The following is a 144,179-nucleotide window of genomic DNA, read 5'->3' as shown; positions in this document are numbered from 1 at the left end:
AGTGATGGTGAATATTATGAACTGTTACCTGCGCTTTTCAACATAATGGGTGCCACTTAGGAATGATTAATTTCTGCTGATGAACTGTGTGATCAGTGATAGTAAATATTATGGACTGTTACTTGTACTTTTTCTACATGATTGGTGCCACTAGGACATGTTTAATTTCTGCTAATAAACTCTGATGAAGAGTGTGATCAGTGATAGTGAATATTATGGACTGCTCTCTGGACCTGCTCATCATTGCTAGGTGCAACTGATGGACTGCTTCCACTGAAATGAAGTCACTTGTTGGTGTCTGCACCTGTTCAACATTGCTGGGTGCAACTGATGGAACTGCTTCTACTGAGATAATGTCACTTGTTGGTGTCTGCACCTGTTCAACTTTACTGGGTGCCACTGATGGACTGCTTCTACTGAGATAATGTCACTTGTTGGTGTCTGCACCTGTTCAACTTTACTGGGTGCCACTGATGGACTGCTTCTACTGAGATAATGTCACTTGTTGGTGTATGCACCTGTTCAACATTGCTGGGTGCAACTGATGGAACTGCTTTTATTGAAAGGATGTCACTTGTTGCTGTCTGCACCTGTTCAACTTTACTGGGTGCCACTGATGAACTGCTTCTACTGAAATAATGTCACTTGTTGCTGTCTGCACCTGCTCAATATTACTGGGTGCCACTGATGGACTGCTTTTTACTGAAATAATGTGACTTGTTGCTGTGTGTACCTGCTCAACTTTACTGGGTGCCACTGATGGACTGCTTCTACTAAAATGATGTCACTTGTTGGTATTTGCACCTGTTGACCATCGCTGGGTGCTACTACTGGAACTAATCATTGAAAGCATTTTATGTGAACATTTGTATAAACTGATTTTTTTGTGTATTGTGTGAACTATTATGTAAAGTCACATGTATGAAAGAATTTGTATCGCTTACTGTATTTTATATAGTAGGTTATTGAAAGGTCAGTGCAAAGCCAAAATTTTAACTAATTGTGTGATATTTAGGTATTAATATTATCTTTTATTTTTGTCTGTATTTTTGTGGACGAATTTGGTGGTATTTTCACCACCAATGCTGGCAAAAATACCATCAAATTCTGGCCTGTGGAAGAGGGGCATATGAAAGGTGGCTACACTGAGCCACTGCGCCAGAGATTGCGCCAAAGAGTATTATTAAGCCGCCTCCACAGTGTCTGTCGAGGACTCGTGGTAGTCAGTTCTTGGGGAGAGCTCGTAGTAGAGTGTTTGTTGAGATGTGCTAGTAGGCAGTGCTTGCTGAGATGTGATATTGGAGAGTTCTGGTTGAGATGTGGTAGTAGCGTGTCGGTGTGGAGAGATTGTAATGTTTAGAGTGCTTTTCATCAATATAAATTAAGGTAACAAACTACTTTTCTTTTTTTTTCTCATTATTTCAATGTCCTGAATAATGCGCCATTACAGGTTCAGTCAACAAAGCATCTGGCTTGTGTTCTTGTATTAGAGTGTAATTCTGCTTTCCTTACGCAATTATAGTATTTCTATTTTTTTATCACTTCAGTATAAATGGTATTTGAAATTTCTTGTCTTATTGAAGAAGAACCGTGCCAGATGTGTACGTTGAGTCATACTTCCACACACAGAACAGTTATACTTGTGCCTTGGTTTTGTAGGTTTTATAGTTGCTGGGGACTTAATTAACTAATTGTGTCAACCAGATGCTTTGTTGACTGAACCTGTAATGACGCATTATTCAGGACATTGAAATAATGAGAAAAAAAAGAAAAGTAGTTTGTTACCTTAATTTATATTGATGAAAAGCACTCTAAACATTACAATCTCTCCACACCGACACGCTACTACCACATCTCAACCAGAACTCTCCAATATCACATCTCAGCAAGCACTGCCTACTAGCACATCTCAACGAACACTCTACTACGAGCTCTCCCCAAGAACTGACTACCACGAGTCCTCGACAGGCACTATGGAGGCGGCTTAATAATACTCTTTGGTACAATCTCTGGCGCAGTGGCTCAGTGTAGCCACCTTTCAACAGTAGTTATGGAAACGTGTCAAGCAATGATGTGTATACTGAAGGATTATATTCCGGTAAGTAATGTATACCAAGAGAAATATTTATTAAAATTTATTACTAACTTTGCGTTAGTTAGCCAGCCGATGTGGCCGAGCGGTTCTGAGCGCTTCAGTCTGGAACCGCGTGACCGCTACGGTCGCAGGTTCGAATCCTGCTTCGGGCATTGATGTGAGTGATATCCTTAGGTTAGTTAGGTTTAAGTAGTTCTAAGTTCTAGGGGACTGATGACCTCAGCAGTTAAGTCCCATAGTGCTCAGAGCCATTTGAACCATTTTTTGCGTTAGTTACTTAAAAAGGATTTTCTGAGCAACATATTCGATTTAACATTCTTAATCCTCCTATTGTTTATTCCTATATCCTAACATCCCACAATGCCGGCAGGTATGTGCATTTACACAATTTGATGCGCTGTACTAATAATGGTCTTTTGTGTTGAACCTATTTACCGCACAACAGTCCTAAAATAACCTAGCCTCCTTGGTCAATATAGCAAGCGAGAGACAATAGGGACTATTGGCAATACTACCCACAGACGGCACAATATTTTCTGGTAGCGCAATATGTTTCCATAGTTTGTGGTGTTCTCAGTATTATTGCACAAACTCTCAGTCCCACTCCTAGACGGCCAGTATTATTGTGTGTCCGGAAAATACTATCAATAGGCTTCAACGCTTAATGGCCACTTGAAGTTATAAATTTGTGTCGTGTGGAACAGCGTTTAACTAGAACATTGATTCGGATGTCATTCTCAAGAGCTTGTGGAGCACTACTAGGACCCGACGTGAGACAATAAAAGCATTCGGGGGGTATAAGTGAAAATCGGTATTCAGTTCAAAATTACAAAATAATGAATGATGTCGTATCATAGGTGTAGTAAAAATACTCGGAGTTTAGGAAACGCATGTCAGAGGAAAACTCCCGTCGAAAGAAATCCAAAATGCCTAAATAGTCCTAGAAAACGTTTTAAAATACCGCTACCAGTCACAAAATTTGTTGACAGTTAAATTATTTATTTAGTGACACGTTTCGACGATTATACTTCATCATCAGGCTATAATGTTGTTGGCTGGGAGGCCCCATCCGGGGATGTTCGGCCGCCTATTGGAAGGAAGTCTTAGTTCAGTCGACGCCACATTGGGCGACTTGCGTGCCGGTGATGGGGATGAAATGATCAAGAAGACAACATGACACCCAGTCTACGAGAGGAGAAAATCTCCAACCTGGCCGGAGATCGAACGCAGGCCTGATGCATGGGATGCAAGCACGTTACCCCTCAGCTAAGCAGATGGACAGATCGGCCATTATTATCACTGTACTCCAGTTTACGTGAATTACAGCGTGTAATAGTGTGCGTGTATTACAGCGGATGATATCAGAATAAATTACCACAGCCTCTCTGATCCTTAGCCTTTATCGCTTCATTGAGAATGACGTAGATTAAATTGGACGAATTCTCAAAAATTGAAAATATAGTGGAATGCAGTCTACCTCGATGACCTGTTATTTCGCCTCCTGTTTCCTGAGCTTGAAAATTCTTATTCGCGTCACAGCAGCTTTGATATTACCCACGCAAAAGCCTTAGAAATAGTGCAGCAGATCAGAGAGCCGTGCAGTACGTACCAGGCGTCGTCTGGGGTCCGCACAACACGCTTCTGGTGCTACCACTGGCACACTGCCTCGGTTATCTCTTATCTTACAGCGCTATCTGGGCCTTGTCTCTTGATGCATCACAACCAGCCACGTATAGCATGTGTCAAGAAACTCTAGTAACGACGTGTAACAGTTCTGAAGGCGTTTTGACTTTGCGCTCCTCCTACTGGACTTCACAAAATATCAGGTGTTGCTGTCATATGTAGAGGTAGTCTTTGCCACGTTCTCAGAACTGAAATCGTATTATCGGGTAGATTTCATTTCTACGAACTTCCAAAAATTTATAATACTAGGTTTTTTCCTGCCAATGGCCTCGCCGCAATGGTAACACCGGATCGCGTTAAATCACCGAAGTTAAGCGCTGTCGGGCTGGGCTGGCACTTGGATGGGTGACCATCCTGTCTGCCGAGCGCTGTTTCCAATCGGGGTACACTCAGCACTTGTGAGGCAAACTGAGGAGCTATTTGATTGAAAAGTAGCGGCTCCGGTCTCGTTAACTGACATACAGCCAGGAGAGCGGTGTGCTGACCTCATGCCCCTCCATATCCGCATCCAACGACGCCTATGAGCTGAGGATGACACGGCGGCGGTCAATACCGTTGGGCCTTCATGGCGTGTTCGGGAGGAGTTTCTTTTTAGGAGCGGTTTTTCCTTATGTTACGTAGTTCTCTTCGGGTATACTGATCAAGCGCTGAGCTAAAAAACTTTATGGCGTTCGTAACTGTTGTTTGCTTCGATGGAAGATAAAGTTTCAACAACTGCACTTACAGGATTTGTGGAATGAAATGAACAGTGTAATGAGTACTGAATGTGGATTGAGAGTAAATCTAAGAAAGACGAAAGTAATGAGAAGTAGCAGGAATGAGAATAACGGGAAACTTTACATCAGTATCGATTGTCACGAACTAGATGAAATTAAGGAATTCTGCCACCTAGGCAGCAAAATAACCCGCGACGGACAGAGCAAGGAGGACATAAAAAGCGGACTAGCACTCTCGAAAACAGAATTCCTGCCAAGAGAAGTCTACTCGTATCAAACATACGGGTTAATTCAAGAAAGAAATTTCTATGAATGTACGTTTGGAGCACAGCATCTATGGCAGTGAGACATGGACCGTGGAAAAATTGGAGCAGACTAGAATATAAGCTTCTGAAATGTTGTACTACAGAAGAATGTTGAAAAGTAGGTGGACTGATAAGGTAAGGAATTTGGTGGTTCTCCGGAGAATTGGCGAGGAAAGCAGCATATGGAAAACATTGACAAGAAAAAGTGACAGGATGATAGGACATCTGTTAAAACATCAGGAATAACTTTAAGAGTAGTAGAGGGAGCTCTAGAGCGTAAAAGCTATAGGAGATTGGAATTCATCCAGAAAATAACTGAGGATATAGATTGGAATACATCCAGCAAATAATTGAGGATACACATTGGAAGTGCTACTCTGAGATGTAAAGTTGGCACAGGAGAGGAATTCGTGGCAGGACACATCAAAGCAATCAGAAGAATGATGACTCAAAAATAAGCAAAAAAATGAAAACAGAATAAGAGTACCTTCCACTTACCGGGGAATCCTCATGACTCAATGTATTACGTTTAGCACAGGTGACAGTCATTAATAGACCGAAAGAACAAATGTCACTCGAGAGTCACAAAATGTAATTTCACTACTGAATAAAGAATGGATTAAGAATAACAAGTAGTTACTTGGAAGGGGGATTTGCTGTTACACTTGCAAGTACTATACCATATCTCAAGAAAGACAAAAACCACGCTGCTCCAATTCTATGCACAGTTTAATATATTATTAATATTCAGTTAATTAAAGATATTTTTATTTATTTATTATTATAAATAAATATTTTTCTGTGTGCTTTTATTTTAAGTATTGGTTTAGTTATTGGTTTTAGTCTAATTTAGGTAAGTTCCTTATATTATTTTAGCTTTACTCTCCTGAAAACCTGGAAAACATAAATATTTCGTTTTAAATACCTTAGGAGAGCAAGGGTTGTATTCCGCAGCGGCGATCTCGCGGAAATTCCTCATCGTTATCTGCTCCACCTGAAATCTCTAAAACCTTTACTCGCTAAGCAGGTCGTTCGGCACAACTGTGTGCTATGTTGTTTGATGAATCTGTATGATAGTAACAACAATTTAGCAAGTTAAAGTTTATTAATTTGGAGATAATCTCTCGACGAATTCTGAAAATGCACGTTCGCACGATCGTTCCAAACATCATCTCCGAGTGATCTACGTCTCGTAATATCTGTACCGTGTTAATGAACTATTTTCGGTATGGATATATACACACCTTGAATACTTGATATTAGTTATTGGATTCTTTTTGTGCAAAAAAACTATTTTAACATTTACTATAAATCGTAATGGCGCCTCACAACAGTACAATCTCTCTCCACCTCTCACACGTCCAATCGCTCTATTTCCTTCACAAAAACTCCATAGAAGAAAATCCTTGTTGCGGCAAGGCACAGAGATGCACTCGTAGCACGGAACGTCTGATTCTCGCAGTCTAATAGCCCTACCATGCAGCGGTGGTCTAGCGGTTCTAGGCGCTCAGTCCGGAACCGCGCTACTGCTACGGTCGCAGGTTCGAATCCTGCCTCTGGCATGGATGTGTGTGATGTCCTTAGGTTAGTTAGGTTTAAGTAGTTCTAAGTCAAGGGGACTGATGGCCTCAGATGTTAAGTCCCATAGTGCTCAGAGCTCTTTGATTGGAACCTTACCATGCGGGCGACGCTAAGTTAAACCACGGTAAACCTGGAACAAGTCTAATTTAATCCTGACGCTAAGTTAAACCATGGTAAACCTGGAACAAGGCTAATTTAATCTTATGTTTCACCCAGTAATTTACAAAAATTATTTAAAATTTTAACTGACAGATCTCAAAATGTCTTAATATAATGTGTTCTTGTGCATTGGTGGAGTCGGGTATAAACAAACGTGAAGATATCTTGGTAGCGACGTCAGCACGACGTCTCGTGGAAGGTGCAGGCCATGTGTGGGGAGAGCAACCACAGGAGCTTAGAACGATAAAAAGAGATCTAAGTGCTTTCACTTTCTGTAACTATAGTGGTGGTAACGAAAATAGGGGGCTCAAGGTTATCTCACCGTCTTTGCTGACAAATGACAGTCGCAGCAAATACTGTAAGCAAATGTATTGCATTCTCCTTTCTTTGTACATTGCATTGTATTATCAGTCTGCCAAAGAAGAGACTGAATTTAGAACTACAAAAAATTTAACACATGTTTATCCAGATATTAAAGCTGCTTTAAATGACTTCTGTCATCATACTGTGGAGAGAGAGAAGAATAACCTAGTAAGAGGCGATGTCACTTTGTGTATTGGTTTCTGTCCACATGAAAAAATTATAAAACGATCACTCTGTTCCTGTGGCGTGGCAGTTTTCTTGTCAGTGTAGCTTTAAATTATACGAAATAATCCGAGCGCTACGGAAACGTCAAAAAGAAAATGAAGAAATGGTATGACGCGATTGCGTAGCTGGCCCATTGGGCATACAGTTCAAACTTGTGATCTATCTATTCTGTGTAACCATTTTATTAAAGGGACTGACAAGTTATATATTAATACGAAACACTTGGTATGATTTTACCCCTGTGTTTTCACGAGCCGTGCGGTCTATGGCGCCTTGCCACGGCTCGCTCGGCTACCCTGTCGGAGGTTCGACTCCTCCCTCGGGCATGGGTGTGAGTGGTGTCGTAAGCGTAAGTTAGTTTAAGTTAGATTTGGCAGTGTGTAAGCCTAGGGAAGATGACCTTAGCAGTTTGGTCCCACAGGAAGTTACCACAAATTTCCAATTTGTTTTCACGAAAAATATACGGCACGGACCAAAAGTGGGCACACAGAATTTTTTTTGTGTTTCATCGGTTTCAGGCCAAGCCCATTTGATCAGATAGATTCATTGCTTGAGTGAAGAACACAGCTAGCCTTCATCAAAGAACAAAAGCAATAGAAACAGCGAGTGTAGATATTAAAATGTTACCCAGGTGCCAATAATGGCCCTAGTGTCGAATCAAAAACTGCCATACGCGGTATCATACAAACTACTTGTCGAACTCATATTACGTATTCAGCAAGCAAATGCGCAATAAACATCTTTTACTTTAAATTCAGTCGCTTCTTTGGCAGAATGATTTTGTACTGCAATGCAGAGAGAAAGAAGAATACAATACATTTGCTTACAGTATTTGCTGCAACTGTCATTTGTCAGTAACCGCAGGAGCTTTCTGTAACTAAAGCGGTCATAATGAAAATAGGCACCTTAGGTTCATCTCACCGTCTTATAGCATTGCCAGTAATGGTAATTCCAAATTTTTGTAAAAGTCTGGAAAAAATGTAGACATCTAATTTTGCTATAGGATACGATGGAGTACTTTCCAAAAGAAAATTCCAGGCAGCTGATATGTGGACTGAAAAAATGTATGAACATTCTGAAAGTTTGTAGCAGCGTGTAACACAAATTTTGTAGTGAAAACATGAAAGTATTCGGAGATAAAAAAATAAAATACCATAAGAGGTGTGAAACCACTCCGCATGTGTAATGAAAAATGTCGTCGCTGACGAATTCGCGCTCTGTTGGACCTTGTACAAATTTCCACCGTGGAAGTCTTTAAGAAAACTTTGCAATTAATTTTGGTAACATATGAGACATCATTATTGGATCGTATCAGCCATGAACGCATTTTATTAACGAGAGACTCCGTGCTTGGCAGCGCGCATCTACTTCTGTCGCCGCAAGCACATGTGTTCCGACAGCTCGACTTTATACTTCTACAGCCGAGAATGTTCCCTACATCCAGAATTTTGTTTGTTTGCTGTTCTTACTGAACCTTCGTCACCTAATCCATCCCCCACATCGCCGATATACTCTATACAAAAGTGACGTTAATTTTAAAGGCCACTAGTTCCGTTGAAGTCGAGCAAAATATGTTTGTACGTATGGTTTTGTGAAACTCAAGTTTTACTGAAATATACTACAAGACTATTGACCTCAGCACGCAGTTAAGTTCACTGAACACGAAACCTCATTTTTCCTGCAGTAATGTCGCTGAATTCTATTAAAAATTTCCATCCACCATTACAATCTCTCAATCAGAGGCAGGGCGAGCATATAAGACAAAGCCTGCAGGTTTCTGAGCCAGATTGATTCATATTTTCATCAAGTTTCCGGTTCCATTTATCTGCCACTCTTGGACAATCAAAACACATGCTCACATTTAGACATGCTGCCGATTTTACTGCAGTTTATATGGAATACAGTCGATTCAGGAATGCCACATAGCTTCATTGTCATTTTAAGAACCTGTCGCAAATTTGATGTTATTCCTGGTTTCCTCACCGCTAGCCAGACCAGTAAAAAAAATTCCAGTACATTCGATACGGCAATTTAGATTCATTTCGATTGTTTTTATCCCTTTTACGCACACCGACTGCAGTAACACTACACGTAGGTCCTTGCTTCTGCATTTCGCACACTACTAAACACACGTCAGCGCACCGTTCCACGGAAGATTATAACTACATACGAGCTCATGATATTGCACGGATGCGCTGAACATTCAGCTGGTGCCACACTGTTGCACTGTTAACAGTATGGCAAGAAACCTATGAGGCGGACGAATCACAGCAGTTATCGCCTGCCGACTGCAGGCAGCAGGTGTGAACTTGGAATGTCTAGTTTCGTAACGGCTACTATAACAATGCTTTCACGGAATGTAACATACACTGATTAGTCACAACATAATGTCCACTGACCTGCTATTGATATACCCGTCTAGGCGGTAGCAGCGTCACCTGGCGAAGAACGACTGCTAGTCAGACAAGCGCATGGTGCATGTGGCATCAATTAGCGTGTGTCCGTGCGTAGAATGCAGAAAGTGCTCGAGGGCAAATTGTATCGGCTCGGAGGCTCCGAACGAGCATTTCGTAAACTGCACGACTCGTCTGGTGTTCGAGGTGAGCTGTGGTGAGTGTCTTTAACATGTGGCGAACCAAGGTGAAACCACGTCCAGACGTCCTGGGACTGGGGGGCCACTTTCATTACAGAAGTCAAAATGGCTCTGAGTACTATGGGACTTAACTTCTGAGGTCATCAGTCCCCTAGAACTTAGAACTACTTAAACCTAACTAATCTAAGGACATTACACACATCCATGCCCGAGGCAGGATTCGAACCGGCGACCGCAGCGATCGCGCGGTTCCAGACTGTAGCGTCTAGAACCGCTCGGCTACTCTGGCCGGCTACAGATGTCAAACGACACAGGCTGGGCAGACTTGTCAAACAGGACAGGCAGCGAACTGTGGTGGAACTAATATCAGACTTGAATGCTGGACGGAGGACAAGGGTGTCCGAACACACAGTCCACCGAACACTCGTAACGATGTGCTCCATAGGCGGCGACCCATGCATGTGCCAATCTTAACACCACTTTGACAACTACGACTCAAATGAGCGCATGGCCATTGGCGCAGTGGCAAAACGTTGCGTGGTCTCTTGAATCTCGATACCTTCCTCATCGTGTTGCTACAAGGGCTCGAATCCGTCGTGTTTCAGGGGAGCAGCTCCTTGACACCCGTACTGCAGGACGGGGACAAGCTGATGGCGCCCCCTTATACTCTGGGGAACATGCACGTGGGCATCCATGGATCGAGTGGAGCTCTTGCAGGGCATCATGACGATCAAAGAGTATCGTACACTGGTTGCAGACCACGTACATCTCTCCATGACTCTTGTTTCCCGCCGACAGTGGCATTTTTCAACAAGATAGGGCACCTTGTCGTAAGTCCAGCATTGTGACGGAATAGTTCTAGTGGCGAGTTCCAGTTGATGTATCGGCCCTCAAACTCGCCAGATCTGAAGCCGATCGGCCACATCTGGGAATTTACAGGAATTAGGTGACAACTATGTGCAGATATGATGCTAGCTCCTTCCAGTGACCTACCAAGGCCTTATGTTTCCATGCCACGACGCGTCTCCGCTGTTATCCGTGCCAAAAGTGGACATAGGATAATAGGTAGGTGGTTATAGTGTTCTGGCTGAACAGTGTATGTTTTGGCGTATTGCCTTGTACCGTAAGGTCTGTCATTTTAGCATGAACAGCAATGAAACGTTTCAGACACCGTTTTACATTAATCATCCAGCCATTTGTGTGCTGTATAATGCTACTAGTTATGCACTCAGTCAAGCAATTAAAATTGTATTGCGCGTTCAGAGTAATTTTATTTTAAAACCACATAAATGCGCTCTGGCTAATAAGTTATCACCAAAATCAGCAATAAAATTACTCTTCAAATGAAATTAAATAATTGTAGAATTAATTAAATACGCTGTGCTGCTCACAGTGTCGAGGAGAAGGTTACTACATAGACTCTATTAAATGACAAATGTTAGTTGGAAACCAACAGTAACTGCTTGTTTTTTACATTGTGTGAGAAACTAAATAACCTTTCTAGCAATGCATTGTTCTTGAACAGTCGCACTGTATCTAAAAGACATAACTACAAAAATTCACGCAAAAAAGGGGTCTCGAAATCTGCGGGACATATTTCTAAATCTAAAGCTATCATTGCTAACTTTTGATACGTACTTCCAGCAGAGACTGTTCCAACAAACATTTTCATCCACATTGAAAGCTTCTCTCATGCGATAGAACGCACAAATATGGCCCCGCCCGCAGATTTTGTGACCTGGCTTATTTTCATAGGAGAATTGCATTAAAATCGGGGTAAATAATTTAAAGACAACCATCTAAAAAGCGGCTGTTAATGCATCTAAAATCAGCGAGTGAAGGAGTGGTACAAGGCACCAGCGAACTGCTTAAAGCCTGCAAGTCAAAGCAGCCCCAGCAAAGGATGTTCCATACTTTGATAAATTACTGCTAATAAAAATTGCATTTATTAACCTTTAGATGGCGCTGTATTTCCAACCTTTAGATTTCTATTACATCATCCGATACGACACACGCACGGTCTTTGAGATTTTAAGTAGTAAGTCGTAAGTAATCGTTAATGTTCCTTTTTATCACATCTCTCGGTCATAGACATACGCCTAAGGAAAAGGTGAACTCCAACGTGCCTTTGACATAGTGACCTTTGAAGATGGAGCAATCGGTTGGTACTACATTTGCATTAAGTGGTTTAGATAAAACGGGGAAATGTCACCATGCGGTCGCTATGGTTTCTTTTCTTTCTTTTTAATTAGATTACACAGCTCATCTAGAATTATTCAGCACTGTGAAGCGAAGAAACAAGATGTCTGGAAGTGAGATATTTGGACTGGTACTCCGACACTTATTTTTATTAATGAAATCAATCAACCATTTGAAATACTTGTAGCGACGACAGTCTGCATGACTGACTGATCTGGCCTTGCAACATTAATCATTACGCCCCAGCTGTGTTGGTATTGCGAAAAACTGGAAGTACGGGGAAACTATAGCCGTTACATCTCCCGAGGACTGAAGCTTAATGACGTGGAACCTACTCCGGTAACTGCAAGTGCATGAGTCGATTTATGTTGCTGGAATGGCTATCTTCCTGATAATTGTGTAATTCCATACAAACAATAACTGAAAAAAGACTTACCTACGTGTGCTGCCAACTAATCCTGCCGGAAAATAAATTTTTTAACATGGCTAAAATGGCTCTGAGCACTATGGGACTTAACATCTGAGGTCATCAGTCCCCTAGAACTTAGAACTAGTTAAACCTAACTAACCTAAGGACATCACACACATCCATGCCCAAGGCAGGATTTGAACCTGCGACCGTAGCGGTCTCGCGGTTCCAGACTGCAGCGCCAGAACCGCGCGGCCACTTCGGCCGGCTTTTTTAACATGAATGACAAGGTGTTGAAATAAACTATCTCGACGGGAACGATTGTATCGATATTTGTTCAGATGGGGACCAAGGCACTGATTGCTAAAACAGGAAGAACCGTATCTATAGTAAAACTAAAGCGTCAAACTACGGTTCCTGCCATTATATCCCTCGTAGAAAAGCACTCGCGATGAAGAAGACGCCGCCAGATCTAAACTTTGTTCTTAATGAAACAGTAAAAATAATGACGTTAAATCGCGCCCTCTTCAATGCTGATTGTTTTAAACATTTTATGAAGATGATGGGACAGACAAAAGACCCTTCCACTCCGCATCGTGGGTAGGTGGTTATCTTCGATTAAGAGCTTAATAGGATTATTCTAAGTAAGAGATGAATTACAAGTTGTATGACTAACATTTCTTTTAAATTAAAAGACTATTTGCGCGATGTAATTTGGTTGTTACGATTAGATTATTTTGTAGGTACAAGGTGTATTTGGAAGAGTTAATGAGTTAAACCTATCTTTACAAGAAAAGGAGCCTAATAACAAAAGGAAAAGAGACTATTAACAAAATAAACGCCTTCAAGAAAGTTAGAATTTGGGATTGTTTGTATTGGCAAGAGAGAACTAGTAAGCTTTTTCTCGGTGAGACAGCTGAATGAAATATTTAAAGAACTGTAACAATTTTTTCGTGACTTGAATACATCTTTTGAGACGTATTTTCCTGAAGAACAGAATATTGACAATGGATTCTTGGGTTTGAAATCCGTTTTCATCGAATTTGCAGAAGCCACCAAATAAACACTACTGGCCATTAAAATTGGTATACCACGAAGATAACGTGCTACAGACACGAAATTTAACCGACAGGAAGATGTTGTGATATGCAAATGATTAGCTTTTCAGAACGTTCACACAAGGTTCGCGCCGGTGGCGACACCTACAACGTGCTGACATGAGGAAAGTTTCCAACCGATTTCTCATTCACAAACAGCAGCTGACCGGCGTTGCCTGGTGAAACGTTGTTGTGATGCCTCGTGTAAGGAAGAGAAATGCGTACCATCACGTTTCCTACTTTGATAAAGGTGGGATTGTAGCATATCGCGAATGCGGTTTATCGTATCGCGACATCTCTGCTCGCGTTGGTCGAGATCCAATGACTGTTAGCAGAATATGGAATCGATGGGTTCAGGAGGGTAATACGGAACGCCGTGCTGGATCCCAACGGCCTCGTATCACTAGCAGTCAAGAAGACAGGCATTTATCCGCATGGCTGTAACGGATCGTGCAGCCACGTCTCGATCCCTGAGTCAACAGATGGGGACGTTTGCAAGACAACAGCCATCTGCACGAACAGTTCGACGACGTTTGCAGCAGCATGGACTGTCAATTCGGAGACCATGGCTGCGGTTACCCTTGACAGGAGCGCCAGCGATGGGGTACTCAACGACGAACCTGGGTGCACGAATGGCAAAACGTCATATTTACGGGTGAATCCAGGTTCTGTTTACAGCATCATGATGGTCGCATCCGTGTTTGGCGACATCGTGGTGAACGCACATTGGAAGCGTTTATTCGTCATCGCCATACTGGCGTATCAACCGGCGTGATGGTATGGGGTGCCATTGGTTACACGTCTCGGCCACCTCTTGTTCGCATTGACGGCACTTTCAACAGTGGACGTTACATTTCAGATGTGTTACGACCCGTAGCTCTACCCTTCAAAGGGTTCAAATTTCTCTGAGCACTATAGGACTTAACTTCTGAGGTCATCAGTCCCCTAGAACTTAGAACTACATAAACCTAACTAACCTGAGGACATCACACACATCCATGCCCGAGGCAGAATTCGAACCTGCGACCGTAACGGTCGCGCGGTTCCAGACTGTAGTGCCTAGAACCGCTCGCCCACCCCTGTCGGCCTCTACCCTTCATTCGATCCTTGCGAAACCCAGCGTTTCAGCAGGATAATGCACGACTGCATGTTGCAGGTCCTGTATGGGCCTTTCAGGATACAGAAAATGTTCGACTACTGCCCTGGCCAACACATTCTCCAGATCTCTCACCAACTGAAAACGTCTGGTCAACGGTGGCCGAGCAACTAGCTCGTCACAATACGCCACTCATTACTCTTGATGAACTGTGGTATCGTGTTGAAACTGCATGGGCAGCTGTACCTGCACACGGCATCCAAGCTCTGTTTGACTCAATGCCCAGGGGTATCAAGGCCGTTATTATGGCCAGAGGTGGTTGTTCTAGGTAGTGATTTCTCAGGATCTATGGACCCAAATTGCGGGAAAATGTAATCACATGTCAGTTCTAGTATAATATATTTTTACAATTAATACCCGTTTATCATCTGCATTTCATCTTGGTGTAGCAATTTTAATGGCCAGTAGTGTATCAAAAGAAACCTATGACTCCTTTTAAGAAATGACACCAGATTCAAGTATGCAATCATTTTTCAGAACAATGTCACTTGATGATTTTTGGGGCAGTGTTCGTGATGAAGATTCACAACTTGACACACAAGCTCTGATTGTTCTTTTCACGTTCCCAATAACGTACTTTCGTGAAATGGCAATCTCAGCTTATGCAGCTACAAAGACAAACTTCCATAGTAGGTGGGTACTGGACCTGACACGTGTCTTCAACTCGCTTCTATTAAACAGTTGCTCAAAATTTTATTAAATGGAAATAATTTTATCAGTTTACTGAGGAATGTTTGCAGTGTTATTTTGTGCACTGTATTATTGTGCCTATGTTCGATTTTATGTTGTTGTAGAAGTCAATAGTGTATAATGTACCTAGTTTTGTATGATTTTCATTAAATGATTAGTGTTAAAGAACAAAGATAAAACCAGGCTTTGCTTATTTTAGGGCTCCCTAAAATATTTAGCATTTCAATAGCGTTCAGATCCCAAAGAAGTTAGAGAGCTGCGGAATTCTAGGACGGAAAAGATACATGAGAAAGTTGAAACTAAATATAGGGAGAATAAGAGAAGTTCTGTGGCGGGATATACTGGACTTACAGTAAAGTGAGTATGATTATGAAAATGAATGTGGGTAAGGTGTAATGTAGCAAAAATCTAATAATGAATAAGAAAATAAGAATATGAGTAATGTACATAATACAGTAGTGAAACTTCTTTATTTTAATGAGTGTGTCTGTACATAAATTTCAGAATGACTGAGAAGATGAAACTTCTACATTATTTGATTCTGAAACAGCTGAGTAAAACTGAACGTACTGAGCCTACTTTCTCTTTACTTTTTCTTATCGTGCCATACTGACCTACAATATTCTAGCGCAACGCAATCCGACTGCTCAAAAAAATTTCAACCTGACTTCAAATAATTAATTCAAAAGAATGGCCCTGACTAAAAAAAAATTCTTTACCATAACCTACATATTTCATTAAGCACTTACGTCACAAAAATCTTCATTACGCGAATTACTGCAATACAGCGACAGTCAATACTGCCAGCTAAATAAAAGATTATAACTAATAAAGCCACTAACTACTAGTAGGCATGTGGTTAGCAAAGAAAAGATTTTGTTGTAAACCAAATAATGTATTTTTTACCTTAATAATATGACATCCAGTTCAAACACGAAACTAAATCGCCATTGACATCCAGTGCAAAGATACATAATCATGAATAATTTTCATTCTCCAAGTCAGATACTTCCAGATCGTTAGCTTACGTTAACATTTCAGACCTCTACTTTCCATCAATGCTAACTACTCACACTTAACATCCATCACTGCTGGCTGTTCACATCCAACTGCCCAACATTACTTCCATCACTGCTGGCGACTAGCTTCCAACTGCCCAACAGTACTGGCGATTAACTTCCAACAACGAGTCTGACCAGCCACAGAGTCTCTTACAAAGAAAGCGCAGTCAGAGATCCAATGCAAAGCGCTACACGGCGCTGCCAACAGAGAAGCTGCCCACTTACACTAGTCACTTACATACGTGGTGTATAGCATCCATGAATCAGTAAGGCACACTGAATGAAAGTGGCACGATTTATAGACAAATAGGCACTATGAAGGAATTTGGAGATGCTGGCCTTTATGAATCGTACATAAAGATGATGAAGTCATTTTCTATGGACCATAACACCTACATAGGTAAAAATGACAAACAGCACGCAAATTTCAAATTACATTAGAAAATAATCTTGATGTTACATTATCGAAGGTTATATTTTGCTCGTAGTATGTGATTATTTATCGTAGCACTTCGCCAAAAGACAAAGTCTTTCTAGGTTCAGAACAGGTGACCCCGTCTTCTCCTCAAAAAGGTTAATGCCATTACATCGGCGTCATATATCCGATCACAGAACATCTTCCTGTATAGTTTTATTATGAAGCTTAAAACATTATTTATCTGAAACTCGTTCTGTTCATTGAAACCCAGGACACCTTCCATTTATTTTTGTTATATATTAAGATGTTACAATGGCATAACTGTTAAGCCGATTGTGGCGGTTGTGCTCATTATGTTCTCTCCTGTGCTCGCAAATATGCTTCATGCTCTAGTGCGACGAGCAATGAACATTAGTCAAGAAAGTCTGTAAAAAGCTAACTGTCCCTAAACTGGAGAATGTTGTCAGTCAGTCTGCAGTAAATTTGTTCTAAGCATCGGATCTAGTTTCGCTACTAATTGAAAAATTATTGCTATGTCTTTTCATATTGGAAAGTCACAAAAACTGCACCTATGTTCTTGTAACTACTTTCGAAGACATTGCTCAGGATACAAATGTGTAGGCTCATTAATTTATTTTTCTATTCAGTTCATTCAGACTGTCCTCTTCACTAAGAGCCAGCGTCAATATGAAACGAATGAATTTTCGGTTATCAACTGCCAATACAATTATTCTCTTTACAGTCAAACGTATCACATGGTGTTCAATGATCATATTTAATCGCCAAAATATTATAGAATGGCTTACTTCCACAGACCTAGTGTCTCTAACCAAAGGCCGTGCAATGCACCACGCGGTATTTTACGACTTTGGGGAACACAGGAAATTTTCAGTTTAACGGAACACAGGGGAGTTTTTAATTTAGCATACAAACGTTCTAAGAAAAAGCATGCAAACCGGTTACCAATGGCTATGTCCACTTCACACTGATCGTCACTTTAGTATATGACACCTTTAGTATAAGACAGCTAAATTCCGACTTTTCGAGAAAGTCAATCTACCGTCTACAGAACAAGGGACCACAGTCTTTTCTCATTGGCTGACACAAATGACAGCCATTGAGCTTTACTGCTGCCCTTGTATAAACTGGTACTTTCCCTGTCTTGCCAACCAAAATACTTCCCAAATAATGATCCCGAAAATAGCCAAAGAAATTATGTTACTTTTTTGACGTAAATATCGTAAGTTTTGTAAGAGGCCTCTCACACAGTTTACGATGTCCACTACCTCATTACAGAAAAGCATGTACATACTAATGCTTAATTACTTACAATTTTAAGATAATTCTGCGTGTAAAATCGTTCTCCATTTCACCACGTATTCTGACAGAGCAATTATATTTTATACGATCAACCGCGAATTCCGTTCTTGTACAGACCTCTTCATTTCACGGCAGCACTTGCAACCTACGACGTCAATTACTTACTGAATATTTTCATCCTCTAATGATCCCGCTAGTAACGCAGAAGTTATTCCCTGATGTCTTAGCACGCGTCTTATGTCCCATTTTCTAATCTGTGTTTTCCATAAGATTATTTCTTCGCCGATTCTGTGGAGAACTCTTTCGTTTCTGATCCTATCATTTCAAGCAATTTTCAACGATCGTTTGTACCATCACATCTCAAATACTTCGACAGTCTTCTGTTCCGGCTTTTCCACGGTCTATGTTTCCCCACCACACAATGCTGTGGTTCAAAACCCTACACTCTCGGAAATTTCTTCCTCGAATTACTATGTTTGATTACAGTGCTATGTTTGATTACAGTACACTTGTATTCACCAGGAATGCCCAGCTTTAATGTTATTCTTTCACCCTGAACTTTAACCCCAATCATGAATCTTCCTTTTACTTCCGCCATTGCCTCAACAACGTGTAAGCAGAACGGTAGAGGCGACAGATTGTATCCCTAAGTACTCTTTTTAGTTTGGGCTCTTCCTTCTTGGTCTTCCACTGTTATTGTTTCCTTTTGGTTTTGGAATGTACTGTATATTGGGTTTATCGTCCTTTCTCTACACGTTCTTAGTGTGTTACAGAAATTTCAATCATCTTACACCACTTTACATTCTCAAACGCTTTGTGCAGGGCCGCAAATTTTACGGATCATCAGTTTTTTCTCTATTCTACAGCATATTATTCTTGTGAACGACTTGGATGCTAGAGACGGTAAGCTGATTGTCCGATAGTTTTTGCAGTTATCAACCTCTGCTGTCTTTGGGATTGTGCGCATGACATTTCTCGGAAAGTCTGATTGTTTGCCTCCAGTATCGCAGATTCCATACATCAACCTGAACAGTCGTTTGGTTGTCACATCTTCCAATAATTTTAGAAATTCCAAATGGATGTTATCTATCTCTTTGCCTCATTTCACCGCTGGTGCTGCAAAGCTCTGTTGTACAGCAATTTCTTCATCCATCACGTCGTCACTAAAATCCTCCGTCTCGCAGAAGGCTTCAGTGTATCCTTTCCACGTATCTGCTCTATCCCATAAGTTTGACATTGGAGTTCCCATTGCACTCTAATGTTCACGCCTTTCTTTTTCTATTTGCTCACTTCGTTCTAGGAGACATTTCGCCTTGGCTTCCTTGCACTTCCTATTTACCCCACTCGTAAGTGATAACTGTATTACTTTATTCCTCTACTTCCCTATATGTTTTTGTACTTCCTTCTTTCCCCCATTAGATGAAATATATCTTCTGTTACCCAGCGCTTCTTTACAGTTATCTTTCTTATACCAATGCTTGTCTTTACAGCTTTGATACAACTTTAATGAGTGTCCTCTCTACAGACGCTTCTGTGGTATTCATTACCACAGTACCTACAGCCCTAGAAAATTTGAAATGCACCTCATCGTTCGCCAATACGTCAGCTTTGCACTTCTTCACACATTAATCCTTCTGCACTATTCTCACAAACTCCAGTCTAGTCTTCATCAGTATTATATTGTGATTCGGGTCCATATTTGCTCATGGGTATTCCTTAAAATGCAAGATCGATTGTGATATATTCGTCTGACCGTAAGACAAGCAAGCTGGGATCTCCCTGCGTTTGGGTCTTTCCCAAGTATTTCTTCTCCTCTTGTGGTTTTTGAACAATGTATTTGTTACCACTAACTGAAATTTATTGCGGAACTCAATTTGTCTTTCTCCTCTCTCATACATACTACCAAGCCCATACTTTTCTGTAACTTCTCTATTACTTCCCTTACTATCCCGGTTCCTACCTCCATGATTATTATATTAGTATTTCCGTGTACATACTGAATTACCCACTCAGTATCTTCATATTTTCCCTAGCTGTTCATCTTCTGCTTGTGACGTTGGCATGTATATCCAAACTATGGTTTGGTATTATCTGCAGATTCTGATGTGAAATACCCTGTCACTGAACTGTTGAAAGTAATTCACTTTCTGTCCTACCTTTCTACTCATAGCCAATCCCGTTTCTGTTAATTCTGTAACGCTTTTAATACTGCTGTATGTTCATCTGACTAGAAATCGTTATCTTCTTCTCATTTCACTATATAGATTAGGTCTTTGATTTTGTTTTTGCAATTTATTAGCTTCGAAGCCACGTTCAAACAACTGACATTGCATCCCGACTCATGAAACTTTACTCTTTCATTGGTTATTCAGTCTTTTTCTCTTGATTAGTTGGTTACCTTCTCTTTGGAGCCCCTCCAGTAGATGAGAATGGGGGCTATTGAGGAATCTTTTGCCAATGAAGAGATCATTACGAAATTTTTTTCAGATAAAATCCACATGTCCTGAGGAGATGCATTATGCGACTTCAATGCAACGGTTTCCCACACTCTCTGCATCCTCATACATTGATCACGACTGATTCTTCCGCCTTTTCGGAGCAGTTTCCCACCCTGGGACAAGAGACTACCCCGAAATTCTGTCTACTCCGGTAGCCACTTTGACAAGTCTCTTAGCAAAACAATGGTGACAATGGTGAATGCTTATAGTGGATATCTACTAATGATTTTTATACGAAATTTAAACTGTGGCTGGGTTGAAACTCGGCAGCAACGATATTTTCATTATTTGTCAAAGACACTACTGCTAGGTCATAAGTCTTAGAAGAAGAAATAAATATTCCCAAATATTCCCTGTATTACAAGGCGCACTTCTGTTATTAAAAGCGGGTTTGTGACTGAGGAAAAGGTGTTCGGTTAGATCGCTTTTATGGTAAGTGTTCCAGGAAAATAGTCATTATGTAGGTCTAAAATATTAGAGTTTAGAGTAAATTTGTGAACATCAGCAACGATTAAGAGTTAAACATGAGCTCTACTACTATTGTATGAAATTGTTGGGTAGAGTTTAATTACTGTCGCTATAACGAAATGAACAAAATTAGTCACTCGGTTGGTTTTGTTCTAGTGACGATGTGCGCTCTCACAGCTATACACGCCTTGTGGCACCTGCATGGCGTAGAAACTAATTCACCCTATCAGCATCTCCATTCTGCATATTCGAACCAATCGGTCCTGCATCTTAATTTTTGCAGTACCAACACATTTCCCGTAACGCATACTACCATAAAAATTAATTAAACACAAATTTCGTTAGCTGAAGTTGGATTTTACAGACAAAATCTTTTTATTTTTAATGGGTTCTGATGTGTGAGAAGGGTCTAGAACCTGAAAAATCTCTTACTAGAGTCTTAGCAATACCAACGCCTTTTTCGTTATGTGTACACAAAGGAGAAGGTACTTTATGTCTAGTACAAAAAAGTTTAAAAATACGAGTTTCATTACTTTTCGTTCAGTTTTATTTACAAAATATTATGATATATTTTTACAAATATATAGATGCGTCAGAAAGATCATAAACTTGAAAAGATGAATATAACATTTGATGCGAAAAGTCACATTCACTACTAAGACTAAAGACTGAAAAATTCAGGACAGTTACGGAATATGGTAAAAGCAATCATTAAAAACAATACACACTTCTTTTTCTAAATTTTAAAATATAGAGTACATGACTTAAAAGTTGGGCATAAAGCACCCCCGCTCTCCTTCCCCTTGGTGTTGTGAAGGTTAATGAATGATTCATATTACTACGCAACACCGTGATTGGGAGCCAGACATAAAGTGATGTTTCTGGCCAAGGAACACTTATTAATTATTAATAATTGCACTTCGGTGCGGCATTTTCAAAATTAATGACAAAGAGAGGATTATATGCCAGCCGCTTGTATGTAAATGTATTACGTTGCAGTAATATAATTTCGGAAAACCTTGTGCTTGGACAAGAGCTATTGAATTACAGTTTCTGAGTTATTCTTGACAAAACAGTTATGTCTTCATTGATTATAGAAGTAACAAAATAATGATATGGTTTTTACATGAACGAATTTCTCTCAAGTTCGTTTCGCAAGCTGTATTCATATTTTCACGTTCACGATCCTTCTGACACGTCTGTATATCATTCAAAATTTTGTTGTGAACAAAACTGAACGCCAGTTAACGAAACTAGTATTTTTAATTTTTTTGTGGTAGTCACGAAGTACTCCTCTTCTTTGTGTACACATCACGAAACAATAATTAAGAATCTTACGGAAGTGCTGTGATGCATGTCATTTACCGGGCGATGATTGGCTTGTCAATCGTTTGATTGCGAGTGGGAGTCACCAGCTAGCGTCGCCGGCGGACGCTGAGAGAGATTGGTGGATGAGGTGGCGTGTTTACCTCTATGGCTAAAACGGACCTCCCTCTTCAACCACTCCAAGCTACTGTCATTGTACTTATAACCAAAGTCTTAAGCAAAGCTACTGTCACTGTACTTATAACCAAAGTCTTAAGCAAGCTCTGATAAGAAACAAAGTATATCACCAAGGCTAGCACCCGCCACGATTTCTTCTCCTGTGCTAACGTCTTCATATCAGAGGAGCACTTGCAACCTACGTCCTCTTTATTTGCTGTATGTATTCCAATCTCTGTCTTCCTCTACAGTTTTTGCCTTCTGCAGCTCCCTCTAGTACCGTGGAAGCCATTCCCTCATGTCTTAACAGATGTCTTATCGTCCTGTCCCTTCTCCTAAGCCGGCCGGAGTGGCCGAGTGGTTAAAGGCGCTACAGTCTGGAACCGCACGACCGCTACGGTCGCAGGTTCGAATCCTGCCTCGGGCATGGATGTGTGTGATGTCCTTAGGTTAGTTAGGTTTAAGTAGTTCTAAGTTCTAGGGGACTTATGACCGCAGCAGTTGAGTCCCATAGTGCTCAGAGCCATTTGAACCAACCTTCTCCTAATCAGTGTTGTCCACATATTCCTTTCCTCTCCGATTCTGCACAGAACCTCTTCATTCCCTACCTTGTCCGTCCACCTAATTTTAAACATGTGTCTGTATCACCACATCACATATGCTTCGATTCTCTTCTGTTCCTGTTTTCCACAGCCCATGTTTCACTACCATACAATGCTGTACTACAGACGTATATTTTTAGAAATTTCTTCCTCACATTAAAGTCGATATTTGATATTAGTAGACTTCTCTTGGCAGGAATGCCCTTTTTGGCATTGCTAGTCTGCTTCTGACGTCCTCCTTTCTCCGTCCGTCAATGGTTATTTTACTGCCTAGGTAGCAGAATTCCTTAACTCCATCTTCTTCGTGACCATCGATCCTTATATTCAGTTTCTCGCTGTTCTCATTTCTACTACGTCTCATTACCTTAGTCTTTCTTCGATTTATTCTCATTCCATACTCTGTACTTATTAGACAGTTCATCCCATTCAGATCATATAACTCTTCTTCACTTTCACTCAGGATAGCAATGTCGTCTGCCGATAGTATCTCTGATATCCTTTCACCTTGAGTTTTAATTCCACTCCTGAACCATCCTTTTGTTTCCACCACTGCTTTCTAGATGTACAGATTGAACAGTTGGGGCGAAAGGTTACATTCTTGTCGTACACCCTTTTTAATACGAGCACTTCGTTCTTGGTCGTCCACTCTTATTATTCCCTCTTGGCTGTTGTACATATTGCATATGACCCGTCTCTCCCTATAGCATGCTTCTATTTTTCTCAGAATTTCTAACACCTTGAACCATTGTACATTGTCGAAACCTTTTTCCAGGTCGACAGATTCTACGAGTGTGTCTTGATTTTTCGTTGGTCTTGATTTCACTATTAACCGCAACGTTAGAATCGCCTTTCACATGCCTTTACCTCTCCTGAAGCCAAACTGGTCGTCATCTAGCGCATCCTCAATTTTTTTCCATTCTTCTGTATATTATTCTTGTAAGTAACTTGGATGCATGAGCTGTTAAGCTGATTGTGTGATAGTTCTCGCACTTATCAGCTCTTGCCGTCTTCGGAATTGTGTGGATGATATTTTTCCTAAAGTCAGACGGTATGTAGCCAGACTCATACATTCTACACCCCAACGTGAATAGTCGTTTTGTTGCCACTTCCTCCAAGGATTTTAAACATTCTTATAGAATGCTGTCTATCTCTCCAGCCTTATTTGAACTTAAGTCCTCCAAAGCTCTTTTAAATTCTGATTCTAATACCAGGTCTCCTATTTCTTCTAAATCGAATTCTATTTCATCTTGTATCACATCAGACAAATCTTCCCCCTCATAGAGGCTTTACATGTATTCTTTCCACCTATCCGCTCTATGCTCTGCACTTAACAGTGGAATTCCCGTTGCACTCTTAATGTTAACACCCTTGTTTTTAAGGTCATCAAAGGTTGTTTTGACTTTCCTGCATGCTGACTCAGTCCTACCGACAATCATTTCTTTTTCGATTTCTTCTCATTTCTCATGCAGCCATTTCATCTTAGCTTCCCTGCACTTCCTAATTATTTTATTCCTCAGTGATTTGCATTAATGTACTCCTGAGTCTCCCAGAACATTTTTGTACTTCCACGTTTCATCTCTCAATTAACCACGGTTTCTTCGCAATCATTTTCCTTCCCAACTTCTGTTATCACCTTTTTTAGGGATGTCCATTGCTCTTCAACTATACTGCCTACTGAGCGATTCCTTATTGCAGCATCTATAGCCTTAGAGACCTTCAAGCGTATCTCGTCATTCCTTAGTGCTTCCGTATCCCACTTCTTTGCGTATTGATTCTTCCCGACTAATGTCTTAAGCTTCAGCCTACTCTTCATCACTACTATGTTGTGATCTGAATCTGTATCTGCTCCTGGTTACACCTTACAATCCAGGATCTCACTTCGGAATATCTGTCTGACCATGATATAATCCAACCGAAATCTTCCCGTATCACCCGGCCTTTTCCAAGTGTACCTCCTCCTCTTGAGATTCCTGAACAGATTATTCGCTATTACTAGCTGAAGTTTATTACAGAACGCAATTAATGTTTCTCCTCTCTCATTCCTTGTCCCAAGCCCATAATCTTCAGTAACCTTTTCTTCTGCTCCTTCCCCTACAACTGCATTCCAGTCCCCCAATGACTGTTAGATTTTCATCTCCCTTTACATACTGTATTACCCTTTCAATATCGTCATACACTTCCTCTATGTCTTCATCTTCAGTTTGCGACGTCGGCGTCTATACCTGAACTACTGTTGTCGATGTTGGTTTGCTGCCAATTCTAGTAAGAATAACCCTATCACTGAACTGTTCTCAGTAACACACTCTCTGCCCTACCTTCCTGTTCATAGCGAGTACTACTCGCGTTAATCCATTTTCTGTTGATATTACCCTATACTCATTTGACCAGAAATCCTTGTCTTCTTTCTACTTCACTTCACTGACCCCTACTCTGTCTATACTGAGGCGTTACGTTTCCCTTTTCAGATTTTCAAGTTTCCCTACCACGTTCAACCATCTGACATTCCACGCCCGACTCGTACAATGTTATTATTTCGTTGATTATTCAATTTTTTTCTCATGGTAACCTCCCGCTTGGCAGTCCCCTCCCAGAGATCCGAATGGGGGACTATTCCGTAATTTTTTGCTAAAGTAGAGGGCATCATGACACTTCTTCAATTACAGGCCACATGTCCTGTGGATACACGTTATGTGTCTTTAATTGCCTCCTGCATCCTCATACCGTTGATCTTTGTTGATTCTTCCGCCTTCAGGGACAGTTTCCCACTCCCTAGGACAACTGTTCCTTTCCCTAACTCAATGGCCCCTCTACATTTTCTCTTAGCAGCGTTCTCCATGCATCTCTACACAATCTTCAGACGAAGCCCGATTGAGGTACCCAGTGACTAATATCTGCTTGACGTCTGCTTCATTCATTCATTACACACCCCCAGACGGCTCTAGTCCCTAGTCTGGCTTAGAATACAATGTTCATTACCTAAACAAAACCAGTGAGACTCTAGACTGCAATGAGTGACATTTCTAAAATTCAGTTATTGTGGGTTTTTCCTCTGGACAATATATCGAGCATTCAAAGACTAGTTAGTTGTTCATTATAAGCAAGACGAAAGAATTGTATTAAACTAAAGCTGACAGTAATATAAGATACTGCCATGTCTTGTGTAATGCCAATACGGCCTCTTTGTTATAGACATAGAACGATGTTTCTTCCGGCAACGACGGATGGAAAATATTTCTCAAAGGTGGAAGGGCTGAAGGCAATTGATCAAAGGATCGTGTCAGACCTAATGTATTACCCTGACACGGGCATCCAATGAGGCTGTTTCCCCGGTACTTCTAAAGTCTACTACGTAAAATGTTGTTCACCGGGATGCTTTTTTGGGCATCTTGTATTAAACAGGGAGTAACTGAGATCCAAAAAGAATTCGCTAACAGAAAAAGCGAAAATGGTATACTGTCAGAGGATTCTACTTATTGTAGGTCCTACAGATCGCATGGTACGAAACCTTTCATTGCTGATACAAATCAGAGAATCGAAATGCGGTATCACGATCTTCCCATGGTGCAAATGAGGTGATCGTATGATTCCATTTTACGTCCTGCCCGGTCATTTTTATAAGGGAATGGGGATGAGATGGTTTCACCGAAATCATATTTTGCTATTAAAACTGTCACCTTATTGATACTGTCGCAAGTAGTTTGCTTTCAAATCGTAACAAACAGCATAAGATTAGTAATTTAAGCCATTACATCATGTGGAATGTTTAACACACAATTATTATCTGATCAAATGTCTCAGAAACCTATTAGTGTCCATCCTTCGGCATTATGACGGCTTGACCTTTGCTTGCAACACTTTCAGAGAGATGTTTGAATTTTTTTTTGTAGTAAAGGCAACTCTTTAGTCCTCAACAGCCGAAACCGGAAAAGGTTGTGATGTTGGATTCTGGGGTCTTGAACAACATAAGTCGACACACACTAAATATGTTTCATTGGGTTCCGATCGAAACTCTGGGCAGACCACTTCATTTCAGGAACGGTATTGCTCACAAGACTTTGCCTCATAGACGCTGCTTATGTGTCCGTATCGTTCTGCATTCATCGTTTTTTCAAGCTCGAAATGGGGATCACACCCTAACCACAGAAAACACACCCATACCTTAACACAACATCATACCTCCTTCACTGATGGCAGTACAAGTGATGGCAGGGTACTCGCCACACCAGAATCGTTCCCTCGGATTGCCTCATGGAATGAAGACATTGGACACTCCAAATTATTCTTTTGCCGTCATCCACTGGCCATTGTCATACCTATTTACATCACCTCAAGCATCCTTTAGCATTTACTGCGTAAATGTGTGGCTTATGATCAACTGTTAGATACTGTAACTCATTGTTTTATCTCCTTGCGGAAAGCCATTGCTCTAGTCGGACTGCTTGTGGCACTTTGCAACTGACGAATGGATCCTTCTGCTGAGCTCATGCAGTTTTTTATAATCACCCTCCACAGTGCTGTATGCTTCCTTTCCGTCAGTACATGAGGTCTATCTGGTCTTGGTTTAACTGTGGGTGTTGCTTCGCGTTCCCACCTACAACCAAAACATTAACAAACGTGGCGGACATCTTTAGAAGGTTTGGAATGTCACTGATGGGTTTATTACTCAGCTGACATTCGATTGCTAGTACACGTTTGAAGCCACTTAGCACTTCTGACGATACTACGCTGCTATTATTACTTCTTTACAGGCAAAGCAACATCCTCACCTCTTTTTATGCTGACCAGTTCGCCTCTCACAACATCTAGCGGTCAGTTCCGCATTACATATGAGTGTATGGACGCTTCTGATAAGACAGTGTATCTCGGTGCTTGTCTCTGGATTACTCAAGGTAAAGACAGCAGGTAATTTCTTCTACTTGCCCTTCCATTTTAATGGCTTCAGTTCAGTTTTAATGATTATGAAGACATCGCCTCGATTGCAAGTAGAAACAGTATGTTGACCTAGGTTTCGGCGCGGATAACCACGCCTTCTTCGGAGCACACTAAAACTGCAATGTGCCTCAAAAGGCATGGTTCAACATTAATACAGAACGCCCAAAAGGGCAAAAGACTCGCATTAAATATAAAATAAACGGTACGTGTGTACCATGTCAATAGCTGTACTTAGGTCAAAGGTCAGAAGCGTGCTTCCTCACCCCAGCCAACGTTCGATGGGCCGCGGGCTCTCAGGTAAACTGAGGTGGCGCCGGCAGCTAGGCCGTGAGAATGTCAGAAAGGAACACGCATGCGCAAATTGAGAAATCGTCTTCTTCCATGTGACTGGCATAAAATGTGTTACGAAAGTGATCTGATGACCGCGTCAAAGGCGCAGCTCGACGACAATTTAACAGAACTATAGAGCGTGGATAGGTTGAAACTATATATATATGGGATAGCAAATTCCACGGATGGTGAAAATGCATACGCGCAGGACAGACACATTTCCATCAGCTAGAAGCAGGCTAAAAATATGGGGGATGAATAACTCATTTTTCATTTACTTGGGGTCGGTGATAGTATTTGATGACTACGCTTGGATAAGCGTGTAAAGATACTATATTAAATTCTAAGCGCTATTGACCAGAAAAGGGTCAAATTAGTAAGACGGGCGTAATGTAATTGCATGAAAGGACGTACAACGTCGCCTTCATCGCCCTTAATATCTAATGACCGACAGAGGTCATTTTGAGGTAGATTCTTCATAATCAATAGATTATTCACGATTGCTGACGCGCTGCAATGTTAAAAGTTCTAAAAAAAAATGGCTCTGAGCACTATGGGACTCAACTGCTGAGGTTATTAGTCCCCTAGAACTTAGAACTAGTTAAACCTAACTAACCTAAGGACATCACAAACATCCATGCCCGAGGCAGGATTCGAACCTGCGACCGTAGCGGTCTTGCGGTTCCAGACTGCAGCGCCTTTAACCGCACGGCCACTTCGGCCGGCTAAAAGTTCTCAGTTTAGTTTGTTCGTTACATATTTGTTTTCGTAATTAGCAGATATAATTTTTTTAAATACTTCCCTTTTACTTTGGAGATACAAAGAAAACTTAATGAAGTTGTTAAGAACTTCTGTTCAATCTTTTACCGTCCTGTTTAAAAGTACTGATTACTAAACAACGAGAGACACGAAACATCGAAATATTCACTTAGTAAACTACTTGATTTCCTCATTCCATTCTTTTAAAACTACAGATTTCCTCTCCTCATTGTTTTTCATCATTTGTTTCTTGTTATATTTTCACATTCTCTCTGACAGTTACAAATTACGAATACCTGTAAACAATGGACCTGGCAGACGGTCCCAAAGGAATAGAGATGATGACAAGCTGTCGCAACCGCCTGTTCTTTTTATTTTTTATTTTTATTTTATTAAGCAGTCGATTTACGGTCATAGTGGCTTAAGTGGAAACATAAACTGAAGACCTTGGCTGTGAACAACGGTAAGAGGTAAGTTGGTTGTTTTGAGAAACTACACTGTAAAGTTTCAATAAAATCGCACTTCAGCTACCTTCAATGCGATTTTTATCAACTGAGACATTGTTTCAAATAGTTCAAGAGTAGATAATTTTTTATTAAACCGTAAGTTCGATCCAAAATTTTGTTCTTAAAAATACGTCAGTGGGTATTTAACATTGTATAGTTGCAGAATGAGAGCACTTAACATGCATTACCATTGACTTACCACTGTGTACTTCCTGGCTGAATTAACGAACAGTACTGAGACACCACTCAAAAATACAGGTCTAGAAGATCCAAAGTGTTTCATTTTATGATAGTAAGATTTGCATTACTAAGTTTTGAAATAATTAACTATAACAATAGCCGGAGTGGCCGAGCGGTTCTAGGCGCTACAGTCTGGAACCGCGCGACCACTACGGTCTTAGGTTCGAATCCTGCCTCAGGCATGGACGTGTGTGATGTCCTTAGGTTAGTTAGGTTTAACTAGTTCTAAGTTCTATGGGACTGATGACCTCAGAAGCTAAGTCCCATAGTGCTCAGAGCCATTTGAACCATTTTGAAATTTAACAGTCTCAAAAGTAATCTACGAAACTACGGCTGTCCCTTAATTTTTCTGCCATCTCGTAAATATTGGTAAGGTTCACAACTTGTTTTCTTCATTACATACAACAGTTAACACTTGCGTGATTAGAAGCAACTTTTGAAGCGCATTTGCGTTCAGGAATATGTTCAGAATCTTTGTCTGAGTCGTAGTTATCCACATCATCCTCGGGTGTACAAATCGTCCCTGAAAAGCATTTTTCTGGCACGAACACTGCACACATTACTACTACTAGCAGCCATTTTTCGCGCTTATCATTGTTTACATGCACAAACACCGGCCAAATTATCATTAGCGAGAATCTGAAATTAGAGACAGAGCTGCCGTTCCTCGGTTTGCGTGGAAGTATCAACTAATATGAACAAAACGAATCACGTACAATGTTTTGTATGCAGTAACCCTGTTTCCTACCGACTCTCTCTTACCACTGTCTACAGGTGATGTTTACAACTGACGAACTAAAGAAATAAACTCTTTCCGCCGTGCATCTGAAAAGAAATTTTTGTTGAGAAGTTGATTTTTTTTCTGTTGATAACCTTTGTTTTCCTTTATCATATACTTTCCCAGCGACGAATTTATCTATCTCACGACGATTCAAAGAAACTTAGCGCACTGTGGTGCAGCAGTCCCTAAGGCAGTGAAACAGTGTCATAAATGAACTTGGCTCGAATTTCAATCTGACAATCTTCGTCAAGCATTTTGCTGGCTAACGTAACCACAGGAATACATTCTTTGACAAATCCACGGCAAATAGCTTGCACCATCCTGATCCAGTTGTGCTACTTCTAATGGCCTCAGGTTTTACTCATTCCTCCAACATAGATTCAGGGTACTTTCTTCTCACGTTACGTTTTCCGTGGTTGTTGAGTTACTGTGCTAACGACAGCAGCATAGGGCTGAAATGTCTTCATTACTGTAAGGTAATGTGTATGGTAAGACAATTTGGCAGCCGCAAAATTACCCTTACTACATTTTCTTGACATGTAGTTAAATCTCTGCACCGTTGCGTGCAAAAGATAGTCGAGCATATTACACTGACTGGTTTGATGCGGCTTGCCGAGAATTCCTATCCTATACCAACTTTTCGTTTCAAAGTAGCATTTGCAGCTTACGTCCTCAATTACTTGCTGGATGTATTCCTGTCTCTCTCTTCCTTTGCAGTTTTTACCCCCTACAACTCCCTCTAGTTATAGTACCATGGAAGTTATTCCCTGTTGTCTTAACGGATATCCTGTCATCCTGTCCCTTAGTTTTGTCAGTGTTTTCCATGTATTCCTTTCCTCGCCGATTCCGTGGAGAATCTCTTCATTCCTTACGTTACCACTCCACCGAATTTTTAAAATTCTTCTGTAGCACCTTATCTCAAATGCTTCTTCTTTTCTGGTTTTTTCACAGCCCATGTTTCACTGCCATACAATTATGTGCTCTCCTGACCAGAAATGGTCTCTTTTACTGTGCTAATACGCTTTTTATGTCGTCCTTGCTCTGTCCACGATGGGTTATCTTTGTTGTCCAGGTATCAGAACTCTGTAACTTCGTCTTCTTATTGCTTACTAAACTGGAGGTTAAGTTTCTCGCTGTTCCCATTTCTGATACTTGTCGTTGCTTTCGTCGTTCCTGATTTACTCACAATCTATATTATTTACTCATCAGACAGTTCATTTCATTCAACAGATCGTGTAACTTTTCACGTTCACTGAAGATAATAATGTCAGCTGATGCTAGGTGAGGACATTTTCTTCCAGAAATCATGGTGGTTAAGACAGTAGCCTTTGATTCAGAGGAATGTGGCTTAAACCCACGTGCGACAACCTCCTAGATTAATAATGGTTTCGGTCTTTTGAAAAGACCAAGGTCGGTTTCCTTCTACCACACAACCAACTCCCACACGCACACAGACAAAAACACACATGCAGCCCTTTTAACGTACGCAGCCATCATTAACCTTGCTTCTTTCCGTACATTTAGCGAACAAGTCTAAAAAGAGCTTTGTTATCTCCAGCCATACAACAGATCACATCCCGGCTGGAATTCCACGACTGTTCTGCAAAATCTAATTTTTATTACAGGACGCCTGGCTACGTAATCTCAGTGGGCCTTTGTTTGCTCCCTGGGAGGTGGGGGAGTTTTTACTCGATTGACACTTCGCTAAAATATCAGCGGCGCGTGGGGAATTCGTTAAACTTCATTCATTTATATTTGGCCGAGTGTTTAATTTCATGGATTGATAGCAGTGGTGTTTTTTTCAGTTTTGCATCACTAAATTATTCGTTATTTTGTTGGAACAAATTATTTTTTCTGGCAAAATGCGTAATTGCTGCTAGCGGAAAATATTTTGCGGAGAACATTACAAAAAGGCTGAATTCACTCCAACTGGACAATAATTATTTCACAGAGGCTAAGTCGTCACAATTACATAATGAGTATGAGAATGATATCAAAGCGCAACAGATTCATATTAAATGATGTAGGACGTCAGACAAAATTTTGTGAAAGACACTTGTATTCCTGTACCTCTTAAGCAATTTCTTGATGCTATAATCACTTAACTATCTTCCTTTTTCTAGAAGTAATTTGCTTTTTTTAATGGTTCTAATACAGTAAGAAATGTAGCATTGCTTTTCCTCCTACTGTAACATCCAGAACGATATCGAATGTAAATCAGTTCTATTTCGGCTCATGCTGAACTGGTCGAGGCAGATTCACTCGCACCTGAGGATATCAGGGATAAACTGCAGCCTCTTAGGGACACGAAGAATACAGCATTAAAAATTCATAACTCCTAACCACAGATATATTTTTTATTCTGGCCTAAGAATATCTTGTTGCATTAGAGTCGATCAATAGAATATGGCAGAAGGGCAATTCAGAAATTTGTCATCGGACAGAGAGACATTTTAGGAACTCCAAAGACCAGTGACACAATTTTCCGCCAGTACAAAAAATAAATAAATAAAAAATAAACAACTTAATAGTTCCTGAAGTTGTTAATTGAACAAACAAATATGTTTTAAACAAAGTTGATGCGACTAAACAAACAGATAAGCGTTAAATAAACTTGATTACGATAGCTCTAAATCCGAAAATTTAACATATCGAGAACAGATTGTTTGCATATACGTAGCAACTGAAGGAAGAGGGGAGGAGAAAATTACTCAACTTTGAGATCAAGTAAGTATCACTTTGGAGACAAACTCGTTTCTGGAATCGCAGCGTATCCGCATTATTAGCGATATCGTGCCACATTCTGACCAATCGTTGCATTAGATCGTCGAAAGCCTGAGCCAATACGAGAACCCTGACCAAAATGCTCTAAACTCAACTGGGGAGAGATCTTGCTGGCGAAGGAAGGGTTTCTCAGTTACGACGCCAAGCAGTAGGCATTCCCGTCGTTAGCGAGCGGGCATTATCTTTGTGGCAGTGATATTTTTCATGTCTGGTGCAAAGTGATATCAAAAGTGTGCGAGAGTTTTTTTTTTTCTTTTGGTCGTGTGTTGATTTTTATCTTTGCCTTAAGACTATAGAATCTCCTAGTTTTTGTTGCTTCACTGTTGCTTTTTTTAGTTTCTACTCATTGTGAGTTTTCACGAATAAATATTTTTTCGTTAACTCTTTATACCGGACGGCTATGCAATTATTTGTTGTAGGCAAGTCGCCCACATAATTGGTGACCCCGACGTGATCACTGACTATTCTTTGTTGTAGAAAGATATTTTCCAGTACCGCGAACCATGTGTGTGGCTGAGAAGGCATGAATGGGGGCGCCCGTAATTGCAACCGTTGAGTTGGTGAAGGGTTGAAACCAGCGGGTACTTCCATTGCTGTTACTTGCTGTGGTTGTGCTGCCATGGTTGTTGAACCAACGTCATTCGTTTGGTCCGGTATATGCCTTAAGTTCATATCTTTCGAAATATGCAACTCTAAAGTTTCTATCTCATTCTGAAGCCTATGAATTTCTGAAATGAATGGTCTTGGTCTGCCTTGAGAAAAGTAGCTGAGTAGAAATAAGCATACCGTGGACATAATGTACAATGGTGTTCCGACAAAGGTATCGATTGAACGTGTCAAGCCAGCATGGGTTTTACCCTCTCCGACCTCTGACACCACGCCTGTGCATCAACACATGATGGACGCAGAGCATACCGAAACACCGCTCAGTACATCGTCGTCCGAGACGGGTGAATCACCACCACAAACAACAACGTCACCGCCCCCGAGACACCCCACGCACACCAGAGCTGGACGTCGAATAAAATTCAAGTATCAAGATATCCCTGGGACTCCGCACTTTAAGGGGGGGAGGGGGGGGCCGTGTAGCAGAGATATTTTTCAGGTCTGGTGCAAAGTGATATCAAAAGTGCGCGAGCTTTTTTTTTGTCATGTTTTTTATCATTGCCATAAGACTATAGAATCTCCTAGTTTTTGTTACTTCTCTGTTGTTCTTTTCAGTTTCTTCTCATTGTGTGTTTTCACGAATAAATATTTTTTCGTTAACTCATTATACCGGACAGCTATGCAATTATTTGTTGTAGGCAAGTCGCCTACATCTTGATGAAATGTAAGCCCCGGATGGCCTTCCATGAAGGGCAATAAAAGACACGCAAGCCCAAGATGACTTGCCATGAAGGGCAGCAAAACGGGGTGTAGCGTATCACCGATGTACCGCTGTGCTATGAGTAACGCGGTTGATAACCAGAGGGGTCCTGCTATGAAAAGAAATGGCACCCCAGACCATCATTCCTGGTTGACGGGCCATATGGCGGGCGATATTCAGATCGCTATCCAACTGCTGTCCGGAGCATCTCCATACACGTCTTTGCTGGTCAGAGGGGCTCCCTTCTAAGCGGGTCGTCGCTGAAGACAATTCTACCCCAGGCAATGAGACGTGTCTGGAGACGACCTGGGATGTCAACCTGACTGTCGTCTGCTATATGGCTTTTCATCCAGAACTGATGGTTCCGCGTGCAATTTTTTTATAGCAAGACCGCTCTGGTTGTCCTCCGCGGTACCTTTACAGCACAGCGGTTCGTTGACTACATTCTACGCCCCGTTTTGTTGCATCTCAATGCAGGTAATCCTGGGCTTACATTTTAGTAAGGTAATGAATGCTCACACACGGCAATACTTTCTACTGCTTCTATTCGTGATTTTCTTTTGGTTCATTAGTATTAAGACTGGTTGGATGCGGCCCGCCACAAATTACTCTCCTGTGCTAACCTCTTCATCTCAGAGTAGCACTTGCAACCTACGTCCTCTATTATTTGCTGGATGTATTCCAGTCTCTTTCTTCCTCTACAGTTATTGCCTTCTACAGCTCCCTCTAGTACCATGGAAGTCATTCCCTCGTGTCTAAACAGATGTCCTGTCATCCCCTCCCTTCTCCTTATCAGTGTTTTCCTTCTACCGCTCCCTCTAGTACCATGGAAGTCATTCCCTCATGTCTAAACAGATGTCCTATCATCCCATCCCTTCTCCTTATCAGTGTTTTCAACATTCGTCTGTAGCACCACATCTCAAATGCTTCGATTCTCTTCTCTTCCGGTTTTCCCACAGTCCATGTTTCTCTACCGTACAATGCTGTACACCAAACGTACATTCTTAGAAATTTCTTCCTCAAATTAAGGCCGATATTTGATATTAGTAGACTTCTATTGGCCAGGAATGCCCTTTTTGCCATTGCTAGTCTGCTTCTGATGTCCTCCTCCTTGACGTCACTCGTTATTTTATTGCCTAGGTAGCATAATTCCTTAACTTCATCTACTTCGTGACCGTCGATCCTGATTTTAAGATTCTCGCTGCTCTCATTTCCTCTACTTCTCATTGCCTTCCTCTTTCTTCGACTTACTCTCAATCCACACTCTGTACTCATTAGACTGTTCATTCTGTTCAGCAGATCATGTAATTCTTCTTCACTTTCACTCAGGATAGCAATGTTATCAGCGAATAGTATCACTGATATCCTTTCACCTCGAATTTTAATCCATTTTTGGACATTTCTTTTATTTCCATCCTTGATACCTCGATGTACAGATTGAACAGAAGGGGCGAAAGACTACATCTTTGTCTTACACCCTTTTTAATACGTATACTTTGTTCTTGGTAGTCCATTCATATTATTCCCCTTTGGCTGTTGTACATATTGTATATGACCCGTCTCTCCCTATAGCTTACTCCTACGTTTCTCAGAAGTTCGAACATCTTGCACTACTTTACATTGCCGAACGCTTTTTCCAGGTCGACAGATTCTTAATTTTTCTTTAGTCTTGCTTCCATTATTAACCGCAACGTTAGAATTGCCTCTCTCGTGCTTTTACCTTTCCTAAAGCCAAACTAATCGTCATCTAGCGCATCCTTAATTTTCTTATCCATTCTTCTGTATATTATTACTGTCAGCAACTTGGATGCATCAGCTGTTATGCTGATTGTGCAACAATTCTCGCACTTGTCAACTCTTGTTCTCTTCGGAATTGTGTGGATAATGTTTTTCCGAAAGTGAGATAGTATGTCGTCCAGCTCATACATTCTACACCCCAACGTGAATAGTCGTTTTGTTGCCACTTCCTCCAAGGATTTTAAAAATTCTTATAGAACGCTGTCTATCTCTCCAGCCTTATTTGAATTTAAGTCCTTCAAAGCTCTTTTGAATTCGGATTCTAATACCGGGTCCCCTATTTCTTCTAAATCGACTCCTGTTTCGTGTTCTATCACATCAGACAAATCTTCCCCCTCACAGATGCTTTCGATGTATTCTTTCCACCTATGCGTTCTCTCGCCTACATTTAACATTGTAATTCCCGTTGCACTCTTAATATTATCACCCTTGCTTTTAATGTCACCGAAGGTTGTTTTTCCTGTTGCTGAGTCGGTCTTATCGACAATCATTTATTTTTCGATTTCTTCACATTTTCCATGCAGCCATTTCGTCTTAGCTTCTTATCTATTTCATTCCGTAGTGACTTGCATTTGTGTATTCCTGAGTCTCCCAGAACAATTTTGTACCTCCGTCTCTTATCGATCAATTGAAGTATTTCTTCTGTTACCCATAGTTTCTTCGCAGTTACCTTCTTTGTACCTATGTTTTCCTTACCACCTTCTGTTATTGCCCTTTTTAGGGATTTCCATTCCTCTTCAACTGTACTGGCAACAGAGATATTCCATTTTGCAGTATCTGTAGCGTTAGAGATCTTCAAGCGTATCTTCGTCATTTCTTAGTACTTCCGTATCTCACTTCTTTGCATGTTGCATACTGATTCTTCCTGACTAATGTCTTGAACTTCAGCCTACTCTTCCTCACTACTATGTTGTGATCTGAGTCTATATCTGCTCCTGATTACACCTTTCAATCCAGTATCTGATTTCGGAATATCATACCAATCCATTGACCTGGAATGCGGTCACTGAGAAAATCCCAGGTAATGGAGTGGTGCACCATTTTGCATGAAGTAAAAATTTCGTTCTTGGCCGTCCTCATCGATTTGGGATATCAAAAATTGTTGTAACATATCCAGGTACACTATAAAAAAAAAAGCACAAAAAATTTCAGTTTAGGGCTATCACGAAAATATTGTAATGTTTGATGTGGATTTCCACTGCCCCAAAACATACAGTTATGTGTGTTGACTTTGCCACTTAAGTGAAAAGTCGACTCGTCAGAAAAGATGGTTTTATCCAAGAAATGATCATCCTCAAAACAAAAAAAAAAAAAACAAAAAAACAAAAACAAAAAAAAAGTGTGTGAAATCTTATGGGACTTAACTGCTAAGGTCATCAGTCCCTAAGCTTACACACTACTTTACCTAAATTATCCTAAGGACAAACACACACACTCATGCCCGAGGGAGGACTCGAACATCCGCCAGGACCAGCCGCACAGTCAATGACTGCAGCGCCCCTGACCGCTCGGCTAATCCCGCGCGGCTGATCATCCTCATGTAACCGATTTAACATATCCGCACATAGTTCTTGCAAGCAATTTTATCAGTGTCTTCTATTGCTTGTACGATCATCAATCTGTACAATTTCAAATGCAAACGGGTTTTTCAACACACGCTAAACACTCGTATCTGGGATTTGCAGTTCGCAAGATGCATCCCGGGTCTATTTCATTGAGCCGTCAGATGTGTTTGGACGACCTGATGATTTCCCATGTCTTACCATGTCTTACCGAGCACACTGTTTCTACACAACATTTATGCCACTCATAATCTGTAGGCCTACTAGGATGATCTTTAGCGTACTTGGTACGGATATTGCGCAGAACTGTTGTCGTCTACTTCGATTTTTCAAACATAAAACACAGTTAGCACGCTCGGGTCCAGTGAAGGCAGCAACCTATAACGCAACTGCCACTAGCGCTCCTTACGATGGGACTACTATCACTTCTGTAGGTACTGTGAATTAATATATATGAATTTTCATAATTGTTAATTCCTTTTTGAAACACCCTGTAGAATACGAATCATCACGTCGCGGTACGAGGGGAAAGACAAAATTTATCAGCTATAAAATTCGCACACTTTTCAAAATAGTCGCCTGTTACTCGGTGTACTTTATCCAGCGTTCTCCGACGAGTAAATTTGTTTCCTGAAGTGGTGTTCTATAAAATTCCAAAATGCCTATGAACGTCGTGAAAGCTTCTTTGGATACGAAACTTTAACAACAGAAAATTTCTTGCGCTTTGGGACACGTGAAAGTCATAAGGTGTCATATTAGTTAAACGGGGTTGGTGTTCCAATCATTCTTACTTCAAATGCCTGTTCTTTCCAGTGTCGAAATACGTTCTTATCTAGATGCATTGCTCTGGGATCTCAGGTACTTTGCAAGCAACAAGTTTGCCTGTCATACTATTTACGAAGTGCCATGTATCAATTCTGCATCCCATAATGACACGAGTCATATTCTTTTAGGTACATGAAACTGCCTTACGAGATGCATGACCACCCCTGCCCATGGCCTTAGTAAGTGTCACGTTTTTGAAGTGAAATGGTGGATTGCATTTTACTCGCGGTGACAAGTCGGTGTACAAATTGAGTAGAAACACTCCTGAGGATTTCGTTGTGGCATTACTGTCAGCATACAACACTTACCATGAACGAGGTTGTAGATAAAATCCTCCATTCTCGTAGATTGGTGTATAACATCGCCCAGCGTTTGTTTTGCATCTTGGTATTCCGGTCATTTTATTATTTGTAGTTCAATGTTGCTATTTATTGTCGTTTTGCCATTTGGAACTGTGGACGCTAGAAAATGGAATGGCCAGTGGAGAAATCGGAACATTTCCGACGTACTCTTCTGTTTGAGTCCAATAGACGGGTGACATTAGCGGAGGCAGCTACAAACTTTTGCGCCATGTTTGGGAATAAATCTGTTGGATAGAGTACGGCAGGAAAATGGTTTTCTGATTTTAAAAATGGTTCAGATGGCTCTGAAAACTATGAGACTTAACATCTGAGGTCATCAGTCCCCTAGAACTTAGAACTACTTAAACCTAACTACATCACACACATCCATGCCCGAGGCAGGATTCGAACCTGCGACCGTAGCAGTCGCGTGGTTCCGGACTGAAGCCCCTAGAACCGCTCGGCTATCGCGGCCGGCTTCTGATTTTAAGCAGGATCCATTTGTCATTAGTGACTCTGCATGTTGTAGAAGACTTTCTAGGTTTGATGAACATCGTTTGCACGCATTAATCCACAATGGTCCACGTCACCGTAGTCAAGAACTGGCAAATGTGATGAACTGTGCTTATTCTACCATAGCGCGACATTTATATGCAATTGGGAAGGTTCAAAAACCTCTTGTATAGGTACCGCATGCTCTGAGCCAAAATAAAAAAACCAGCATGTGGCCAATGGTACATCGCTGCTCACTCCTCATCAATTGGCTCGTGAACAACAGCGATCATTCCTATCCAGTTAAAATGGTTCACATGGCTCTGAGCACTATGGGGCTTCAGATCTGTGGTTATCAGTGCCCTAGAACTTAGAACTTCTTAAACCTAACTAACCTAAGGATATCACAAACCACGCCCGAGGCTGGATTCGAGCCTGAGACCATAGCGGTAGCGCGGTTCCAGTCAGAAGCGGCTAGCACCGCTCGGCCACAGCGACCGGCTCCTATACAGTATTGCCGTTGACGAGAAACGGTGTCTTTAAGCTTACACAAGGAAAAGAAAGGAATAGCTAAGTCCGAAAAAAGCAGCAACTCCCTGTACAAATCTTGCGTGCATTCACAAAAGATAACGTTATGCATCCAGTGGAACAGTGACGTGTGGTGTACTACAAATTGCTTCCCCGAGGTGTTACCATTACTGCTGACATTTATTGTCAACAACCGAGACGTTTTGCAGACGCAGTCCAAGAACAGCGACCTGGAAAACCACGTGAAGTGATGCTACTCCACGACAATGCCCACCGCCATTCCGCACCCATCTTATTCACTAGATCTCGCGCCCTCAAATTTCCACCTTTTACGCTGTCTATTGAGGTACTTTCAAGAAAATTCCTTTTCCGATGAAAATGCGCTTCAAACATAGCGGAACGATTTCTTCTCCTCAAAACCACATGATCTCTACAGCCGCAGAATCGAAAAGTTAAACCAGCGTTGGCAGACTCTTGTAACTAGTAATGGAGAATATATTATTGTGACCAAAGTCTCTATTATGCGTTTCTGTTGTGTTTATTAAAATTATAGAAAACGGCTATGAATTAATGCACCAACCGAATACTTTATACAACAATGTGTCGTAGCCCTTCTTCTGATATACAGTATGCATTTGCTGGTTCATATACCCCAGTAGCCTATCATGCTGCGCAACAGTGAGTTCTTTGTATTTTTCTGTGTGTCTCCACTATACGTAAGATTGCGAAAGTAGTCTACCCAGACGTTTTTCATTTTCAGCAAAGCTTTTTCCGAGCATGTGACAGCGTCGTCACTAACGTTTCGTCCAGGAATGCGAGTAGCCATCACAACGGTTGATGCAAATGAATCAGTCTTCCGATGGCCAAAACGGTGGTCTACATAATAATAGGACGACGCTGTCATACATTTAAAAGAATTGGAGCCGTATTTGAGCTTTGTACCCCATTTCTTAATTGTTGACGCTGAAGGTGAAGACATCTCATAACTTTTACCAATTGTGAATGTAATTATGTATTATCCTGTTCACATGTTCGTATGTTGGCAGCACTATAGACTGTATTAACATCGCTGACAGCGCTCTGCGCCCTCGGTAAGAGACTCTGTGGCTGGACGGACTGGCCGTTAGCAGTTAGCAAGTGGACGGCTTGAACATGAGTCGTTTATGGAGACTCCGTGTTGGTAGGGCATGCATTGTAAAATGAGGATGGATGTAGTTGTAATGTTAGGGTAGTAGACTATAATAGTTAGAATCCTTTTATTTACCTGGCTTTAGTTGCTGCTTGCTGTAATTGGTGTAGTTCGTGTTATGAAGATTTCCTGTGAGGTAAGCGACTTATGAATGGTATGGGTTATTGTTAGGATTTCTACCAATTCAAGGCCATTCTTTTGTGTCTATTATTTGAAGACATGTTGTCATTGAATAGGAGTCAGATTGCATAGGGCTTGTATATTGTGGGTAATAAATGAATAGGTTAAGTTTGTCTTTGTCAGGGAAAATTCTGTAGGTCATTGTTTGAAATGGTAAAATTAAGTAAACACTAAGAAGTCTCATTATTCATTTATTTATTTGTGTCACAACTTGTAATACTCGTATATATGCTTATTTTTATTCTTTTTGTAAAGCCTGTATTACTGCAAATGTTATTTGTATTATCACGTTATTTACTATAATTATGTTTTCTTTACATTTGTAATTGTTTTCGTGTGCTGTAAGATTGTAATTTTATTGACACCAGTTCTTCAAGCTAGGTAAATAGTAGGGATTCATTTTACTGCACGCATTTGCCTGTTGGTCATACTATATGCATCAAATCTCAGAGATTATAGGACGTGTTAGTGCTTTCACGTGTGTTGATAATTCAGCAAGGGACTGGTTAACAGCATTGCTGGTTCTAAGGATACTGCAAAAAAATTTGTGAGTGCACAAGTGATGGTTTATGGACTTGTAATATGCATGAATACTAACAACACAATGGTGGTTCATGGACTTGCTATATTGTCTTAAGACTCTTCTGTTGTGATTGTGCACCCACACATTCACAACGGATGGGTGCTGGCTATCTCTACAAGGACGACCGTGGCTCTGCACCTTGTGGTCCACTACTATCGTAATCTCTACAACGACTACTGTGGGTCTGCTTTGTGGTGGCCCATCGATTCTACCAGTATTCTTCAAGACTTCGACTGATACTATTGTGGGTCTGCTCTGTTGTGGCCCATTAATAATCTTACGATACCAACTGAAATCTTCATGTCAAGAGTCAGCACTTTGTTTCCATGGGGAGAACAACAGTACTTCTTCAAGACTGCATGGCTGTCCACTACTTACTTGTGCATTTTCGTATACTGGGGTTGGGTTGTTTGGGGGTAGAGACCAGACACCAAGGTCTCGGTCTCATCGGATTAGGGAAGGACGGGAAAGGAAGTCGGTCCTGCCCTTTCAAAGGAACCATCCCGGCATTTGCCTGGAGCGATTTAGGGAAATCACGGACGCGGGATTGAACCGTCGTCCTCCCGAATGCGAGTCCAGTGTGTGCTAGCCACTGCGCCACCTTGCTCGGTTTTCGTATACTGCTCAGCCTTTCTGCATAAAACTGGCGTAGACTTCTCTTCTGTTGAATTATTAGAACTGTCTTTAGGGGCTGCGAGGAGAGTTTTTACTTTGTTTACCATCAGCATTTTACTTAACCTTTGTGTGCATCTGATCTATTTGATATTGTTAATATAAAAGAAAAATTTTAACAACTTAATACTGGCCACTACCAAAAATACTTTGTAAAATTTTTGAGGGGAACAGGGGACTATGTCAGTAGCCTGTTTATATGTTTGTATGTTGGCAGCACTATAGACGTGTATTAATATCGCCGACAGCACTCTACGCCCTCGGTAAGACACTTTGTGGTTGGACAGACTAGCAGTTAGCATTTAGCGAGGAGGCGGCTTGGACATGGGTCCTTCACGGAGACTTAGTGGTGGTAGAACATGCATTGTAAAATGCGGATGGATGTAGTTGGTAATGTTTGGGTAGTGGAATTATTGACAACTATGTAACTTTTGGAACTAGATGTCACATGAATAAGATAAAGCCTGCTACAGACATTGTTTGCTCTTCATCAAAATCTTTCTTTTGAGTTAATTGTTTGAAGCCATGTTGTCACTGTATAGTAGTCAGATTGCGTTGGGCTTGTATACTGTGGGTAATAAATGAATAGGTTAATCTGTACATCGAGGAAGCAATGACGGAAATAAAAGAAAGGTTCAGGAGTGGAATTAAAATACAAGGTGAAAGGATATAAATGATACGATTCGCTGATGACATTCCTATCCTGAGTGAAAGTGAAGAAGAATTAAATGATCTGCTGAACGGAATGAACAGTCTAATGAGTACACAGTATGGTTTGAGAGTAAATCGGAGAAAGACGAAGGTAATGAGAAGAAGTAGAAATGAGAATAGCGGGAAACTTAACATCAGGATTGATGGTCACGAAGTCAATGAAGTTAAGGAATTCTGCTACCTAGGCAGTAAAATAACCAATGACGGACGGAGCAAGGAGGACATCAAAAGCAGACTCGCTATGGCAAAAAAGGCATTTCTGGCCAAGAGAAGTTTACTAATATCAAATACCGGCCTTAATTTGAGGAAGAAATTTCTAAGGATGTACGCCTGGAGTACAGCATTGTATGGTAGCGAAACATGGACTGTGGGAAAACCGGAACAGAAGAGAATCGAAGCATTTGAGATGTGGTGCTATAGACGAATGTTGAAAATTAGGTGGACTGATAAGGTAAGGAATGAGGAGGTTCTACGCAGAGGAAAGGAATATGTAGAAAACACTGATAAGGAGAAGGGACAGGATGATAGGACATCTGCTAAGACATGAGGGAATGACTTCCATGGTACTATAGGGAGCTATAGAAGGCAAAAACTGTAGAGGAAGACAGAGATTGGAATACGTCAAGCAAATAATTGAGGACGTAGGTTGCGAGTGCTAGTCTGAGATGAAGACGTTAGCACAGGAAAGGAATTCGTGGCGGGCCGCATCAAACCAGTCAGTAGACTGACGACCAAAAAAAAAAAAAAAAAAGAAGCCTAGGAACCGATGACCCCAACTGTCTGGTCTGGTCCCATAGATCTTACCACAAATTTCCAAATTTTTTCCTCTATGAAGAACACGACATGTAGACAAGCAGGGGTGAGAAATGAGATACCCAATGTTCAGTGTCAGATATCGTACGCACTGCATACCCCTTCACTGCTGTCTGTGATATATGCACGGCCAGCAGTTGGTTCGGCCATAGTGCGTAGTTCTAGCCACTCCAAAAATTCGGGGTGGGTAAAATACACTCCTGGAAATGGAAAAAAGAACACATTGACACCGGTGTGTCAGACCCACCATACTTGCTCCGGACACTGCGAGAGCGCTGTACAAGCAATGATCACACGCACGGCGCAGCGGACACACCAGGAACCGCGGTGTTGGCCGTCGAATGGCGCTAGCTGCGCAGCATTTGTGCACCGCCGCCGTCAGTGTCAGCCAGTTTGCCGTGGCATACGGAGCTCCATCACAGTCTTTAACACTGGTAGCATGCCGTGACAGCGTGGACGTGAACCGTATGTGCAGTTGACGGACTTTGAGCGAGGGCGTATAGTGGGCATGCGGGAGGCCGGGTGGACGTACCGCCGAATTGCTCAACACGTGGGGCGTGAGGTCTCCACAGTACATCGATGTTGTCGCCAGTGGTCGGCGGAAGGTGCACGTGCCCGTCGACCTGGGACCGGACCGCAGCGACGCACGGATGCACGCCAAGACCGTAGGATCCTACGCAGTGCCGTAGGGGACCGCACCGCCACTTCCCAGCAAATTAGGGACACTGTTGCTCCTGGAGTATCGGCGAGGACCATTCGCAACCGTCTCCATGAAGCTGGGCTACGGTCCCGCACACCGTTAGGCCGTCTTCCGCTCACGCCCCAACATCGTGCAGCCCGCCTCCAGTGGTGTCGCGACAGGCGTGAATGGAGGGACGAATGGAGACGTGTCGTCTTCAGCGATGAGAGTCGCTTCTGCCTTGGTGCCAATGATGGTCGTATGCGTGTTTGGCGCCGTGCAGGTGAGCGCCACAATCAGGACTGCATACGACCGAGGCACACAGGGCCAACACCCGGCATCATGGTGTGGGGAGCGATCTCCTACACTGGCCGTACACCACTGGTGATCGTCGAGGGGACACTGAATAGTGCACGGTACATCCAAACCGTCATCGAACCCATCGTTCAACCATTCCTAGACCGGCAAGGGAACTTGCTGTTCCAACAGGACAATGCACGTCCGCATGTATCCCGTGCCACCCAACGTGCTCTAGAAGGTGTAAGTCAACTACCCTGGCCAGCAAGATCTCCGGATCTGTCCCCCATTGAGCATGTTTGGGACTGGATGAAGCGTCGTCTCACGCGGTCTGCACGACCAGCACGAACGCTGGTCCAACTGAGGCGCCAGGTGGCATGGCAAGCCGTTCTACAGGACTACATCCAGCATCTCTACGATCGTCTCCATGGGAGAATAGCAGCCTGCATTGCTGCGAAAGGTGGATATACACTGTACTAGTGCCGACATTGTGCATGCTCTGTTGCCTGTGTCTATGTGCCTGTGGTTCTGTCAGTGTGATCATGTGATGTATCTGACCCCAGGAATGTGTCAATAAAGTTTCCCCTTCCTGGGATAATGAATTCACGGTGTTCTTATTTCAATTTCCAGGAGTGTACCTGCTTTGGATTTGAGGGAAAATATATACGCTAGGAGAACGTTCGCGGAGCAGCTGTGCTAACTGCAGTTACAATGACTGCTTACCTACTTTTGCGAGACTTGCTCCCCCGAATACACTACTGTCCACTAAAATTGCTACACCAAGAAGAAATGCAGATGATAAACGGGTATTCATTGGACAAATATACTAGAACTGACATGTGATTACTTTTTCACGCAATTTGGGTGCATAGATCCTGGGAAATCACTTCCCAGAACAACCACCTCTGGCCGTAATAACGACCTTGATACACCTGAGCATTGAGTCAAACATGTTAATTGATTATGTACTGTATAGTATAACCGTTCAGACTGCGAGAGTGAGGTAACCCTTTCATTGATTATCTTACTGAATCGGTGCTTAGGAGCTCCTGCTACTTGTTTTCTGTGAATTTGTCGTTGATGTTGGCTCTCGAAACAGTTCTTGCAACGCATGGGATTCTTCAGAAGATGCAGACAGACTACCGGTGATTGTAAGTGGATTTTTATGTAACTAATTTACCTGAAAGGCGTCCCGGGATGCCATTACGATGTATTTTTGAGCGAACACTGTAAATCAGTTACAATTGAATAGTCTGAAAGCGAATCATGTCAAAAAGTTAATGTAACTCTAGGTCATGGTAACACCGACTACTACGGACTCCCTCCTATCGCCGACTGTCAAACAGCGGAAATATCTTGCATACGTCGTAAAACCACGTAATTCTTTGTACATCTTTGGTAGTTTAACTAATTCAATTGTTTATTGATTTAACTGATTTACTGCATAGTAGTATTGTCATATTAAAGCTCTGGTGACTCACAGGCTCTTCGCAGGATTTACTATGCCAATAGTGGACTTTAATAACTATTATTTAATAAAGAATATTCTCAGTTTCAGGTCAGAATGTCTGTACTTCCTTAGTCTGGATCGCCAAGAAAGATTCTGCGTGTTTCTCCCAGCTCCAATGATTCACTACTGCACCATATGGTCCATCCGATACCGATGCCTGCGCATGGAACAGCACCTCTCTTGTTGCTGTTGTATTCTGCAGTGCAGTTGAAGGCAGCAAAGCGTCTTCATAAAATTTAAAATCTGAAAAATTAAATCCTGTCCAAAACGGGAGCAACCTCAAGTTTGGACTCAACAGTTAACATTTGATTAAATTCTCCAGCAAGTTTATCCAGTGTTCTAGTATGTTTGAATGAAAGACTGAGTTCATAAATGTACGTAGTCTACCCAGCGTAAAGAGAGGTTACTAAGACAGCAGCTTATTTGAGTGTAACAGTATACAAAAGAGAAGGCAGCCGTCTCAATAGTATTAACAGCAGTGAATATTTAGCACAATATACACTACTTATACCTGTTATAGCAATGAGAATGGGTTTAAATGTCCAACGGAGAGTACACTTCCACATTTTATCTGCAAGTGCGGTTCAACGCACTGCTCATATCTCAACAGTATCAGTTGTTTTAGACCATTTTGACAGTCTTCGGAAGTGAAATAGTGGCTGAAGTACAGTTTGTGATTATCAGACACAAGCTAAATTAGTAGAAAGCATGATGTCATTAGTACAAGAGATAACAGAGGGTGTAAATAGGAGCAATGCGGTTCATGAGGAAACAGGCGCAGGTGGTCAATCTGACAGTCAGGCATAAGCGTACGCAACAAATACAACAATAGAAGCAAGCCTAGAATGACAGATGAACATTAATGTCGTGTTTAGTCAATTATTGAATGAAATGAAAAATGAAACGAAAATGGGCAAAGGAAAATAGGTCAGAGAAAGCTAGAAGACGAAACGGAAGCAGGTCGAAACAAAGTCGAGCATAAAACTGCAATCAATCAGAGCAGATTTTAGGCAGTAAATACAGAAGTGGAAGATGGATTAAAACATGAACTGAAAAATCTTAGGCAGGAAGCAGATATCAAAAGTCATGCCACAAAAGAAGAAACGGAATAGCCTATCAGAAAAGGACTTCAGGTGTCATACATGAAGTGGAAGCCTAAATATCTGAGCAGGTTGAGGATACAAAAGATAAGATAAAGGAAGCTATTGAAAAAGAAAAGACTCCCGTTAAAGTAGAAGCGTACAGGAACGATCTACAGCTGTTGAAAGAGTGATCAGTGAGATGGAACAGGGAACTTCAAGGAATGTTCTTATGTGTGAGGTACCACATGAAAACTTTGAATAGCACTGAGAAAAGGCCAAATTTAGCGATCTGGAATGTAAAAGAGGAGGATCAGTGTACCCTGTGGATTTTGTGCAAGGGCTTCGAAGGAACATACAAGTTCAATGAAGTAACCTTAATAAAACAGAAGCAGCTTGCAGTTTAACGATGCAAAATAGCCACCAATGGCCACATAAAGTTCAAAATGAGTGTCGAGCCGTTGATCAGTTTATACAGAAGTTCATTCAACAGTTTTGGTCCCATTAAATACAGGCAAATGTCTTGAGAGAATTTATGCAGAGACCAGGCGATTGGGTAGCGTTTCGGCGTATTGTCAAAGAATGATAAACAACTTTCGCTACACAGAGTTCAAGATCTCTAAATTGAGGAGGAAACTGCCGAATGCTTTCAAGGATCAGTTGCAAGAAGACTAGGAAATAAGTTAGATTACTTGATCAAGTGAGTGAAATGGGCGGAAGCTGACTTCAGAAATAACAAGAGCACCTGAAACAGATATGAATTATATGAATGATTCACAAAGAAACACTGGACATAATGGATGTGGAGGACAAGACAGAGGAGGCCCTAGGAGACAAAACGATAGAGGAAACAACAGAAGAATGGAGGGAGAGGACGATAGAAGAAGGAAAAATGAACATTATAATGCTAAATACAAAGGCGCGCGTCTGTGACGGTCTGCACATAAGCAGATCGAGTCAGGACTATTAAATTGGTAGCTGCCAAGCAAGAAGATAGCAACAAAATAGGAAATTAGATAGTATTATGAAGACTGTTTTAAGGAATTGTCGGAACTAATCCTGCGAAGTTAAGCCAGCAGTGGTCACGCATACAGGGGTGAAGTTATTAGTAACAATGTGGTGGAAAGGGAGAATATTCTAGAATATGACGGTCATACAAAGCAGGGTGACATCACGTGCACATTTGTGACATTAGTAGAAGTCTTTAAACAATTCTGTCATGCAGACAGAACTGACGTCAAACGCAACAAAATTGCGCGAGAGGTTGACTATATGGTACACGGCTGTTGTAGCAACTCACATATAAATCCTTTGGAGTGGGGGGGAATGATTCGCTGAGTGCCAGTGTTTTATTACAATGGTTTTAAACTGCTTGAAAACGTACTAGTTTAAACACATGTCAAAATAACGTAATATATCGTGTAATAGAGTTCTCCCTGTTTTTTTAACAACTGCTTCTTCACACTTTTAGTGAACAAAGTAGTCTATCAGATTTTGGCCGATAACTTTGTAGCGTAGAAAGGTATTCTGTTTCGGTACCCTTTGACGTAAAACGTCACCCTTCTTTGTTACCGAGCGGGGTGGCGCTGTGATTAGCACACTGGACTCCCATTCGGGAGGACTACGGTTCAAACCCGCGTCCGGTCATCCAGATTTAGGTTTTCCGTGATTTCCCTGTATCGCTTCAGGCGGGATGGTTCCTTCGAAAGGGCACGTCTGACTTCCTTCCCCATGCTTCCCTAATCCGATGGGACCGATGACCTTGCTGTTTTGTCCCCTCCACCAAATAAACCAACCTTCTTTGTTATAATGTTTTGACTTTGTCCTTGGCGCCAAAAATGTGCCATGACTGTGAAATGTGACATCCGTGTACTCATAGTAGAAGTTTGTGAACTCAGGTGTGCACTGGTTGCCAACATTTTTGGCAATACTTAACATGCATTAGTTCCATTGGATTTGCCTATGACTATGTGGGATTGTAACTTTATGTACAGCTGGAATTTAGCATAAGGACATTAAATGGTCTTATGGCCATAAGACGTCAAGGAACATGCAACGCGTAGTCAATAACTAACGACGTTATAGTGTGTATGTACTGGTGGAATGTAATTTTTAAGAAATTAATATGAGAAGATACATCTCAGTAAGGGAAAAAGGCAGTCCAAAAGGCGATGATAAGGTAATAACAAGAAACTGAACACACTTTCGGCAGTCAAAGGCACATTTATTATCAATTTCAATGTACACGTAGTGAATTGTATGTTTTTATTGCATACTCTAATAGGCAATGACTTACATGAAATTCATTTTATTTTTGCGACATTTGGTTCTTCACATATTCTATGTACATTTTTATTGCCTCACGGAATACCTTCATGTTCTCTTTAACTTTGGCACTTGAGCCTTCAACCCGAGAAATCCACTGAGCAATGTTTGCATGTTTAGTAGGGTTTATTCCACATTTTGTATTGAACTGAAAAGAAAAATGAAAAACATATTCTTAATACTTTCTATGCCAGCATTCTATAGATAAAAAAAATTGAAGCGTCACTCATCCACCAGTGTCAGCCCAGTTTGCAGGTGAATATAAGTTTAATTTAGTTTTGTTTATGTATTTTTTGTAATATTTGTAATGGTTGTGAATTGTCTAAAGTTTGTATTTATTTTTTATGTTTCATGTACGGAGAGGGCGGCGCAACGAACGGAGACAGCATCTTCATCTTCACTGCCGGGACCAGAGAGAAAATTGCTGGCCACTATACGTCGCGGGTCGACACCCAAAGAGCAACAGAAGATCCTGAAACCGATTTGTTGCGTCGTGCTTCTAAAAATTGAAAATTAAGAATTTGTAATGTTTCTACAACAATGACGTCATAGAAAGTTTAATCATGTTGTAAATGTTCAGTTCTATCTTGTCAAGGCTCAGGTTCACGTCTATATGTAGGAGGATAATAAACTAATGGATGCTACTAAAGTTTAAATACATGTTCCGAAAATTTATTTCTGAAGAATTATGTTACGTAATTTATTTGACAAGATTATTAATTTTTGACAACGTTCGTCGCGAGTTTGAATCTCGAAAGTTTATTCAATGTGGTTCTAATATTTATTAAAGCAGATCACTTGCATTAATATAATTTCTGAGAAGAAACAAACGACATCTAAATTGAAAAAAGTTTGCGCAAACCAATTGGACTGAGTGACGTAATTCTGCGCATACTACTCAAATGATGATGTTTTACAGTTTCGTTCAGGAACCATTCAGAGACAAATTTTAAAAAGGATTTAAATAATTTTGTAGTGTGTTGCAGCTGACGTAGGTGACGAAGTCTGCACATGGTCATATGTCAAAAGAAAACCATTTATACAAAACTTACGTCGTTACACTACACCGTGGCGACCTTATAAACAGGACTTGTGTGCAACTAAAACACACAGGTACGAAACAAAACATCAAGAGTCCTTCGGAAGTCAACGCGAGTTTCGTGTAGCCTTCACCAGCCAGCGGCGACTTCGCGGGTGCGGGCATCTGACGGAGCGCAGCCAAGCAGTACTGTCACGCAGTTATTCCACGAGAAGGCGCATCTGTTGGGCAGCAGCTGAACGCTGCAAACCCCGACAACCTTTTCTCCCTAAACTAACAGGCCCAGTACGTCAGCTGTGGGGCGTTCCTCTGGCTGGTATTAGAGGTATTGCTGAGGGCTTCGCCTGTCTTCGGTGCGACCGGGCGTGGTTGCAGCCAGAGACGTCTCCGGTGTTCGACTCAGCGTCCTGCCGGTTGCGGAAGCGGGGTCGCAGCATCTCAGCGGCTGCATCGACGGCTGTTACTTCTGCAGCCCATAGCAGCACACTGATCATCGAGAACTACAAACTAAAATATTAGTGTCCGGTAAGTCTGTTTTAAGTTGGAAGTGGAGTGTTGTACATAGGGAGTGTGCTTTTAATAGGCTTGTTGATTACAAGTCTGCGTGTGTAACTAGTTAATATCTTACAATAATGTCGGGAAGTGAAATGTCAGACGAAGAGCAATCTATATCCGATAGGAGCATTAGATCCCTTTTTAGGGCGATCGCTAAATTAAAACAGTCTAACGAAGAATCCACTGCTAGATTAAAAGAGGAACTAAAACAGAAATTAAAACAGTCTAACGAAGAATCTACTGCTAGCTTAAAACAGGAATTAAAACAGTCTAACGAAGAATCTACTGCTAGATTAAAACAGTCTAACGTAGAATCTACGGCTAGATTAAAAGAGGAGCTTAAAGGGGAGCTAACAAAATCGACAGACAGGTTACAGGAACATCTTAATGAAATCAGTCGAGAATTAAGTGATAAAATAGAGGCTTCTAAAGTTGAAATGCAAGAAAAACTAGTAGGACTTAGTAATAAGATTGCTGATAATTGTAAAAGGTTAGAAGAACATATCCAGGAATCGCGTGAGGAAAAAGCTCGCATGCGAAATGATATTATTGACTTAACCAAGAGACTAGATAATGTCAATGTCTCAGCTGTAAATGAAGTAGAGAAAAATAACGATAATTTACGAGATGAATTTACTACGCAAACAGAAACTGTTCGTAGAGAATTATTTGAATCTATTAAAGAGGTTTCTACCAAACCTGTAGAGATTTCTTCAATAGATATTGTAGAATTAGAGATATTAACTCATCGAGTAGAAAAAGATCATACTGAAATAGAAAACATGAAAATTTTAATCACCGAAATATGCAGTAACCTTGAGACTTCCAAAGATAATAACATTGACGAAGGTACAGAGCGTTCACATCGTGAACACAGTGAAGAATCGATATTAGCTAACCGTGTATCCAATACAGAAATGCGAACACAGGAAATTACTAAACTGTTATCGGAATTAGATAATAATGAAAACATTTCAAGTAGTAGAAGTAATAACGTAATCAGAGACAACAGTCGCATCATGTTTGCTAGCTCGGACGACAACAATACAAATAAAAAAATCACGGCAAGCAAATTCGACGCAACTCCGTCTCTGTAATCTAAATAAATTCCAACTACTTCTCTCGCAGAAAGTTGGGATGATATAACGACAAATTTAAAACGTAGCAAGTCGATTTCCTGTATTCAAACCAGGAGGCGAACTTCACCCTATAATCTTGATAAAAGCTTTTCAAACTTCACTATCTCCCAAAATGGAGTAATGAAAAACGGATTCAATTTGTAATAGGACATTTAGAAGCAGAAGCTGTGGAATGGGCAGTACTGCATAGAACTGAATTTAGGGACTGGGATGATTTTGTTAAGCAGTTTAAACAAAATTATTGGTCAAGAGGAAAACAACAACACTTAATTTTAGAGTTGTTAGACCCTCCTCCTTATTCTAAACGGTGGAGAGGTTATAGGAATTATTTCGAATGGCATTTAAACCGTGCTAAATTAATTTAAGATCCAATTATTGAAAGTCATCTAATTCGAGTCCTAATTAGTAGGTTACCGTATTATGTAAAGAAACGAAAAATGTTATTCTACGAATTGTCCACCCGAACGAGAAAAGGAAGACCTTGTATTAGTACGATCTCATCCTAAAAGTTCGAAGATCAATAAGGAATGTAGAAAATTCTTCTTTATCTTTGAAGGTCCGTATGTTGTTCATAAGAGTGTACATTCATATGGAACCTTCATCAGGTGTAATTAAAGGATTATATAGTGTTGATCAAATGAAACCCTTCATTCCTAAATAAGTTAATATTTAGTATATGTTACATACGGAAGAGCGTTCATAGTTTATTCATGTGAAGTTTTGCGTGATAGTTACGTGTTATTTTAAAGAAATAACAGAAAGTTTAAAGAAGTGTTCTACAATAATCTACCGGTACTTCAGAAAGAGAAAGATAACCAAAAGGGGATTTATATGGAAGAAACTTTGTTATTAGGTCAGAAGGAATTTTGTATATTTTATATTTACTCGGATAGTAGGAACCAAAGGGGATGGTTAATAATTTAGGGACCTTGAGCGTCCAGAGCTGAATGGCTCACGAGAACATAGAAGAGCGCCTTTAATAGAGATTTGTAATAGTGTTAATATATAACACACCAAACGGGGCTCTCTCGCTTGTTTCTCCTAAATAAATTGCCATTACCCAACAAAGAGTCCGAAGGTAAAGAAGCCGTGCCAAGATTCTAAAGAAAGTTTTGCTTGATTTCTTCTTGACCTCAGGCATAAATAAAGCATTAGGGAAAAGAATGACGTAAAGTAAATAGTACTATTAGTTATTGTGAGAAACTTATTAGTAATGTATATTTTGGAAAGAATAACTCTAGTAAATGAATAAAACTGAAACTAACCTATCACAATTTGAACGCTCTGTCCTAATGTAACAACGTTAAAGAAAGTACTAAATTATTATTTACTAGCAACTATTAAATGAAAAGGAGTAATCTCCATATATTCGGTTATGAATTACCATAATAGCACAATTAAAAGTAAATGACTAATAGTCACAACACTATCTTCATAAAAGGATTGAATCTATCTAAGAGCAAGGATTTTAGATTAGAAAATGGGAGAAAAATGTATAATATTAACAGTTATATACTGTATATAGAAGAAGTTTTATTTTCGGTTAAAACCTGACAAACTGAGCTTGTGGGTGGGATATGTAGTGGGACGCGAAATTGAAGCATCACTCATCCACCAGTGTCAGCCCAGTTTGCAGGTGAATATAAGTTTAATTTAGTTTTGTTTATGTAATTTTTGTAATATTTGTAATGGTTGTGAATTGTCTAAAGTTTTGTATTTATTTTTTATGTTTCATGTACGGAGAGGGCGGCGCAACGAACGGAGACAGCATCTTCATCTTCACTGCCGGGACCAGAGAGAAAATTGCTGGCCACTATACGTCGCGGGTCGACACCCAAAGAGCAACAGAAGATCCTGAAACCGATTTGTTGCGTCGTGCTTCTAAAAATTGAAAATTAAGAATTTGTAATGTTTCTACAACAATGACGTCATAGAAAGTTTAATCATGTTGTAAATGTTCAGTTCTATCTTGTCAAGGCTCAGGTTCACGTCTATATGTAGGAGGATAATAAACTAATGGATGCTACTAAAGTTTAAATACATGTTCCGAAATTTTATTTCTGAAGAATTATGTTACGTAATTTATTTGACAAGATTATTAATTTTTGACGACGTTCGTCGCGAGTTTGAATCTCGAAAGTTTATTCAATGTGGTTCTAATATTTATTAAAGCAGATCACTTGCATTAATATAATTTCTGAGAAGAAACAAACGACATCTAAATTGAAAAAAGTTTGCGCAAACCAATTGGACTGAGTGACGTAATTCTGCGCATACTACTCAAATGATGATGTTTTACAGTTTCGTTCAGGAACCATTCAGAGACAAATTTTAAAAAAGGATTTAAATAATTTTGAAGTGTGTTGTAACTGACGTAGGTGACGAAGTCTGCACATGGTCATACGTCAAAAGAAAACCATTTATACAAAACTTGCGTCGTTACACTACAGAATTCAAAGTTATTAATTTCTTGTGAAGAAAAATTGTTTGCCTAAGCAAATTGACCTACGGAATACAGAGCTGCTTTAACACTCCATTGTTTTCGCAACCTCGTAAGTGAGTGAAGAAAATTGTGAAAGAAAATTTATAAAAATATAGTATAAAAAGTGTAAAAGTCATTGCTATAATATCTTTTTTGTTAAACTTGGTATGTGAAAAGGAAGAAAAATTTTGTAGCACAGTATTTCCAGTTACTTAAGAAACCCTCCTCAAAACACACACACACACACACACACACACACACACACACACAAAGCACTGACAAAATTTATGGCACCCTGTCGCCATTGCAGTGCTCACATACATATCGGTGATCACGGACCCTGAATATCATACGCCGATTTTACAGTGTTTCTCGACAGATAGCGATTTGTGCACTTTGGATCCAGTTCTCAAGGATACCTCACTGCTGAAGGCCCTTCTACAGTTCATCCTCCCATCGTTTACTGCGTCTCCCAATAGGACGAGTTCCATCAGGTTTTCCCGCAAACACAGCTTTAATCCGGCATGTTTCTGGCCTCTTGCCGTGCGTGCTGCCCAGGCTTATTTCCACATTTTCATTTTCTGTGCGATTTAGATTGTTTCATTAGGTCATTCAATTGCTGCTTCTTTTTACGTCTCCACACTGTTCTCTTCAGACTGGTGCAAAGATATTTTCCGTTCAAAGATCAGCAGGTTCTCCTCCCTTTTCTTTTGTGGTGCTTAATGTGTGCCATACAACAACACTGGTACTATCACTATATTATAGGCTTTAAGTTTGCGCTCAACTGAAAAATGTTTTCATGAATGTATCCACTTAAGACTGAAAGAAGGTTTTAGACCCATTAGCAATACATTGATGAATTGTTTTAGATTATTATGCCTGATGAACTAGGTGCGAGGTATTTCAAACCTTCCACTCTTGTTGTATTCCATATTCTAACCTGTAATGGGACATTAATATGGGTTTCTCTGGATACATATTTCACTTCAGTCTTCTCCATATTAATCCTCATACCAGTCTTTTCTAAGTTCTCTAAGTTTTCTGCCATCTCTCCCTCCGACTCCGCCATGGCTGCACTGTCATCTGCATATCCCAATAGCTGTATTCTTCCATTCAGCTTATCTTCCTTTACCTTCTCTGTTTAATTCCTGAGTTACTTTCTCCAGAGCTAAAGTAAAAAGCAATGGTGAAATGGGATCACCTTGTCTGACTTCTTTTCTCATGCCAAGTTCCCTGGATCTCTCCCCCTCGTATTTCACCTTGGTTCTTGCCTCTGCTGCACACACCTTCACGAAGTTAAATAAATTCCTTGGCGTGGGAAGCTTCCTCAGGATGTTGTACGTAATTAATCTATGTATACTATCATACACCTTCGAGAAATCTACAAATGTTTTCAGGAACCGATCTTTGAATTCGCGGCACTTCTCCTCTGTTATCACATGGTGAAAATTTGATCTATGTTTACCTTCCTACCCGAAGCCCTGCATGGCACTCTTGAAAGTTGGCTAGCGGCAGAGATAGCGCCAAAGAGTATTATCTCGCCGCCTCCACTGGCAGTGCTTGTCGAGAACTCGTAGTAGTCAGTGCTTGCTGAGATGTCGTAGTGAAGAGTTCTTGTCGAGGAGTCGTGGTGGAGAGTGCTTGTTGAGATGTGGTAGTAGCGAGTCGGTGTTGAGATGTTGCAGTAGTGAGTGCTTGTTCCATGTTTCATGCAGTTGTTTGATGGGATAGACAGCAGATGTTGTTCTAATGGAGATATTGTAATGATCAGAGTGCTTTTCGTCAATATATATCAAGGTAAAAAAAAAATATTTTTCCTTTTCTTTTTATTATTTCAATGTCTTAAATAATGCGTCATTACGGGTTCAGTCAACAAAGCATCTGGCTTGTGTTCTTGTATTAGAGTGTAATTCTGGTTTTCTTGCGCAATTATAGTATTTCTATTTTTTTAATTACTTCAGTATAAATGCTATTTAAAATTTCTTGTCTTATTGAAGAAGAACCGTGCCAGATGTGTACATTGAATCACACTTCCACACACAGAACAATTACACTTGTGTTTTGGTTTCGTAGGTTTTATAGTTGCTGGGGACTTAATTAATTAATTAATTGTGTTAACGAAAATTTTCTTTCATTCCTTGTTGTTATTCTATGCAGTCAGATTGCGTACTAAAACTAGTCAGGGCCAACCGTTTACGAGACTTCGTAATGGGACAGTCAGCTACTAAAAAATTAAAAAATTATTTGCATAATATATAATTAAGCCCCCATGCACGTGGCGACCCTGCCAAGATCGTCCCTTGGAATTCTTCTGATTGTAAAAATAGTAGACAGTAGTATTGTTGTAGTACTTTGTAGTTTAGTAATTGTAGTCTATTTTGCATGTGTAGATTTGGTAATTGTCATTCTTCTAATGGTATTTTTTTTTTCAGAATTTAATTTTGTTGTCTTGTATACGCATTTGACAATTTAGTGCAATTATTTCAATTGTTCGTTAATCGTGTTTGAGGGAAACATTTCGTGTGAATGATATTGTTGGAGATAAAGAGTCATTGTGTGTAATTTTCGTACAGTGACGAGTTTTGTATGTTTTGTAAATGATTACGCGATCGATGAAAAAGGTAAAATGATGGATAGTCAGAATGACGACATTGTTGACATGGCGAACTCGCCAACACAGGACAACAGTATGATGAATAATGGAGTTGAAAACAATTTAATAAGCAGAGAAAATAGTCCAGAAACAGTTCAAAATTTTTCACAATAAAAAAATTTTCAGAATACGAGATTAACGACAGAAGATATGGAGCAGTTGATGAGTGCAATATTAAATTTGGGATTTGAATTAAAAACACGGTTAGACACACTGGGATCACGGATGGAAGCAATGATAACACGGTTAGGCTCACAAATAGGAACATGTAAAACCGAGATGGAAACAATGGAAACACAGTTATGCTCACGAATAGGGACATGTTTCAAAAACATGAAAGATGAATCAAAGAAAGAAATTAGAGAAGAAGTACAACCGATTTTGAATGCTCACAATAATAGTTTAATTTCATCAGAAATTAGACAAGAGGAACAGGACAGAGAACAGGAAGAAAAGGATCGCGTGATAGTACAAAAATTTTCAGAGTTAAATTTACAACGTGCACACGATAAGGAATAAATATTTGAGAGAATCGAGGAATCCATACCAAATGACAGATTAAATAACCTAACACAACAGTATGAACAGGTAACTACTAAATGTGACAATACCGGAACCCGAGTCGCAACACTTACGGAAGACGTAAATAAACAGAAAGAACAATTAAGTGATTTATCGGAAAGAGTGGAGGAGTTTTCAGATAAATTGACAAATCTTAGTTTACATGGGGACAGAGATTCAGATGATACAGCTCCATTACCATTTGCAGAAACCGAAGAGTATCAGAATATAAATAAGCATGTTCAAAATCAGGGAAAATTTAATAAACGCGTTAAAAGGGAATTTGAAGCATTACAAAAGTAAGTCAAACAAATTGAAGGCGAAATCGTAGGAAAAGACAGCAAAAGAAATTTGGAATCACAGATAGCAGAGGGCTTTGAAGAAAATAATTTATTTCATTTACGGGATGCAACAAGAGAGCGCCAGGCGTGCGAACTTGACAATAATCAACATTCGGACTGGGACAGATGCGGTAGGTCTTTGTCGCCACGAGGCGAAAACTTTGACTATAAACACTTTTTGACTGTTCGGAAATTTAAGATCTTTCGTAATTCTAAGAATGACATACATCCATGTTTATGGTTAGATCAATTTATGTACGCACTTCCACCAAATTGGCCACTAAGTCACAAACTGGAATTTATGTGCGGCAATTAATGTCCTCAGGGGATTCACTACACTAAGTGAATATGTGCCGTAGCGTGCATAGGGCCCCGAGCTGTAGTGGTGCTATTTCCCCTTTAATTTTCTGCACCGCTGCCTACTCTTTTACTATTCTTTGCATCTGTCAAAACAACTCTTCGACTATCAATCTATCTAGAGAATCGTTAAAGAATAACCGGATATGACTAATTTACCCAAAAGTGATTTCGGAAACTACCGTTTGGACTTACTGTACCTTCAGCAGCATTCATTCGTAGTTTAAACGAAATTTTGCCTGTTTATCGTCGTAACAATATTACTTCATATGTTGACGATATTCTTATTGCTAAACGTTCTTGGAATGAGCACAACAAAATTTTGGATTCATTATTACGTATCTTTGCAAGAGTTGGCATTACAGTGAACTTGGAAAAATTTGAATTTGGTCGTTCTCAGGTGAAATTTCTCGGTCACATTATTTCTACAGAAGGTATTCTTCCTGATCCAGAGAAATTAGATGCTATTCGTAACTATGCTGTTCCTACCATTAAACGTGATGTTCGTAGTTTCCTTGGTGCCTGTAATTTTCTTAGCCGCTTTGTTAGATTGGACGATTTGGCCACACCTCGTTTATGTGAACTATCTGGAAAGAAATCTAATTGGTGTTGGGATGAGGAAGCTCAGTCAGAATTTGAACAACTTCGTGATGCTTTAGTTGCTGCTCCACTTCTTTCACATCCGGATTTATATAAAGATTTTTGTTTGGCGACAGACTCATCATACAAAGGCCCAGGTGCACACTTATTTCAAGAGTTAGAAGAAAACGGCGTTGTAGTACAGAAAACTATTGCATTTGGAAGTCGTGTTCTCTCTAAATCAGAAAAGAATTATTCGATTATGGAACTTGAAGCCTTGGCTGTTGTTTGGGCTTTCACAAAATTTCGCACATTTTTGTTTGGCAGACATACTAAGGTTTACACCGATCATCGAGCTCTGGAATTTCTTATGTCGACAAAATTAACTCAGGAAGATTGTCACGATGGGCGCTGTACCTACAGGAATTTGACTTTAGTATTGTTTACATACAGGGTTCTTCAAATATTATTGCTGATGCTTTATCACGTGCACCTATGGGTTTGAAACAAAGTGTTGAGGAGGACTGCAAAGAAAACAATTATTGTTTGATGTATATTCAAGGTGTTGCGTTTGAGAATTTTATTTCTTCTTCGCTCCAGGACATCGCTAAGGAGCAAAATAAGGATCCAATCTGGAAGGACATTAAGGAGAAGTGGAGGAGAAAGGAAAGCGTAGCGATTAGACAGCATTATTTAGTTCGCAATGATATTCTTTTTAAACGAAAATCGGTCGACAACTCTGTTTGGTTAGTTTGTATTCCTGATGAGTGGGTCAATAAATTGATTTGTTACACACATTTCAGTTATGCACACTTTGGTCCCAGAAAATGCTTTCATAAATTACGAGAAAATTGCTACTTCAGTAGTATGGAAAAACGTATTCGATCTGTTCTTGCCAAATGCAAATTATGTCAAAAGGGTAAGCCACCAACTATTTCTCACAACTTCTATCATTCCAGCGAAATTAAAGGACATGGCTGCAGTCGATTTGTTCGGTCCAGTGGTTCATTCTACTAATGGTTTTGCGTACATTTTCGTAGCAGTGGAATTGACATCAAAATATGTGTTTTACACCTTTACGCAAAGCAACAGCTCATTCAGTATCTAATGCTTTCATCAAACATTTTCTTAAAGAAGTGGTTCATGTTGATAAGGTTATATCAGATAATGGATCACAGTTTCGCTCTAAAATTTGGCTTCGTACTCTACGGCGTCGTAAGATTAAACCAATTTTCATTTCACTTTTTCACCCTCAATCTAACGCTTCAGAGAGATGGATGAAGGAAATCAATAAATTGTGTCGTCTTTATTGTCATGAGAATCACAGAACTTGGGATCAGTATCTTCATATTTTTCAAAACATTCTGAATGAACTTCCTAATGACTCAACTTCTTTACCGCCTATACTGATATTAAAAAACAAAGCACCGACAAATCGCATTTCTGAAATCGTTCCTTTTCCGCCTTCACGGAAACTGCGGCATTCTGAAGTTGTCAACCTGGCTCTACGAAATATTGCATCTGCGGCTGCTAGAAGAGAGAAATCAGCTAAGCATCTTGGTCGTTTAAAAATCTTGTCAGTTGGTCAAAAGGTGTTAATTAAGTCTCATCGTTTGTCTCACAAAGGAAAGGGCTTGTGTCTCAAATTTTTTCTGCTTTATAACAGTCCATATAGAATTCGCAAAATTATTCATGATAACACTGTCGAAGTAGAAACTCTTAAATCTCGGCGCTCTAAGGGAATACATCATATATGTAACGTTAAAATTTTTGTGGAATGACATACTTTTGAGAAACTAACAGCTACATGTAAACATGCAGAGAATACAAGGATACCGCGCTGTGTTTTGGCGGCGGCACATACTCAAAGCAACAGTCAAGTCTGCGCGCCGCACAAGGCAGTCGTTGACCGCAAACAATTACTTCCTACGTCACGCGCCTACAGCTGATCGAGCGCTCAGTGCGAATGCACTGACAGCCGTAAACAAATACACAGTCTAAATTCTCCGAATAAATCCAGTATAAAGCTATAGTGACTTGATAAATTATGTTATTAACGTTCAGTATTTTTCAGGATACGGTTCTATAAAATATTTAAGAACTTCAGGTAAATTCTCTGTGTGTCGGACGTTATGAGGATTTGCTATCGAGAAAATTTCAGGAAGAATGTAATTTCGAAGAAGAAACTAATAAACCAAAAAGGTAGCTATTAATTGAGTTCATTTTTCAGATAACATATTTCCACTTAGGTACGTACTTTAGACGTAATTTGCTGCTCGCGATTACGTGATTCAGACTTTGTGCTAAATTTCATGTTCTATGAATTTACTTGTGAAGCGACGTGCTTGCGTACATTAACTGATTTGACAATGATTGATTAATGAACAGTGTTATTACTTGCTTGTATTATGCATCGCTTGGCTGCGATGCTTTTTCACTGATGTCATATTTTTTTATTATGTGCCTGCTGTGCTTATTTATTTAAATTATAATTGTCACCTGATTAGTTGTGCTGATATGTATGTAAGTTATACTTTGTGATTTATCTGCTTGCGCCTTCATGTTTACTTATGAAGATGACATATGAATATTTATTTGCTTATGCTGATATGATGCTAATGACTTGTTTATTACATAAGATATATGTTTGCTGCTGTGCGTATGGATTGCATATTCATACTTTCTGTTTGTTGTCATAACTACTATTTAATTTGGTATATAGAAATGCTGATATACTGTGTACAAACATAGAGTTTAGGTCACACTATGGTATTAATTATAGATTGTTCGGTTGGCAGAGCTTCGTTGTAAGAATTGTGCTGCATCCACTTGTTGACATTCTGTTCTCCACTGGTATATTTACTCGCTATTGCATGTTATGCTTACGCTCAGTGCCTTATATTTTTAAGATAAGAAAATGAACTGCTATAATTCGACGAACGACATTAGTACAAGAAACTTCATAGAAGTCACATGAGCTGGAGGTTTTATGGAAGCTGTAGAAATTTATGCTAATGGGAAGGAAGCTAACGACATGACATACCAACACTAGGGTTAGACCATTGACAGTTATTACACTGCATTCTTCGTGAGCAAATGAAATAGCAAGTGACACTTGACACAAAAAATACTCCACATGTTTGCTTCGACCACGATTCTTGAAGTGGTGTACACACTGTGAAATATTATGATCATTCACACTCCGTAATCGTACTTAATTACTGAGAGTTACTCGAACTAAAGGCTGTTAGAGGTCATGTATGCATTTCTTTTGTTTAATGATGGACAAGGTAACCGAAATGTATTTTATAATTCATAATGAGTAGAAGATTTGGCTCAGGTGGACTACACAGAGGTTGTGTGTGGACAATGTGTCTTCGGATTGTATGGGATGATGAACTGAAGTTTGCACTAGGATTTTATCTGTACTTGTTCGAGGAGACTGACTAGAGGAAAGAGTTCTTATGGAAGTGAAATGATATTGGTAATAAGGTTTATATGAATCGACGTATTGAAGAGGTATTATTGAGGTATTGAGATTATGTGAAGTTGATGATTATTGGAGTTTTGGTGGACAAGAGGTAAGGTAAATGATATTGATGATGAGGTTTATATGTATCGACGTAAGAGGTATTATTGAAGTATTGAGATTATGTAATGCTGATGATTATTGGAGTTTTGGTGGATAAGAGGTAAAGTAAGTGAGGAGCATATTTTTTTTGTTGGTTTATATGGAACAAGGAGGATGAAGATGGCAGACTAGAACACTAAAGTGGAAGGAAGATTGTCTACACACACTTTGTTAAACCAATAAGCAGTACATTTAATTTTTTTATTTTTTTTTTATTTTTTTTTTTTATTTTATTTTTTTTTTTTTTTTTGAGAGAGGAAGTAATTGCATATCTTGGCTCACTGACAGTTGTTCAGCAACTGTACATTTTGATCTGGCTTGGCAAACATTGGTCTTGACATGATGACTATGACGTTGACTAACTATTATTGACTGTTATACATTGCTGCCACTACTACTTGATACACATGATGAACATCGAATTTTGACAGAATTGCATTTACACAGTTAACACTATTCAATTACACAGTAGTACTTAATGTGGATGAAAGATGAGTGAATGTGTTTTGTGTGTTTTCCCTTCCTAATCTCAGAAAAGTGGTACCGACTTATCTCCTAAATATTATTTTACTTGCTTGTTGTGGCTTGCACTGACACCAATAAATAGTATAGGTTTACTGATATTTGTTTATTTGTAATAGTTAATATGACAATTATCTGATATGATTTGTGTGTTTGTTATAATTTGTATGTTTAGTGTAAGAGCATTGAGAATAATTTTGTAAAAGCAATTGTGTGTGCATTCAAACTATTGTTCATGCCTGAACTGCCTGATTAGTGATAGTGAATATTATGGACTGCTGTCTGCACCTGCTCAACATTGCTGGGTGCCACTAATGGAACTGCTTCTACTGAAATAATGTCACTTGTTGCTGTCTGCACCTGCTCAACATTGCTGGGTGCCACTAATGGAACTTTTTCTGCTGAATAATGTCACTTGTTGGTGTCTGCACCTGTTCAACATTGCTGGGTGCCACTGATGGACTGCTTCTAGTGAAATAATGTCACTTGTTGGTGTCTGCACCTGTCAACATTACTGGGTGCCACTGATGGACTGCTTCTACTGAGATGATGTCACTTGTTGGTGTCTGCACTTGTTCAACATTGCTGGGTGCCACAGATGGAACTGCTTCTACTGAAATGAAGTCACTTGTTGGTGTCTGCACCTGTTCAACATTGCTGGGTGCCACTGATGGAACTGCTTCTACTGAGATAATGTCACTTGTTGGTGTCTGCACCTGTTCAACATTGCTGGGTGCAACTGATGGAACTGCTTCTATTGAAATGATGTCACTTGTCGGTGTCTGCACCTGTTCAACATTGCTGGGTTCCACTGATGGACTGCTTCTACTGAGATAATGTCACTTGTTGGTGTCTGCACCTGTTCAACAATGCTGGGTGCCACTAATGGAACTGCTTCTACTGACATAATGTCACTTGTTGGTGTCTGCACCTGTTCAACATTACTGGGTGCCACTGATGGAACTGCTTCTACTAAAATGATGTCACTTGTTGGTATTTGCACCTGTTGACTATTGCTGGGTGCTACTGCTGGAACTATCAACAACTTTTTTTTTTTTATCATTGAAAGCATTTTATGTGAACATTTGTATAAACTGATTTTTTGTGTAAAGTCACATGTAAGAAAGAATTTGTATTGCTTACTGTATTTTATATATTAGGTTATTGAAAGGTCAGTGCAAAGCCAAAATTTTATCTAATTATGTGATATTTACGTATTAATATTATCTTTTATTTTTGTCTGTATTTTTGTGGACGAATCAAATTCTGGCCCGTGGAGGAGGGGCATATGAAAGGTGGCTACACTGCGCCACAGCGGCAGAGATTGCGCCAAAGAGTATTATCCCGCTGCGTCCACTGGCAGTGCCTGTCGAGAACTCGTAGTAGTCAGTGCTTGCTGAGATGTCGTAGTGAAGAGTTCTTGTCGAGAAGTCGTGGTGGAGAGTGCTTGTTGAGATGTGGTAGTAGCGAGTCGGTGTTGAGATGTTGCAGTAGGGAGTGCTTGTTCCATGTTTTATGCAGTTGTTTGATGGGATAGACAGCAGATGTTGTTCTAATGGAGATATTGTAATGATCAGAGTGCTTTTCGTCAATATCTATCAAGGTAAAAAAAAAATTTTTCCTTTTCTTTTTATTATTTCAATGTCTTAAATAATGCGTCATTACAGGTTCAGTCAACAAAGCATTTGGCTTGTGTTCTTGTATTAGAGTGTAATTCTGGTTTTCTTGCGCAATTATAGTATTTCTATTTTTTTTAATTACTTCAGTATAAATGGTATTTAAAATTTCTTGTCTTATTCAAGAAGAACCGTGCCAGATGTGTACGTTGAATCACACTTCCACACACAGAACAATTACACTTGTGTTTTGGTTTCGTAGGTTTTATAGTTGCTGGGGACTTAATTAATTAATTAATTGTGTTAACGAAAATTTTCTTTCATTCCTTGTTGTTATGCTATGCAGTCAGATTGCGTGCTAAAACTAGTCAGGGCCAACCGTTTACGAGACTTCGTAACGGGGCAGTCAGCTACTAAAAAATTAAAAAATTATTTGCATAATATATAATTAAGCCCCCATGCACTCTCCAACAATATCTTCAGCAAAAGACTTCAGCTATTCATGAATTATTGATTATAATCCTTTGTGTGGTATACTTAGAAGAGAAATACTTCTATAATAGCTACAGTTCCTTTTATTGGTCTTTCATGCAGTGGGATAATGGTAGCTGACTTCCACTCATTCGGAATCTCCTCCTTTCTCCCTAGTCCACTTATGATAGTGTAGATATTGAAATATAAATTATTAACGTGTGCGACATGCTATAGACCATGATGTCGACAGAGAATTAAGTTGTTCTACTAACAACGCTCACCTTAAAAGAAATAATAAAGTCTGCGTAAGACAATGTTACCTCAAGTGACGCCAAGGACACCACTGTGGCATAATCCGCTACTGTTATGTTGTCCCCTGCGAGCCATTGTTTTCCCTCAAGCATTCTGTTCAGTATCTCCAGTCCATTGTTCACCTTGTCTACATCACTCTGGGATAATGGCTTTCCGGAGAAGGTTGGACCCTGTGGAAGACAAATCAATAACAGTCCAATAACGGAAGTGGCTTAGACTATTTACCTGTATCAAAATTAAATTAATAAGTAACAGGAAAGTCCGTTGCTTAACAATGAGCAAGCAGTTCCCACACTGACATGGCAGAAATCTCTCGGCGACCACCGCGGCACACCTGAATTTTGAGACACGTGGCTTGTAATGGAGATACGCACACTGACGCGGTTTACAGCAGCGCGGTGACGCGGCGGTTTTGCTGGGGTGCAGTACGGTCCATGTGCCGTGCCGCCACGGCCCTGCACTGTGCATGTATATCTGACGCTCACAAGGTAGCGAAGTACCAAACGATTTTGAGGACGCTGCTCGGTTAACATTTCTTTATATACAGTCTCCCACCGCTACTTGACAGTCGATTAGCAATCTTTTTTTCATTGCTGCCCGTACACTCATGAACAAAAGTGTCGCATCATCACGATATGTCGTTCAAGTGCGTTGATATTTAACTTTTCCTGTACCGACCAGAAAGCCACTACTGCTGTTGTTTGTAAAGATAGTTACATGAGCAATGAATAAGGGTACAGCGCCACACTCGAACGGACTGCAGTATTTCAGTTGAAAGTGACGCACCATCTGATTCACATTAGATACGTCTGCGGAACAGTAGATGGAACATCTATTACCCCACTGAGTACAGTCGCGATTAGTGATTGGGTCTGCATCATAACGTTGCGCGGCGAAGGTTTGTCAAACACGGACTTGCCGCATGTGTGCTTGGAGACAGATGTGATAGGGACATGGAATCAATTCCAGTTGACAGGTGCACCACCCAGACTGTCCACTTTGGGCTGTGCACAGGATGTTCGATATTTACGATATTTGAATCAAAGGGCCTGTGCGGCTGGTCCCGGCGGAGGTTCGAGTCCTCCCTCAGGAATGGGTGAGTGTGTTTGTCCTTAGGATAATTTAGATTAAGTAGTGTGTAAGCTTAGGGACTGATGACGTTAGCAGTTAAATCCCATAAGATTTTACACACATTTGAACATTTTTGAACAATCAAAGGACTGAGTGCCCTAGATCTGAATCCGGCGTTTGAAGAGACGACAGGACGTCTTGTATCTCATCAAGATTAGGGCACGATTTCATGATGCGAATCTGCATTCCCGACAACCATGGCGAGCACCAATTCGTGCACCACAACTCCGTGGATCCAACACTTCAGATTACAGCAACAGTATCAAAGACTACAGCCTTGGACCTAACATTTCCTCTTCTGTATTTACCCGATAATCCTTCCGAAATATTGCCAGCATGAAAGTTAACCTACATGAACAGGGCACATAAGCACAGAACGAATGTTAAAGCGTTTTCAAGCGTACAGCAGCAGGTACTACCACCACGTCACGGTAACGAAAATTTCATCCTCAGTAACCATCTTAAACCGGGTCCTTGATTGTGTAGCCTCTGTCCCTCATCGGCAGAGACCTCCTCTCCAATCCAAACTTCCAGTTCACTACCACCGAACCCACTCGGTCTATAACAAGGATTAGTGTGGTGTGCCTGTCAACATACATCATTTGATGAAGGGTGTAGGGAAGAAGGACAGAGAATATAAAAAATGTGTAATAACTGATGCAGGGAAGGCTGCTTCGTCGGTGCAAGGGAAACATGTAGACTCTATAGAACCATTTTTCGGTAGTCCACAGGTTCAGCAGTAGCGTGAAACTTATAGAGGGAGGAAACTCTGCACCATCAACCGCCATATTAGACATAGGAAGCAAGTGGACAGCGTGCAGGCAAGCCGCTGCTAATATCTGGAACTGGGTGCTAAAATAATGCTGCCGTACATTGTGCAATGCAGCAGTCGGCCATAGAGTTTCCAGATGGCATGACACAACGTTGCGCTTCCATAGCCATCTACGTGACAATAGGCGGGCTCATATCAAATTTAGCGGGCCATAGCTACTGTGAATTCTCACAGCTTAGCCAAGCAGCACTTGATCCTGGACGTCCGACTTCGACTGACCCTTAACAACCAGAAAGCATCCACGCCAGCAGAGAGTCCAGTGTGGGGTCGAGCGCAACTTCAACGTCATCTAGCAGCATGGTTATCGTAGGTCTCGATACGCTGCCGCTGAATGGAAGCCACTACCAGGGTGTCCACGTCTGACACCCCAGCCTTCTCCAAGAGCCCTGTGTTCGAAGTACAGCGTCTGCACGCCTGGACGACTATTTGGCGCTGGCTGCAGTCCACCGTTAAGTGTGAGAACAGAAAGAAAGCCGGTAGTCTGCGTGCCGACTCGCCGCGCTAAACAGCGCAGCTAAACGCGCCTACTGTTGCACTTGTTATCCTGCTAGTCAATATCCAGCAGTGCCATTACGCGTAGTACGTTACGTTCGTTCCGTTGGCTCGGTAGTCACTCTCACACGATTTTATGTAAAGTCATCGGTAAAAAAAATAATTTTTCAGGTTACTTATAGCCTTATATGTCAGCTCCATGGTGAAGTGTCCAGTATTTCAATAATGGCAATACTAAACGCCATATACTCATCTAAGTACGACACTGCGCGGAATCAGAAAAAGTTTGTAATAAAAAATAAAAAAAATATGAGTCGTTATGATTTTGCGTTTTGTGCATATTGCTTCACTTGTTGCTGCGAGTGAAATTTAGCTATGATATTGAACTTTTCCTTAGACCTGAGAAGACGTCTATATCTTTATCCAGTCTCGAGAAAATGGAATTTATGCAGCACGAGCACTTCCGACTGCACGTGCCCGGGAATTAAATATTCATAGCGTACCTCATATCTCCTAAAATCGATACGAGATTTTGGCAAGTTCTAGCATGCAAGGAGGAGAATACGTTTCTATATGATTAACATAGGAAACTTTCTTATCTACGGCAATAAAGGGGAAACTGTAGTTTCTACTTTATTTCTACAGGCCAGCACTGTAATTCTTTTAAGAATCTTAGACACCTATTGAACAGAGAATTTGCTAATATGAAACTAAATGTGAAATTTCTTATCTTATTTAACAACAAACCGTCCATAAGCTGTTGACTACCCTAGTCGCCTATTGCATTTTAATGAGATACTCTGCTTCACGATACTGTCGCAGTAGGTATAGAAAGGTGTATTTGGGCAATTTATCCCGTATTTTAACAAAAAAAGCAAAGTTAAATCTGTCAATAAGAGAAAGGTAGCCGTTCCTCATTACTGGTGACATTTCTCCAAACGCGAAATAGTTAACAATTCAGACCAAAATAAAACTCCAATTCTGTTACAATTTTCGCAGAATTCTGTAACACATCATATTTTTAATACTGTAAGGCTGGAATGGAAGCTTACAAAACGATTTTCTCCCATTTTTTCGTCAGTGAAATATGTAAGTGATTCGCAGCAAATAGTGTACTATATTTGTGTTCCTATCCCTACTCAGCGTGAAGTGGTGAGCTTTTCCAGTATGTTTATCTTTTAATCTGTGAAAGATAGATTTGTAATTTATTTTAGTCTTAATAAGTAGTTTCGAGCGGTTCACAAAGTAACGAAACAATGTAACTTTCTAGGATCATCAATGGTGACTCGAAGTTTGCTGTGGGTTTTTGTAAAAACATAAGTAAAGTAATTACACATTTATTTTCATATAGATGATGTACTGCTTAACAATGTATTTGTCCTCAGTTCCTCATTTAATAAACTACTATTTCAGGAAGTTAAAGATGCAAAGAGGGTATTATTTACTAAGTTTCAGTACCCGCTGTTCCTTATATAAAATACACTGGGCTATAAGATTACTCAGAATTTGCAACAAAAGGCATGATTTATTTTGGCCTGACTTGTTAACCTTCTCTCTTTCCGAAAAGCGTAATTAGTGGCAATTTTTTTTCTGAAAAAGTTTACCAACTCGATGAAAATAGATCGCCAATTCTGTTACAATTTCAGGGGAATCCTGTAACGTTGTGTCTCTTTAATAATGAGCATCTGGGACTGAAACTTACTATAGAATTTTCTTTCTACACCTCAGTTAGATTTGAAATACGAAAAGGTACAGCAAATAGTGTACCATGTTTCCGTTCCTATGCCCGTACATAGTGAGGGAGTGAATCTTTCTACTAGGAATATATTTCAGCTCATCAGTGTTACTGACTTTGACAAATAGTTAGTAAGGTTCTAAAAGTCGTTAGAGTGTTCACAGCTTCGGAGTTATGACAGAGTTTTACTGGGTCAGTTCTAGTCTGCATCGCAGTTGCAATATTGTTCTCTTAGAAATAACAAATTAGGTTTCTGTATGTCTGTGGATAACAATATTACAAAAACGTGACAGTTATTCTCTATGAACTGCTTGTACTACTCACGAATACGAAAATAGATTATAAATATGAATAACCTATCTTTAAATATATGTAATCTATCTTTTAAACATTAGAATATAATTATGGTAGAGAAGTTTACCACTTCACTCTGAATTGGGATATGAACAGAAATATAGTATCCTATTTGTTGCGAATTATTTTCATATTCCTCCGATGGAAAATTGGGATAAAATCCTTTTCTAAGGTTCTATTCCAGTCGTGCAGTATTAAAAGTACGATGGGTTACAGGATTCCGCCAAAACTGCTACAGAATTGATGATTTATTTTTGTCTTACTTTGTGTTAAGTACATTTCATTTGTAGAAACATCATCAGTCATGACGAACGGCTAGATTTCTCATGCTGACGGGTTTACTTTTTCTTTTTTCGTTAAAAATACGGTATGATTTGCACAAAAGTACTCTGCAGTGCCTACTGCGACAGAATGTGTTATTAAACGGGCAATAGGTGACCAGGGAAATAGTGGTAACTTAAGGAAAACCTCATTGTGTCGGTTTGCTGTAAAGTAAGATAAGAAATTACACGTTTAGTTTCATACTAGCAAATTCTCTTTGCAGTAGTTGTCTAAGACTCTTAAGAAAATTTCAGTACTGGACTGCAAAAATAAAATACAAACCATAGCTTCCGCTATATCGCCTTAGATTAGTAAGTTCCCTATATTGTCCATGTAGCAAAATACTCTGCTTGTTGGATCTGGACTACTCGTCACTTACAGGGTACATAAGGGATGCAGCGTTCTCGGAATGCTATACAACAGTTCGAGCAAATAACATTTGTAGTTTTATTTCTACAAAGTAACTGACAATACTTAACTTTGGATTTACGTCGGTGTCGCAAGCAACATGCAAACAGTAATGTTCGTCGCTATAGACAAAGTCCAAGTAGGCACTTGATACGGATCACTACATCTACATCTACATCTACATCTATACTCCGCGAGCCACCTTACGGTGTGTGGCGGAGGGTACTTATTGTACCACTATCTGATCCACCCTTCCCTGTTCCATTCACGAATTGTGCGTGGGAAGAACGACTGCTTGTAAGTCTCCGTATTTGCTCTAATTTCTCGGATCTTTTCGTTGTGATCATTACGCGAGATATATGTGGGCGGTAGTAATATGTTGCCCATCTCTTCCCGGAATATGCTCTCTCGTAATTTCGATAATAAACCTCTCCGTATTGCGTAACGCCTTTCTTGAAGTGTCCGCCACTGGAGCTTGTTCAGCAGCTCCGTAACGCTCTCGCGCTGACTAAATGTCCCCATGACGAATCGCGCTGCTTTTCGCTGGATCATGTCTATCTCTTCTATTAATCCAACCTGGTAAGGGTCCCATACTGATGAGCAATACTCAAGAATCGGACGAACAAGCGTTTTGTAAGCTACTTCTTTCGTCGATGAGTCACATTTTCTTAGAATTCTTCCTATGAATCTCAACCTGGCGCCTGCTTTTCCCACTATTTGTTTTATGTGATCATTCCACTTCAGATCGCTCCGGATAGTAACTCCTAAGTATTTTACGGTCGTTACCGCTTCCAATGATTTACCACCTATGGCATAATCGTACTGGAATGGATTTCTGCCCCTATGTATGCGCATTATATTACATTTATCTACGTTTAGGGAAAGCTGCCAGCTGTCGCACCATGCATTAATCCTCTGCAGGTCCTCCTGGAGTACGTACGAGTCTTCTGATGTTGCTACTTTCTTGTAGACAACCGTGTCATCTGCAAATAGCCTCAAGGAGCTACCGATGTTGTCAACTAAGTCATTTATGTATATTGTAAACAATAAAGGTCCTATCACGCTTCCCTGCGGTACTCCCGAAATTACCTCTACATCTGCAGATTTTGAACCGTTAAGAATGACATGTTGTGTTCTTTCTTCTAGGAAATCCTGAATCCAATCACAAACCTGGTCCGATATTCCGTAAGCTCGTATTTTTTTCACTAAACGTAAGTGCGGAACCGTATCAAATGCCTTCCTGAAGTCCAGGAATACGGCATCAATCTGCTCGCCAGTGTCTACGGCACTGTGAATTTCTTGGGCAAATAGGGCGAGCTGAGTTTCACATGATCTCTGTTTGCGGAATCCATGTTGGTTATGATGAAGGAGATTTGTATTATCTAAGAACGTCATAATACGAGAACACAAAACATGTTCCATTATTCTACAACAGATTGACGTAAGCGAAATAGGCCTATAATTATTCGCATCTGATTTATGACCCTTCTTGAAAATGGGAACGACCTGCGCTTTCTTCCAGTCGCTAGGTACTTTACGTTCTTCCAGCGATCTACGATAAATTGCTGATAGAAAGGGGGCAAGTTCTTTAGCATAATCACTGTAGGATCTTAAGGGTATCTCGTCTGGTCCGGATGCTTTTCCGCTACTAAGTGATAGCAGTTGTTTTTCAATTCCGATATCGTTTATTTCAATATTTTCCATTTTGGCGTCCGTGCGACGGCTGAAGTCAGGGACCGTGTTACGATTTTCCGCAGTGAAACAGTTTCGGAACACTGAATTCAGTATTTCTGCCTTTCTTCGGTCGTCCTCTGTTTCGGTGCCATCATGGTCAACGAGTGACTGAATAGGGGATTTAGATCCGCTTACCGATTTTACATATGACCAAAACTTTTTAGGGTTCTTGTTTAGATTGTTTGCCAATGTTTTATGTTCGAATTCGTTGAATGCTTCTCTCATTGCTCTCTTTACGCTCTTTTTCGCTTCGTTCAGCTTTTCCTTATCAGCTATGATTCGACTACTCTTAAACCTATCTGTTCTGCGAGTGCCTTCCTACAACCGTCCACTTATATCCGTACACGGAGCTGATCTGAGCACTAATGTCCGGCCCTGTCAGCGGGCAATTGGCTGATGTTTCCTCGCTGCCTTCTCTGGTTTTCCGCTCTTCGTCTTCGTTCCGCCGCTTGTGGTTAAGCGAGATCACTGCTCTTTGCATGTCATCACCTGCTGAAATCTCGTATCGATAGCTCGAACAGCTTAGGAGATATGAATTATGTTATGAATATTTCAGTCCCGTGCACGTGCGGTTGGAATTAATCCTGCTACATAAATTCCATTTTCCCGAAATTGATACAGACCTCCTCTCAAATGTAAAGAAAAATTCAATATCTTAGCTAAATTTGATTTGCAGAAAGATATGGTGTAATATGCACGAAACGCAAAATCATAGCGACCCATATTTTCCATTGAAAACTTTTTCGAATTCCGTGCAGCGTCGTACTTAGATGCGAATATCGCGTCAAGTATTACCATTATCGAAATTTTGGTCACTTCCCCGTGAAGCTGACGTGTAAAGCTAAAAGTGATCTGATTTTTCTTTTCTTTTTTTTTTTTTTTTTTTTTTTTTTTTTTTTTTTTTTTTTGCCAGTTAGTTTAAGTAAATTCGTATGAGAAAGACTGCAGGGTGTGCGCCTCTCTTTTGTCAGCGCGATGCGTCGCCAACCGGCGCGCCGAAAGCGGGCAAAGAATATTTCGCTCATTCCTGCTCACCACTGTGTGCTGCTTCGTTAGATAACAGGGAGAAATTTCCCGCGCTGGATCAAGCCACCTCGAGCTATCCCCCAGCGCAGGTAGCCCGCTTGTGCGCATCCCAAGCTTGCACGCTGCCGGTCTTATGCTGTCATCGTGTCAGTAAAGTCGGCGTCGCTGGCTGCTGATATTTCGCGGCGGCAGCACCCACGTACCCTGGAGACGCACACGGCGCCGCATACTGCAGGGAAGGGGACGCCTACCTCTTATATGGAAGTCATGCAGAATAAAGAAGGGTGAGAGGTGAATGATCTTTCCTGACTGTGCACTTGCCATGGTGTTGGTACAACGGAACCCACAGTACCTGCACTTGCCATTCTGGGACAGAGACGGCCTACCTGGTTATAGTCCGACTAACGAACAAAAAAATGGTTCAAATGGCTCTGAGCACTATGGGACTTAACTTCTGTGGTCATCAGTCCCCTAGAACTTAGAACTACTTAAACCTAACTAACCTAAGGACATCACACACATCCATGCCCGAGGCAGGATTCGAACCTGCGACCGTAGCAGTCGCGCGGTTCCGGACTGAGCGCCTTAACCGCGAGACCACCGCGGCCGGCGACTAACGATCCAGCTCACAGTTATGGCACGCCCATAGAAGTGCTTTGTGCTTAAGGAAAGCGTGTATCTTCCTAATTAAAATGGGTTCAAATGGCTCTAAGCACTATAGGACTTAACATCGGAGGTCAGCAGTCCCCTAGACTTAGAAGTACTTTAACTAACCTAAGGATATCACATACTTCCATGCCCGAAGCAGGACCCGAACCTGCCGGCCGGAGTGGCCGAGCGGTTCTAGGCGCTACAGTCCGGAACCGCGCGACCGATACGGTCGCAGGTTCGAATCCTGCCTCGGGCATGGATGTGTGTGTTGTCCTTAGGATAGTTGGGTTTAAGTAGTTCTAAGTTCTAGGGGACTGATGACTTCAGAAGTTAAGTCCCATTGTGCTCAGAGCCATTTGAACCATTTGATCCGAACCTGCGTCCGTAGCAGCAGCGCGGTTCCGGGCTGAAGCGCCTAGAACCGCTCCGCCACAACAACCGGCTCTTCCTAATTACATCTCTCGCTTGCTTATAGAATTTTTCGCTCACCACAATTACCATCCAGGACAACTAGTAACAAATGGAATAGAATTTGACTAATGCGCTACTATCTGCGATGTTCACAGCAGAGCGCTTAGAACACTATTGAACGCTCACAGAGAATGCGTGACACAGATGCGCAGAACAAGCCTAAATTCGACCGCCGTCGTTCGTGACTCCAGCTATAGCACTCTACTGCTGCTGCCCCACATGCTACACTCTGGTGCGATGCCGCTACATGGTTAAACCAGAGGTGACATGCTACACCCGATACGTTTACAATACCCAAACTCATCTAAAATATCCACGCATGGGAACTGATCACTAGATGTCCTGCCCCATGTAAAAAGAGGTGGGGTGTATTTTCAGCTGTCACTGCAGAATGGGACAGCCAGAAGAGCTCAGTCATTTCGAATATGGACCAATCATTGGATTTCACCTGAGTAACAAATCCATCTGGGGCATTTCAACCTTTCCAGATACGCACAACTGTTGTGCTAGGACTGTGAGTGGAGTCACGAAGAGACATTCACAGCTAAACCAAAACCAGCATATACTGCCGGACAGGGACCACTGAGCAATGCAGAGGGTGTCTCTAAAACAATGCATGAAATCTGAAGAAGGAATTATTCGTGAGTTTCGAAGTGCTTATCAGCAGTCTAGGTAGCACAATGAATATGCGTAGGGAGTTGAATGGGTTACAGTGGTCGAACAGCTGCTCATACGCTTGATATTTCTACGGTCATTGTCGAGCGATGCTTGTGGTAGTTTGCACTTGAGGCGCATAAGGACATCAGTCTCATCCATTACGTTAAGCTGTGCTGCAGCATTCGGTTTGTAGACTTAGTCTTACCACGTTATGAAGTTGTTCCGTTCCAAACTGAAGAAGGACTGAATGGAAGTAGAGCCAAATTAGCTGATCATTCTAAAAAGTGAGTTGATGCTTTATATAACTTACAAGTAAATCTGTGAGCATGGATTATAATAAACAAACAAATGAAAAATATACTCGATTTAATGTTGTGCTGTCTTTTGTCAGCTTCGTTTTCTGGTCGTAGTCACAGTGTTAGTAATTCACGTTATTTATTCCATTATTCGACTGTCCCCATTTTCCTCACGTTTACATCAAAGCCTAAGCGAATATTTTCCAGTAATCACCTGCTGAGTGCATAGAAGTTACCTCCGTTCCAGAGTTAGTGCTTTCCGGGCGGAGGGTAGAAATCTATACTACCCTCACGTTTTCAGTGCAGTTCAAAGTCATTCACTGTTCTATATAGTATCTCATATTTATCAGACTGAACAGCTGAGTCTGAGGGAATCCAACCTCCCGTTTCAGCCACAGTCTCCTCTCTTTGAATGTTTACTTTGACGCTGATTGACATATCGCTCTATTTCCAATTAGAATCTATGTGGTTACTAATGGCAAGCTGTTATACTACCATAGCTGCTTCGCGAAAAATTTCTGAGTTATTGATAGACAATGAGAAGACGATATTGAAACATCCTTTCACACTTTGGGTCGAGAACTCAGAAAAACTACAAAATAAAATTCAGCAAATATTTTCACGTATTCTGCAGGCTCATGAGCACTCCAAAATTTTATTATGTACATCTACTTTTACACGAATACATCGATACACTGATGTCAGCTACTTTTGTAATTCTGAGGCTCATAAATAATGTAGAATGCCATACTTACAATAACTTTCATAATTGCATTGTAGAAATCTTGATCAAAATACAGCCTCTGGTCTACGAGGACACGTTTCTCTAGATCTTTAGGATACAGAGAATCGTCCTTTGCATATTTTGACACAAGGTATGTTACAATCGCTCGGCTGAAAAAGAAATAAGAATAAATTTCACTGAAGAAAAGTTCATTATAAACAATATTCTTCCGACTTTTAAACGGAGTGGGCTGCGCCTGATACCGATGCAATAAGAGAAAAAGTGTCACTATGCAGCTACTGAATATGTGTATTTTGCAGGCCAAGTTACGAAGCATCACAACTCCAACTACTTTGCAAACAACTCATTTTCATTTGGAACTGTACAAATAGTGAACAGATTATTGTACCGTCAGTAATTATCAAAAATATTCTATCGACCCATAAAACATGGCACATGATAAAAATAAAAGAATAAAATATTGATAATTAATTACAAATTGCTAGAGGTAGACATTACAGGCGACGAGAAAATTATTTGACCTGGAATTTGTTTATACAATCCCTAACGAACAGTTTGCAAAGAAAATTAAGTCACAATACTCCGATTGTAATCTGCAAATCAAACATATTTAATAGCAGTATGATAAATGTTCTCGTTACATATTTAAATGACATTAACAGCTAGAAACGTTTAGATCAGTTTCATATTTCTGGATCTGTTGCAGAAGTTAGTTATAAGTTAGTACTTCGTCATTATTCTGTGGGAAAAGCAGGTTGACTAAGAGCCTACGAAGCCGAGACAAAGTACCCTTTTATTTTTCTCCCTCTTGGTTTTTTTCTCAGAGGGAAGTATGAACTACTGGTCTTTATTCTTCATCACAATGAACATGATATGTGCTATATCTAGGATGTATTTTAATTAATAACAAAATTGCTCTATTGCTGAAGATATGATTTGGTGGGTTTGCAAAATCTAAAATTTTGTGTTGTTCGGGAAATTTCAAAGGTTTGGAGTAGAACTAGAGCAAATTAACAGTTTGAATCGAGAGCCTCTTGTTCGAATTCCTGTCTGGAACATAGTTTCAACTTATCTCCAAGTTTCATTCAGCTCTAACATGTCTCAGTTATTCGCTCACGTCGTATTTGTCCACTCATACCAACCTTTCTGCAATATTCAAACCATTGTCGACAAGTGCTGGAATCGTTCGCTGTGGATTTACCTGGAACAGAATATGGTTCGTTAGTGAAATACTGAGAATCGTGCATCTTTAGAATTTCCTTAAATCAGTGAAACCAAGGTCTCATTATATCGAAATTTGACTGTATCCGTAATTGCAATAACATTATAAGCTATAATTAACGTATTTAGTTTTCTGCATGACTGTCCTGTAACACAATAAAGCTATAGGTTCTTAAAAATGTATGTGAATTTTACACATTTTTAAATTTAAGCGTATCCGTAAACGAAGATTCAGTAGTGAAAAAAATTATGTTGTATTACAAAGTCCTCTCGTTTTTTTGTGGTAATATTCAATAATAAGACTATATATTTTGCGTAAACATAGTTTTATACTGATTGCTTATTATTTTTGGGGCTTTCAGGGACATTCATATGAAGTGATAGCGGTCTGTAGTTAACATACCTGCAGCCTCTCTGGAGTGCCCATTTCCTTTTCGATATCGACCACAAGAACTTTCTCGAGATCAACTCCAATCTCATCAGCGACGATGCGTACAAGGCAGCACGGAGGGCTGGCATCGTGGTTGTACAAAATCAGAGGTGCCATTGTTGTCTTCTGCAAAATATAACAGATACTTAGGGAGACCTTTTAAGAGGAGCCATCACTCATTTCACGTTTTGCATTTATTATGTTTAGTTTCAAGGGAGAACAGAAATTACTGTGATGGTTTGTATGTAATTGTACTGCAGTTGTTTGCATATCCGGCCTGGTCGTCTAGTGATACCAAGCCTGACTGAAAACCGAGTGGTCGCGGGATCGAATACCTGCAGAAAAACAGATATTTTCAGTCTGCCTTTACGCTAGCATCCGTCTCTCACTGATATCAAGGCAAGCCAAGAACGAAACGTGTTTCGGATTCAGTGTTAAACAATGGGTTCTCCTTTCCCCGGTAAATTAAGCACTCACGAGTCACGAACTGGTGTCCAGTTGAAAGTGCTTGCAAATAGACGATTGAACATTCTTCTCGAGGGCCTCCCAGTCAATCATGCCGTACAAATTTACTTTGCCTTACTATTTATATAGTGCCCCTGAAGCGTGATATAGCAAACCAACATATATCTAGGAAGAAGTGTAATGACGTAAACACTGTTCTTGGCTGCGACACAACCACGTCAGCCAAACCGACACGAGCATTTCATCACGTGGATGACCCACCAATCTTCGGAAACTTGCGCGCTGCTCGTTAAGCTGTTCATTAAGCTGCTCATTAGTCCATTACGACCAGATTAGCCAAATACAACCTATCTCCGAATCCAATTTCGATTAAAGCCCGCTTGTGCAATGGGTAGACTCGGATATAGCCCCGTTAGAATTGTTGCGAGGAATGAAAGTTTCACTACAGGTATTTCGCCAGCAACGGTAGGAGAGGTGATTGTGTAATGTAGCTGATTGCCAGTGTCCTGGATTAAATTATAAGCCCCTCCTCAGTGTCTCATAAAGTGAAGGCATGTGACGCTTCTGATAGTGGTCCATCAGTGGGATGGAGACCTTGGTGCTTTTCCTGAGGAGTAAGTTATGTGTCCGCACTGGGTTCCATCACCTCCGTTCACTCATCGCCATACAACACAAACATAACATCACACTACCCACGCATCCATTACGCTCACTTCAACTCTAGAAATACACTATCTGATCAGAAGCAACGTAATACTTATTAGTAGACATATGAAACTGGTTTTGTCCACACTTTGCCTCTATGACGGCTTGGACTCCGTTAGAGACACTTGCAATGAGGCGTAAGAATGTCTGTGGACTGAGCTGTTGTTTTATCTCCATTGGTTTCAGGTCACGGATAGGTGCGGGCCATCTATTTAAGGAATGTTGTTGTCCACAGATGCACACGCTGTCTAGGAGTATCGTCTTTGGTTAGTAATCAATTCGTCACGGCTTAAATTTTGAATGAAAATCACCATCAATGGCGGCCGACGACTTTAGGCTTAACAAGTCACCCTCATCCAGCCAACGGACTTGTCAAAGATGGCGGAAAAGTACATAGAGGTTCATGGCACTCTTTTGCCATTGGGGTGGGGAAACTGCCCCTAAAGGCAAAGCACCAGGAACGATCAAATTGCATAAAGATGCAGAAGGCAATGCAGATCACTGCATTAAAGACATATAATTCGTATGCACAGGATTGTCGGATGTTTTTCAGTTACTGAAAAATTGTCACTATGGTGTATTAACATTGACAAAAGATTTCGGATTGTCCTACATTCGGACCTCCGGTAGGGGACTTCCAAGAAGCGGTGACCATGAGAAAAAGACAGAATAATCAACGAAACGATAACATACTAAGAGTCGAGGCGTGGAATGTCAGAAGTTTGAACGAGGCGAGGAAGCTAGAAAATCTGAAAAGGGAAATGCAAAGGCTCAATCTAGATATAGTAGGGGTCAGTGAAGTGAAGTGGAAAGAAGACAAGAATTTCTGGTCAGACAACTGTAGGGTTATATCAGCAGAAAGCGGTATAATAGGAATAGGCTTCCTTATGAATAGGAAGGCAGAGCAAAGAGCGAGTTATTGGGCACAATTCAATGGTAGGTTTATTCTCATCAGAATCGACTGCAAGCCAGATAGTTAAGGTGCACGTACCGACGTCGCAAGCCGAAGATGAAGAGACAGAGGAAGTATATGAGCAAATTGCGCATATAGTATTAGGAACGGAAAGTTGGTTAAAACCGGAAGTGAACAGTAATGAAATCCTAGACACAGAATGGAATATATACCGCAAGGATAGGATAAACGCCAATGGTGGAGGAGTATTTATAGCAGTAAAGAATTCAATAATATCCAGTGAAGTTATTAGCGAATGCGAATGTGAAATAATCTGGGTTAAGTTAAGTATCAAAGGTGGGTCAGATATGATAGTCGGATGCTTCTATAGACCACCTGCATCAGCAACCGTAGTAGTTGAGCGCCTCAGAGAGAACCTGCAGAACGTCGTGAAGAAGTTTCGTGATCATACTATTGTAATAGGGGGAGACTTCAATCTACCAGGTATAGAATGGGATAGTCACACAATCAGAACTGGAGCCAGGGACAGAGACTCTTGTGACATTATCCTGACTGCCTTGTCCGAGAATTACTTCGAGCAGATAGTTAGAGAACCAACTCGTGAAGCTAACGTTTTAGACCTCATAGCAACAAATAGACCGGAACTTTTCGACTCCGTGAATGTAGAAGAGGGTATCAGTGATCATAAGTCAGTGGTTGCATCAATGACTACAAGTGTAATAAGAAATGCCAAGAAAGGAAGGAAAATATATTTGCTTAACAAGAGTGATAGGGCACAAATCGCAGAATATCTGAGTGACCACCATCAAACGTTCATTTCTGAGGAAGAGGATGTGGAACAAAAATGGAAAAAATTCAGAAACATCGTCCAGTACGCCTTAGATAAGTTCGTACCGACTAAGGTCCAAAGCGAGGGGAAAGATCCACCGTGGTATAACAATCATGTACGAAAGGTACTACGGAAACAAAGAAAGCTTCATCATAGGTTTAAGAGTAGTCGAATCATAGCTGATAAGGAAAAGCTGAACGAAGCGAAAAAGAGCGTAAAGAGAGCAATGAGAGAAGCATTCAACGAATTCGAACATAAAACATTGGCAAACAATCTAAACAAGAACCCTAAAAAGTTTTGGTCATATGTAAAATCGGTAAGCGGATCTAAATCCCCTATTCAGTCACTCGTTGACCACGATGGCACCGAAACAGAGGACGACCGAAGAAAGGCAGAAATACTGAATTCAGTGTTCCGAAACTGTTTCACTGCGGAAAATCGTAACACGGTCCCTGACTTCAGCCGTCGCACGGACGCCAAAATGGAAAATATTGAAATAAACGATATCGGAATTGAAAAACAACTGCTATCACTTAGTAGCGGAAAAGCATCCGGACCAGACGAGATACCCTTAAGATTCTACAGTGATTATGCTAAAGAACTTGCCCCCTTTCTATCAGCAATTTATCGTAGATCGCTGGAAGAACGTAAAGTACCTAGCGACTGGAAGAAAGCGCAGGTCGTTCCCATTTTCAAGAAGGGTCATAAATCAGATGCGAATAATTATAGGCCTATTTCGCTTACGTCAATCTGTTGTAGAATAATGGAACATGTTTTGTGTTCTCGTATTATGACGTTCTTAGATAATACAAATCTCCTTCATCATAACCAACATGGATTCCGCAAACAGAGATCATGTGAAACTCAGCTCGCCCTATTTGCCCAAGAAATTCACAGTGCCGTAGACACTGGCGAGCAGATTGATGCCGTATTCCTGGACTTCAGGAAGGCATTTGATACGGTTCCGCACTTACGTTTAGTGAAAAAAATACGAGCTTACGGAATATCGGACCAGGTTTGTGATTGGATTCAGGATTTCCTAGAAGAAAGAACACAACATGTCATTCTTAACGGTTCAAAATCTGCAGATGTAGAGGTAATTTCGGGAGTACCGCAGGGAAGCGTGATAGGACCTTTATTGTTTACAATATACATAAATGACTTAGTTGACAACATCGGTAGCTCCGTGAGGCTATTTGCAGATGACACGGTTGTCTACAAGAAAGTAGCAACATCAGAAGACTCGTACGTACTCCAGGAGGACCTGCAGAGGATTAATGCATGGTGCGACAGCTGGCAGCTTTCCCTAAACGTAGATAAATGTAATATAATGCGCATACATAGGGGCAGAAATCCATTCCAGTACGATTATGCCATAGGTGGTAAATCATTGGAAGCGGTAACGACCGTAAAATACTTAGGAGTTACTATCCGGAGCGATCTGAAGTGGAATGATCACATAAAACAAATAGTGGGAAAAGCAGGCGCCAGGTTGAGATTCATAGGAAGAATTCTAAGAAAATGTGACTCATCGACGAAAGAAGTAGCTTACAAAACGCTTGTTCGTCCGATTCTTGAGTATTGCTCATCAGTATGGGACCCTTACCAGGTTGGATTAATAGAAGAGATAGACATGATCCAGCGAAAAGCAGCGCGATTCGTCATGGGGACATTTAGTCAGCGCGAGAGCGTTACGGAGATGCTGAACAAGCTCCAGTGGCGGACACTTCAAGAAAGGCGTTACGCAATACGGAGAGGTTTATTATCGAAATTACGAGAGAGCACATTCCGGGAAGAGATGGGCAACATATTACTACCGCCCACATATATCTCGCGTAATGATCACAACGAAAAGATCCGAGAAATTAGAGCAAATACGGAGACTTACAAGCAGTCGTTCTTCCCACGCACAATTCGTGAATGGAACAGGGAAGGGGGGATCAGATAGTGGTACAATAAGTACCCTCCGCCACACACCGCAAGGTGGCTCGCGGAGTATAGATGTAGATGTAGATGTAGTAGATTGAACGGTAATTCAGTACGTAAAGGAACATGAAAATCTAATAATTATGGGGGATTGGAATGACGTCGCAGGGAAAAAGTAGAAGATAAGGTTACAGGAGAAAGTGGGCCTGATAGCAGAAATGAGACAGGAGGAAGACTAATTGAGTTCTGCAACAAAAACAAGTTATAGCGAATACTCTGTTCAAGAATCACAAGAGGAGGAAGTATACTTGGAAAAGGCTGCGACATATAGGAAGATTTCAGTTAGATTACATCATTGTCAGGCAGAGATTCCCAAATCAGATACTGGATTGTAAGGCGTAACCAGGAGCATATACAGGGTGGTCCATTGATCGTGACCGGGTCAAATATCTCACGAAATAAGCGTCAAACCAAAATCCTACAAAGAACGAAACTTGTCTGACTTGAAGGGGGAAACCAGATGTCACTATGGTTGGCCCGCTAGATGGCGCTGCCATAGGTCAAACGGATATCAACTGCGATTTTTTAAAATGGGAACCCCCATTTTTTATTACGTATTCGTGTAGTACGTAAAGAAAGTAAAAAAAGTTGGACCACTTTTTTCGTTTTATGATAGATGACGCTGTAATAGTCACAAACATATGGCTCACAATTTTAGACGAACAGTTGGTAACAGATAGGTTTTTTAAATTAAAATACAGAGCGTAGGTACATTTGAATATTTTATTTCGGTTGTTCCAATATGATACATGTACCTTTGCGAACTTATCATTTCTGAGAACGCATGCTGTTACAGCGTGATTACCTGTAAATACCACATTAATGCAATAAATGCTCGTAATGATGTCCGTCAACTTCATTGCATTTGGCAATACGTGTAACGACATTTCCCTCTCAACAGCGAGTAGTTCGCCTTCCGTAATGTTCGCATATGCATTGACAATGCGCTGACGCATGTTGTCAGGCGTTGTCGGTGGATCACGATAGCAAATATCCTTCAACTTTCCCCACAGAAAGAAATCCGGGCACGTCAGATCCGGTGAACGTGCGGGCCATGGTATGGTGCTTCGACGACCAATCCACCTGTCATGAAATGTGCTATTCAATACCGCTTCAACCGCACGCGGGCTATGTGCCGGACATCCATCATGTTCAAAATGTTCAAATGTGTGTTAAATCTTATGGGACTTAACTGCTAAGGTCATCAGTCCCTAAGCTTACACACTACTTAATCTAAATTATCCTAAGGACAAACACACACACCCACGCCCGAGGGAGGACTCGAACCTCCACCGGGACCAGCCGCCCAGTCCATGACTGCAGCGCCTGAGACCGCTCGGCTATTCCTGCGCGGCTAATCCATCATGTTGGTAGTACATCGCCATTCAGTCATGCAGTGAAACATCTTGTAGTAACATTGGTAGAACATTACGTAGGAAATCAGCATACATTGCACCATTTAGATTGCCATCGATAAAATGGGAGCCAATTATCCTTCCTCCCATAATGCAGCACCATACATTAACCCGTCAAGGTCGCTGATGTTCCACTTGTCGCAGCCATCGTGGATTTTCCGTTGCCCAAGTGCATATTATGCCGGTTTACGTTACCGCTGTTGGTGAATCACGCTTCGTCGCTAAATAGAACGCGTGCAAAAAATCTGTCATCGTCCCGTAATTTCTCTTGTGCTCAGTGGAAGAACTGTACACGACGTTCAAAGTCGTCGCCATGCAATTCCTGGTGCATAGATATATGGTACGGGTGCAATCGATGTTGATGTAGTATTCTCAGCACCGACGTTTTAGAGATTCCCAATTCTCACGCAAATTGTCTGCTACTGATGTGCGGATTAGCTGCGACAGCAGCTAAAACACCTACTTGGGCATCATCATTTGTTGCAGGTCGTGGTTGTCGTTTCACATGTGTCTGAACACTTCCTGTTTCCTTAAATAACGTAACGTTTTGGCGAACGGTCCGGGCACTTGGATGATGTCGTCAAGGATACAGAGCAGCATACATAGCACACCCCCGTTGGGCATTCTGATCACAATAGCCATATATCAACACGATATCGATCTTTTCCGCAATTGGTAAACGGTTCATTTTAACACGGGTAATGTATCACGAAGCAAATACCGTCCGCACAGGCGGAATTTTACGTGATACCGCGTACTTATACGTTTGTGAGTATTATAGCGCCATCTATCACAAAGCGAAAAAAGTGGTCCAACTAAATCATTCATATTTCTTTACGTACTACACGAATATGTAATAAAATGGGGGTTTCTATTTAAAAAAAAAACGCTGTTGATATCCGTTTGACCTATGGCAGCGCCATCTAGCGGGCCTACCATAGTGCCATCTGGTTTCCCCCTTCAAGCTAGACGAGTTTCGTTCTTTGTAGTTTTTTCTTTGATGCTTATTTCGTGAGATATTTGCCCCGGTCACTATCAATGGACCACCATGTATATACTCAGATCTGAATTTAGTAATGATAAAGAGTAGGCTGAAATCTAAGACACTAGTCAGGAAGACACAGTGAACAAAGAAGTGGGACACGAAAGCACGAAGAAATGAAGAGACAAGTTGAAGTTTTCTGAGGTTACAGACACTGCAATAATGAGTAGCGCAACTGCGAAGAAACTATAGATAATAGCTGAAATACTTCAGCTGATCGATGAAGAAAGGAAGTACAGAAATTTTAAAAACAAGGGTGGTAGCATTTAGAGTACAATGGGAATTTCACGGTTAAATGAAGAGGAGAGAGCAGACAGGTGGAAAGAGTACACTGAAGTCCTCAGTAAGGGGGAACACTTCTCTGATGGTATAACAGGAGAAGAAACAGGAGTCGATATAGAAGAGATAGGGGATCCAGTATTAGAGTTGGGATTTTAAAAGAGATTAGGAAGACATTGAATCAAGTACGGCAGAAGGGATACATAATATTCGGTCGGAATTTCTAAAATCATTGGGGGACGTTGCAATACAACGACTGTTAACGTTGGTGTGTAGAATATGTGAGACTAAGCGAACTACCGTCAGGAAACGTCGTGCACACAATTCCGAAAGTAGCAAAAGCTGCCAAATTAGAGAATTATCTCATAATCAGCTTAAAAGTTCATGCATCTATGTTGCTGACAAGAATAATGTAAAGGAGAATGGAAGAAAAAATTGAGGATGTATTAGATGACGATCAGTTGGCTTTAGAAAAGTGAAAGGCACCAGAGAGGCAGTTCTGACGTTGCGACTGATAATCGAAGCAATACTGAAGAAAAATCAAGAAAAGTTCATGGGATATTTAGACTTGCAAAAAGCGCTTGACAATGTAAAATAGTGGAGGATATTCGAAATTTTTAGAAAAATAGTGGTAAGCTATAGGATATCCGGACGATATAAAATATGCACTAGAACCGAGAGGGAACAAAGGAATGGAAGACGAAAAATAAGTGCTCGGATCAAAGAGTGTATAGGACACGAGTTTGCACCCTTGGTCTAGGGATATATTCATTGATTCATAATCAAAACGTCTTCGGTCCCGGATTCGAATTCCGTTGCTGTTTAAATTTTGATTAATAATCAGCATTGGTGGCCGAAGACTTCCGGCATAATAAGTCACCCTCATTCTGCTAACGGCCTTGTCAAAGACGGCGGAGGAGCGGACGGATGTTCAGGGAACACTCTTGTCCTAGGGGTGGGAAACTGCACCGAAAGGCGGAAGAATCAGCAATGGTCAACGGTATGACGATTCAGAAGGCAATGGAAACCACTGCATTAAAGACACGTAACGTGTATCCACAGGGCATGTGGCCTGTAATTGAAGAAATATCATGATGATCTCTCCATTGGCAAAAGATTCCGGAATAGGCCCCCATTCGGATCTCCGGGAGGGGACTGCCAAGGGGGAGGTTACCATGAAGAAAAGATTGCATTATCAATTGAAATAATAACATTCTACGAGTCGTGGCGTACGCTACTGTAAACAGTTCAGTGACAGGGTTGTTCTTATCAGAATCGACAGCAAACCAGCACCGACAACAATAGTTCAGGTGTACACACCGACGTCGCAAGCTGAAGAGCAAGAGATTGAGAAAGTGTATGAGGATATTGCGAGGGTAATACAGTACGTAAAGGGAGATAAAAATCAAATACTCATGGGGGAGTGGAGTGCAGTTGTAGGGAAAGGAGTAGAAGAAAAGGTTACAGGTGACTATGGGCTTGGGACAAGGAATGAGAGAGTAGAAAGACTTATTGAGTCCTGTAACAAGTTTCAGCTAGAAATAGCGAATACTTTGTTCAAGAAGTACAAGAGGTGGTACTAGGAAAAAGCCGTGTAATACTGGAAGATTTCAGTTAGATTACATCATAGGCAGAAGAGATTCCGAAATCAGATACTGGATTGTAAGGCGTGCCCAGGAGCAGATATAGACTCAGATCACAGTACAGTAATGATGAACAGTAGGCTGAAGTTTAAGACATTAGTCAGGAAGAATCAACACGCAAAGAAGTGGGATACGGAAGTCCTAAGGGATGACGAGATACGCTTGAAGTTCTCTACGGCAATAGAGAGGAATAGCTCAGTAAGCAGTACAGTTGAAGAGGGCCATCACAGAAGTTGGGAAGGAAAACGTAGGTACAAAGAAGGTAACTGCGAAGAAACCGTGGGTAACAGAAGAAATAATTCAACTGATCAATGAAAGAAGGAAGTACAAAAATGTTCCGGGAAACTGAGAAATACAGAAATACAACTCGATGAGGAATGAAATAAATAGTAAGTGCAGGGAAGCTAAGACGAAATGGCAGCAGGAAAAATATGACGACGTCGAAAAAGAAATGACTGTCGGAAAGACAGACTCAGCATATAGGAAAGTTAAAACAAACTTCGGTGACATTAAAAGCAAGTATGACAACATTAAGAGTGGTACGGGAATTCCACTGTTAAATGCAGAGGAGACAGGGGACAGGTGGAAAGAATATATTGAAAGCCTCTATGAGTGGGAAGATTTATCTGATGTGGTAGAAGAAGAAACAGGAGTCGAATTAGAAGAGATACGGTATCCAGTATTAGAATCAGAATTTAAAAGAGCTGTGGAGGACTTAAGATCAAATAAGGCAGAAGGAATGGATAACATTCCATCAGAATTTCTAAAATAATTGCTGGAAGCGGTAACAAAACGGCTATTCACGTTGGTGTGTAGATTGTATGAATCTGGCGACATACCATCTGAACTTCGGAGAAGCATCATCCACACAATTCTGACGACGGCAAGAGCTGACAAGTGCGAGAACTATCGCACAATCAGCTTAACAGCGCATGCAGCCAAATTACTTAGAAGAATAATATACAGAAGAATGGAAAATAAAATTGAGAATGCGCTAGATGACGATCAGTTTAGCTTTAGGAAATGTAAAGGCACAAGAGAGGCAATTCTGACATTGTAATTAATAATGGAAGCACGACTAAAGAAAAATCAAGACACATTCATAGGATTTGTTGACCTGGATAAAGCGTTCGACAATGTAAAATGGTGTAAGGTGTTCGAAATTCTGAGAAAAGTAGGAGTAAGCTATAAGGAGAGACGGGTCATATACAATACGTACAACAGCCAGGAGGGAATAATAAGAGTGGACGACAAAGAACGAAGTGCTTTTATTAAACGGGGTGTAAGACAAGAACGTAGCCTTTCGCCCCTATAGTTCAATCTGTACATCGAGAAAGCAATGGTGGAAATAAAAGAAAGGTTCAGGAGTGGAATTAAAATTCAAGGTGAAAGGATATCAATGATACGATTCGCTGATGACATTGCTATACTGAGTGAAAGTGAAGAAGAATTACATGATCTGCTTAATGGAATGAACAGTCTAATGAGTACAGAGCATGAATTGAGAGTAAATCGAAGAAAGACGAAAGTAATGAGAAATAGTAAAAATGAGAGCACGATAAGGTTAACGTCAGGATTGACGATCACGAAGTAGATGAAGGAAAGGAATTCTGCTACTTAGGCAGTGAAATAAACAATGGCAGACGGAACAAGTACTAGTAATGGCAAAAAGGGCATTCCTGGTCTAGAGAAGTCTACTAATATCAAATTTCGGCCTTAATTTGAAGAAGAAATTTCTGAGAATGTACTTCTGGAGTACAGCATTGCATGGTAGTGAAACATGGACTGTGGGAAACCCGGAACAGAAGAGAGTCGTAGCATTTGATATGTGGTGCTACGACGAATGTTGAAAATTGGGTGGACTGATAAGGTAAGGAATTAGGAGGTTCTGCGCAGAATCGGAGAGGAAAGGAACATATGGAAACACTGATAAGCAGAAGGGATAGGATGATGGGACATCTGTTAAGATATGAGCGAATGACTTCCATTGTACTATAGGGAGCTGTAGAGGGCAAAAACTGTAGAGGAAGACAGAGATTGGAATACATCCAATAACAAATACTCTGAGATGAAGAGGTTAGCACAGGAGAGGAATTCGTGGCCAGTTAGAAGACTGAAAAAAAAATAGGGATGTAGTCTTTTTCCCTACTGCTCAGTCCGTACATCGAAGAAGCAACGAAAGAAATAAAAGAAAGGCTCTGGTTTGGGATGAAGAAAGGCTCAACAGTGGGATTAAAATTCAGGATGAAAGGGTGACATTGCTATCCTCAGTGAAAGTGAAGAAGGATTTCAGGTTAAGTTGAAAGGAATGAACAATCTGACGAGTACATTATATGGACTGAGAGTAAATCGAAGGAAGACCAAAGAAATGAGAAGTAGCAGAATTGAGAACACCGAGAATCCCAAAATTACAACTGTCGATCTCGAAGAATACTGGCAATGGCAAAAAAGCGTTTCTGAAGAAGAGATATTTGTATAAATGTGTCAGGAATTTCTTTCTGAAAGTATTTTTATGGAGTGTAGCCATGTATGGAAGTGAAACATGAACGATGAACAGTGTAGAAAAGACGAGAATAGAAGCTTCTGAAATGTGGCACTACAGAAGAATGCTGAAGATTAGAAAAAAAATATGTGTGAAGTCTTATGGGACTTAATTGCTAAGGTCATCAGTCCCAATGCTTACACACTAGTTAAATAAAATTATCCTAAGGACAAACACACACACCCATGCCCGAGGGAGGACTCGAATCTCCGCCGGACCAGCCAAACAGTCCATAACTGCAGCCCCCTAGACCGGCCTTTTTTTTTTAATCTCATTTTCTTCGCTTTTGTTCGTTGCATCTGCTCGGGGCGGACGTCGTAAGACATCCGCTTAAGTTCGTTATTGATCGATAAACTCAGTTTTTTTTTATTACAGAGGGCAGCTAACCCTCTGACCGAACACGCTGAGCTACCGTGCCGGCATACCGCTTGGCTAATCCCGCGCGGCTGAAGATTGGACGTGTCGAACATGTAACTAATGAGGAGATACTGCATAGAACTGACGAGAAGAGAAACTTGTGGTACAACCCGACTAGAAGATGGCCTCATGTGACCACCAATCGAATACTGGAGGGAAGCATGCGGGGGCAAAAATCGTAGAGGGAGACCAAGAGAGGAATACAGTAAGCGGATTCAGAACGCTGTAGGTTGCAGTAATTATTCAGAGATGAAGAGGCTTGCACAGGATAGAGCAGCGTTGAGAGCTGCATCAAAACAGTCTTAGGACTGAAAATCACAACAACACGTCTAATACTATGTGACATGTTTTATAGATTTCCTTGCTTAAAGTGTTGCATAAGCAGCTAATAGGGGTGAGAATCTGTTTAGTTCCAGTTCTGTAGATGTGAGCTCGTTCCCTCTTGCCTTATTGTAATATACGCCAACAAACGGCTTGGTGGCCTGATATTTATCGGCTGCATTTGTCGCTGAGCCTCCGATTATAATTGTGACTAGTCAGATGATTAAAGGTTGAGGCTGCTTTTAATTCTTATGTTCTCTTTTCTTGAATATAGATATTTGTAACGAGAGCTAAAGATAAGTTGCTACTCTTTGGTAGGTTCTTGTAAGGGCTCTATTTATAATTGTTAAATCGCTTCTTTGGCCCTCACTTATTTAGTGCCTTTTGTTAACAACAATAACTTGCCTGAACTTGCAGCCGACTTCTCTACGCCTCATGGGCGCGGGCACCTGTTGATGTTACGGGCCACCTTGTTGTTTGTTAACTTGTCTCGTGGTGCGGGAAACTGGCGGAAGCACAGTAATTCAGGCCGTCTGTTGCAACGACAAACATAAGTTTCCTTTTGCATTTTACGCCCAGCATTCTTCTTCAAAACTGTACGCTTTTCCTCACAAGATCTTCCTGTTTAGAGTTCTAATTTAAGTAACTGTATTGTACCAAATTTCTCACAACGATTAGGGATTCATGGTTTATTTGAAGGTGTTTCTTTTACCTGGCTTTAGCCTCATCTGCCCATGTACTTTCTCCGTGTATCCTCTGGAGGTACTTTAGTGTTATTTACTTTAATTTTTCAGAAAAAAAGGGGAATATTCTGCTTTAACAGCATATTCGCTTCTTTTCGTGGTATAAGGAACTGTTAATGTTAATATGAAATAACTTGTTGCCTTTTATGAAATCAGTGATTGTACTATAATTTGTAGCAGTTTCTTGTGATTAACAACATAGTCTGGTCGAGTGCTGACTCAATGTCAGAATAAGCTTCGAGGCATCGATTTTACCATTTTCTTAATGTGAAATGCTACTGTTCTTTAGTGTGTGTTTATCTCTTCTATAAATTTTGACGTATTTTTCCTTTGATTGTTGTTAGTTAAGAGAGTGTCTGACCATTACTGTGTTTAACATTTCTTGTTATTTGGATAAATGTATTCAAACAACAAATGATTACTACTCTGGGTTGCCCCCGCACGACTTCTTATCCTTCCATCCTGTGTAAAGGGGTTATCACGTTACTCCTTGTAGACTACATTATGTGGCTGCTGTGTAACCCCTATTTCTGCATGGCGGTTCATTTTTTCTCTTTAATGGATTATAGCCTCATCTGTGACCACTAAAGTTAAATTTTTGCCATTCATATTCACGCAAAAAATCAGTTCACAAAAATATAAACGTTCCTGTTTGTTACCATCATAAAATGCTTGTAGCACCGTATCTTGAATGGTATGAAACACAAACGCCAGACAGACACGAGAGACTAACTCTTGACGGACACAACGTGTTGACTTCTGTAGGCTAAGAGCAAAATTCTATTGACTACGTTATATTTGTTGAGTGAGCACACAGTCACGAACTATGGACTTCATCTTAAATAAACAACCAGAGCCTTCGAACTGCTGGCCCCATCGAAGAATGCTTTGGGAGACCTGGTCGTGTGCGAATACTCTATGGTTGACCATACTAACGTTGGAACACTTTTCTATAAATCTACTCATTCAGATCAAACCAAGTTTGAAACATGCTTACCTCGACATATTTGCTTCCAAGCGTATTAAATACATAACAGTGGCGTTGTTATTCAAGTAGAAATTCCAAAAAGGATTCGTGACCCAAATGCTGTAATATTATATATATATATATATATATATATATATATATATATATATATATATATATATAGGGTGAGTCACCTAACATTACCGCTGGATATATTTCGTAAACCACATCAAATACTGCTGTCGCAGTGTCCGCATGTAGCGCTTGCTGCTATTGTTATTCTGCATTCGTCTCCGCACGCAGACCAACTGTAGTACACCGTGTTACCAGACGTCTGTGATAGTGTAGTGTAGTACCACTCCTCCGCTGTTCGATCGTATGGATTTACGTATGGATCCAAAGGGAACGGTGATGGACCTCAGGTACAGAAGCGACTGGAACAGCACATTACGTCCACATGCTAACGCCTTTTTATTGGTCTTTTTCACTGACACACATGTACATTACCATGAGGGGTGAGATACACGTACACACGTGGTTTCCGTTTTCAGTTACGAAGTGGAATAGAGTGTGTCCCGACATGTCAGGCCAATAGATGTTCAATGTGGTGGCCATCATTTGCTGCACACAATGGCAATCTCTGGCGTAATGAATGTCGTACACGCTGCAGTACGTCTGGTGTAATGTCGCCGCAGGTTGCCACAACACGTTGTTTCATATCCTCTGGGGTTGTAGCCACATCACGGTACACATTCTCCTTTAACATACCCCACAGAAAGAAGTCCAGAGGTGTAAGATCAGGAGAACGGGCTGGCCAATTTATGCGTCCTCCACGTCCTATGAAACGCCCGTCGAATATCCTGTCAAGGGTCAGCCTAGTGTTAATTGCGGAATGTGCAGGTGCACCATCATGCTGATACCACATACGTCGACGCGTTTCCAGTGGGACATTTTCGAGCAACGTTGGCAGATCATTCTGTAGAAACGCGATGTATGTTGCAGCTATTTGGGCCCCTGCAATGAAGTGAGGACCAATGAGGTGGTCGCCAATGATTCCGCACCATACATTTACAGTCCACTGTCGCTGTCGCTCTACCTGTCTGAGCCAGCGAGGATTGTCCACGGACCAGTAATGCATGTTCCGTAGATTCACTGCCCCGTGGTTTGTAAAACCCGCTTCATCTGTAAACAGGTAGAACTGCAACGCATTCTCTGTTAATGCCCATTGACAGAATTGCACTCGATGATTAAAGTCATCACCATGTAATTGCTGATGTAGCGACACATGAAACGGGTGAAAGCGGTGACGATGCAGTATGCACATGACACTACTTTGACTCAGTCCACCGGCTCTCGCAATGTCCCGTGTACTCATGTGTGGGTTCATGGCAACAGCAGCTAACACACCAACTGCACCCGCTTCTCCTGTGACGGGCTGTTACGGACCCGTCTGCGTGCTACGACCATACCTGTTGCATACAGTTGGCGGTAGATGTTTTGCAATGTGCGGCACGTTGGATGCTCTCTGTCCGGGTACCGTTCTGCATACACCCTGCAGGCTTCAGCTGCATTTCGTCGACACTCGCCATAGATGAGTATCATCTCCGCCTTTTCAGAGTTCGAATACATCATGGTCACAGTTCCTACAACACTACACTATCACAGACGTCTGGTAACACGGTGTACTACAGTTGGTCTGCGTGCGGAGACGAATGCAGAATAACAATAGCAGCAAGCGCTACATGCGGACACTGCGACAGCTAGACCAAACCACAACAGTGCACTACAGCCACACTCGTAAACACGGTCGTCATCGTAAACATGTCCCTGCAGATGCTGCTCGCCGACCGTGGCCCGTGTTTGTTACAACACGCAACTGAACGTCGGAGGTTTCTAGCGTCAACTTTAGGTTACAATATCTCCGGATGTAATTAACATTTTACAATGCAACAAACGGCACTGATTACGTATTTGTTTATATATTCAGATGTGCCAACAAAACTAACGTGGTTCCATTTAAAAAAACGTAGGTTTGTGTTAAAAAACATACTTCCGTGCATTTTTGTATGGTTTGTATTAAACAATTTCACTAGCCCCTCTCCTTACGTTCGATCTGTAGAATCGGTTCGTCAGTATTTGATGTGGTTTACGAAATATATCCAGCGGTAACGTTAGGTGACTCACCCTATATATATATATATCAAACCTTTTATTTGACTGATATAATTCTAGTGCGTTTCAATGAAAGTGAGTCACAAGTTTCACTGACACATATGTAATAGTGTCTGAGAAAATTATACCTAAAGTTAATACTTTCATACTTTCGGAAAAATGCATTTAAAGTTTTTGGTACACTCGAAATCTCTTCAACCTAAGATAAAAGTCCAAACTCGCCAGGTACGTTGCTGTGATAGGTACGTGTTTCAGTATGCTACAGCTTACGTTTGGAGGCATTCTTTTGAATTCCAGACTCTTTCGTGGTTTTTAGGGCACTCAGTGACGGTGAAAAAGATTTACAGGATTTTTTGAATGGAATGAACAGTCTCATGAGTGCAGAGTTTGCAATGAGAGTAAATCGAGAAAGACGAAGATAACGAGAACTAGCAGAACTGAGAACAGTGATAATGTTAACTAATACCAGGATAGGTGATCCCAAAGGAATTTAGCTACGTAGGCAGCAAAATAACCCATGACCTAAAAAGCAGACTACCACTGACAAAAAGGGTATTCCTGGCGAAGAGAAGTCATCTAATATCAATCACAGGCCTTAGTTTGGGGAAGAAGGTTCTCACAATGTACGTTTGAAGCACAGCTACGTACACTATGTGGTCACAAGTATCCAGACACCTTGCTGCAAATGACTTGCAAGTTCGTGGCGTCCTCCAACGGTAATGCTGGAATTCAGTATGGTTTTGGGCCACCCTTAGCCCTGATGACAGCTTCCACTCTCCGAGACATACGTTCAATCAGGTGCTGGGAGGTTTCTTGGTCAATGGCAGCCCGTTCTTCACGGAGTGTTGCACTGAGGAGAGGTATAGATGTTGGTCGGTGAGGCCTGGCGCACGAAGTCGGCGTTCCAAAACATCCCAGTAGTGTTCTATAGGATTCAGGTCAAGACCCTGTGCAGGTCAGTCCATTACAGGGATGTTATTGTCGTGTAACCATTCCGCCACGGGCCGTGCATTATGAACAGGTGCACGATCATGTTGAAAGATGCAATCGCCATCAACGAATTGCTATTCAACAGTGGGAAGTTAGAAGATGCCTAAAACATCAATGTAGGCCTGTGCTGTGAGAGTGCCATGCAAAACAACAACGGGTGCAAGCCCCCTACATGAAAAACACGACCACACCATAACACCACCACCTCCGAATTTTACTGTTGGCACAACACACGCTGGCAGATGACGTTCACCGTCATCGCCATACTCACACCCTGCAATCGGATCGTCACATTGTGTACCGTGATTCGTCACTCCACACAACGTTTTTCCACTGTTCAATCGTCCAATGTTTACGCTCCTTACACCAAACGAGGCGTCGTTTAGCATTTACCAGCGTGATGTGTGGCTTATGAGCAGCCGCTCGACCATGAAATCCAAGATCTCACATCCTGCCTAACTGTCATAGCACTTGCAGTGTATCCTGATGCAGTTTGGAATTTCTGGGTGATGGTATGGATAGATTTCTGCCATTACTCATTACGAGCCTCTACACTCTACAACTGACGGCGGTCTTTGTCAGTCAAGAGAGGAGGTCAGCCTGTACGCTTTTGTGCTGCACGTGTCCCTTCACGTTTCCACTTCACTATCACATCGGAATCAGTGGACGTAGGTATGTTTAGGAATGTGGAAATCTCGCGTACAGACATATGACATAAGTGACACCCAATCACCTGACCACGTTCGAAGTCCAAGAGTTCCGCGGATCGCCACATTCTGCTCTCTCGCGATGTCTAATGATTACTGAGGTCGATGATACGGAGTACCTGGCAGTAGGTGGCAGCACATTGTATCTAATATGATGAACGTATGTTTTTTGGGTGTGTCGGGATACTGTTGATCACATAGTGTATGCTAGTGAGACATGGTCTGTGGGTGAACCGGAAAAGAAAACTGTCAAAGAAACCTTGTCCGTTCTTCTATAGGGTAGTCCGTTTATAGTGGCCGGGCCAAATATTTCACGAAATAAGCATCAAACGAAAAAACTACAAAGAACGTAACTCGCTAAGCTTGAAGGGGGAACCCAGATGGCGCTACGGTTGGCCCGCTAGATGGCGCTGCCATATGTCAAACGGATATCAACAGCGTTTTTTTTTTAAACAGGAACCCCCATTTTTTATTACATATTCGTGTGGAGGGTAAAAATCGTAACAACAACAACATTCGTGTGGTATGTAAAGAAGTATGAATGTTTTAGTTGGACCACTTTTTTCGCTGTGTGATAGATGGTGCTGTAGTAGCTAGGTCAGCTAGGTCAGCAGTCGCATCGGATTAGGGAAGGATGAGGAAGGAAATCAGCTGTGCCCTTTCAAACGAACCATCCCGGCATTTGCCTGAAGCGATTTAGGGAAATCACGGAATTGGCATTAGTAGGTGGATAATGCCGGTAGCCCCAGGCCTGGGGCAGGCCCAGCAATATCCATCTACTTCCAGATCTACAAATACTATGAACATGTCTTGATGCTTCTTTAGTTCAGCTTTGTTCTCAACTGCAACGTCAGAACAGCCTTCTGGTGCCTTTACCTTTTTTAAAGTGAAACTAGTCGTCATCTAACGCACCCACAATTTTCTTTTCGATTCTTCTGTATATAGATTCTTTGGAAGATGTTAAGCTGATTGTGCGGTAATTCTCGCACTTGTCGGCTTTTGCAGTCTTCGGAACTATGTGAATGATGTTTTTGCAAAAGTCATGGTACACCGCCATTCGACACACCAACGCGAATAAACGTTTTGTTGCCATTTCCCAATGAATTTAGAAATTATGATGGAATGTTCTCTATCCCTTCTGCCTTATTCGACCTTAAGTCTTCCAGAGCTCTTTTAAATTCTGATTCTAATTCGGATCTCCTATTTCTTTTACATCGACTCCTGTATCTTCTTCTATCACATCATCAGACACGTTTTCCACCTCTTAGGGGCTTTCAGTGTACTCGTGTACTCTTTCCACCTATCCTATATCTCATTTGCTTTGGATATTGCAATTCCCATCACGCTCTTAATGTTACCACCCTTGCTTTTAATTTCAACGAATATTGTTTTGTCATTTCTATAGGCTGAGTCAGTCCTTCCGTAAATCATTTCTTTTTCGACTACTTCGCATTTTTCAAGCAGCCATTTCGCCTTAGCGTCGCTGCACTTCCTAGTCATTTCACTCCTGAATGACCTGTATTTATGTATTTCTGAATTTCCTTGAAGATTCTTGCACTTCCTTCTTTCATAGTGAAATTAAAGAATTTCTTCTGCTATCCATGGTTCCTTGGCAGTAATCTTTATTATACCTATGTTGTTCTCTCCAAGTTTTGTGACTGTCCTTTTTGGAGGTGTCTATTCCTCTTCAACTGAACTGTCTACTGTGCTAATCCTTATCGCAATAAATGTAGCCTGAGGTGACCTTAAAGCTCCGTTCTGTTGCCGTGTCCCAAAAACTACCATATCTTTGCGCATTGATTCTTCATGACTAGTCTCTCAACCTTCAGCCTATTCTTCAACGCTACCAAATTGTGATCTGAGTCAATATTTGCTCCTGGATACCCCCTATAATCCATTATTTGATTCTGTAATCTCTGATCATGATGTAATCTACATGAAATCCTCCCATGTCTCCTGGCCTTTTCCATGTATACCTCCTCCTACAATCATTCTCGAAGAGAGTATTCACTATTACTTGCTCAAAGATATTGAAGAACAAATTAGTCTTTCTCCTCTCTCATTCCCAGCACCACATCCACACTCTCCTGCAACCCTTTCTTCTGTTTCATTTCCTACAGCCGCGTTCCAGTTCCCCATGACTATCAGAGTTTCATTTCCCATTATGTACTAAATTGCCGGTTCAGTACTCACATATACTTTCTCATCTCTTCATCTTCGGCATGTCTACCTTTGTCGATTCTAAGGAGAACAATCCTGTCACTGAACTGTTCATAGGAACTAGCTGTCTGTGCTACCTTCCTATTCAAAAAGAATCCTACTCCCGTTATATCATTTTCTGCTACTGTTGATTTTATCCTACACTTGCCTGACCAGAAATCCTAGCCTTCTTTACATTTCACTTCACTGACCCCCACTATATGTAGATTGAGCCTTAGTATTTCCCTTTTCAGATTTTCTAGCTTCCCTACTATGTTTATGCTTCTGACATTCCACCTCCCGGCTCGTAGTACGTTATCCTTTCGTTGCTTATTCAACCTTTTTCTCATGGTCCCCTCTCTCTTGGCAGTCCCTCCCGACAATCTGAATGGGGGCCTAGTCCTGGACTCTTTTTCTAAAGAAGAGATCATTGTTGTTGTTGTTGTTGTTGTTGTGGTCTTCAGTCCTGAGACTGGTTTGATGCAGCTCTCCATGCTACTCTATCCTGTGCAAGCTTCTTCATCTCCCAGTACCTACTGCAACCTACATCCTTCTGAATCTGCTTAATGTATTCATCTCTTGGTCTCCCTATACGATTTTTACCCTCCACGCTGCCCTCCAATACTAAATTGGTGATCCCTTGATGCCCCAGAACATGTCCTACCAACAGATCCCTTCTTCTAGTCAAGTTGTTCCACAAATTTCTCTTCTCCCCAATCTTATTCAACACTTCCTCATTAGTTATGTGATCTACCCATCTAATCTTCAGCATTCTTCTGTAGCACCACATTTCGAAAGCTTTTATTCTCTTCTTGTCTAAACTATTTATCGTCCATGTTTCACTTCCATACATGGCTACACTCCATACAAATACTTTCAGAAACGACTTCCTGACACTTAAATCTATATTCGATGTTAACAAATTTCTCTTCTTCAGAAACGCTTTCCTTGCCATTGCCAGTCTACATTATATATCCTCTCTACTTCGACCATCATCAGTTATTTTGCTCCCCAAATAGCAAAACTCCTTTACTACTCTAAGTGTCTCATTTCCTAATCTAATCCCCTCAGCATCACCCGATTTAATTTGACTACATTCCATTATCCTCGTTTTGCTTTTGTTGATGTTCATCTTATATCCTCCTTTCAAGACACTGTCCATTCCGTTCAACTACTCTTCCAAGTCCTTTGCTGTCTCTGACAGAATTACAATGTCATCGGCGAACCTCAAAGTTTTTATTTCTTCTCCATGGATTTTAATACCTACTCCGAATTTTTCTTTTGTTTCCTTTACTGCTTGCTCAATATACAGATTGAATAACATCGGGGAGAGGCTACAACCCTGTCTCACTCCCTTCCCAACCACTGCTTCCCTTTCATGCCCCTCAACTCTTATAACTGCCATTTGGTTTCTGTACAAATTGTAAATAGCCTTTCGCTCCCTGTATTTTACCGCTGCCACCTTCAGAATTTGAAAGAGAGTATTCCAGTCAACATTGCCAAAAGCTTTCTCTATGTCTACAAATGCTAGAAACGTAGGTTTGCCTTTCCTTAATCTAGCTCCTAAGATAAAGTTGTAGGGTCAGTATTGCCTCACGTGTTCCAATATTTATACGGAATCCAAACTGATCTTCCCCAAGGTCGGCTTCTACTAGTTTTTCCATTCGTCTGAAAAGAATTCGCGTTAGTATTTTGCAGCCATGAAAGAGACCTTTGGAGAAAAGAGAACCATTTGTGTGAATATCAAGAGCTCAGATGGAAACCAAGTTCTAAGCAAAGAAGGGAAAGCAGAAAATGCAAGGAGTATATAGAGGGTGTATACAAGGGCGATGTACTTGTGGACAATATTATGGAAATGGAAGATGATGTAGATGAAGATGAAATGGGAGATATGATACTGCGTGAAGAGTTTGACTGGGCATTGAAAGACCTGAGTCGAAACAAGGCCCCGGGAGTAGACAACATTCCTTTAGAACTACTGACGGCCTTGGGAGAGCCAGTCCTGACAAAACTCTACCATCTGGTGAGCAAGATGTATGAGACAAGCGAAATACCTTCAGACTTCAAGAAGAACATAATAATTCCAATCCCAAAGAAATCAGGTGTTGACAGATGTAAAGAGATCATTATGACGTATTTTTAACTGTAGGCTACATGTCTTGTGGATATACATTGTCTTGATATAGTGGTTTCCATGCCTTCTGTATCGTCATGCCGTTGGTCGTTGCTGATTATTCGTAGCTGAAACTTTGTTCGCCCTTCCTCTCTCTTTGTCAAGCCTGTTGGCTGACTGAGGTTGTCTGTTATGATTACTTTTATTCAAAATTTCAGCGGTGAAGCGTTTCGAACAGGGGCCTGCGCGGTGAGTAGAGAAACAACAGTCTGGAATTCCCGTGTGATGGTCTGGGTAGATGTCTGCCATTACATATTACGAGCCTCCTCAACTGCCGGCGGTGTCAGTCAAAAGACGAGGTCGGGCTGCACTCTTGTCTGCTGTTAAGTGTCCCTTCACGTTTTACGTCGGAAACAGTGGACCTAGGGATGTTAAGGAGTGGAAATCTCGCGTACAGACCTATGAGACAAGTGACACAAAATCACCTGACCACGTTCGAAGTCCGTGAGTTCCGCGGAGCGCCCCATTCAGCTCTCTCACGATGTCTAATGACTACTGAGGTCGCTGATATTGAGTACATGGCAGCAGGTGGCAGCACAATGGATCTAATATGAAAAACGTATGTTTTTGGCGGGTGTCCGGATACGTTTGATCACATAGTGTTGTTCTCTGCCCCTTATCCAGTCAAACCACCGTATACGGATTAAGATAATCTGTCAAATGTTTGTACATATTAAGATGTTGATTGTGATACCTTTCAAGTGCATCATCCATGGTACCTGTTTACTGTATCTATGATCTTGCATTCTTTTTTTCTAACTAATCTTCCTGACGGGGCTGACGTGTTAGTCTGGAAATATTAGTGGTAGAGGGCTGGATGCCCTTTGCTGTCACCACTCCTCCCCCTGCTCCTCTCCCACACCAGCAGGATGGGATTGTGTACCCCATCTGTCTGTCTCTACTGTTATCCCGTCTAAATGTGTGAGACCGTATCATAATTTTTTGCGAAATTGTAATTAAATTGGGAAGTGGTAAACAGCTCAGAATTCACATAGTTGATTGTGGATACTGCCTAAAAATTACATCCGATTTGGCTGGCGCGTCGACCTTCGTCTTCAGCCGGCCGGGTGGATTGAGTCCGGGGCTGGCATTGTAAGACACTTGGCTAGCTGGTCGGGTCCAACTAGGAATCAATGAAATCATAGAAGTCATCAATTTTTGGAATTAACAGTTTAATAATAATAACTATTTTTACCATAATTGACCTGAGTGACGAGTTCCTTAACCTGTATGCATACGCATGGGGCAAATTAAACCCCGCTGCAGCTTTGATATGTTGGCAGCATTGTTAGGCAAATTCTACAACTGTGACCTTCCACATACCTTCCAACAATGTCAAAATATCCAGCACGTGTGCTGACGTAGCCACTGAGCTGCAGATTCGAACATGATAAAGACAAAGCATCCTGCGCAGAACATTGTGCGAAAGAGTATGAGATAAATAACGAGTCTGAAAGCGAAAATGATCACATTTATAGGAATGATGGGAATACGGATACTGAACAAGAGGTAGACAGAGATCATTCGGAGGATATGGCTGCAATATCTCAAGGAATCTAGGAAGGAAATGATGGCAGTTCGTGAAAAAACTCTGCACCACCAAGAAACACTTTCCCTCACTTATCAAGTCTCCTGTGAGGTCCATCACTGGTGTAGAGAGACAGAAGGAAGCTAGGTTGTTTTTTGAGAGATGATAGATGCGTCCCCGGAAAAATGACGGGAAAATCAAAACTGTGTGGAAGATTCGCTGCACTTTAATATGCAAGGTACATACATTTTAAATTTGCGAAGAATGTGTCGGAAATAATTCTAGTTAGATAAAAAAGAAAATGCGCTACAATACACTGTCTTTTAATTAATTTTTTTAATTATAAGAAATTAGTGTTTACATCTTAAAAATCATTAAGTACGTTGTTAAAGTACTACAGTTTTGTGATGTATACATGTATATTGGGATTTTCTGAATAGTTTCATGAGAATATATTTTATTTGTAACTGGGGTAAAAAATATTCCAACCGTATAGTAACGTCGCAAAAATCCGCGTGTGTGCTTACGAGTTAAGACAGATTCTTGGTATTGGCGTAAAAACGAAGATTTTATCAACACTTTATACTTAGTCAATAAACTGAAAGTTTTAAATTATCCGCCAGAAAGATGCATCAAGACCATTTATTTACAATAACCGATAAATAGAAGCAGTACATGCTTCACGTTGTATCCGAATACCGTCATAAATTCCTACTTTATCAAAGAATAAGGATTTGTAGAGAAATATTTGTATTCTCATTACATTTGCCTCAAAACCTTTGTTCTTAGTGCTGTTATAGACTGAATTATTACAGTTAATACAACAAATTTGATAACTGAGTCGAAATTTTAACCATCTAAACTCAGTGAAATTTTTTTTGAGATCATAAGTAAATGACATTTTATATGATTTTCCGCTAGGGGCACGGTTCCCTCTTTTCCTTAGCAGCCCAAATTACACGTAACTCATTTTCTCGTGCGATGAAAGCAAATTACGAGGAAGCAAAAAGAAAAAAATGGATCTTGAGACATAAGATCCACACTTGTGTCCCATATAAACATTTTCAGAAGAATACCTCGACGAATATACATCTAAGGACGAAACTTTTTCATATAGAACTTGTTGGAGGCGAAATCTATATCCACGGTGGGGTGCACTCAATGAGAACGAGACTAAAATATTTTTTATGCGAGCCCTACTTTTTATCGCATGTTACATACTGTGATAAAAATTAAGCACCGTGTTGTAAATTAGCTCTAGTCGATGCTCACCGCCAGGATGTTCTGCCAGCATACGTGAGGCTTCGTCAGCACACAAATACGTAGCTATTCATTATAACCTCTGTTTTGTGGACGACTAGGGGTAATTTCAGCCGGAATGGTGTTCCGGCACATTCCAACGAATTTTTTTTAACTCACTGGACAAGCCGTACACGTGTAGTAAATCGCAACGTAACGTTAGTTTCCGCCGCGCCGGCCTCGGTGAAGCTTGCAGTGGGTTACACAGATGTTCGCAAAGGAGGGGGAAGGAGGGGCAATGGGCACGTGCCCTCCCCCTCCTGTAATCCGGAGCAAAGAATTTTTATTCATTAAAGAATTCTCGTACTCTTCTGCCAGTGAGTACCCTTGGTTCTGCAAAACCTCTCGTTTAGCCAACATTGTATGGCTAATCGCACTGAGAAAATACTGCTGCAATTACCGTCTTCCTTTTAAAGGTGTAGTACCAGACATTCGACTACAGAGCGCAGGCTTCATTCATTTGTCAGTCGTTATCCTTTCCATAATAATGAGCAAGCTGTTGTACAGCAGGTAAAATGAAGGCAGCAAAAGGCCGCTCTTGTTAGTTGTGTCGACTTCCTTGAAGGCTGGTCCTTCTGGGCCGTCCACTCTCGGACAGAAGGCCCTCCACGTCCATCCTTCCTCAATTTTGTCGATTAGGCGAAGTTTATTCATTGTGTGTGGGCCGATATGCAGATACAGTAACTGAGCACGTTGTGGAACTCTCTTCTTTCTACCTTTTTTTTTTTTTTGCCTTCAGTTTCGTGGCAACTTGGTACATGCGAGGCACGCACACGCACGCAGCCGAGGGGTGCGAGTCGAGGACGTTCTTGGTGTTGTGTACGACTTCATAAACAATGGTAATGAGAAGTCGGTTACAGACTAGTGTGACAACTGTTGTAGAAAAGCTGGACAGGAGCAAAAATAATTATCAAACTAGTTAACACAGTGAAGAGAAGGGCTGCAAGTGTGAGTGGGCCGTAAGGCTGCCACCGACCATCCTACATCGTGGAGCACAGGACACTCGCGGTACGGAGTTGCCGGAGGCATGGCTCTGCGACCGTGCACCATTGGGTCCGTCAGAGACCGCGTGATCGCTATCGGCGTCTGAAGAAAACTTGTAATTCCGTTGCCAACTTTGACGCACATGGGATGATATCGATATGTGGTACCACACTTGGAAGAGCGAGAGGAATGAACCTTAGTGGGGCACTGGGCTCAGATGTAACCGTGTCCTTGCAGTCAATATTGTACGCTGGCTTGGGGCTCGTGGCTTACTTTTGGGTTCTGTCCACCTTGCTGCCCTGGCGCATTCTGATGGATGTAAGGCGCATGTGTGCAAAATGATGAGGGGTCTCCTGCAGAGCCAGCATGGGTTGTTGACCTTCCTAGAACTGTGTGTCCAGCATCGCAACCCTCTGACGCCATAAATAGCTCACCGTCCTTGCATATTGTGAGTGCATGTTCCCATGGTTATGGCTTCCTGCGTGTAAAATCTGTGTGGCTTAGCCATGACGCCAGCTCACGATTGAAAGTGCCGATTACTCTGGCGGGAATCTATTTCATTAGACGATGTTTAACTAATGTGTGGTGGGAATTGAGCATACTAATTTCAGAGGTGTAATTGGCGCGAAATTTGCCCCTCAGCCAAGAATGGCACTTACAGACTTCTGTCGGACCCAACGCAATGGGTTTTGGGTGGTTGCCGTGTGGAAGGGAGGCAGTTCTCTTCTGGACTGCTGAACGCAAAATTCAGAAATTTCGTGGATGTGCTTCTTTTGTGGTATTCGCTCCAGGGTCCTTTGGTCGATCTGGCATACAGCCGCCCTGACTGCAGCATCGGCCTCCACCCACTGCAGCCATCGTCCACACTAACAACGACAACAATAAAGGTAATGTATGCAGTTCTGGCACTTAGGAAATAAACAGGCTGTTAAAATACCCCCTCTGAAGTAAACTCAACTCTACCGAGGTTGCAAAATGAATGAATTTGGCAAGCTCCATTGTAGACTCTCTGGAGTGATCAATCAATGGTGCATTGTGTGATAATTCACATCTGATTTTATTGGCCACCGGTACACACTAAGTTGTACAGTATCTCACAGAGAGCAGTTAGCGCTGGTGGTCAATCTTGCAATCATTCAAGCTTGATTTCACTTGTACTTGATGCTTAATATTGATGTTTTCCAATGCATAATCACTGTTCACACGAATATGTTTGATTTAAATAAATCTCTTTTTGATGTCAATATTGAATGTACTTTCAGTAGAAGAAGTGGTGGTAATATGGACACCCAGTTTCTTTTTCACTACAATATTGAACACGAAAACAATAATAGAATAATAGTACCTTAATTGATATGGTTATACTCTACTGACAGTTAACTAAGGCTTTATATTGATTAAATTCCTTAAAATGTCAGAATACATTTTTTTATTATTTTATTTCCCAAAGATGATAAATTTGACTGCGAACAAGATGTGCAGTTAACATGGCCTCCATGGCGTTTGTAATATGCACCCCCAGCATATTTTAAGAATTTTTTGCTGTAAGAGAAACGAAGAATTGCTTTTTAATTAAAATACGTATTTATTATGAAAGATAAAACCATAGAAGTACAAAGTAGCACAGTACTAGCGACAGAAGTCACAAACATAGTCCTCTTTTTCCGCCCCCGCACATTCGTTGTGAGCCCACAAAGAGCACATTAGGCACTGCATCCATAATTCGCCACGAACGTAATATGAAAACTTCCAGTCACATAATAGGCAAGGAGCATCGTCTTTATCTGGTTCGAGTTCACCAACAGGAAGGTCACATGGAGAATCACCAGAACCAATTGAGATCCCCATGACGTCATCGTCAACACAATCTGAGTCATCACTGTCCATTTGTTCTTGCTTAATCAAAGTTTTTTTAACTGACGACTACTCTTACTAACACCTCATCCGCGATCAGTTGCACCATGCCCTCTACTATGAGTTTGGGTTTGGGTTCCAGAACAAGATGGCTGTGATATAAGTCAAGTTTCTTTTGATGGCTGTTAATTTCCCTCGTCCACGTCCACAGTCACGAAGATATATGGAGATCCTGTCACAAGACTAGCAACACACGGTTTTCGCCCGCGAGACGATGATTTCATCTTCTCAGGCATGGGAGACCCACTAAATGCAATTTCAATAGCATCAAGGTCCTCTTCTGTCTGAACTCCCTTTTAGGGTTTCTGTTGTTTTGCTTGGTCAGCAGGCGCAGGAATTGGGACTTCTTCCCCAGCGATGAATTCATCATCTTGAAATGTATTTCTTTCTAGGGGATAAATTCCTTTTACCCTAAACGTATTTACTGCATTAATGCTGGTGGTACACTGGAGGTAGGCCTTGCCAAAGAGAGACGCTATATCATAGGGTCCAATAGGTTTGCTTTCAAGGTGCATCCACTGACGAATATTCTCGCTGTAGTGAGTCTCAAGTGCACCAATAAAAGTACGATCTCAAGTGCACCAATAAAAGTACGATCCAGGGGTTGCAGTTTGTATGTTGTATGTGAAAACAGTGACAAAATGGTGATGAAGTCTTTTCTTGCCACATCAATCATCAATATTCCTTACATGGGAGAAGTGACCATCATGGATGAGTAGAATAGGCCAAGTTTCTGTTGTCTTTGTTTTTTCAACAAAATGTTTCAACCTGTCCGTGAATAGGTTTGCTTGAACCCAACTAGATGGGTGGGCTCTCTGACCCCGGAGGAGCGAGCACCTTTCATAAGAACGTCTGCCATATTCGTTCTCGGGAATATGAATATCGGGGGAACATAAGAGCCTCCCGCACTTATCGAACAGATGACCGTTGCTAGAGACCCACACTCTGCAGTAGTCAGACAACAAATTTAGCGTTTACCTCTGCTTACAATTATTTGCGGTATCTTAGTCTGAACTACGCTAAGACCTGTTTCGTCGACGCTCCATACACGATCATCTGGATATTTATGTTTCTGGTATTCAGCTTGTAGCAAGTCGTAGAATGAGTTAACTCTCTCAAGGGTAAAGCCTTTTGCTTGAGGATACGACGTTCCTGTTGGCTTTCTAATTGAAAGCTTATCTTGATGACGTCGAAGAAAATGGTCAAGCCAAGCCTCTCCAGCAATTTCATTTCTGAAGTTCGTTGCAATTCCATTCCTAAATGCAAGATGGTAGGCCATTTTTCGAACATCCATATGAGTAAAACCATAGAATTTGGCCTCCATATACTGTAAGTAATCCACTAGTTCACTTTCTAGAGCTGCTGGTAGAGCTGGTTTTCTTCCAAGCTTTTTAGTTTCAACATCTTCCATCTTTGAGGTATTAGTCTCACACACATACCGGCGCAGAGTTGTTTCTGGGACAGCAAAATGTTTCGATGATTTTTTATCTCCCATCGTTTTGCCTATGATAGCAGAAACTGCCCCTCGCATTTTGTTTTTATCCCACACCTGCAATTTGGGGGTTGGTTTAGGTGCCAGATTAGTCCTAGGCATCTGAAAACAAAAATAAAAACATTTTACGTACTGCTTATAATGTGGACCCCGGGTTCCACAGTACAAGCACCAATGGGGGCCATATTACAGTCACTTACACCATGTAAACTCGTGTAAACAACTTAAAAACGAAATAATACCACGCCTTCTAATCCTTTTGAAACTGTTTCCAATACTTTCTACGTTCTAGAACGAAATTTTCACTCTAGAGCGGAGTGTGCGCTGATATGAAACGTCCTGACAGATTAAAACTGTGTGCCGGACCGAGACTCGAACTCGGGACCTTTGCCTTTCGCGGGCAAGTGCCCTACCAACTTTTTTTTTCTTTTTAAATCTCATTTTGTTCGCTTCGGTTCGTTGTATCTGCTCGGGGCGGACGTCGTAAGACATCCGTGTAAGTTCGTTGCTGATCGATTAACTCAGTTTTTTTATTACAGAGGGCAGCTAACCCTCTGACTGAACATGGTGAGCTACCGTGCCGGCTATCAACTGAGCTACCCAAGCACGACTCACGCCCCGTCCTCACAGCTTTACTTCTGCCAGTACCTCGTATCCTACCTCCCAAACTTTACAGAAGCTCTCCTTCGAACCTTGCAGAACTAGCACTCCTGAAAGAAAGGATATTGCGGAGACATGGCTTAGCCACAGCCTGGGGGATGTTTCTAGAATGAAATTTTCACTCTACAGCGGACTGTGCGCTGATGTGAAACTGCCTGGCAGATTAAAACTGTGTGCCGGACCGAGACTCGAACTCGGGACCTTTACCTTTCGCGGGCAAGTGCTGATATGAAACTTCCTGGCAGATTAAAGCTATATGCCGGACCGAGAGCACTTGCCCGCGAATGGCAAAGGTCCCGAGTTCGAGTATCGGTCCGGTACACAGTTTTAATCTGCCAGGAAGTTTCACTTTCTAGGTTGTATACATGGTGCTTACATCTAAGTATTAACCAATAATGGTACATTAATAAAGTGAAATTCACATACCTCTCAAAGTTTTGAATAGGAGCTTGGAAAAATATAATCTCACTGTCACTCAACCACTGTACTGACCTGCTTCCAGCGCTACTACAGGCCAGTAAGGATACTAGTAGACTAGTTCCAGCTATAACCACTAGAGTTCAGCTAAATGTTATTAAGATATTAAAGGGGGCCATTTTTGTTGCAGGGTCCATATTACCACCACTTCCTCTAATTAAATGTATTTTCCATACCCTTTCTGGTTACAGATTTTGGTGGAAATCAATTAATTTTTCTGCCGGCCGAAGTGGCCGTGCGGTTAATGGCGCTGCAGTCTGGAACCGCAAGACCGCTACGGTCGCAGGTTCGAATCCTGCCTCGGGCATGGATATTTGTGATGTCCTTAGGTTAGTTAGGTTTAACTAGTTCTAAGCTCTAGGGGACTAATGACCTCAGCAGTTGACTCCCATAGTGCTCAGAGCCATTTGAACCATTTTTGAATTAATTTTTCTAATAATTATTTACCTGAATTTGATGCAACTCAAGTGGCGTAGCACCAGGATCAACAACTAAATTCCAATATTCAAATTCATGAGTAACACCTCTACGTGCAGTCATTTGAAAGTGGTTGGTATTAATGATCTCGGCTCTGATACTGGTTTATTCAAACGAGGCAGTCTCAAGCTTTCCCCCCTTGGGGACCCCATCCATCCCGTATCGGTATATCGCAGTGTTGTTGTCAAGTTGGCTACGAGGCGTGTTCTAATTGTAGCGGAATCAAATTCCCGTTGCAGCCGTCTTAACGCAATCAACAATAGTTAAAAGTAATGCTTTGTGTGGTGATTGTTCGGTTTCAGAGAGCGTCACTTGCGCTATCCCTTAACGATCGATTTCACAGCGGGTTTGTCGTCTTCATCGCGAAATGACATCCAAGAATACGTTACAGAATGTCATAGTGCTGGAAAGAGGTGCAGCCTGGGTAAGGAAGTTTGGTGAGTTCGTTCAGAGTACAATAGTTATTTAACAACGAGTGAACGCTACTGCTAGGTGCAGTAAATGAGGCTAATTCTGAGGACTTTAGTACGCTAAAGCTGGAAACAACGATAATTCGAATTTGGCTGGTAAGGCCTGGCGGCAGTCAGCTACTGATGTTTCATCGTAAGACGTCAGGTAAACCAACCTGTAACACAGACTTTGGGAAAACGGATGTATGGAAGGTGATAGGGTAGTCATATTTTGACACTTGGGGAGAGTTCTCCAGCAGTCCTTTCTCTTTCCAACACACATCTTCCAATATTCTCGATTCGGTTTCAGGTGCCGAAGGCTATATGGACGGATACCAACAAAGTAAGAGGCCAACGGCCTTGTCACAGTGGTAACACCGGTTCCCATTAGATCATCGAAGTTTCGCGCTATCGGGCTGGGCTAGCACTTAGGTTGGTGACCATCCAGTCTGCCAAGCTCTGTTAGTAAGCGGGCTGCTCTCAGCCGTTGTGAGTAGAACTGAGGAGCTACTTGACTGAGAAGTAGCGGCTCCGGTCTCGGAAAGTAACATACGGCTGGGAGAGCGGTGTGCTGACCACATGCCCTTTCATACCCGCATCCTGTGACGCCATTGGGAGGAGGATGGCACGGGGGCCGGTCGGTACCGTTGTATTTTAAGGATTTTCTCAAATCACAATGCTTATCAGATTCGCTCTGCAATTTTCTACATCTAGCTGAGGTCGGGATGTGCACTAAACTGCTACTAATATTTCTCTTTTCGAAACTGCTCACTAGAAATTCAGTATACTGAGATACATGTACCTCACAACTTACAGGTCAGCGAAGGTAAGTGGCCCCTGAGCTACAGTGGCTCAGGAGTAGTATAATATTGATAATATCTGAAGCAACACTATGGGATGATTTTTGGCCAATGAGAGCACAAACGACTATAAATCCATCGATCACTGATACTATTGATAAACATGCAGAATTTTTACCTGCTTTGATAAAAAGTTCTATGCGTTGCTGTTCCTTTGCCTGCAACTACACGCGCTATTGAACCATCCTTCAGTACCCAACGAAGAGTGAAATTATTGCTGTGCTCTACGACGACTGAAACCAGATCATGTGGACTTCACATGCTATGTGTTGACAGAAGAAATGTAATTGACAAACCTGATTTTACTAACTTAGTCATTGACAAATTCAGGCAAAAATCTCGGCGATTGTTATTCACCTTCAAAAAGGATCAGGTGTAATATTAAAATTTGTTTAGTCTCATATCACATCTGGTTGTTCATGGGTAGTCTTTTCTTCATCAGCTCTTGTTAGAAATGCAATTAATTATTTTTTTGTTTTGAGCCGTAACTTGTATCATTTCATTTGGTATGACTGAAACTTCATTTTTTGTGAATGCGAATAGATGAATTTTTGGTAAGCAAAGTTACATATAACAGCGTATAAGCATTTTTATTGTCAATTCTCTGCGTTTTCACTGTAGACGAACATTATTCAAAGGCTCTTCATGACTGGTTACTTTCGTTTATAGTCATCAGTATTCTCATTTCTGATTTTTTTTATTACTCCAGAATCTTCACACCCATTATAAGATTTACGTTAGTGGTACATGAATACATTTTTTAAAAATATTTTACTGCTTTACTTCCGTTTTTATTGATTATTTTATTGGATGTATGTAAAATTTAACGTGAAAGATACAATTTTAGAGTGACTTGAAAAATGTGTCACATCAATAATCATTTCAATAATACAGATAGTTTGCTATGAAGTTAATCATAAATCACGCTTGCTTTTAGATTATAAAGATAATCTACGCCTGACAAATACTGATTTCTCTAGAATATATTTTAGAGTTTTGCCCCCCCCCCCCGCCCCCCCCCCCCCCCCCGTAAAAATTTGTGCTTTCACCCATTATGTGTGACCAATGTGTTGTGATGGGTCGAGGCGCGAAGCGAGATACTGTATGTGTGTGTGTGTGTATGTGTATGTCTGTGTGTGAGAGAAAGATATATATATATATATATATATATATATATATATATATAGAGAGAGAGAGAGAGAGAGAGAGAGAGAGAGAGAGTGATAGAAAGCTAGTGTATCCAAGAAAAGTTGAACTTCGTTCTGAAGTTGTTATCGGTACATATTTGTAGCCTTCGTAGCGAGTATCTATTATTTACGACTGCCAGAAACCTCAATAGAACTAGGGAGCAAAGTGACACTGCTGTAGGGACGAACTGTAGCACTTCTTGTTTATATTACATTCCGTGATTTTATTGACTCCCTGCCTCCGTAGCCGAGAGCCAACGCAGGCTGGTGCAGTGTTACTCGACTCGGAAGTAAACTGGTTTGAGTGCTGGTGGTGGATGAAATTTTCATGACTTGTACTTGGCCATCAAGGGGAGGAGAGGAGGTTGCGCAATAATTCATGATCATCACTCTTGGTACCAGCGTCCAGAATTCAATTCCGTGGCGTCTCTTGAAGCGAGCGCATGTGACACTTGATGATGATCCGTCCATCGAATTGGGACGTTTAGCTCGACGGCTGCCTTGGTGTTATTTGTGAAGAAGAGGGTATGTGCCGGTACCGTGCTTTGCCCTTTCCCTTCCTTTCATCCATAACAACACACTGCATGGTCCAGAACACTCATCATAGTCATTGTAAGATAAATAAGGAAGGATCACTCAAACAGCCAATGAAATTATTAAATTAAAAAAAGAAGAAAAATAATAAGCAGATAACTCTTCCTATCACGTCGGTAGAAGGCAACGGCAGACTATCTCCAGAAGGACTTTGCCATGAATGGGATTTATGATGGGACTTTGCATTTGCGTTGTACTGATTATAGGAAATTATGTTCTAAAAATCTGAATTTCAGAACAGTATTTTGTAAGAAATGATTTCTCATTGTAAGTTTTATCTCAAGATTTCAACAGTTGAGTCTTCGAATTTTTGGCTCGGAATGGGGGGGGGGGGGGTGGGGGGGGGCAGCGTATTATGGTTGAAGACGTGCGCAGTGTGGACGACAAAGTGTATTCTTTCCATGGAGATTCATCACCGTTGTCTGCGGCACAGTAGGAGCTACTGCACCGCATGCTCACCTTAATATGCTCTGATTTCTAAACAGATCAAATCACAATTAGTAGCTTGTAATGCATACGTGTATTCCCTTTACGTGTTTAAGACAAGTATTACACACATTTATGCGATTGGGAATGCTCAGTAGCAGCCATGCTACATGTACATATGACAATTAAGCGTCAGCAAGGAGCATTAGTGATGAAATCATAGGAGGCAATGTTGTGCAACCTTAGCAGGGACAAGATACGACAATTCGGGAGTAGGATCTTACAATCTGAGACAGTGTTCTGAGACAAACTTCCGTCATAATGTCCACAAACGTGACGTATTTTCTTTATTAAAACGAGTATAGTACAAACGTTGTTAACAATTATCAACTGGCATCCCTAAACACTCCACTTCAGCAGGATCGCAACCTACATGGAACCTGGCGCCTGAGCGTTACTACTGTGCGACGAGGGACTACCGAAGCAGTAAGACACCAAGTTAGTGATACAGAAACCAGAGAAGTAAGGCAGAGTCGCTTCCTTCTCGCTACAATGCCACAGAGGGCATCGTAAGCTATCGCTTGGGGCGCCAAGCTGAGAGGGGCGTGTCCATGTGCAAGCTTTGTATACACTGCGTTTCAAGATTACTAGCGGAAACTGTCATGGATGAAAGTGTACTAGATAAAAGAGGAGAGGCGAGGTGCCAAATAATAAGTCACTTGTATGGAAAAAATGTTCTCAGACCGGCCCTGCAGTTATTATACATGGGCTAAGTTCTTGGAAATAAAAACTATCAGTTTCAAGAAAAGCATACGGGAAACGTGGGAATCTGCGGTAATAATTAGATGCTGTACCTCAACTTCCAACGTGACAACATTGCGAAGCGTTTGAGACATTTGGACGGAAAAACAGATGTGAAAACTATTTGATTTTACGGCAAAGTATATATGTTAATGTCTTATGTCTACATTCAGTGCTTGGCAAAAGGAAAAACAATGTTTAATATTTGAGTACGATTGCGACAAAACGCTATTTAAATAAGAGTTGAAACGCGTCTGTTTTTCAAATGGCTCTGAGCACTATGGGACTCAACTGCTGAGGTCATTAGTCCCCTAGAACTTAGAACTAGTTAAACCTAACTAACCTAAGGACATCACAAACATCCATGCCCGAGGCAGGATTCGAACCTGCGACCGTAGCGGTCTCGCGGTTCCAGACTGCAGCGCCTTTAACCGCACGGCCACTTCGGCCGGCGCGTCTGTTTTTAAAAACAATGTTTAATATTTGAGTACGATTGTGACAAAACGCTATTTAAATAAGAGTTGAAACGCGTCTGTTTTTAAAAATACCCAACATACCAGCACACTAAATAACAGCCGGCCGGGGTGGCAGAGCGGTTTTAGGCGCTACACTCTGGAACCGTGCGACCGCTACTGTCGCAGGTTCGAATCCTGCCTCGGGCTTGGGTGTGTGCGTGATGTCCTTAGGTTAGTTAGGTTTAAGTACTTCTAAGTTCTAGGGGACTGATGACCTCAGAACCTAAGTCCCTTAGTGCTCAGAGCCACTAAGTAACAGTTTCGTTTGATATAAACAAGCATACAAATAATAATAGTACCTGCACTAACTTTATCACCTATTATGTTACGTGATATTACAGATAAAAGAGCTCACAATATGGCGGGGAACTGTACCTGTGTGCAGACGCTACGCACCGTGCTGTCGCCTGCAACGCCGCGCACTCTCTGACTGTTAAGTCCTACGCTTGTCTCGTTACTCGCGGCCAAGGTCAGGAGCACGTGCGCAGCTGCCGAGTTGCGGGTTGCGCAACGCCCTGCAATGAAGAACGTAATAAAGCGAAAAAAATCAATGCGGTCTCTCAGGAGGTTTTCTTCGTCAGAACGTCTGTTCATTTTTTGGTCGAACTTTCTCGTGTGGCAAAATACCATCAGATTCTAATCGCCAATAGCTACTTAACTATTTATGCGTAAACACTGGATGAGCCCATAACGGGCCGGCCGTTGTGGCCGAACGGTTCTAGGAGCATCAGTCCGGAACCGCGGTGCTGCTACGGTCACAGGTTCGAATCCTGCCTCAGACATGGATGTGTGTGATAGTTAGGTTTAAGTAGTTCTAAGTCTAGGGGACTGATGACCTCACATGTTAAGTCCCATAGTGCTTAGAGCCATTAGAGCCCATAACGGATACATCATATCTGTACGTGTTTGTCGCGTAGTGTTCGTTTTCACTGTGGCGTCATCGTACCGGCGTAGGCGCATCCGCGATTTAGTTTACGAATTGGTTTCGTGTAAAGAGCCCCACTGGACGGTCAATAATACGGCACACTATCCCTGTGCAATATTATTGACGTTAGCCGAAGAATGCTCAATAATATTGTCAGTAATAATGTGCGGTAATTCTCTGGTTCGGAATGATGGACGGTGGAAATGCTGCTGCTGTTACAATTACTGCAAGCAAAAAACAAATTGTCTCACGGAGTGTGAAGGATCACTCACGAAATTTGTTGAAAGAACTGAGGGATGATTATCGTAACTTTTTGGATGTTGATGGTTCAAGATTTGATACACTACTGGAAATGTTTCCCTCCATACATTGACAAAATTCTGCTGACGGCTATATTCCACTATCATCAAAAAACAACATAATACGAGATACGCAGTTCCATCACGTCACTGCTATCTGTTATACTGCGATACCTTGCTACTTGATGTTCTTTCCAGGACTCGATATTTACAAAATACGTGCACTGGTAAATAATGCATACACAGAGAAATATTAATAGATGTTTTCATTAATGACTTTTCGTTAATTATTAAAAATAAAGATTTTCTGAGCAACAAATCATTCGTCCATCATATTTCGGGCTTGCAGCCGGATCACGTTGACATCTTGGCACGATATTTCGGCTAACAAACATGCAGCCATCTTCAGGTGAGTACGAGACTGAAGATTACTGGTGCGCGTCGTTCTATATATACCGAAAATTGGCGCGGCGGCGCCTGCGCAGTGGAGATGGCTAATACCGCGCCCCCTATCTAATTTGGCGCGCTCTGCAGCAGGAGCGGGCCGCGCATGCGTAGTGGTGTACCTACATTTGCGCTATCTGTCGTAAAGCGCCTTCGCGCAGCTGAGGCGCGGTAGTCGAATGTATAAAATCAATTTTCGTCAGCCGTCGCACTAGATGCAGACCCATGTGAAGCGATTAAAGAAATTACAGTATCCCATGCTTTATCCATTTGAAAGCCGCCGTCTCGATTAATAAGATCTTTTGCCAATCGTATCTCCACGGACTCCTTGATAATGGATTCCCAAAAAGATCTAGTTGTCGCTAAAATTTTTGTTCCACAATAATCCATGGAGTGTCCCGTCGAAATAGTGTTCTGCTATGGCTGGTTTATTGGGCTGTAGTAGACGTGTGTGGCGCTCATGCTCCACGCATCTTTCCCGTACTGTGCGAGTAGTTTGGCCAATGTAGGATTTGCCACATTGACAAGGGATCTTATAAATACCCGCCTTCCTCAGACCCAGATCGTCCTTCACAGAGCCAAGCAAAGCCGATATTTTCGTAGGTGATCGGAAGATCACTTTAACATAATGCTTCTTTAAAATCCTTCCTATTTTAGAGGAGAGGTTACCCACATACGGAAGAAACGCCCTGGACCTGACCACCTCTTTGTCTTCTTCTTCTTGTTTCTCTTTACATTTCGTTTTTGTTACAGCTGTGCGGATTTGGCGTGTAGAATATCCTTTCTCCCTGAAGACGGATTGCAAATGTTCTAATTCTTTAGGAAGGCTGTCCTTATCAGATACCACATGTGCCTGGTGCACCAGAGTACGCAGCAAACCCATGGTTTGTGCAGGGTGGTGGCAGCTTGTCACCTGCAAATACAGATCTGTGTGTGTGGGCTTCCGGTAGACGGAGTGCCCCAAAGATCCATCGGTTCTACGGTTGACAAGGAAATCCAGAAACGGCAGACATCTATCTTTTTCGACCTCCATGGTAAATTGAATATTCTTGTGGATGGAATTCAGATGTTTTAAGAATCCTGCCAGTTTTTCGTCTCCATGGGGCCAAACTACAAATGTGTCATCCACGTAACGCCAGAAGACTTTCGGTTTAAATTCAGCCGACTCGAGTGCCTTCTCCTCAAAGTCCTCCATAAAAAGATTTGCTATCAGAGGGGACAAAGGACTGCCCATGGCAACACCGTCAACTTGTTCAAAATATTCATTATTGAATAAGAAATAAGTTGAGGACAGGCAATGATGAAATAATGCTGTTATGTCGGCTTTGAACCTTCTGCTAATGAGTACCAGTGAATCCATCAGTGGAACCTTAGTAAATAAAGAGACGACATCAAAACTCACTAAAAAGTCAGAATTGTGGAGTTGGAGCGACTTTAGTCTACTAGTAAAATCGGCGGAATTACGAATGTGATGTGAACACTTGCCCACATAAGGTCTCAGTAACGAAGACAGATGTTGTGCTAAGTCATAGGTTGGCGCACCGATATTAATAACAATAGGGCGTAATGGTAGTCCCTCTTTATGAATTTTCGGAAGACCATAAAGCCTCGGTGGAACAGAGCTATGCGGTTTCAGTCTTTTAATGACTTCAGGTGGAAGCGTAGAAGAGTTTAACAAAACTGTCGTTTTTCTTTCTACTCTGCCATAGCAGAACACTGTATTTCGACGGGACACTCCATGGATTATTGTGGAACAAAAATTTTAGCGACAACTAGATCTTTTTGGGAATCCATTATCAAGGAGTCCGTGGAGATACGATTGGCAAAAGATCTTATTAATCGAGACGGCGGCTTTCAGATGGATAAAGCATGGGATCCTGTAATTTCTTTAATCGCTTCACAGAGACATGGGTCTGCATCTAGTGCGACGGCTGACGAAAATTGATTTTATACTTACGACTACCGCGCCTCAGCTGCGCGAAGGCGCTTTACGACAGATAGCGCAAATGTAGGTACACCACTACGCATGCGCGGCCCGCTTCTGCTGCAGAGCGCGCCAAATTAGATAGGGGGCGCGGTATTAGCCTTCTCCACTGCGCAGGCGCCGCCGCGCCAATTTTCGGTATATATAGAACGACGCGCACCAGTAATCTTCAGTCTCGTACTCACCTGAAGATGGCTGCATGTTTGTTAGCCGAAATATCGAGCCAAGATGTCAACGTGATCCGGCTGCAAGCCCGAAATACTGGGTGGCCCAAAAAGGATGGTCGGATTTGAACTGCGTAGTACCATTGAAAGGTGAGGAGGGGGGACCACTGCCGGCCGTCTGCAAGTCGGCCATTACACCCAGTTTGCCACGAGATGGCGCAGTGGACGGTCGAGCATCGTGTTTTTGCTGTGGAACAGTTTTTCATAAATGATGAATCGTTTATTACTGTGCAACGATTGTTTCGACAACGTTTTGGTGTAGCGCGTGATGGACCCATTCCAGATCGCAGATCCATATCACGTTGGGTGACTGCATTCCGGACAACAGGGTCTGTCAAAAGTGGTAAATCTACAGGGCGTACACGTACGGCAGTTACTCCACAGAACATTGATGATGTTAGAGCGTCAGTGCTGCAAAGCCCGCGTCGTTCCACTAGGCGTCGTGCTCAAACTTTAGGCCTCAGCCGTAGTTCGTTGCAGCGTATTTTAAGCTGTGAGTTACAGTTTCACCCATACAAAATTATGATCACGCAAAAGCTGTATGATCGTGATTTTGAGCAGCGAAGACGATTTTGTGAATCAGTGCTTGACATTTTGTACTCTAATAATGATGTTGTGCTTCTTATGTCAGATGAAGCCCATTTCCATTTAGACGGCTATGTCAATAAACAAAACTGCAGGTATTGGGCAGCAGATAATCCCAGAGAATTGCACCAAAAGCCTCTTCATAGTGCTAAGGTAACAGTCTGGTGTGGAATTTCAAGATTGGGGATTGTTGGTCCTTATTTTTTTGAGGAGAACAACGCTACAGTCACAGTGAACTTGAAACGTTACGTTAACATGCTACGTAGTTTTTTGGTGCCGAAACTGCGAGAGTTACATGTAAATCGAGATCGAATTTGGTTTCAACAGGACGGGGCCACGGCCCACACAGCCAATGACTCCATGTGTGTTTTAAGGCGGATGTTCCCCCACCACATCATCTCGCGTTTTGGAGATGTCCACTGGCCCGCAAGATCACCTGACCTCTCAGCCTGTGATTTTTTTCTTTGGGGATACCTAAAGTCAAAAGTCTACGTAAAGAAGCCCCGAAACTTAATTGATCTGAAGGAGGCAATCAGTGTGGAAATTATGGCAATTGAAGAAGAAACAGTAGTGAAAGTGATGGAAAATTTCGAGGAAAGACTTGTGGAATGCATCACCGAGGAAGGACACCATCTTCCGGAAATCATTTTCCGTACATGATTTTTTGTGGTTAGTTCTTGTAATTGGGTGCCTGGGAGCATTTAGTTACGTAATTGAATAAAATTAATTTGTAAAACTGATGGAGTTATAGTTATTTAAAATGTGACCATCCTTTTTGGACCAATCAATACGCCGGGAAAACTTCAAGATACACAACAAATCATTCGATTCAGCATTCTCAATTCTCCTCTATTTGTATTCATGCGCTCTAATGTCCCACAGTGCCGGCAATAGCTGTATTTATTCACTTCGATGCACAGCGTTAATAACGATATATCGTTCTAAACCCATTATCCACTCAACAGACCTAACCTAACCTCCTTGGTCTGTGTAGCACATGAAAGACTGTCGGGAATATTGGCAATTCTACCCATAGAAAACACAATCTTTTCTGGCAGTGCAATCTATTTTCAAAGTTCATGATGTCCTCAATATTACTGTGCAAAATCTCTACGTCACTCCTAGACAGTGAATATAATTATGTATCTGGCAAATATTGTCACTACTATTCATCGCCTTAGAGCCGCCTAGAGCTATAAGCTTTGTAGCGTGGAGGAGCGTTTAACTAGGACATTGATTCTGGTGTCATTCGCAAGAGCTTGAGGAGCGCTACTAGGACAAGAAGTCAGACACCAAAAACATTCGCTGGAATGTAAGTGAAATTCGGTATTCAATTCAAAATTACAAAATAAGTGAAACATGTCGTCTCACATGCTCTTAAAAAGGCTCAGAGTTGTAGGAAACGCATATCAGAGGAAAACTCCCGTTGAAAGGAATCCAGAAAACCTAAATGGTCAATTTCCGAACGAATGCGAGAGCTACGGCAACGTCAAAAAGGAAATTGAAAAAAAGTCGCAAAGCGATAACGTAGCTGGTCCATTGGGCATACAGTTCGGACTTCCAATTTATCTCTTCTGTAATAATTATACTAGTCTGAGTAATCATTTTTTAAAGAGATCGACAATTAAATTACATATTAATACCAAATATTTCTTCTTATTTTATCTCGATGTTTTTACGAAAAATCTCATGCACGGACCCGAACTGCGCACACATATCTTGTTTATTTTGTACTTTATTGGTTTATGCCAACGCCAGTTGATGAGATACAATGTTTTGAAAAGGGCGGTTGTGCAACTTCACGGCAGATTATAATTTTCCTGTGGAGGGTAAAGCCTGTTATCTTATTACTTTCCTTCCAGTCAAGTGTTGTTACTATCATTACTTGCTATCAATTTCTATACAACTACGGCTTCACCCAAAGGCAGTTCAGCACCGTGATGGATGAGACGTACCAGCCCAAATGTACCATGATAAGGTACCATGGTATCCTCTACTGTGGAAACCATGCCACTCTGGTCATGTAGTTGTTATCCGATTGAGAGTGCATAAATTTTATTCGGATAATAGTGACTGCTGTATCTCTATCTAAGAAATAGCAAATATGGACGAACTTCCAGGATATTTCGGTTGAAGCATATGAAACTCGTCAAAATTTGAATTTCATAATTAAAGGCAGTACCGTATACAACATTCTTTGATTCACTGAGGAACACAGAAAACATCATCAAATAACAGAAGCAAAGAAACAGCGATATTGAATGTAGATATTAAAAAGTAACTCAGTTGCCAACAATGTCCCAAGTTCGAATCAAAAACTGCCATTCGCAGGGTCTGACAGTCTATTTCCCGAACTGATATTACATATTCTGTAAGCAAATGCACATTAAACACGTTATTCTTTAACTGAGCACTCTTCCTTGGCAGAATGGTTTTATAATGCAATGTACAGAGAAAGGGCAACGCAGTACATTAGTTACCGAATTTGCTGCGACTCTCATTTGTCAGCAACCACAGCAGCTTAGAACGACAGAAAAAGATCTAGGTGTTTTTAGTTTTTGTAACTGCTGCCGTTGCGAAAATAGGCAACTCATCTCATCCTCTTATACCATTGCCAGTTAGTTGTAATTTCAAATGTTCTTAAAAATTCCAAAAAAAATATTAGGGATCTCTGTCTTTACCACAGAATATGATGGAGCACTTTCCAAAAGAAAATTCCGGCCAGTTTCTATGGAACAAAATAGAAACTGACATTACAAGAAGTTTAGAACAAAATTAATTTTCTTCTTCAGCCTCATGATAAAACAGAGCTACTGACCTATTTGGAGAGAAAAAAATTATTTGAACTCTCTGAAAGTTTGTAAATGCATGTGACACATAATTTATAGCGCAAACATAAAAGTACTCCGAGATAAAAAATTAAATACCGTAAGAGATGTGAATCTATTCCGTATGTGTTATGAAAAAGGTCGTCGCTGACGAATTCGCGTTCTGTTGGACCTTGCAGAAACTTCCACCGACATAGTTGTTAACAAAACTATGAAACTTATTTTGGTAACGTTTGAGACATCATTATTGTATCGTGGCAGATATCAACGCATTTTATTTGCGAGGGACTCCGTGCGCTGCAACGCGCGTTCTTGTTTCGCTGCCAGGACATTTATTCTGACGGCTCGCCTTAATATGGCCGAAAATATTCCCTACTTCCCGAAAAATTATATTTGCAGTTCTAACTGACGCTTAGACTCTACATACATCTTCCAAATCGCCGATATACTCTCTACAAAAGTAACTTAAATATTTTCAGAACAGTAAATCTGTTGACGCCTAAGGAACTACACACCAAAGAGCCAAAGAAATTGGTACACTTGCCTAATATCGCGTAGGGCCCCCACGAGCACGTAGAACTGCCGCGACACGACGTAGCATGGACTCGACTAATGTCTGAAGTAGGGGTGGAGGGGGCAGCCACCATGAATCCTGCAGGGCTGTCCATAAATCCGTAGGAGTACGACGGGGTGGAGACCTCTTCTTAACACCACGTTACAAGGCATACCAGATATGCTCAATAATGTTCATGTCTGGGCAGTTTGGTGACCATCAAAAGTGTTTAAACTGAGAAGAGTGTCCATGGAGCCACTCTTTAGCAATTCTGGACGTGTTGGTTGTCGCGTTGTCCTGCTGGAATTGCCCAATGGCAGTAGGTGATCAGACAGGATGATTACGTACGTGTCACCTGACAGAGTCGTACCTACACGTATCAGGCGTTCCTTATCACTCCAACTGCACACGCCCCATACCATTACAGAGCCTCCACCAGCTTGAACAGTCCCCTGTTGACATGCAGGCTCCATGTATTCGTGAGGCTGTCTCCATACCCGAACACATCCTTCCGCTCGATACAATTTGAAACTAGACTCGTCCTACAGGCAACATGTTTCCAGTCATCAACAGTACAGTGTCGGCGTTGACGGGCCGAGGCGAGGCGTAAAGCTTCGTGTCGTGCAGTTATCAAGGGTACACGAGTGGGCCTTCGGCTCAGAAAGCGCATTTCGATTATGTTTGGTTGAATGGTTCGCACGCTTACACTTGTTGACTGCCCAGCATTGAAATCTGCAGTAATTTGCGGAAGCGTTGCACTTCTGTCACGTTGAACGATTCTCTTCAGTCGTCGTTCTTGCAGGATCTTATTCTGGCTGCACCGATGTCGGAGATTTGATGTTTTGCCGGATTCCAGATATTCACGGTACACTTGTGAAATGGTCGTACGGGAAAATCCCCACTTCATCGCTATCTCGGATGTGCTGTGTCCCACCCCTCGTTCGCCGACTATAAAACCACGTTCCAACTCGCTTAAATATGGATAACTGACATTGTAGCAGCAGTAACCGACCTAACAACTGCGTCAGACACTTGTTGTCTTATACAGGGTGTTACAAAAAAGGTACGGCCAAACTTTCAGGAAACATTTCTCACACACAAAGAAAGAAAATATGTTACGTGGACATGTGTCCGGAAACGCTTACTTTCCATGTTAGAGCTCATTTTATTACTTCTCTTCAAATCACATTAATCATGGAATGGAAACACACAGCAACAGAACGTACCAGAGTGACTTCAAACACTTCGTTACGGGAAATGTTCAAAATGTCCTCCGTTAGCGAGGATACATGCATCCACACTCCGTCGCTTGGAATCCCTGATGCGCTGATGCAGCCCTGGAGAATGGCGTATTGTATCACAGCCGTCCACAGTACGAGCACGAAGAGTCTCTACATTTGGTACAGGGGTTGCGTAGACAAGAGCTTTCAAATGCCCCCATAAATGAAAGTCAAGATGGTTGAGGTCAGGAGAGCGTGGAGGCCATGGAATTGGTTCGCCTCTATCAATCCATCGGTCAGCGAATCTGTTGTTGAGAAGCGTGTGCACACTTCGACTGAGATGTGCAGGAGCTCCATCGTGCATGAACCACTTGTTATGTCGTACTTGTAAAGGCACATGTTCTAGCAGCACAGGTAGAGTATCCCGTATGAAATCATGATAACGTGCTCCTTTGAGCGTAGGTGGAAGAATATGGGGCCCAATCAAGACATCACCAACAATGCCTGCCCAAACGTTCACAGAAAATCTGTGTTGATGACGTGATTGCACAATTGCGTGCGGATTCTCGTCAGCCCACACATGTTGATCGTGAAAATTTACAATTTGATCACGTTGGAATGAAGCCTCATCCGTAAAGAGAACATTTGCACTGAAATGAGGATTGACACATTGTTGGATGAACCATTCGCAGAAGTGTACCCGTGGAGGCCAATCAGCTGCTGATAGTGCCTGCACACGCTGTACTGGTTATCCTGTAGCACTCTCCATACAGTGACGTGGTCAACGTTACCTTGTACAGCAGCAACTTCTCTGACACTGACATTAGGGTTATCGTCAACTGCACGAAGAATTGCCTCGTCCATTGCAGGTGTCTTCGTCGTTCTAGATCTTCCCCAGTAATAGGCTGGAAGGTACCGTGCTCCACAAGACGCCGATCAATTGCTTCGAACGTCTTCCTGTCGGGACACCTTCGTTCTGGAAATCTGTCTTGATACAAACGTACCGCGCCACGACTATTGCCCCGTGTCTAATCCATACATCAAATGGGCATCTGCCGACTCCGCATTTGTAAACATTGCACTGACTACAAAACCTCGTTCGTGATGAACACTAACCTGTTGATGTACGTACTGATGTGCTTGATGCTAGTACTGTAGCAATGAGTCGCAAGTCAACACAAGCACCGAAGTCAACATTACCTTTCTTCAATGGGGCCAACTGGAGGTGAATCGAGGAAGTACAGTACATACTGCCGAAACTGAAATGAGCTCTAACATGGAAATTAAGCGTTTCCGGACACATGTCCACATAACATCTTTTCTTTATTTGTGTGTGAGGATTGTTTCCTGAAAGTTTGGCCGTACCTTTTTGTAACACCCTGTATAAGCTTTGCCGACCGCAGTCCCGTACTCTGTCCGTTTACATATTTCTGTATTTCAATACGTATACCTCTACCAGTTTCTTTGGTGCTTCATTGCATTTGTGCATATGGTTTTGCGAAATCCAAGTTTTATCGTACTACAAGACCATTGACCTCAGCATGCAAGTAGTTCATTCTAACTTCATTGTTACTGCTTTAATGTCTCTGCAGTATATTACAACTTTTCGTCCACCATTAAGTCTCTGAATCAAAAGCAAAGTCAGTCAAGACGACGAAGGATGGAAGTCTCTGAGCGAGAATAATTAATGTATCCACCTAGATCAACCTGTATTTTTCTAGTCGTCGGATTTTCTCATCTACCGTGGTTATAAGTATTAACTTTTGGTCAAAATTTTCGAATTCCGTAGATTTCCGTTATCGTTTATCCCACTATCTTGGACATTCAAAACACCTGCTCCCCTCTAGACATTCTGCCGATGTCACTGCACTGTTAATATGGAAATCAGTCGAGTCGGAAATGCCAAAGGTTTCATCGTCATTTTATGAACTTGGCAGAAATGTTGTACTATTCCTAGACTCCTCAATGTTAGCCAGCTCAGTGAAAAAAATGTCGATAATTCGATCTGATAATTTTAGATTGTTTTCGAATGTCTTTTTGCCCTAAGCGCACATCGACGGGAGTTATGCGACTCGTAGGCCCTTGAATCTGCATTTAGCTCACTTCTCAACACACGTCAGTGCATCTACATCTACATACATACTCCGCTAGCCACCAAGCGGTGGGTGGCGGAGAGCACTATTCGCGCCAAAGTCATATCCCCCCCCCCCCCCTCTGTTCCACACGCGGATCGCGCGAGGGACAAAACACTGTCTGAAACGCCTCAGTACGAACTCTGTTTCCCTTATCTTTGAATGGTGATCACTGAGCGATTTGAAAGTTGTTGGTAATAATATATGCTCTACATCCTCGGCAAAGATCGGATTTCGGATTTAGTGAGCAGCCCCTTCCGTTTAGCGCGTCGTCTGTCTGCAAGTGTTTTCCATTTCAAACTTTCAATGAAATTTGTAACACTCTTGCGATGGCTAAATGTACTAGTCACGAATCTTGCCACTCTTCTTTGGACCTTCTCAATGCAGTGGTTACAGGTGTTGGAGCAGCACCTTTTTTAGGATAGGTAAGACAGAAAGATGTCAAGTTCTACGAGAGGTCAGGATTGAAACAAATCTTCAGTTTAGGAAAGAAATTAAACAGCACAATTCTAGCACATTTGATCACCAATCACAGCTATCAATTATAAATTTTCACCAATCACCAGAAATTTTATCTTCACCAAGTTGTATCTCAGCCCTAGGTAACTGCATTGATGAATTAAAGTCACCCAATCCAGTTGACAATCTGCCTCTCTGAACACCATGTGACCACTGGTATAGGAACTAGGCCTAAGCACAATGAGAAACTCAGACAGGAGAGTACTGCAAATGTTAGAATAAGGAAAGGTTCTCATAAAAATATAATTAAAAATAATGTAAGTATATTTCATCAAAATATTGGGAGTTTAAAGAATAAAGTAGATGAGCTTCTGGTTTGTTTAGAAGATTTAGAAGCTGAGAATGAAATAGATATACTATGCCTGTCTGAGCATCACATTGTTACTGATATGGATAAGGTAAATGTAAGTGGATATAAGCTCTCTGCACATGTATGGAGAGAAAATATGGAGAAAGGAGGAGTTGCCATATATGTCAAAAGTTATCATTGTGCAAAAAGTATAGAAACAAAAAAGTTTTGTGTAGAGAAACATATAGAAGCATGTGCATGTGAGCTTAAATTAAATAAAGGCACATTTATAATTGTAACTGTATATAGGTCCCCATCAGGAAATTTTCATCTATTTCAGAAAAATTTGGACTCCTTGTTGTGCTATCTGTCAGACAGGGGGAAGCAAATTATTATTTGTGGGGACTTCAATGTAGATTCTCTGAAAGAGGGTAATAGGAATAATGACCTTGAAGTATTACTCGGTTCTTTCAATTTGACACGCGTTATTGATTTTCCTACTCGGGTGGTAAAGGATAGCAGCTCACTGATAGATAACTTCTTTATAGACCAAGATAAGTTTAACCAGATAAATGCTCAGCCTGTTGAGAATGGTCTTTCTGATCATGGTGCACAGCTAGTTACAATATATGACATAGCTCCATTCAGCAATACTAAACAGTCCTCCAAAATAGTACGTTCAGTCAACGATTTAACAATTGCAAATTTCAGGGAAAGCCTACAGCAGTTAGAGTGGGATGAGGTGTACCGTGAACCTGATGCCAATTTAAAATATAATTTATTTCATGATATTATTGTAAATGCATTTGAAAACTGCTTCCCCAAGAAAATAGTTAAATATACTCGTAAGAAACCTTGTAACAAACCATGGCTTACTAAGGGTATAAAAATATCTTGTAACCGGAAAAGGGATATGTATCTGACAGCAAGAAAGAGTAGTGACCCAGAAACTATCAAAAATTATAAAAACTACTGTGTTATATTAAGAAAAGTTATTAAAAAATCCAGGAGTATGTGTATCATGTATGAAATCAGCAACTCTGATAATAAAATTAAAACAATTTGGAATATTATTAAAAGAGAAACAGGTCAACCAAGAGCAGAGGAAGACAGTATTACCATCAAATTGAATGAAAACTTTACGAACAAAAAGTCAGAAGTTGAAAATATTTTTAATAATCATTTTCTAAATGTTGTGGATATAGTGGCATCCAGGTGTTCATTAGAAGATGCTAGGCTGTTAATGGAAGAGGCCATACCTATGCAATTTGATACAATTGAAATCTCACCCACTTCTCCCTCTGAAATTAGGAAAATAATAAACTTGCTTAAAAGCAAAAACTCACATGGAATTGATGGCATTTCCAGCAAAATACTAAAAGCTTGTTCTCAACAGATAAGTAAGATTCTCAGACATCTGTGTAATAGCTCTCTGGAACAGGGCATTTTCCCTGATAGACTGAAATATGCTATTGTTATACCTTTGCATAAAAAGGGGGATAGATCTGATGTCAACAATTACCGTCCAATCTCCCTTCTAGTAGCTTTATCCAAAATTTTTGAGAAAGTAATGTATTCAAGAGTAGCTTCACATATCTGTAAAAATGAAGTACTAACAAAATGTCAGTTTGGTTTCCAGAAAGGTTTTTCAACAGAAAATGCCATATATGCTTTCACCAGTCAAATTTTGAATGATCTGAAAAACCGAACACCACCCATTGGGATTTTTTGTGATCTCTCAAAGGCTTTTGATTGTGTAAATCATGAAATTCTGCTAGACAAGCTCAAGTATTGTGGCATGAGTGGGACAGTGCACAAATGGTTTAATTCGTACCTAACTGGAAGAGTGCAGAAAGTTGAAATAAGTAGTTCTCGTAACATGCAAAGATCAGCACATTCCTCAAACTGGGGAACTATCAAGAATGGGGTTCCACAAGGGTCAGTCTTGGGTCCTTTGTTGTTCATATTATATATTAACGACTTGCCATTCTATATTCATGAAGAGGCAAAGTTAGTTCTCTTTGCTGATGATACAAGTATAGTAATCACACATGACAAACAAGAATTAACTGATGAAATTGTCAATACTGTCTTTCAGAAAATTACTAAATGGTTCCTTGTAAACGGACTCTCACTGAATTTTGATAAGACACAGTACATACAGTTCTGTACAGGGAATGGTACGACACCATTAATAAATATAGACCTTAATCAGAAGCATATAGCTAAGGTAGAATATTCCAAATTTTTAGGTGTGTCCATTGATGAGAGATTAAATTGGAAGAAACGCATTGATGATCTGCTGAAACGTTTGAGTTCAGCTACTTATGCAATAAGGGTCATTGCAAATTTTGGTGATAAACATCTTAGTAAATTAGCTTACTACGCCTATTTTCACTCATTGCTTTCATATGGCATCATATTTTGGGGGAATTCATCACTGAGGAATAAAGTATTTATTGGACAAAAGCGTGTAATCAGAATAATAGCTGGAGTCCACCCAAGATCATCCTGCAGACATTTATTTAAGGATCTAGGGATATTCACAGTAGCTTCTCAGTATATATACTCTCTTATGAAATTTGTTATTAACAACCAAACCCAATTCAAAAGTAATAGCAGTGTGCATAACTACAATACTATGAGAAAGGATGATCTTCACTATTCAAGATTAAATCTAACTTTGGCACAGAAAGGGGTGAATTATACTGGCACTAAAGTCTTTGGTCACTTACCAAATAGTATCAAAAGTCTGACAGATAACCAACAAGTATTTAAGAAGAAATTAAAAGAATTTCTGAATGACAACTCCTTCTACTCCATAGAGGAATTTTTAGATATAAATTAAGAAAAAAAAGAAAAAATATTTAAAAAATAAAAAATAAAAAAATAAAGAAAAACAAAAAACACAAAAAAATAAAGTTGTTATATTAACTTAAGTATGTTGTTAAATTAACCTAATTATGTCATGTATTAGAAAATTCGACTCGTTCCACATCATTACGAAATATCGTATTCATGATCCATGGAACTAGTATTAATCTAATCTAATCTAATCTAATCTCAATCTCTTGAATCAGACCCAACTGTTAAGGGTCCATAGAGACGAACAATACTCTAATACTGGACGAACTAACGTAAGCAATTTCCTTTGTTGAAGGACTGTATCGCTTCAGGATTTTACCAATAAACTTCGATCTAGAGTTCGCCTTGACCGTTACTTGTGTAATCTGATCGTTCCATTTGAGATCATTTCGAATAGTCACACCCAGATACTTCACGGATGTTACCGCTTCCAAAGACTGGGCATTTATTTTGTACTCGTGCATCAGTGGGGATTTTGGCCTTGTTATATGCAGTAGGTTACACTTACTAATATTGAGAGATAGCTGCCAGTCACTACACCACGCATTTATTTTCTGCAAATCCTCATGGATTTGTTCACAACTTTCGTGTGATACTACTTTCCTTTAGACTACAGCATCATCGGCAAACACTCTAATGCCACTGTCATTTCCATCAACCAGATCGTTTATGTAAACCGTAAAAAGCAGCGGACCTATTACGCTGCCCTGTGGCACACCTGAAGCTACACTTGTTTCTGTTGAAGTTACCCAATTCATGACGACATACTGCTCCCTGTCTGTTAGAAAACTTTCTGTCCAACTGCATATGTCATCGGATGGACTGTAAGCGGGCACTTTTTGGAGCATGCAACAGTGCGTTCCATGGAAGACTGAAACCACATATGAGCACATGATATCGCACGGATGCGCTGAACATTCAGCTGGCGCTACACTACTGCACTGCTAACAGTATGGCAACAAAGTTATGAACCGGCCGATTCACAGCGCGTATCGCCTGTGGACTGTAGACAACGGGTGTGACGTTGAAGTGTCTAATTTCGTTACGACTGCTCTTGTAATGTCTTTATTCAATGTAACATAAACTGATTAGTCAGAACATTATGACCAAAGACCTACTATCGATATAAACCCGTCCATGTGATAGCAGCGTCAACTGGCGAGGAATGGCTGCTAGTCAGACACACACACACGGTGCATGTAGTATCAGTGCGCATGCTGTCCGTGTGTAGAATGAAGAAGGTCAGTCATCTGCTTGAGTTTGACCGATGGCAGATTGTGATGACCTGGAGTGCTCGGTGAGTGTCTTCAACACATGGCGAAACCTTGGTGATGTTTTGGTTTGTGGTGCGCTCAACTGCGTGGTTACCAGCGCCCGTACACATTCCCAAACTCTGCTCAGCCCATTCTCGCCAATTTCATGAATGATGATGAAATGATGAGGAAACACAAATACCCAGTCATCTCGAGGCAGATGAAAATCCCTGACCCCACCGGGGATCGAACCCGGACCCCGTGCTCGGGAAGCGAGAACGCGACCGCGAGACCACGAGCTGCGCTCGCGAAACCATGGTGAAACCACGTTCAGACATCGTGGGGTTGGGCGGCCGCCCCTCCTTACAGATGCCGGATATCCTAGAAAGGGCCGACTAGTAAAAAATGGCAGGTGGCGAACTGTGGCGGAACTAAGGTCAGACTTTAATGTTGGGCAGAGTACAAGTGCGTCTGAGCACACAGTGCACCAAACACGCCTAAGGTTGGTCCTCTGCAGCGCATGACCCAAACATGTGTCAAAGGTAACATCACGACATCAAGGGCACCTGACCATCGGCAGTGGACGTTGGCGCAGTATCAGAGCGTTGCATGGTCTGGTGAATCTCGATAGCTTCTGCATCATGCCGATGGGAGGACGCGAATCCGTCGTCTTCCAGGGAACAGCGCCTTGACACCTGTAGGGCGGGACGGGGAGTAGCTGGCGGCCCCTCCATTATGCTCTGATGCTCTGGGGAACTTTCACCGCGGCTTCCATGACGGCCGAGGAGTATGGTACACGGATTGCAGGTTACGTACACCCCTTAATGACGATTACGTTTCCCGACGAAAGTGACATTTTTCGGCGAGATAATTCTTCATGTCACGAGGCCAGGAGTGTTTAGGAGTGGTTCGAGGAACATAGTGCAGAGTTCCAGTTGAAGTGCTGGCGTTCCAACTCGCCAGGTCAGAACCTGATCGACCACATCAGGGATGTGATTGGAAGTGGCGTCAGAGCTCATCACCTCCTGCCCGGAATTTACGGGAATTAGATGACTTGGAGGTGCAGATATGGTGCGAGCTCTTTCCAGCGACCTACTAAGGCTTCATTGCTTCCATTCCACGACGAGTCGTCGCTGTTTTCTGTGCCAAAGGTGGACATACCGGCTGTTAGGTAGGTGGTCATAATGTTCTGGCTCAACAGTGTACTTCTTGGCGTCTTGTCTTGTACGTCAAAGTGTTATTTCAGAGCGATCAACAGTGTGTATCTTTCCAGACACCATTTTAAATTAATTATCCAGCCATTTCTACGCTGTGTTATGCTAGTAATTATGCACTCAGTCGAAATGGCTCTAAGCACTATGGGACTTATCATCTAAGTTCATCAGTCTCCTAGACATAGAACTACTGAAAACTAACTAACCTAAGGACATCACACACATCCATGCCCGAGCCAGGATTTGAACCTGCGACCGTAGCAGCAGCGCGTTCCTGACTGAAGCGCCTAGAACCGCTCGTCCACAGCGGCCGGCTGCACTCAGTCGAGCAATTGAAATTGTATTCTGTATTAAGATTAATTTTATTTCAAAACCACTTACGTGCTCTATGGCTCTCCAAAATCAGCAATAAAATTCCTCTAAATACAATTAAATCATTTTGACACTAATCAAATACGCTGTGCTGCTTACCGTTTTGAGGAGACTCCACTAAATGACAAATATTAGTGGCAAACTAATAGTATCTAGCAGATTAAAACTGTGTGCCCGACCGAGACTCGAACTTGCCCGCGAAAGGCAAAGGTTCCGAGTTCGAGTCTCGGTCGGGCACACAGTTTTAATCTGCCAGGAAGTTTCATATCAGCGCACACTCCGCTGCAGAGTGAAAATCTCATTCTGGTAATAGTAACTGCTTAGTTTTCATGTGGTGCGAGACGCTAAATAACCTTTCTAGAAATGTACTATTCTTGAACAGTCGCACGGTACCTAAAAGACATTATCACTAAAATTCTCACGAAACACGCAAAAAAAGTCTCAAAATCTGCTGGATGTTGTTCAAAAACTGAAGCCATCAATTTTCAGTTTTGGTATGTACTTCTAGTAGAGACTGTTTCATCAGACATTTTCATCCACATCGAAAGCTTATCTCATGTGATATAACGCACAAATATAGTCCCACCCGAAGATTTTGTGAACTGTCGTATCTTCATAAGAGAATTGCTCAAAAATCGTGGTTAATAATTTAAAGGCCACCATCTGAAAAGCGACCGTTAATGCATCTAACAGCAACGAGCGAAGGAGTCGGACAAGAAGGCACTGGCGAATTGTTTACAGCCTGCTAGTCAAAGTACCCTCAACAAATGTTCCATACTTTGATAAATTGTTGCTAACATTGCATTTATTAACCTTTATATGGCGTTGTATTTCCTACCTTTAGCTCTCTTTTTATTACATCATCCGAATCGACTCACGGCCCTTGAGATTTTTAAGTAGTAAGTGGCAAGTAGTCGTTTCTGTTTTTTTACTACATCCCTCGATCAGTCATACGCGTAAGGAAAAGGTGAACTCCAACGTACCTTTGACATAGTGACCTTTGAAGATGAAGCATCACACATTTGTGTGGGGTGGTTTAGATGAGACGGGGAAATGCCATTATATAAGAAAGAGAGAGAGACAGACAGACAGACAGAGAGAGAAGAGAGGTCAGAGGACATGCGTTCGCTATCGTTTCTTTCTTTCTTTCTTTTTAATCAGATTGCACACCTCATGTATAATTATGCAGCATTTCGAAGCGAAAAAATAACATGTCTGACAGTGGCCTGCATCCGAGATCTTTGGGTAGGTAGTCTGACACTTCACCACCTTATTTTATTTTTTCAAATTTTATTAATGAAATCAATTTTTACGGAATATGTAGCAGCATTTGCAACACTTGCAGGAGCGACAGTCTGCATTACTGACTGATCTGGCATTGAAACATTATGGCCCTGCTTCCTACTGCGAACTACTGAAAGTAAGTGGAAACAATAGCCGTTATATCTCCCAAGGACATGCAGCCTAATGATATAGAACCTACACGGGTAATTGCAAGTGGATAAGTCGATTGATGTTGCTGGACTGGCTGTCTTCCTGTTAATTTTGTGATATCCATATAAAGATTCACTGCAAAAAGACATGCATATCTGTGCTGCCAACTACTACTGACAGAAAAGTATTTTTTAAACATGATTAACAGTTTTTTGGAATAAATCATCTCGACGGGAACGACTATACTTTTCAGATGGGGTAAAGGCAGTGATTGGTGAAACAGCAGAAAGATATCTACACTAAAACGCAAAGCGTCAAACTAATTCCAGCCATTATATCCCTCACAGGAAAGCACTTGCGATGAAGAAGACGCCAGCAGATCTAAAATTGGTTCTTGACCCAGTAATAAAAATAATGACGTTAAATGGCACCCTCTTAAATTCCGATTGTTTTCAACATTGTATGAAGATTATGGGAGCACTATGAGGGTAGGTGGTTATCTTCCGTAACAAGATTATTCTAAGAGCTGAATTACAAGTTTTTACGATTTACATTTTTTTAAAATTAAAAGACCATTTGCGCGAACTAATTTGGTTGTTCTGATTAGATTATTTTGCAGATACAAGGTATATTTGGGAATGTTAATGTATTAAATCTATCTTCACAAGAAAAAGACCCAAGTAACAAAAAGAAAAAAGCGGTTAAAAACAAAGTAAAAGTTTAAAAAAAGTCAGAGTTTTGGATTGTTTATATTGGCAAAAGAAAACTAGAAAGCTTTTTGACACCGAATATGTTTGTTGGTGAGACAACAGAACAAAATATTTAAAAAAGTGTTCCAATGTCTACCTGACGCACGCGCATCTTTTGAGACGTATTTTCCTGAAGAGCAGAAAACTGGCAATGAATTCCTCGGTTCAGAATCCTTTTTTACTGAATTTGCAGAAGCCAGCAAATATATTAAATGAAACCTATAATTCCTTTTTAGAACTGACGTCAGATTCAAGCATGGAATCGTTTTCAAAACAATGTCACTTGATGATTTGTGGGGCAGGGTTCGTGATGAAGATCCACAACTTGACACACAAACTCTAATTGTTCCTCTAACGTTCCTAACAACATACTTGTGTGAAACGGGGCTCTTAGCTCCCGTAGCTACAAAGACAAAATTCCGCAGTAGACTCGCTACTGAACCTGACATGCGTCTTAAACTCTCTTGTGTTAATCCTGACATTTAACAGTTGGTCAAAATTCCACTAAGTGGAAACAATTCTCTCAGTTTTCCGTCTAAACAGTGCAGTGTTATTTTGTGCATTGTACTATTGTGTCTGTGTTCTTTTTTATATTGTTGTAGAAGTCAGTAGTGTATAACGTACCTAGTTTTGTATGATTTTCATTAAATGATTATAATTAATGAACGAATATAAAACCTGGCTTTGCATATTTAAGGTTTCGGCAAAATATTTAGCGTTTCAAAAGGATTCCGTCCCCAAAGAAGTTAGAGAGCCTCCGGATTACAGGACTGAAAAGATAAAGAGTGAGCTGAAAGTAAATACAGGGAGAATAAGAGAAGTTCGGTGCCGGGATGAACAGAACTGATGGTCAGGTGAGCAGGGGATTATAAAAACGATAGTGGGTAGGGGGTAATGTGGAGAAAAGTCTAATAACGAATAAGAAAAAAAGAATGCGAGTAATGCACATAATACAGTAGTACATGCAGAACTACTAGTCACTTACAGACATGGTGTACAGCATCCATAAATCGCCAAGGCACACTGAATGATAGTGGCGCGATTTATAAACAAATACACGTTATGAAGGAATTTGTAGATGCTGGCCTCTTTGAATCGTACGTGAAGTCATTTTCTAAGAAAAATAACAGCTATATAGATAAAAATGACAAACAGTACACAAATTTCAAATTAAATTTGAAGATAATCTTAAAATTAAGTTACCGAACTTTATACCTTGCTCGTAGAATAAGATTATTTATCCTAGCACTTCGCCAAAAGACAAAGTCTTTCTAGGTTCAGAACCGGTGCCTCCATGTTCATCTCAGAAGGCTAATGCCATCGCAGCGGCATCTTACACCCGATCACAGCGTATCTTCCGGCATAATTTCATTATTAAGCTAAAAAATGCTATTTAGCTGAAACGCGTTCTGTTCATTAAGCCCCAAGACACCATTCAATTGTTTTTATCATATATTAAGATATTACAATGGTAGAACTGTTGAGTCGATTGTAGCGGTTCTGCTCATTATGATCTCACTTATTCCACGAAGCTTCAGAAATCCGCCTCGTACTCTAGTACGACGAAAAATGTACATTAGTCAAGAAAGCCTGCAAAAAGTTAACTGCATTGGGCGTGTCCCTAAGATGCGTAATGTTGTCAATCTGCTGTGAGTTTGCTCTACACATCAGGTCTAGTTTTGCTATTAAATGAGGTAAGCTATTTGAAAAATTATTGTGCTGTCTTTTCTTAGTGGGAGGCTAAAAATACTGCATGAAAGCTCGTGTTACCCGTTTGAAACACTTTGTTGAAGATACAAATGTGAACACTTATTAATTTATTTTTCTATTCAATTCACTCTAACTGTCCCCTTCACAAAGAGCCCGCGTGTATAGCGAACGAATGACCATCCGGTTATAAACTGCAACTAAAATCAGTCTGTTAACAGTAAAAAGGCTCACCTGGTGTTCAGTGATGAAATTTAATCACCAAAATATTATACAGTGGCCCACTCCCAGCGAGCTAGTGTCTCTAAGTAATGGCAGTGTAATATGATAAGCGGTATTTATGAAATGGACGAACACAAGCAATTTTCAATTTAGCATAAAAATAGTCTAAGAAAATACATGCAAACCAGATTATATCCATTTTGCACTGCCATTACATTGATCATCACTTCAGTATATGATTCAACACTTATCAAAATTTTCAGAGCAACGACTGACACGGCCTTCCTTTACGATAGCTCAAGTCCGACTTTTCGAGAATTTGTCTGCGCAGTCGATCTACCGTCTACAGTACAAGGGGCCGAGGTCTTTTCTCATTGGCTGGCACAAATGACAGTCATTGCCCTTGTATAAACTGGTAGTTCCGCTGGCTTGCCACTCAAAATCCTTAATTAAAGTTAGTAGTTTTCCAAATAATGATCCCGAAGATTTCCAAAGGAGATCTACACAATATCTTCAGGTGTCCGAAGAAAAGATGTTATTTTCTTGATGTAAATTTCGGAAGATTTGCAAGAAGCCTCTCACGCAGTTTACCTTATCCACTATCTCACTACTTAAAATTAGGTACACACTAATACTTAATTACTTACAATTTAAGTTAATTCTTCACGTACAAGCATCATTCATTCCACCACATTTCCTGACAAATTCCTCTCTTGTGCAAATCTTTTTTTTCTCAGAGCAGCACTTGCACACTACGTCCTAATACTTCGACTCTCTTCTGTTCTGGTTGTCATACAGTCTGTGTTTCACCACCATACAATGCTTTGCTCCAAACGTACAATCTCAGAAATTTCATCATCAAATTAAGACCTATATTTGACTACAGTAGATGTCTGTTCACCAGGAATGCCCTCTTTGTCTGCGCTGATCAGCTTTTAATGTCCTCTTGGCTTCGTCCGACATCGGTTATTTTGTTCCCAAGATAACAGATTTCCGTAACTTCTCCTTCTTCGTAGTCACCAGTTTAATGTAATACTTTCACCCTGAACTTTAATCCCACTCATAAATCTCAGTTATTTCAGTCTTGCTTCAGCGATGTATAAACAGAAGGGGAGAGGCGACACACTGTATTCCTGTGTGACCCTTTAATCCGAACACTTCGTTCTTGGTCTTCCACTGTTGTTTCCTTTTACTTTTGGAAAATACTGTATATTAGGCCTATCCGTCTTTCCCTGTAGCTTTTAGTTGTTTATGGTAATTTCAAATATCTTGCGCCATTTTACATTATTGAACGCTCTTTATAGATCGGCGAATTCTACGAACGTGTCTAATTTATTCTTAAGTCTTGCATGCAGTATCAACCGGAACGTCAGACCTGTTCTCAGGAGCATTTAACTTTCCTAAATCCAAAATGGTTGTCATCTAACAGATCATTAGTTTTCTTCTCCAGCGTTCAGCACATTATTCTTTTCAGCAATGTGGATGGAAGAGACGTTAAGCTGATTTTGCGATTGTTCTCGCATTTGTCTGCCCCTGCTATATTCGGGATTTTATGCATGACATTTTTCCGAAAGTCTTATTTAATGACTCCAGTCTCGTAGATTTTACACATTAACCCTGATAGTGTCTTGGGACCCACATCTCTTAATAATGTGAGAGGTTCCAAAGGAATGTTATCTATCCCTTTGCCTTACTTGATCCCTGGTCCCGTAAAACTCTAATGTACTGCCATTTCTGTCACGTCGTGAATCACTTCTTCAGCCTCACACAGGTCTTCAGTGTATCCTTTCCCCTATCTGCTCTAACCCATGCGTTTGACACTGGAACGCCCATTGCACTCTAATATTCACGCCTCTCTTTTCATATTTCCTTACATTGTTCCAGTAGACGTTTCCTCTTGACTTCTCTGCACTTCCAATTTATTTCACTCCTAAGCTGGGGGTTGTTTGGGGAAGGAGACCAGACAGCGAGGTCATCGGTCTCATCGGATTAGGGATGAACGGGGAAGGAAGTCGGCCGTGCCCTTTGAAAGGAACCATCCCGGCATTTGCCTGGAGCGATTTAGGGAAATCACGGAAAACCTAAATCGGGATGGCCGGACGCGGGATTGAACCGTCATCCTCCTGAATGCGAGTCCAGTGTCTAACCACTGTGCCACCTCGCTCGGTGTCACTCCTAAGTGATAACTGTATTGCTGTGTTCCTCTATTTCCCTTTTCATTTTTGTATTTCCTTCTTTCCTCCACCAGTTGAAGTATATTTTCTGTCACCAAGTGCTTCTTTGCAGTTACCTTCCTTGTATCTATGCTTCTCTATGATGCCGGAGAGGTAAAAAAAATCATCCAGCCAGTTGCAAAACCTATGTTTAGATATTTATAAAAATATATTCTTCGGAAGGAAGGGGCTTGTTACGTCACACGATGGTACGTTAGATTAGCTGACGTTTGGGTCTTTTCCAAGCATATCTTCCCCTATTATGGTTTTTGAGCAGTGTATCTGCTATTAGTAACTAAAATTCGTCCCAGAACTTCATTACTGGATGGGCCCTCCTGGCCAATGATGCCGTACGTTCATTTCATTTCTTACTCTTTCTCCTCTCTCCTCTCTACTAGCAAGCCCATATTTTCCTGTAACTCTTCTATTCCTTCCCTAATATCTTAGTTAGAATCCCTATGATTATTACAGTAGCATTTCCCTGTACATACTGAATTATCCACTCAGTATCCCCATACCGACCCTGTCTCATCATCTTTTGCTTGTGACGTTGGTATGTGTACCTAAACTGTGGTTGTTGATGTTATTTGCTGCCGATTCTGATGTGAAATACCCCACTACTGAATTGTTTACAGTAACTCAGTCTCTGTCCTGCCTTTCTATTCATAATGAATCCCACTTCTGTTAATTCTGTGACACTTTTAATATTACTGTATGCTGACTTGAAATTCTTATCTCCTTTGCGTTTCCTTATCTAGATTGAGTCTGCATTTCTTTTTCCATTTTTTACTAACTTCCCAACAATGTGTAAGACACAATCAATGCCTTCTCTGGGCGATAGGAATGGAAACACTATCGACGACAGTGCTGCCAAAGCAGAGTAACTAAATAGTCTTCCGAAATTCCTTCTTCAAAAAAGAAGAAGTAAATATTCCAGAATTCGAATCAAGAACAGCTGCCAACATGAGCAGCTTAGAAGTAGATATCCTCGGAGTAGTGAAGCAACCTAAATCACTTAATAAAAGCAAGTCTTATGGTCCAGACTGTATACCAGTTAGGATCCTTTCAGAGTATGTTGATGCAATACCTCCATACGTAACCCTCGCAATACCAAGCCATTTTCAGTAACGTGTATCACCAAGAGGAGGGGTGGGGGGAAGGGAGGGGGGGTGAGTACTTTGTGGCCACCATAAAAAACTTAAGAAACAAATAAAATTCATTAATTATTCTTGAATTACATTAATAACATACTTTTGAAAAGTCTATTGATGCATAATCAAGATCCAGAACGTGAATATTTCTTTTCAAACTGTTTTCAAAAACGCATTTTAAATCTTTCACTCACCTCATCATTTAACTTTACTAAGTATAATTATTTTGAGAAACATTAGTAGTAAAAGTCGTTATAGTGCTATTGAAGTACACTTTACTTATGCCTTCTCTTTCTGTCACTATGTTTTGTGCTACTCGTCTTCTAATGTGATGAGGTTTGGTGTTATAAATTGTTCCAGTGTTTATAATATGCTTGTCACTAACCTCTGTAGCTACTCTACCACTCTCCACATACTCGAGCACAACACATTCCTCTTCAGATTCACTCACTACATCGTCAGTTTCATCAAATTCAATTTGAACATCTGTAGATTCTTCCAAAACCTGTGATATTTCTCTGTCAGTAAGTTTCAATCACGTTTGTATCTAACACTGGACTAAGTGCCACTGAACAGGAAACAATAGAGAACCAAAGGGAAATGAATCGTCGTTGAGACCATTGTTGCTGTCAACCCAGAGAAATACAGGGTTATTACAAATGATTGAAGCGATTTCACAGCTCTACAATAACTTTATTATTTGAGATATTTTCACAATGCTTTGCACACACATACAAAAACTCAAAAAGTTTTTTTAGGCATTCACAAATGTTCTATATGTGCCCCTTTAGTGATTCGGCAGACATCAAGTTCCTCCCACACTCGGTGCAGCATGTCCCCATCAATGAGTTCGAAAGCATCGTTGATGCGAGCTCGCAGTTCTGGCACGTTTCTTGGTAGAGGAGGTTTAAACACTGAATCTTTCACATAACCCCACAGAAAGAAATCGCATGGGCTTAAGTCGGGAGAGCGTGGAGACCATGACATGAATTGCTGATCATGATCTCCGCCACGACCGATCCATCAGTTTTTCAATCTCCTGTCTAAGAAATGTCGAACATCATGATGGAAGTGCAGTGGAGCACCATCCTGTTGAAAGATGAAGTCGGCGCTGTCGGTCTCCAGTTGTGGCATGAGCCAATTTTCCAGCATGTCCAGATACACGTGTCCCGTAACGTTTTTCTCGCAGAAGAAAAAGGGGCCGTAAACTTTAAACTGTGAGATTGCACAAAACACGTTAACTTTTGGTGAATTGCGAATTTGCTGCACGAATGCGTGAGGATTCTCTACCACCCAGATTCGCACATTGTGTCTGTTCACTTCACCATTAAGAAAAAATGTTGCTTCATCACTGAAAACAAGTTTCTCACTGAACGCATCGTCTTCCATGAGCTGTTGCAACCGCGCCAAAAATTCAAAGCGTTTGACTTTTGGTGAATTGCGAATTTGCTGCACGAATACGTGAGGATTCTCTACCGCCCAGATTCGCACAAATTGTCTGTTCACTTCACCATTAAGAAAAAATGTTGCTTCATCACTGAAAACAAGTTTCTCACTGAACGCATCGTCTTCCATGAGCTGTTGCAACCGTGCCGAAAATTCAAAGCGTTTGACTTTGTCATCGGGTGTCAGGGCTTGTAGCAATTGTAAACGGTAAGGCTTCTGTTTTAGCTTTTTCCATAAGATTTTCCAAACCGTCGGCTGTGGTACGTTTAGCTCCCTGCTTGCTTTATTCGTCGACTTCCGCGGGCTACGCGTGAAACTTGCCCGCACGCGTTCAACCGTTTCTTCTCTCACGGCAGGCCGACCCGTTGATTTCCCCTTACAGACGCATCCAGAAGCTTTAAACTGCGCGTACCATCGCCGACTGGAGTTAGCAGTTGGTGGATCTTTGTTGAACTTCGTCCTGAAGTGTCGTTGCACTGTTATGACTGACTGATGTGAGTGCATTTCAAGCACGACATACGCTTTCTCGGCTCCTGTCGCCATTTTGTCTCACTGCGCTCTCGAGCGCTCTGGCGGCAGAAACATGAAGTGCGGCTTCAGCCGAACAAAACTTTATGAGTTTTTCTACGTATATGTAGTGTGTCGTAACCATATGTCAATGAATGGAGCTACAGTGAATTTATGAAATCGCTTCAATCATTTGTAATAGCCCTGTATAATGTCCATGCGTTCTAAGGTTATGTAATGCTATTATTTGTGGAACAAGACGACTGTTGTGGGAATTCGTATCTACTACCAAGTGGAGAGAGACTTTATGACCAGCACCCTTACACTTAGATTTTCCGATTAAGCTTAAACGAAAAATATAAAACAATCAGATTTTTTTTACAAAATTTGAAAAATAAAGTACCTGAGTGGATTTCAGTATTTTCAAAAGGTGGGCATAAAGTACCCCCCCCCCCCTCTTCCCCTCTTGGTATACGACGGTTAATAATCATATTTAACCGCTCGCTCGACGAAAGATCCGATCCCAAAGAAAGTTGCACAGGTGACGCCAATATTCAAGATAGCTAATGGAGTAATCCACTAAATTATAGGCCCATATAATTAACGTTAGCAGGATTTTGGAACATATATTGTGTTCAAACATTATGACCTACCTCGAAGAGAACGGTCTATTGACAAACAGTCAATACAGCTATATAAAACGTCGTTCTTGTCAAACACAACTAGCTATTGAGAAGGTATCTTGATTATGTGTATCTTGATTATGTGTATCTTGATTTCCAGAAGGCTTTTGACACTGTACCAGACAAGCGGCATGTAGTCAAATTGCGTACTTCTGGAATATCGTCTCAGTTAAGTGACCGGATTGTGTTTTGCTGTCAGAGGCGTCACAGTTCGTAGTACCTGACGGAAAATCATCAAGTAAGGCCGCATCCCACGTAAGCGACAGAAGCGACCGACAGCGCACGACAGCTACAGGCGATAATACGCAACCACAGGTATAGTTACGGAACAGTCCTACGTGAGCGACATTTATGTCGCTGCTTGTCTTCCGCTCCAACTGACAACGTTTGAATTCATACGTGTTTGAATCTTGTCGCTGCAGCACGTGCAACAGAGAGCGACAGCTACGCGTCTTCTCGGCAAAGCAGTGGAGTGGACGCTACGACAGCTACGAAATGCTTATCATCCGATTTCAAGAAAAGTATGTGGTAAAAAAATTTGATTCTTCAGCATCTTATAGCTTGACATCTTTACTCGAAAAAGGTCTGTATTTATTTTCGTTTTTCGTCATAGTTACTGTGCTGCACGAAATTGAGTACATGGTTGCATGACATTTTTAAGAATTTGCACAGGTAAAACCACATTGCGTAGATTTTCCAAATAGTTCCTTTAAAGCCATACATTATTGCGTATGAAATGTAACCAATATATCTAAATTGTATTTAAAGTTGAAACCGGAATGACATCGCTTTTCATTTTTGAGATATTGGTTGTTATATTCGCGGACGGGTTACTCGCGGAGCGTCCGATGAACCAAGAGGTGGTAAAAATCGTCATATCTCATAAATAGTTCAAGATACCGAAACGAGGATATTTGGAAATGACAGCACGCAGAAAGGACTATTTTATTGTATGATTAACACTCGATACATTTTTGCAAACGCGGGAGCAGAACGAAAACAAGACCTCCTATTAATTACACCA

General features: G+C 41.2%; 1 protein-coding gene across 1 annotated transcript; it reads right to left on the bottom strand.

The window, feature by feature from the left end:
• Nucleotides 1-50,279: 50,279 nt before the first annotated feature.
• Nucleotides 50,280-115,783, bottom strand: LOC124595767 (glutathione S-transferase D5-like). Its single transcript, XM_047134647.1, has 6 exons — nucleotides 115,713-115,783; nucleotides 79,140-79,292; nucleotides 78,658-78,716; nucleotides 77,526-77,664; nucleotides 66,671-66,832; nucleotides 50,280-50,549 (listed from the first exon to the last, which is right to left on the bottom strand). The coding sequence occupies exons 2-6, from the start codon at nucleotides 79,281-79,283 to the stop codon at nucleotides 50,385-50,387; spliced, it is 669 nt and encodes a 222-aa protein (XP_046990603.1). The 5' UTR covers nucleotides 79,284-79,292; nucleotides 115,713-115,783; the 3' UTR covers nucleotides 50,280-50,384.
• Between the last annotated feature and the right edge of the window lie 28,396 nt (nucleotides 115,784-144,179).

Source organism: Schistocerca americana, chromosome 2, assembly GCF_021461395.2.
Source record: "Schistocerca americana isolate TAMUIC-IGC-003095 chromosome 2, iqSchAmer2.1, whole genome shotgun sequence".
Taxonomy (NCBI): domain Eukaryota; kingdom Metazoa; phylum Arthropoda; class Insecta; order Orthoptera; family Acrididae; genus Schistocerca; species Schistocerca americana.
This window is presented reverse-complemented; position numbering and strand designations above follow the sequence as displayed.

Coding starts and splice junctions, on each gene's coding strand:
- LOC124595767 (XM_047134647.1), bottom strand. CDS start 79,283: ATGGCACCTCTGATTTTGTACAACCACGATGCCAGCCCTCCGTGCTGC. Junction 78,717..79,139: donor GCACTCCAGAGAGGCTGCAG/GTATGTTAACTA, acceptor ATTCTGTTCCAG/GTAAATCCACAGCGAACGAT. Junction 66,833..77,525: donor ATGCAATTATGAAAGTTATT/GTAAGTATGGCA, acceptor TGTCTTCCACAG/GGTCCAACCTTCTCCGGAAA.